Source organism: Paramacrobiotus metropolitanus, unplaced genomic scaffold (genome assembly GCF_019649055.1).
Source record: "Paramacrobiotus metropolitanus isolate TYO unplaced genomic scaffold, Prichtersi_v1.0 Parri_scaffold0000099, whole genome shotgun sequence".
NCBI lineage: Eukaryota > Metazoa > Tardigrada > Eutardigrada > Parachela > Macrobiotidae > Paramacrobiotus > Paramacrobiotus metropolitanus.
Window position 1 is genome coordinate 30,623 of NW_026570319.1, and position 144,179 is coordinate 174,801.

General features: G+C 43.0%; 8 protein-coding genes and 2 long non-coding RNA genes across 12 annotated transcripts in view; 3 read left to right on the top strand and 7 right to left on the bottom strand.

The window, feature by feature from the left end:
• Nucleotides 1-1,341: 1,341 nt before the first annotated feature.
• Nucleotides 1,342-4,783, bottom strand: LOC129597014 (granzyme M-like). The gene is made up of 4 exons (XM_055494432.1): nucleotides 4,290-4,783; nucleotides 3,851-4,066; nucleotides 3,485-3,783; nucleotides 1,342-1,510 (listed from the first exon to the last, which is right to left on the bottom strand). Exons 1-4 carry the CDS (start codon nucleotides 4,485-4,487, stop codon nucleotides 1,342-1,344), a joined length of 882 nt encoding a protein of 293 aa, XP_055350407.1. The 5' UTR covers nucleotides 4,488-4,783.
• A 14,436-nt stretch (nucleotides 4,784-19,219) lies between these two features.
• On the bottom strand, nucleotides 19,220-21,067 carry LOC129597016 (uncharacterized). The gene has a single exon (XM_055494433.1). The coding sequence runs from the start codon at nucleotides 21,065-21,067 to the stop codon at nucleotides 19,220-19,222; it is 1,848 nt and encodes a 615-aa protein (XP_055350408.1).
• Nucleotides 21,068-39,776: 18,709 nt separating this feature from the next.
• Nucleotides 39,777-42,346, bottom strand: LOC129597009 (uncharacterized). The gene is made up of 5 exons (XR_008691507.1): nucleotides 42,044-42,346; nucleotides 41,878-41,965; nucleotides 40,990-41,167; nucleotides 40,631-40,891; nucleotides 39,777-39,909 (listed from the first exon to the last, which is right to left on the bottom strand). It is a non-coding gene; the product is annotated as an uncharacterized LOC129597009 (long non-coding RNA).
• A 2,460-nt stretch (nucleotides 42,347-44,806) lies between these two features.
• Nucleotides 44,807-45,904, bottom strand: LOC129597027 (uncharacterized). The gene is made up of 3 exons (XR_008691508.1): nucleotides 45,509-45,904; nucleotides 45,195-45,317; nucleotides 44,807-45,057 (listed from the first exon to the last, which is right to left on the bottom strand). It is a non-coding gene; the product is annotated as an uncharacterized LOC129597027 (long non-coding RNA).
• Nucleotides 45,905-75,011: 29,107 nt separating this feature from the next.
• Nucleotides 75,012-77,641, top strand: LOC129597004 (uncharacterized). Its single transcript, XM_055494421.1, has 2 exons — nucleotides 75,012-75,219; nucleotides 76,887-77,641. The coding sequence occupies exons 1-2, from the start codon at nucleotides 75,110-75,112 to the stop codon at nucleotides 77,221-77,223; spliced, it is 447 nt and encodes a 148-aa protein (XP_055350396.1). The 5' UTR covers nucleotides 75,012-75,109; the 3' UTR covers nucleotides 77,224-77,641.
• Nucleotides 77,642-83,237: 5,596 nt separating this feature from the next.
• Nucleotides 83,238-86,677, bottom strand: LOC129596989 (uncharacterized). 3 transcript variants are annotated; one of them, XM_055494398.1, is made up of 6 exons: nucleotides 86,235-86,677; nucleotides 85,947-86,102; nucleotides 85,547-85,805; nucleotides 84,506-84,538; nucleotides 83,900-84,387; nucleotides 83,238-83,747 (listed from the first exon to the last, which is right to left on the bottom strand). In XM_055494398.1, exons 1-6 carry the CDS (start codon nucleotides 86,531-86,533, stop codon nucleotides 83,729-83,731), a joined length of 1,254 nt encoding a protein of 417 aa, XP_055350373.1. In that variant the 5' UTR covers nucleotides 86,534-86,677; the 3' UTR covers nucleotides 83,238-83,728. The 3 variants fall into 3 exon arrangements, with proteins under 3 accessions (XP_055350373.1, XP_055350372.1, XP_055350374.1); XM_055494397.1 differs by having other exon boundaries at nucleotides 83,238-83,762; XM_055494399.1 differs by lacking the exon at nucleotides 84,506-84,538 and having other exon boundaries at nucleotides 83,238-83,762.
• A 4,499-nt stretch (nucleotides 86,678-91,176) lies between these two features.
• On the bottom strand, nucleotides 91,177-93,497 carry LOC129596990 (uncharacterized). The gene is made up of 4 exons (XM_055494400.1): nucleotides 93,022-93,497; nucleotides 92,062-92,205; nucleotides 91,706-91,964; nucleotides 91,177-91,482 (listed from the first exon to the last, which is right to left on the bottom strand). Exons 1-4 carry the CDS (start codon nucleotides 93,318-93,320, stop codon nucleotides 91,336-91,338), a joined length of 849 nt encoding a protein of 282 aa, XP_055350375.1. The 5' UTR covers nucleotides 93,321-93,497; the 3' UTR covers nucleotides 91,177-91,335.
• A 1,105-nt stretch (nucleotides 93,498-94,602) lies between these two features.
• LOC129597017 (uncharacterized) lies at nucleotides 94,603-97,649 on the top strand. Its single transcript, XM_055494434.1, has 6 exons — nucleotides 94,603-94,607; nucleotides 94,849-95,192; nucleotides 95,292-95,414; nucleotides 96,468-96,899; nucleotides 96,983-97,252; nucleotides 97,324-97,649. Exons 1-6 carry the CDS (start codon nucleotides 94,603-94,605, stop codon nucleotides 97,647-97,649), a joined length of 1,500 nt encoding a protein of 499 aa, XP_055350409.1.
• Nucleotides 97,650-137,586: 39,937 nt separating this feature from the next.
• Nucleotides 137,587-141,724, bottom strand: LOC129597010 (uncharacterized). The gene is made up of 7 exons (XM_055494428.1): nucleotides 141,488-141,724; nucleotides 141,217-141,337; nucleotides 140,954-141,108; nucleotides 139,550-139,998; nucleotides 138,448-139,345; nucleotides 137,934-138,356; nucleotides 137,587-137,802 (listed from the first exon to the last, which is right to left on the bottom strand). The coding sequence occupies exons 5-6, from the start codon at nucleotides 139,316-139,318 to the stop codon at nucleotides 137,938-137,940; spliced, it is 1,290 nt and encodes a 429-aa protein (XP_055350403.1). The 5' UTR covers nucleotides 139,319-139,345; nucleotides 139,550-139,998; nucleotides 140,954-141,108; nucleotides 141,217-141,337; nucleotides 141,488-141,724; the 3' UTR covers nucleotides 137,587-137,802; nucleotides 137,934-137,937.
• An 863-nt stretch (nucleotides 141,725-142,587) lies between these two features.
• The window catches only part of LOC129597011 (uncharacterized), a 3,853-nt gene continuing 2,261 nt past the window's right edge, over nucleotides 142,588-144,179 (top strand). The window contains exons 1-2 of the mRNA XM_055494429.1: nucleotides 142,588-143,095; nucleotides 143,494-143,877. Coding sequence (XP_055350404.1) covers nucleotides 142,834-143,095; nucleotides 143,494-143,877 — 646 coding nt within the window. The 5' untranslated portion in view covers nucleotides 142,588-142,833. The remainder of the gene's footprint in view (nucleotides 143,096-143,493; nucleotides 143,878-144,179) is intronic.

The window sequence follows — 144,179 nt, forward strand, 5'->3', positions numbered from 1 at the left end:
CAAAAAAATCGCACCTTTTGGAAAAATATACGCTTTCGTGGTATGATAAAAAAACTATCCCATCTGCCAAGGTCCAATGCCGTGATCAAAACAGAATTTAGCAATAAATTTTGCACTATGATGTAGCCTATGGGCAGTGCACCGCATCGTACGTTGTTACGTTATCGAACAATTTGTACAAAGCCATTTTAATTCAAAAACTCTTTTAAAACTTTTATCTGTTGACTTCAAAATTTTTATTCAAAAGTTTGTTCAACACTTTTATCCGTGGACCTCAAAAAGCTGCTCCACAATATACACACACAGTTATAGCGCTATGCACTGCATATCCGGGTTGAATTGAGGTGTACGTACGTACGTGCTCTTTAGCAGATATGCGCGATGCGATGGATGCAGACTTAACTACCATCGCAAGTAGTTTTGCGCAACTGTAATTTAAAAAAAAGCGATCAGCCAAAAAAAAACTTATTCTGTCTAGTAAATTTATAATAATCTTATTAATATCACACCACACAAGCAAGAACCCTGCTTGTGTGGCACATCAGTTTGTAGATCAGTAGATATATTTAAATGTGTATCATTATGTGTTCTTTGTAGTATTACCGTATAAAGATGCGAACTTTACATAGATACTTACCGAATCTACGTACACCACACAAGTGATACACGATAGGCAAATGATTAACAGGTTGTGGCTATTGCCACCAGAACATGTTAAAAGCGCAAACGGGTCTTGCAAATTCATAGTAGTTGGCATAGAAGTTCTGCGGGATGATGCCTGTCTTCATTCAATCCGATATCGGGCTATAGCAACCAGAAGATCCTGGAGAAATATCACACGACCCTGATCGCACGGCGGATACATCCGGCTGAAAGGGAATCCGCTTGTCAACCGGACCGACAGCATCATAACTAGGTAACGGCTATTTTAACCACCCTGCCACCACGTTGCAAACCGCTTTGGCTATCCGAACCACGTCTTTAATTATTTTTACACCACTTTTGGCAATTCTCACCCTCATACGGCTTTATTGAGTCGGCCGTTCCCGTCTCTTTTCGGATGTATGACCGTGACTACGATCTGTACATACTGTTCCCAGAAAAAATGTAGAACAGTACGGTACATAGGACCAATTGGTGCCATCGTAAAAAATGTGATCACTAGCCTGCGGACATAAAAAGCTAAAAAAAACCAGTTTTATCAGGGTTTACGAAAAGTCATTTTAGAACTATGCAGTGAAGGAATAAACAGAACGAAGTAGAGGGAGTAGTCGAAGGTGGTGTAAGAATTCATTTTGAAAAGGTAGTGGAAATAGTCACAAGGTGGTGCGAGGAGGTGCTTCAATCCACTGTCCGCGGCGATAGGACTGGTAAGTGCCGTAAACCGTCACTGCCGTTCGAGGTAATTTCTGCGGAAATATCCTGATTGCCCATTAAGATGCCTACCAGTATGTCACGATTCACAAAGAGGTCAAATTGCAATTTCCCTTCTTTCTCCGTGTTTTTTGAGCTGTCAATACAAGCAGACAACAACGATATATATATATATATATATATATATATATATATATATATATATATATATATATATATATATATATATATATATATATATATATATATATATATATATATATATATATATATATATGATTTTGTGGCCGTCGTTACTTTTGGTGAAAATTGCGCTGTTTCCGGTCTTTTTGAGCCAACCGAATATACATTGATAGTCGGCTAGTGGATTATCGAAAATAATTATTCGATTCTGTGCAGTCTGCAGCTGTGGTAGATACGAGAACAATCATATAATCATACAGTGGTGAATCATCAATGAAACGCCGATCTGACAGGAGAACAGCTGCATCACCAGGCACCAAATGTTATAGCTAACACTCCTGGATTAATTCGTTTAATGACTCTAAGATGCTGCTAGGCTGGCGCAGGCCGTAGCCTTTAAGGCAGGCCATTGCGTTCTGCATGCAGCTCGTCGCCATATTATTGGTACCGTTCTAATAGTTATTGCCTTTAGGTCGTTACTCCCTTGCTTCAGGTGACAGCTTAATTGACAACGTGGCACTAGATGACCTTTCACTCGACGGTTTAATTTTTAGCGCCACCTCACATTCTTTGAATAACTCCTCTCGGTATTACCTTTCTTTTTATTCGTTACTTTACTACCAACCGCAACCGAATTTGTTTCACTTAATTAAATTCCGTCGCACAGTTTTGTTTGAGTGCAAATGTTGGTAACTATCGTCTATCGGTGCTTCCAGCGATATGGGCTCGCACGTTACAATCACTAGCTGCATTCACGATTGCTGACTGATTTCCAGATATACGAGTAGATTCCGTAATTCATGTTATGTGGACAGCAATAATGTATCTGTGCAATCGTTTTATACGTTCGTACACTGCAAAGTTATTCTGCGAAAAACCCAGAAATTTTTTCCAGTTTTTGGTTGTCAATTCGTACCAAGTAAGTGGTTGTGCCAAGTTCGTATTAATTAAGTAGTAGTGTGCGAACTGCGAACTAGAGAACGAAGCGAAATTCGTGTTATGATAGGGCTGCGCAAAGCATCTGTAGGGTAAATGAAGAGCAGTGAAGTTGTAAACCGATTGTTAACAACACAAAAACAGGAACAGAGAAACGTTAATGTTAAATCACAGTTCAAGAGTTTACATGCCACTGAACTTATTTTGCAGACTCATGAGGGAAAACGTTTGCGTTCTGACTTGTTATGCTTTTTTTCACAACAGATTCAGAGAACACATACGGATTTTGCAAGGTCGAACGGCAATTTTTTAATCGCACAATTGAATCTACAAAAACATGCGTCCAAAACTCAAAATTACATTACAAAAACTACTACAGTACACAATCTACAGTACAGTACAAAAACAACACAATGAGATTGCTAGTACAGTAGTACATAATTATTTTAATCTGCAGACATTTTCCATCAGCAGCCAAATTATTTAAAGTTTATTATAAAGGCAGTTGAATCCTGTGCACGTGGACACTAAGCAAGAATTTGGGTTTTTCGTTGGGTCGGCGATAAAATCGGCATAATGCCTAATGTCAACATGTGCGGCAACGATCAATGTGTCGACGTCTCGTCCGACACTGAAAATTACTGTTGATACAGTTTCAAGTTTATGTTATTAACAAATCAGCAAAATAATACGATGCATTACACATATAAATATCGGCACGATATACAGGGGTTATAAAGGAGATTACTTATATAATCTCTATACTTGCTGTAGTCACTTTACTCGTAAGCGTTTCAAAGTATCAAAACTTTGGAAGTATTAATCGTTTTTAAAGTATTTTTTTGAAGTATTAATGTTCTAGTTTGCTTGTTATAATTCTGTCATCACCTTTGCGTATCTGCCACTAAAGTATAGGACCTTGGTTGTAAAAAAATATTTAGGGTTTATCATTCCGTCACAAACAGTTAATTTCCCACCAACTGGTACTCACTTGTAGGAATGCACGCCCGTGACACGCAACTCTCCGTTAAAATGGCACATCACTGGGCCACCACTGTCGCCATGGGTTGGGCTGGCAGTGTCTTTGCTGCACATGTACGTTGTACAGAAGGAGGGCTCCAGGTTCCGGCAAAGTGAAATGTCTCGCGGTGTTACGTCCATCTCCTGTAATCTCGGTGTTACTCTCACGTAGCCATTGGTTCCCCATCCGGGGAGGATACACAAGCCTGCGAATTCCGATCCTGGTACCGCCAGCAGAGCTGGAGCTATGTGGTCCGTAAAGGACACATCCTGGAGCGATATAATTTTTTCTTCTTTTAATGTCTAATTAACAGAAATAAATATTTCTATTACTTACATCCACAAGGTCCATTATACAGATGTCATGATTGTGTTGCTCGTAATGGACATTTGGAAAACAATGGACTGCTTTAATTAAAATGGCCACCTCTCCTTCCTCCACCTCCGTAACATCATGTTTGCCGAGTAGACTTTGCATTCTCCTGCCCTCCTTCTTAAGGAATACAAATTCGCGGCAAACGTGAGCCGCGGTAAGCACTTGCCGTGCGTTAATCTAGAGCAATGCTGAAGGTCAGGCTTTCTAGAGTTAGCAAAGAAAATACAGAAACAGCAAGTATACACGCTGTGACGGCAAATTACCAATTAAGTGCGTAGTTTTACGAATTCTAGGATAATGCAAACAGAAACTGTGCTAGGCTTACAGACTGCAGTATTACAGTAGATTATTATTGCACAAACTCGAGACAAATTGTTTTATATAATTACTACTTGCTTACTAAGGTTCCGCCTCCTACGTGCTCAAAATGGTTAGGAATATACTCCTTCTGAACCGACACCATCCAGGGATAACTATGAGGAATCGCTTCACGACCGCCTCGAATCTGCAAAGAATTTTGATTGTCCGGAATCAAACTAAGCGGGTAAACCATCGCAACTAACGTTGCCATAAGAAAACTGCTGATGACAACTGCCATGTTTAGGACACGCAAGAAGGAATAAATCACAATATAAAACTGGAAAGGTAGTAAGTATTGTAAGTAGTGCAAATTAAAATTTAGTAAATAATATGGTAATAGCTACTGCAGGTTATTTAGGTTTGGTGAAAGGCTTCCCCAACTTGAGCACAGGAAATCTGGTGGAACTGCATGATCGTAACACTTATTGTGTAACGCTCCTGGATTGTGGCACGAGATTCTTATGCAATTCCTTTCATAAGACCATTTTTTGTACTGCTATCAAGAGAATCACCTAACTGGTAATCGCCTTTTTTAAAAAGAATTTAGGCAAAAAATAAGTATAAACCGGCAGTAGCAAATACTCTGGTAAATCTAAGCGCCCTGCACATTATTACGAAGTCCCGTAAAAATTTTACATACCATATTACTCATGAGTCATGAATCATGATCAATTGTGATGGCAATTGGCAAACTGTATAATTAAGGGTAATAAAACGTTTCTTCCATGTATGATGATATAATGCGCTAAAAAGCAATTCTCGGTTGAGCGTGCTGCTATAAAAAGTAAAGCCAGATATGAACAAATTGCACAACGTGAACTCAAAGATGTGTTACTCGTATAATAAACGCTAAAATTTGTAAGAACAATACTTATTTCACTCTGCGCTGTGAGGCCGCTGTCGTCATTTAAAGTATGAGATGTGTACGAGTACTATCACGGTATCACCATGAGTATATTATCAATAAGTACCATCACCACAAAACATACAAATACTATATTTTCACATGCGTAAAACAAACACGGCGGTAGCGTGGACAGCGCATGAGATTTTGATTTCAAAGGGCCGACAACCCGTTCTCTACTTCGGTTGCGCAACCGGCTGTGGCCGCTAAATACCCGGACCGGTTTCACCGTTAGGAGATTACTCATGCTACAATGTATGTAGCTTACTAGATTAAAGTCTAAATTACTTGTACAAGTTCTTCCAATTGCTTATGTCGCAATCCGGTCTTGTTTTCAATTTTAACATCTTCCATTTAAATTTCGCGTTGTTTCGTCTACCCTAGTGGTTTGACGGTCGCAAACCAATACGGTCCAAAGTCGCAAGAGCGCAAAAGGAATTCTCATAAACAGTAGTTGCTACATTGCTTGTTTTGAACAATCTTGCACTTTTTCCAGGTTCTTCTCCACACTCTTTCGGATAAGTACGAAAAAAGGAAGATTAAGAAATAAGCTGTTTACTGCTTTTTTTTCCGAAAGAATTTCGTATAATATCAAATGACGCTTCACACGGATACGCGTCGACCGCAAATAAATAGAAGGAAACAATGAGTTTTATTAGTTTCTTAATGCATACATTACATATGTTGCTCGTAATTGGCATTAGTTTATTAAGAAAAATTCTTAATATTAATGGCCAATATTACGATTCATGACATCTGTTAGTTTCTCACAATATATTGTACAGATAGATACAAATCCGTGAGAAAACGTACTTCAAGTTCAACGGCGTCCAGATAAAATCGCGGCACAACGCGATCGCCAATACAATCTTACGCGCCTGCGCTGTCTAGCAGGGTTGTGATTGGGAAGATAACCGTCCAGCAACAAAGCATTGCCAGTGAGCGGCATTTTGGCGGCTGTGGAATGGATAACCGTGACCCAGTGCATAATGATTACGAGGAAAGTCATCCAAGAGTTACACCACAGCCGGGCGGCGAACGAGACGGATTTCAGTATGTACTAATGATGGTGAAGGAACCACAATATCATGGTGGCATCATAAGCGTATGCGCCACGACCACTCCGTTCTACAGGATTGCGATCGGCTTCCATAGAGAGTATCTGTATAGTAATGTCTTCTACAGCAACTTGTCGGCAATGCAGATTATCAGTGCCAGGTAAGCCGAGAATACCGGCTTAGGCACTGGGTGAATTCAAAGGAATGCAATGAGGAAGGACCAAAAAAGTCCCCAGGAGATAACCAACGCCACCGAAATGCCGCGGGTGATGTCAAGACGCACTAAATTTTCCATGTTTTACACCGGCAAACGTAGCGTTGCTGTTTGATGCATAGGTCAAGCGTTGAACCGGTCTTAGCTCGCGATGGTCCCAAGTACTGACAAAAAACAATTTAAAATAATCTGCATAGGCTTTTGCCTTTTGGAATGCCGAAATAACTGGTCTCATGCATTTACGCATTCGCCGGTGCAAGAACAAAAATTTTGCAGTATAGGGAAGACAAAGCGGGTATTAAGACACAGGTACGAATAAATCCGTACCCAATGGGGCCACACGATGTGCCTACAGAGTACAGACTGTACTAGCGCCGCAGCACAATGTTCCGCGTATGGATTCTGTTATTTAGCCAAGCGAATTAAAACAGAACAATTCGAAAACGGTATTAAGCACGAATCATAATAATTATTTAAACTGAACACATCCAGTTCAACTAAGGTATGTACAGGGCGCTGATTACTAACATCGATGAGTTTAATGATGATTAATTAGGCACTAATATGAATAACTGCTCCAAATTTGGCGGCAATTAAGTGGTAACCGCTTCAGAGCGAGTGTCTGGCAGTCCGCCATTATGCCATAATTACAAATACAAGACACAGCACGCAGCTTTGCGATTACTTTACTCAATGAAGACATAGAGTGATCGCTGTTGACTAGTAAAAACGCTGTGACCTTTGTCCTTGTTTGCTACACCAGCGCCAGCGCTTGCCTGACCGGCCGGCGTATGATCATCACTGTGCAGACAGCGTTGATTCGAGTACATGGGCACCATTGGTATGATAGTGTTTGAGTGGAAAAACAGTCTGGTTTGACGTTATCGTACATCTTGCAGTTTTACTTTATTCAACAGCGGGAAAGTGCGATTTCTACCTGGTCCAGCTCGGATTCCAAGGTATTGCCGGCTTAAGGCCTATTTTTACTCGGCTGTCGTCACATTTTTCTTTACGTCCGTCAAAATGGCAGAATACGCACATGAACCTTAATGTCCATAAAATGACGATCGTGATAAAAGCCGGCGCTAAGATACGGCTTACATCACGGACATGAGCAAAACGGCCTCCAGGTTATACTCAAAATCAGTTTCGCCAAACCTCGAAATTCTAAAAATGATTTCAACATAAAATTACGACTGCTCTACTTCGTGTTGGGTGGGATACATTCAGGATATTTCCAGCAGGCGATGTTTATGTAACTTTGAACCTTTGGTTAATCATCCACGGCGCGTTCGGCTGACTGATAGTTTTACAACGATTTATTGTTTTCTTCGCTTGAATTCTAGCTAATTTCGAAGATGTATCCTGAAGATCGACGTTTCACTCGTGTATTGCGTCCCAAAATTAAAATTTAAAATGTTGTCAAAATCAAATGTGCAGCTGCGTTGGAAATGGGAATTTATTGTTTATAAAGTGGTCTTTTAAGTGTTTGCGGGTAATAAAGTACAATTGTGCCTGTAGAAAGTGCGCTAATAACATACACAGTGTTCTGTATGCTGGTATACGGTAAACATGCAGAACTTCACGATCGTGAAGTTTAAAAAATAGAACTAGTTCTATTTCCAAAATTTGACGAAAGAAGCCAGATTTTGACGAACGTAACCTTGACGAAACTAACTTACGGTAAGGTAACGTGTGTGTGGTTATACTCCATACCTCAGTCACGGACACTGTGACGGAGATGTGAATGTATCTATACTCGCCGAAATAGCTCAGTTTCGCGAGATGTGACGATTTTAAGCCCGAGCAAAAATAGGCCTTTAGTTTGTTTCTTGTACTTCAATATGCCTAAACTGTGTACATCCACATTTTTTTATTCTCACGATAATTTATTTCGATTTAGAATTCATATGGTTACAACCTGACACTGACAAGCTAAATATTTCCATTGACAATTGTTAGATCAAATGTTCTCTGTAATCCGCCCGCATGTTTCTGCTGTTTGTTAATATTCGGATGTGATGTTTCTTTGTGAATTGTAAAGTTGTCTTTGTATTCGATCAGTAGCAATGATAACTGAACAAAACGGCCGAGTACTTAAAAAACAGATACATAATACATCATATGTACATTTCTGATAAAATTGTTTTTGCACTTTCCCTGATAATCACATGTTCACGTTTCATACAAAAACGAAAACAAAATCGGCCTAAATCACGTTCTATTTGCGTTGCCAGTTACTAGGCATCGTTGACGCATATCTCTTATTTTCGCATCAGTGTTTTTCAAACAACGCATTCGGCAGTTGAAACATAAAATCGTTTTATTTTATTTATTTTTCATCTTACACCAGAAGAATGGAAGGTTTTGTAACGTAACAACGGTTTCAAAACAACAGAAGAACTGAAGGCCACATTTCGTAACGAAAATCGAAAAAGGAATTTTGAGAGGTTGGAAAGATAAAAACCGCATTGCGCTGCCACACCAAGCGGCTCCAAGAGTTTTGAGCGGCGGAAGTCTTTGAAATTTTCTTAGTTTAAATTTTCAGCTTAAGAACTTCGTGATCTAAATTACGTTCGATAGAAAAATGATTTCCAAAGGAGCACAAGACAACATCGGGGGCATCAACCGTGTATGTTACGAGCTATGCGTCTGCAACGGCCTTGTATACGAGGCGTGAAAACCGATTGTGCGCGCAACATTCGATTAGGATTTGGGGAGATATTATTAATGAAATGAAGTTGCAATAGTTTAAACGCACGGAAATGTACCAAAAGTCTTGTTGTTATGAACCGATTATCTTTAAATTTTGAATGATAACGCATCACTATGAAAATCCCCTTTACGCGGAATCAGCTTTCCATAATTTCGTTCAAATTTTAAATTATTTCTAGTCCGTTTCAACCAACAAAATAGAAACACCACGCAAAAATAATTTAAGTATACCGATGTAAAAATTCTGTGCATGTGAACAACGAATTCATGCACCTGCCCAGAAAAGGCGATCTTTCGGAACAAAATTATCGTTTCATGTTCTCGGGGTTATTCTGCCTCGTGCATGCCTGAATTGTAACTAAGATAAACGACGTATCAGTTATCGGCCGGCGTTAAGAGTTATCGTATCGTCGGCCATTTCATCTTTTGACCAATGTAATTTTTTTTGTCATAACGAATTTTGGTCGCAGGCACCTGTAGTTGTTGACTTATTGGTAAAGCGCCGAAAGTTAATAATTAAGAATTAATGCTGTCGAGCAGCGAATTGTAATACAGAAATGATTGAAGAGTGAAAATAATCCCAGCGCTTTAAGTGCTTTTTTCTCACACTCCATCCCCCAACTATGCACTCAACGCGTGCAAACTCGCGGGTTGGGAATGCCGAAATAAGCAGAGGAATGTGGCACAGGCAGGACTGAGGACATTCTCCTCCAAAAGCAGGATATACAGAGTACAGTATTCAGGAACTACGAGTGTCTATGCAAATACAACGGGGAAACGCGATTTCTGTAATGGGTACGATATCCCCGATCAGGATAAAACAGAGGAAGTTTTTCTGTTATAAATGCCGTTTTCTGTGGTACATACTGTTGTTTGTATTCGCATAGCGATACTTATTAAAGGTAGAATCACTTTCAGGAACGACTATGCAATATTTTCATTATAATATGTACTATTGCGGTGGACAGTAATTAGACAGTCAAAGAATGGACATAAATACGTACAATACAAGGAATAGGAATAATAATACAGAGAATTAAACGAATCGACATAGCATGGCGCAGGCGCAACATCTGCAGCCGTACCACTGATAAACACCAGCGGGGGTCGTGGCAATATTTATATGTATATAAGCAATCTGAAGTGGAAGGCGTAATTGCAACTAACTGGTTTAACGCTGAGAGGCACTGCTGCACGATTGGACATCGCGATCGGGTTGCTAAACATTTGGTATAGATACTTATCGCACTACTATCTGAGAGAGTACATCATTTAATTCCGTTTAGCATTATGGTAATAAAACAGCGCGGCTTTTGCTGGATTCGTCGTTCACGGCGCTGTGCAGCTCACCACAAAACAGTAATACAACAATGAAAAACGTAAAAATACGGCTCGTCAACATAATATTAGCTATAAAATGCTCTGTATACTCTCAGGTGTTTTCGAATGACAGTTGACCCAGTCGTATATACAGCTACATTACACGGCTGAAACACCGACAAAACGCACGTACTGGCGATTAAGTTTTGTTAAAATTTAAAACTCGGTCACTTAAAAGTAATTGTAAACCCTGTCATTTATAAGATTATTATTTTGCAGCTTAGTTTACAGTACTTAGTATGCGTTCTACGATGCATTGAACAAGACATAAAAGCAAGGCTTATACTCGTGACAGCCCAAGTGGTCGCGGGACATTTCGTCGTGGGACATTTCGCCACACGTTTTTCGTCGCAGCGGCTAATTTGTTTTGGGACAACTCGTTTTGCAGCATTTTGCTTTGTGAAATTTGGTCGATCGACTTTTGGGGAGTCGAAAAATTACCGACTGGTTTATGGTAACGAACAGTCGTATGACTATTTGCCACAAAAACGAGTTGTCCTTAGACGAAATGTCCGTAAAACCAGGGTGGGATAAAAAAAGGCCTCGTTGCGCTGGGGAATCTTTCACTCGCCGATTATGTTTGAATTGCAATCCGCTGCTCGACGACATTAATTTTCTTAATTGTCGGAAGGTTGTGTCGTTGATGACAAAGGAAAGCTACTCGTACGCATTGGTTAGATGATAAACAGACCGACGATAACAGAACTATTACGTTCGCCTGATAACTTTATTTCCGGCCCATCAGAATTCTCTGCAGATTCGAGGCGGTCGTGAAGCAATCTCTCATCGCCATCTGTGGATGATGCCCGTTCAGAAAAAACTATCCGGGGTATACTCTTTTTGCACTGACACCATCCATATACGTAATCATAACCGTTTTCAGCACTTGTCAAGCGGAATCTTGGTGAGCAAGTAATTTAAAGAACATCTTTTCTAGATTTTTTACGCACTACTAATACGCTACTCTAATTTGTGAACGTCGCTCATTTTCTGTTTGCATAATCGTACAATTTGTAAAACTACGTACAGCCAAACATTATATATGTTACCGTCGCACTCGCGAAATGCATAATTATTGTTTCTGTGTTTTCTTTGCACTTTTGAAAGCCGATCGCGGTGTCTGATTATACATGCACAGATATGTCGCATGAGATATATGTAGAACGAGACCGGTTTGCATGTTGTCCATATAATTATTTCGTTTGAAAGGTTTATATTTATATTAATCCGTTACAAGTACGTGCTTTTCATCGCTGTTTCCACTGTATAAATAGAACGTATACGAGGGGATGTCAGTAGTGCACCTAGATAATCCCCTGTATTGCTGCCGTCACCCGCCTGGAGTGTGACGTTACGGCCATACATATGGCTAAATCTGGCGCGGTACAGAAGCACCATGTATAGCCACAACGTCATGCTCCAACTGACGGCAGCAAGTACAGGGATTATCTAAGTAAGCCACTGACATCCCCTCTTATATGAACCTGATAAATAATCATTCAATGCCAGAGTTAACTGTCGTGTAATAGATAAAAAGTAGACGTTGCACAATGCTTGTCTTTATCCTCACTGCCGACCACGACACAATCGGTAAAGAGCGACTCTTATCTCAAACTGTTGGGAAGAAGTAGTAGGATGGCAATTAGAAGTAGAAGATCAGGAACAAGTCAGGAACTGCTGGAACTCAGGAATCCCTGCTGCAAACACAATACACAAAGATACGAGTATACTTACCTGACCTCACGCTAGATGTTAGCAGAAGCGGTAAGAGAAACTATCCATCAACTCGGCACTACGAGGCATGAAGATCGAAGAGGAGAACAAGACCAAAGGTCACGGGATGCAAGTGGGAGCTAGTGGGTAACCTGTTACGTCACGAGACTATCCGAGAATTAGTTATATTTTATTGCATAATAACAAAATCACAGCGGAGCTGCTAAGAAATACAACATCGGGCTCCAATCATTCCCGATTAGCCAATCTAAACGCTAAAAAAACGTCTTCGTTGTCTCGCATCCGAGAATGATAATGCACGTCGACGAAGTAGAGGGAAAAACCCCTGACATAAGTGAAAGGTCACTAAGAGGTCAGTTAGCAAGATTCCTCACTGCGATACGAGAAAACCAGAGCAAGAAGTCTGAAGTTAATCAGGTCGAGAACAAGTCTCTACCTTTGTTGGAATGATAACTCGTGACATTTGTGTGGGCGACGAGCGCCTTATATAGTCTTGGGCACGCGCAGGTGCGACTCTTCGTACGCGCAGGCACGGTTCTGAGAACAATAGGGATTTAGAAACTAGCCAATACTCTACGATCACTGACACGTGGACTAATCACAGATAGCATCAACACAGCATTAACTAATCAGAGAAAAGGGTCAGCTCGTACTCGAGAACAATAGGTAAAGCTACGTCATGGACACGCGGTCACGTCGAAATGGCAAGTCGCGGTCAAAGTTCTCTGCTGGACATTTCTTAGAAGCATCTACTCGGACTCGGGGTCATGACTCAAGTAGTCGTTGTAGTAAAGCCTAAGCCTGTACTTCGGGGTCAAAGTAGTAGAGTAGTACCGATGTGGACGGGCTAGTACTCCCGTACACGTCACCCCCGCAAACGTAATTTCGCTGCATCGTAGTGGAACAAAAGTGGAACATCGTGGAACGACGTGAAACGAAGAGAAATGCGAACATTGGGACATAGGAAAAAGTAACATCTCCATCCGCAATCAGAGTGCGACGCTTCATCCAGCACATCCAGCAACATCCCAAGTTGCAACATACAAAGTACAACCAGTTACCATTAAGCAACGCTCACATACGAAAATATACTCGTGTTATCACATTACTGTTAAACTGGATATATTGAGCCACTACACTACAATTTTCGATTTTCACGACGCTTCAATCTGAAACACTAAGCAACGTAATAAGAACAACAGCTCAACTTTTGTAACTTAAGACATACCGCATGTTATTCTTCTTCCTCAACCGCGTGCAATTTGACACTCCACACTCTTCCTCGAACTCGTTTACTTCGTTTTCCATATCTGGCCAATAGTACATCTTCACACCATACAAGTATTGGAACGTGGATATATACTCGTCAGTTTTCGTATGCACAAGGCGGTGATGCACTGATTCCATTAATCTTTTACGCCACTGATAGGGAATGACAATGCGTCCTTCTCTTTGGTTAGCGGGTTTATGATAGAAGTAGAACTGATCAGTAGTCATGCAATTAATTTCCGCACGCACAAAATCAGTAGAAGTACTCGCGTTTTTCGGATTCCTACATAATCTATACCACTTTTGCGTGTCCGAGCATTCACACTGCTGATTTTTCCAGAAATAAGGATCGTCAACTTGTTCATCAGTTAAAGCAACCTTACGATCTTCTTTAGCTACACGTGGCCTAGTCCAACCGGGCTTACCAAAATTTTTCTCCGCTTCTATTTGACGAACGATTTCCATATAGCCTCCAAGCTGCTGTTCTTCCCTGACATCTGAGTCACCTTTGCTTACAATATCGCTGCTATTTTCACTAATACGCTCAATACTAAAACGAGACTCTCAAGTCTCTCAACGAGGTTTGCTGGAAAGCGGCCCTCGAGACCAATACGACTGTTCTGTGCTGGTGGTAATGCACGGGATGAGGAAAGGTCATACACAAGCACAATCACACACTGCCACAAGGCTCACAACTTTAATTCATAAAATCACACGTTAGCAAATTAATTGCCGTCACGTAAGACGGAGAAACTCAATTGAATTTCATTAGAATTTCCATCTCAACACCGCATCATTAAACAGCCTGTTAATCAGTGATTACCGGTAATCACTACAAACTTCCACCCGACGGTGGCTTACACACTTCCGGTGCTTTACACGCTTTACCCCCCTCTTTAAGAGGAGGAAATACCTGTCCTCCGTAAAACAACAACACAAACAATCCAAAACCACGGTTAAACAACACAAAGTTACGGTTAGAGATCCAAGTAAACTTTGGCAACAGGATGAAGGAAAATGGAACGGCACGTGTGCGATACAAATGGAACAAATCCATTTGGTGTCGAAGGCAAAATTTCGGACGGTAGCGATCCATTTAAGCAAGGAACGTCCATCCAATTGAGAACACGATCCATCCAACGGGAACGGAGAATGATGCGGGTAGCAGCATCCGGTGGTGATGCGCGACTTTCAAACAGTCTATCAACATATGTGAGCCATTTAATTTCAGGGAATTTATTAATCTGGGTATATTACTGTATGTTGGTAATTTAAGTTTACATGGTAAATCACCATTATGGGAATTTAGGCATTAAAGGGAATTACGGAAATGGTAATCTATATTTTAACGGTCATTTTGGAGACGACGACCACACGACTTTACGCGAAGTATTCGTATAAGTTATTTAGTACAGATTTCGCTTGTTTACGAATACGATCAGATCGTCTAAGGACATTCGTTTCGTCGTTTTCAGAGCTAACTGGCTCAACAGTTGGTACTTTAGGATTGCCCACGTCGGTAGTCACAGTATTGGGTAATTTCTGTACGGTAATATTGTCAGAAATACTAGATTTCTGAGGGAATATACGGCGTAAATAGTCATTTTCACTGTCCTCTACATCCAAATCGATCGGTTTAAACCGTTTTAATTCGGAAATATGGACAATATTAATCAGGTTATTTTTTGGAACTTTCTGAAGGGACTTTAAGGTAACGTTTCCATCGGGACTTAATTCGGTAATTTCGTATGGACCTTTGAACTTCAATTCTAATTTCTGAGTTCGACCAACGGTACGCTGTTCATCTTTGACCCATACTTTATCACCGATAATAAAGGGATTTTCAACTTTATTTTTATCGTAATTTTGTGCATTTTTCTCGTGCACACGCTCACTTAATATTTCAGAGAAATCAAGAGCATTTTTCCACTTCTGCCGTAACTCATTCCAGTATTCGGCATTAGTCTGCTTACTGATTTCTTGCAAACTGGCATTTTTAAAGATGGTATCAACGGTCAATATAGGTTCGGTAGCAAACATAAGGTAATATGGAGAGGCGTTTGTGGTACTATGCTGAGTCGTATTATACGCATAAATGATAAATTTAGCGTATTCAACCCAGTTATCTTGTTTCTGGTTAATATACATGGTCAGTTTTTCACCGATAAATCGCATCATTCTCTCAGCACGGGTATTAGACTGAGGGTGATAAGCTGTGGTAAAACGGTGTTGTATACCGATCAGCTTATTGATCGCTGCGATAATATGACTGGTAAATCCAGTTCCACGGTCTGAAGTAAGGTATTTAGGGGGACCGAATTTAAGGATAATTTCTGTAAGAACAACCTGTGCTATCTCAATCGCACTGGTAGTCCTAACGGGAACTGCAATCGCATAACGGGAAAAATTCTCAACAGCTACAAGCAGGTATTGGTATCCATCTTTTACATGGAAGGGCCCAAGGTGATCTAGAGACTACGACTCAAGTAGCTTATGAGTACGTAATTTCTGCATGTACCCGGTAGGAGCAATATTCATGGCATTGCGCTTTTTACACAAGTGACAGCTCTCACAGTAGGTTTCGATATATTTGGTCATCCTAGGGAAGAAGTAGCGGTTATGCATTTTCTCGAATGTACGATGATAACCAACATGTCCTGCCATCGGACAGTCATGACATGCATAAAGGATGTCTGCACGTAACGTCTTCGGTAACACAATTAACAAGGTATTTTTACCATGACGCGAACGTACTTTATAGAGAACTTTATCGACAATTCGGAATGTGTCGATACGTTTCTGGTACGCTTTCCGTAATTTAACGTATTTTTCTGGATCACTCAATATGGTAACAATTTTCTGACAGAATGCGTCGGTCATTTGCTCACGTATGAGCAATTCGGTATTTTTAATCTCAAAGTGAATATAGGTATTAATGGCATATAAGGGAATTTCGCAGTCATCTTCGTTTTTTTCGGACTTTTCGAAGGGATTACGGCTTAATAAGTCTGCATCGGCATGCAAACGGCCCTTACGGTACTCAATCTCAAAGTCATACTGCTGTAAGGATAAGGCCCATCGGTTCAGACGACCTTCAGGTTCTTTGAGACGCATTAGGTACCTTAAGGCATTATGATCGGTAATTATTTTAAATTTCTTTCCGGTAAGGTAGTGTTTATACTTTTTAACGAACCAAACGATAGCGTAACATTCTTTCTCAGTGGTACTATAGTTCTTCTGATGCTTGTCAAGCATTTTCGAACCATATGCGACCACATGCCATCCATCGGGATGCATTTGTTCAGCAATTACGCCCACACCAACACCAGAGGTCTTAATCTGCGTCTCTAGCGTGGGATTGAATGGTTTTAATATCGGAGCGGTAATAAGGCATTCTTTCAGCTTCTGAAAAGCGGTATTACAGGCTTTCGTCCACTGAAAAGCAACATTTTGCTTGGTCAACTGAATTAGGGGAAATGCAATCGTGGAGAAATTATTAATGAATGCAAGGTAATAAGTTAAAGCGCCGATAAAGGATTTTATTTCTTTCGGTGTTGTAGGAATCGCAAAATTCTGAATTGCTTCAACCTTAGACGGATCTGGTTTGATTCCGTCGTTACTCAGGATAAATCCGAGGAATTTTATCTGGTTGAAAGCAATTTCACACTTCTTGGGACTAATCGTGAATCCAGCTTTTGACACGGCGGTCAAAACTTGATCGAGTAAATTTAAATGCTCTTCAAAGGTATGCCCACCGATAAGAACATCATCAATATAACACACTACACCTTTCCACTTAAGGTGGTGTAGGATGGAATCGATTGCACGCTGGAAGGTAGCTGTAGCTCCATTCAGACCAAATGGCATACGAACGAATTCGTACTGGCCATCCATGGTCACGAATGAGCACTTGGGAATATCAGTATCTTTAACACGGATTTGCCAAAATCCACTGTTAAAGTCGAGGGAAGTATAAAATTGGGACTTTCCAAAACTACTAATCGCATCTTCCACTCGTAGTAAAGGCCACATGGGACGATTAGTCAGTTTATTTAACGCACGGAAATCTACACAAAATCGAGGTTTGTCAGTAGGATCTTTCTTATTGACCAGGACAACGGGGAACGACCAAGGTGACTTCGACTCACGAATTATGCCATCACGCAACATTTCATCCACTTGTTCGTTAATGGTCATTCTCTGAGCGTAGGAAGTCCGCCAAGGTGTTTTCTTAACAGGTTTGTTGTCTGCGGTATCAATTTCATGGACAACCTCGGAAAATTCACCAAGTTTACGAGATTTAGAAGGAAACACCTTCTTATGTTTCAGAAACATGTTAATTAGCTTCTGATGATCAGAATTTGGTAATTTAGGATTAAACTTCATCTTGGTAATGTGTTCTTTGAATTCTTCGTCGGTTAGGTTGGAATCACTGGTCTTCGGGTCATTTTCAGTGGTAGTTACAGTAGAATTTAATTCTACTTCAACCACGTTGATGTCGGCAAGATCATCAACTTTCTCACAGGTACAAACGTTAACGTTCTTTTTAATACGGACTTTACGCTGCGAGAAGTTGGTAATTAATATCTCTGCTTTGCCATTAACTGAGGTAGCAAGACAATTGCCGACTGATACCAGGTGATTCAACATTAGGTTCTTATTGGGAGTTAACAACACAGGACTACTGTAATTGTCTGGTAAATCAATCATGAGTTTAATTCCGGATTTCTTGGGAATTATGATGGTATTCTGAATAAGAATATTCGTTTTCTCCCATCTCAGACCAATGTGATTGATTATAGCCTCAGGTTCATTGACAATTCCTTCAGTAGGTACTGTAGTATCAACTGGAGTGGAAGGAGACTGCACAGCATCTGTTTTAGAAACTTCAACTGACACAGTCTTGTCTTCACTTGGTACATTAACAACTGCGGTATTTACGGTAGTAGGAACTTGGTTTTCAGGAATGGGATTTAAGACAGCTTTATTACCGGTACTGTACACTTGCCTCAAGAGGTAATTAGGTACAAAACTCTTCTGAGAGTAATGCAAATCTTGCAGGTCAGAAATGATAGTACTATTAATCTGAATCTTCTTAGAAGTTTCAGGTTTCAGGTCTCCTTCAAAGCATAAGCGATCGGTTTTGGGATGTATCCAAACGCCAGATGCTTTGCAGAAATCATTTCCAAGGATCACAAATTCTCTCGGAGAGTTACAGATAATATAAGCTTTATGGGGAATTATTCTGCCATTCAGTTCAACGGTAATATCAGATTGGTACATTTCATCCTTTTGAAAGGTTTGGGAAATAGTAGTGAAGTTCAATTTGGGAGCTTTGGAATCACACCTTCGAAATTGCAAACGCAATTTCGAAGCTGTGTGCTCGCTGATAATGGAACAGCTAGCACCGGTGTCAACTAACACGATGACCTTTTGGTTATTGATGATTGCTGGTGCATACACTGGTTTCACAATATCAGGCATCCCAAAAGAACGAAACGGGGTTTTATTAGGGTCACTTTTAACGGTATTCACGTAATTATCTGAAAATCTGACTGAGAAATCATTCACATCGACATTCTGATTGGTACTTCTGTTAGGAAATTGACCACCATACTTAAAATGTCGGCACTTGTCATAACGGTAGGGAGGCTTTCGGTAATATCTGCCACATTGACCTCCTTTCTGATGTGGCATTAGGCTTTTCCCTCACGGGACTCCCAAAAATCAGGGGTATAATTGTCACGGATGAAGTCATCGTATTCTTTCTGAACACGGTACAGCACACCACGAGGACACTTCGGCTCAACGTGCTCAAGGTCCTGTGGTTTCGCTTTGGTACATTGCTTAAAGGTATGACGGTAATCGAGACACACGGGACAGAACAGCTTACCAGACCGTAGTCGGTAGCTTTCGAAATCAAGTTCGTTTCGAGGGAATCTCCATTCAGTCACAGGTGCATCACGACGTTCACGGGAATTAGACTTTCGGCGGGTAGGATAACGATCCGAACTTCGCGATCGGTCCCGGTCACGGGACCTCTCACGAGAACGATCACGGTTACGGTCATAGTCACGGGTATCTCTGCGATCACGGAACAGGTTATCACGGAACTGCCGGGCATAAGTTCGGTTACTCCGGTAATTACGATCGTAACTGCGACTGCGGTCACGTCGGTAATCACGGTACTTCGAACTATCAGAACGTTCACAGTTCCGATCACGGTTATCACGAGAACGGCTTCTGCCACGGTAATTCGACTGGGAATTATTCTTCATGAAATTCACTTCAGCATTATCACAGGTAACATTCTGAACCACGGGAGTATCGGTCTTATCAATGTTCGCAATTTTGGTCAGCACTGATCGCATCTTGTCAACTGACTTGGCATCAGTGACTGCCAGTAACTTGCGGTACTCGGGTATATTCATGAATGCTCGGGTAATTTCTGCGATCTTGTCGTCTTCGGACATTAAGGGGTTTACTTCGTCGAACAGGACCTGTAATTCGTCAAAGAATGTATCAACATCTTGACCAGGTCTAAATGTCTTCTGGGACAACTCGATTTGCTTATTGAGCTTGTAATCAGCAGGTAAGTATCGTTTGACCAAGATGGACTTCCATCCATCGTAGTCGGTATTCTGATTCGCTTCCCACATAGACTCAAAGAATTTACGAGGGGAATCTTCAAGGTATGCAGGTAACAATAGAATCTTCTTTGATGTTGACCAACCTAGACTGTTGGTAGCACGGTCATATTGCCGGAAGAAATCGGTAATAATCAGTTCGGACTTGTTCGCGAATTTCTGAATACCGAAATCTTTCACGGAGACTTTGTGAGAATCAACGGTAGTTGATGATGACTGGGAATTAGTACTCATCTTCGATAAAGCTTCAACAAGCTGGGACATTGAGACGGAATTTCGGTCACGTTCGAGATGATCGATGCGATCAAGCATCTGCTTGCGTTCGCTTTCGATATCCCGACGGACAGTTTCTTCATGCAATAAAAGAATATTATCCAGGACTCGCTTTTCATTATCGTTTAGCGTGCCCAAAAAGGTACGGTACTCAGATTCTGTTCGGGACTTTTGGGTCTGTGAATCACTGATCGCTTCAATATCTTCATTTGCGGGATCGCGTTCGGTACTCGCATTCGTATCGGTACTTGTATTGGTAACTGTACGAGAATCAGCAGCCTTACTGCCACCGGCCCGATTGTCCGGATCCGCAGTGGACCGAACATCGGTGTTAACCGGTTGTTTCTGGGAAGCTTCGGCAGCTTTTGCTGCATCGGTCGACTTTGAGGTAGTATCCGCAATTCTACGGGAATTATCGGACAAAGGTTCGGGATCCTTCGGCAGGCGTTCAACGACGCTTGCGAGGGTAATTTTCTGAGCAATGAGGTGATCAGCGATATCGCTTTTCATAACGTCCTTGGTAGTACCGGGACGCATACGCAAGACCTCACACAGCTTCTTGAGCTGCTTCACTGAATCTTGCGTAGCATTCAGCTGTTCAATCACTTCAGCTTTAGTAGCCATTATGCGGTAATTAGCGGTAATTAGTGGTAATTAATAGCATACGCTGGTATGCGAGTGCGGTAATATCACTGTTGGTAATTGAAACGCAAACGGGAATTTTGCTGTATTGTTGTACAGCTCAATTGTGGCTTGCGCCAATCAATTTAACGCGAGACGGTAATTTCCTGTACGTGACAGGTTATTGTTCTGAGACTGCGACCCAGACAGAATCCAGGTACGCAGTCGGGAAATATCCGACAAACACGGAAATGACCTTTCAAATTTACGAAAGTGCTTATCTCAGCAAGGAACAAGCAGATTTTATAGAATCGTAATTTCAAGGTCACCAGAAAATTAACGATGAGAGTAATAAATAGGTAATTTTACACTGGTTAAAATTATGCTGGAAACTGTCCGGTAGCAATACGTCCACAATTATGCGAGTTTTTCCACGATAAACGGTAAATTAACAGTGATTTAATCACTGTACCTGTAGACTTGCGTGCTGTTGATGACGAGGAACTGGTTCCGGACTCGTCAGTTTTCTTCTTCTTTTCCGTCTTCTCTACGGGCACGACTGAGGCAGAGCGCTTTTCGGACTCCTTGGCGGGAAGCTTATGAATCCTGTACGGCTTCTCCACAGGTTTCGGGACGATGACAGACTCGAGTGAAGGGGAAGGCTTGGACGAGCTAGGCTTGACAGCAGGTTTATCGACAGACGATTTCTGCAGCTCAGGTTTCCGTGTAGACTGAACTTTCACGGGACGACTGTCTTCTGCTGCTTTCTTCACAGGCGGACGGGATGGAGGACGTGAGTCCGATACTCCAGAGGAATCAGATTCAGATGAAGACAACGGCGAACGCTTGCGGGACTTCCGCGAACCCATGAAGACCCAGGAGCGCCATAAAACGAGACTCTCAAGTCTCTCAACGAGGTTTGCTGGAAAGCGGCCCTCGAGACCAATACGACTGTTCTGTGCTGGTGGTAATGCACGGGATGAGGAAAGGTCATACACAAACACAATCACACACTGCCACAAGGCTCACAACTTTAATTCATAAAATCACACGTTAGCAAATTAATTGCCGTCACGTAAGACGGGGAAACTCAATTGAATTTCATTAGAATTTCCATCTCAACACCGCATCATTAAACAGCCTGTTAATCAGTGATTACCGGTAATCACTACAAACTTCCACCCGACGGTGGCTTACACACTTCCGGTGCTTTACACGCTTTAATACACTGTTCCCGAGCACTTACTGTACTTTCCACATTATCTTAGTGGACTGGCTCACTCCCGGAAACCGTAACTACCTGTTCTTCATCATTACCTTTCAACCTCTCAAGGCGTTCACGCATATCGACAGACTTAGGATCCACTGCACTACGATCTATCGGCATATCATTCGTAACTTCTCTCTGCTGGGCGGCTGACTGAGATACACCCCCGCAAACTTGCTGTGCTACTGCATCCGAAACATCGTCTTCCACCGAACACCCATTTCGCTGCCGTAAACTTGCAACATACTGAATATCATTTAAAAACTGTTCCTCAATACTTTCCAGTTTTTTCAACTTTTCACGAATTTCAACCAATAGCTGCTCACACAGCGGTTGTATCGCTGTTACAGCGTTAGATACATCTCCGTAAACTTGCTTACTTACATTTTCACTTACGCCATCGGTTTGTACTGACATGTGCATCACCGTCGCTGGTTGGGAATACCCCCGCAAACTTGACTGAGAACCGGGTTCGACTCCTGCCTGACTTACCGTAGAAGAATGTGGAACATTCTGCGTCTGCACTGGATACTGCTTGGCTGGCCACTGTTTTACCGCGGAACGAAACTGCATAGCGAAAACTTGAGGCGCGTCCTGTGCTAAAGCACTATGTACCATTTTGTACGGCACCAATTCCGCTTCTTTACAAATTCCAATACGTTCTGTGCGCATAAGCGCTGGCAAAGAAGGACCAATTCTCGCACGTGGATGAAGGAGAGGATCAAACTTGTGAGCGCGAATAACATCTGACATTTTATGTGTGGTACGATAAAACATATTGGTTCTTACCGTAGGATCTCTGCGCGAAGGACGCAAGGACATCGCATTAAAATCAAAAATCAATGGTTTGGTCGACAAAAAGTCCATACCGAGAACAATATGATCTCGATCAAGGGCGGGACTGACTAAGCAAGCATGTTCATAGCTATTACCGAATGACGAAACACTAAGTAATGCACAAAGTGGCTCGACCACTCGTGAACCGTACGCTCCTTCCACTAACAACCCTTTCATGCGATCCGGGCATTGGAAAATGTATAAATCCATTTCCTTAGCCAACTTGTTAGGAATGATAGAGATACTGGAACCAGTATCTATCATTACTTTTACCTTTTTACCCAAGAACGTCAACGTCGTGTATAATGCTTGTGCATCGAGAGTGGGCAACAGACAGACCTCATTCGTTACCGGATATTGACTAACGTCAACTACAGTACTCGTACTCAGAGCATAATGTTCAATGTACGCCTTAAACTCAAGCAAATTAACCTGTGCACCAAACTGCCTTAACATATCTGCCGTAGGTTCGTGCAATCTGGGACAGGCTAATGGCCGATCACAAGTCAGTGCCGGGTGCAAGTTATCGCACTTGTAACAAATTTCCCTGCCATTATCCAAACGCCATCTTCCTCTCTGAATCTGATCTTCATTAAACTGCTGAGCATTTTGCTGAACATTACCGTTAAATTGCTGCTGATTATTAAAGCCGCCATTATTTCCAAAATTGCCATTACGATTAAAATTGTTATTACCGCGATTAAAATTTTGACCATTATTATTAAAATTTCCATTATTACTGAAATTACCGTTAGGCTGACCATTACCATTTTGTGGCATGCCAACATTCACGTTCACTGGGACCGGCACTGGCTGTCCACCAGCTAACATCTGAGGTTGTTGATCGTAGAACATGGGCACACCGTGCTGCACGGGTTGCACATTATTCCATTTCCCTGAGTTATTATACTGCTTCTGATAGCTACCACGGTTATTATTATTGAAATTACCGCGATTATTCGAATTCCGAAATTCAAAACTTTTCTGAGGGATAAAATTACCACTGTTACGTTTTTCACTTTCAAGGGACGCCTGCATCTTCTCCAATTTCTGTAACCGCTCTACCATATCATCGACTGTCTTAATGTTCTGCGGATACAACTGCATGAACCAGCTCTCCCTGTTCGCTTTAAGACCGTCCAAGAGAGCAGTCACACGCTCATCCTCAGGTAATTTCAGTTCTTCAAACCAACGACAAAAACTATCTGTATAAGTATCTACCGTATCGTCGTGTCGGAAAATACGAGCATTCATTTCACGACGCATATCTGCTGAAGTTACGGCTAAATTAAAATGTTTCAGTAATTTCGGACGGAAAAAGTCTTCCCAACTCTCATCTGGATTTTCATCAAAAAGCTTTTTAAACCACGCTGCAGCATTACTGCGCAAAGACGCTGCCACTGCTCTACAAGTTTTCTCGTCATCCCAGTTATTAGACAAAATGCACATGTCGACACTGGTGAGCCACTGATCTATCGGACCTGACTTCTTAGTGCCTTCATACGGCTGCAATCGCAAAAAAGTATCTGACCTACTTGGCCCACTACTTCTGTCACTTCTTACTGCAAAAGCTTTCGCCATTTCAACTAACGCCTTGTTCTGCGATTCCATAATAAAACGAATGTTAGGGTCAATTGCTGGTGCTGCCGGTGCATCACCATGCAACGATCGCGCGGGACTGTGACGATCGACACTGCCATCATGCATGACAATATCGTCTGGTGGGGGAGGTAAAAATTCTTCGTTCAAATTACCAAACGGCTGTTGCTGCTGCGCGTACATACCGGGTTGGTGGCACTGTACTACGTTTTGCGGCGGCACTGCCTGGTGTACATTTTGATTATACACTGACTGCCTAACTTCCTGAGGAACTGCTTGAACAACAGGTGCGTCGGGATGCAATACACCCCCGCAAACTTGCTGTGACCCAGTACTTACAATAAACGGAACCTGACCTGAATGTTTGCCAGCTGTAATGCCACTGTTAACTGATATGCTATTACCTTGCTGAATATCGTAGTGCGATGGCTCTGCATGCACTGCACTATGCATAGGCGGCTGCGCTGAGCGTGGCTCACGCACCACTGCTTCCCTAATACGGCCAACTGGTGCTGCTACACCCCCGCAAACTTGAGTGCTACCACTACTTCCATTAACTGCCGACGGAATACCTGAATTTACTGGCATAAAGCCTAGCGACTGACTCAACGACAAATACGAAAAATTATCTTGGGCCGGCGGCCGACTAAAAAATGCGTTACCCGTACCTACTGGTATTTCCTTCTGGAACGCCCATTCCTTTTCGAACGTTGCTTCTTTGTTACCCGCTTTGGCTTCTTTAAGCTCCTGTCTCAGCCGTTCATTACGCTCCATTAAATCGCAAATTTCCGAGTCCTTTCCGTCAATTCTCAATCCAGTTGACTTGAACAGTTTGTCTTTCTCTTGACACGACTCGTCACCACTTCGCACTTTTTGGAATATTTTGAATATTTTGGAAACATGACTGATTGCGACTTTTCTTTTGACTTTTCTGGCTCAAAAGTTAATTGGGAAAAATTTATACCCGAACTTAAGAAATTTGTTAACCATGTAAAGTGCCTGGAATCGAAAATCGAAGAATTGACTGTCGAAAATGTGGCCATCAAGAACCAGCTGAAATTCACTCCCTTCACAACCTTGCCAAGTCTTGCCGTGGAGCCTCCTAAGGAGAACCTTTTGTCGTCTAATGATATCGCTGAATTAAAGAACGGAGTGCAAGAGCTATGTGAACGAGTTTTCGTGATAGAATGTGGACTCGCCACTGGCGGTGAGACCCTGCGCGGGGATACGACAGCGATGATGTGATCTCGGACCCTCTTGTTGCGCGTGTTGTTGATGAAAACTGGATACGCTCCGGGAAATTGGGAACTTCTGGATGAGAAGAGGAAGACGATGGAGAAAAAGGGGCACTGTGGAAACCTCGAAAAGTTGAAGTGCCGCGGCTTGGTGCGATGAAATGTCCTGAGTTTATGCCAGCTGGCATTGAAACCCGATCGAACCCTTCGCCTATGTCATCTCCGCCAACCCATGCTTCGTATGCACATGTCGTTGCTACTAAGCGGTTGCCAAAATCTATTCGTGGATGTCAGATCTACAACGGTGCTGACGTGGAACCTCGCAATGAATTGAGCAAGACCCTGCAGTGTAAGCGAAAACCACATGCTGATTTTTGCGTGAAAGGTATTCCTCGCCTTGAAAATTCAAATTTCACCAGTGTGAAAGCATACAACAATTTCATCGCCAATCAGCTGAACAGCGAAGGAATTTCTACCAGATTCGTAAGTGTTTTTGTTCCCCCACGTGGAGACAAGCGCACTGCGACGTTTGCGCGGATTGGAATATTCAAAGACGATGCTGATAAAATCCTACGACCTGAACTTTGGCCCTCCAACGTTTTCGTGCGAGAATGGGTGTACTGATTGATCTTGTTGACTATTGTGATATCCTTCGTTTTATGTTACATACTGAAATAACTTTGTTTACTGTGCATTGTGATTACGATAGCTGGAAGAATTTTTGAAAGGGGCTGTCATTTTTTGTGGCAGCTGATCTTGAACGTTTGTCTGCAACCTCGTGCAGGCGTTTACCTGATTGTTGTAGACGTTAAGCTGATTAAACAAACAAACAAACAAACAAACGACGCATTTAGCTTACGCTCTCTGTCCAAGGCTGCTTTTAAATCCCTTTCTGCGACTATTTTAGCATTTTTCTCTGCCTGACAATTTACTTTTGACTGCTCAATTTCCAAGGAGAGCTTTTTCTCCGTATCTTTATGCGCTGCATACGAAGTTACCTGCTTGGACTGTACCAAATTTCCGTGAACCTGCTTCAAATTATCGAACTGTGAGCACACTTGATTTAGAGCGACTTCCAGTTCCTGATTTTTCTGAATCGTTTTCGCAAAATCAACGTTATCGTCTTCAAGTTCCTTAACCTGTTTCCTCAACTTACTACACTCATTCTGACACTGCCTCAACAAGGCCTGGTCATTGTCCCTATACTGCCTGACATTATTCAAGTCATTCTTTACATAATCGACTTCATTCTGCATGTTTTCCTTACTCACTTTCTCTCTTTCGATGATCTGATTTAATCTGTCAATTTCGTCCCTAGAATTAACCTGCTGTAAGCACAAGGCGATATAGCCTTTTGTGCACCGAATTAATGTACCTATCGACTCTCTCGTAACAGTTCTGACTTCCTGCTCTGACTGCGAGGCACGAAGCCTTTCCTCGACTGCCTTCACTTCTTCTACAAACTCACGCCGCATTGGCTCGAAATATTTTTCCTGAACAAACTGCCTCAACTCTGGCTGCATCGGGTGCCACAGACCCAAAATGTCACCGCCACCTTCAGGTAAATCATCATCCAATAAAGACCGATTGCCGTGATTAAAGGCAGTATCATTTAAACTAGATTCTGACGACGGCGATTCATTACGACGAGTAATATTATTGAAATTAAAAAGAATTTCAGAATTAGTGGACGCATTGCCACTGACAGTTATACTCGTATCATGTGCCACTGCACTACGATCGAGCGAATTTTGCGCTAACGCTGCATTATCATTGTCCAAAGCGATTTGGCCTGGACCCGCATTTACTGTTACTGCGACTGACTCAAACACTGCCTGAATACTAGGAGGGGGCAAGGTCGTATTTTCAACACCTTCAGTAGCACTGCTCACCAGGTCTACCAATGGCGCGTTATTTTTCCCGGAATTTTCAACAATTACCGAAGCATTTAAATGCTTATCTGACGCAACTGCTGTAATTCGAGTACGCAAATTCTTATTCTGACTCATCTCCTTTTTGACCCTGACTTCCTCTTTGTACGCGTCAATGTTCTGAACAGCCCAGTCTTTTGTTAACTGAAATTCTTCCTCAGACATATCAACATATTGGGAGGGAACAGACCGTTCGTTATCCATCCAAGCCCCATAATAACTGGGTGCCCGTAATAACGAAGTATTCTTGTCTTCCCAGTCAACCCATTGTTGACTGCAATATGCACTTTTAACATCCGGAGGTTCGATACCAACCGCTCTGTACATAAGACCCAAGGGAATGCGACGCGAGAATTTATATTTCGTGTCGTATTCACCCTCACTAGCTGAGTACTGCAACCTATCTGCACTGATTTTCCTGACTGGCCAAAAGCCATCCCGTTTAACCACGTAATCACCTGACTCCGACAGTTTGTTGAATTCGAAAACTGCTTAAAATACACCGTACGACAGGCTGAATAAGCGAGCCTACACGAAGAATGCTTTAGCCGACCTTTGAGGTTTCGACTAAAAATGCACAGCTAGTACTACGTATTGAGCACTGCTACACGGATATGCAAGACGTAATGCTTGCCGCTTCTGTCTAATTTTGAACCCAAAATCCCAGGAAATATACACTGGCTAATCCGGTATGCGGACGTCATCAATTGTATACTCGCACTAACCTGAACTGATGAATTCAAAATGAATTCCTTTTGCTGAATGTTAATTTTCCGAACGTTCTCAGTATTAGAGAACACCGCGACTTCTGAGTGGATTTATGCCGAATGCATATCCGGGTATTTTCACACGCACAATTTTTATGAATTTTTGACTCTCAGCATTAGAGAGCGGAACTTCTGATTAACTGAATGCCACTACACTACGATTATCCAAGCATTATGGATACACCTTCTGACTCATACAACATACAGCTGACCTTTAAGGTTTCAACCGTTTTATGACACACTGTACAGCTATCCCGTTTATATGAGGATACTGTAATTTACACCGCACACTCATTAGCTGACCTTTAAGGTTTCAACTACCTTACCGATTACCGCTAAACTGACACGAGGGCTAATTTCTAGCTACCTGTGACGCTGCGTAATTACACAATAGACGGCTATATCCGCTCTATTGTTTATAGAGTTCAAGATTTTCACAGACAACGAAACGTAGAACAATGGCTGCTCCGTTGACTCGGGCACGCCTTTGTCTCGAAAGTTCAAAATTTTCTTACACAAAAGAATTTGGACAAAGAACGGCTATAAATTCTGCGAATTTTTTCGCGTTATTCACTCACCAATTCCACTCAGCTTTTCCCTGCTGCCGCTGCCGTTCACTTTTCGTCGTCTATCTGGCTTGCCCGTAAAAATAAAAAAAAATTTGACTGATTACAGTCTTAAGGTGCTTTTTCAATTTCAGTCATTCAAGATGACGCATACACGAACAGTTTTCAAGTGCCTATACTGTTCTCAGTCCGTATTGTCACCCAAAATATATATCGTTAAGTGCGAATCAATCTAACATCAAATAAGCCTGGGGACTCGGCACCCTAGGTCAGAACTGGAACGCAGACCTCCTGCACCACACTAGTGGCTCCTAACGGACTTTCTTAAATGTGGGCTCTCTCGAGTTGACCACCAACCATCCTGCACCATTAATTTAATAAATTTACCATCCACTAATTTTCCGCAACATCGGGGAAAATCGAACCTGAGTTGGGCGCCATGTCGTGTAATAGATAAAAAGCAGACGTTGCACAGTGCTTGTCTTTATCCTCACTGCCGACCACGACACAATCGGTAAAGAGCGACTCTTATCTCAAACTGTTGGGAAGAAGTAGTAGGATGGCAATTAGAAGTAGAAGATCAGGAACAAGTCAGGAACTGCTGGAACTCAGGAATCCCTGCTGCAAACACAATACACAAAGATACGAGTATACTTACCTGACCTCACGCTAGATGTTAGCAGAAGCGGTAAGAGAAACTATCCATCAACTCGGCACTACGAGGCATGAAGATCGAAGAGGAGAACAAGACCAAAGGTCACGGGATGCAAGTGGGAGCTAGTGGGTAACCTGTTACGTCACGAGACTATCCGAGAATGATAATGCACGTCGACGAGGTGAAGGGAAAACCACTGACATAAGTGAAAGGTCACTAAGAGGTCAGTTAGCAAGATTCCTCACTGCGATACGAGAAAACCAGAGCAAGAAGTTAATCAGGTCGAGAACAAGTCTCTACCCTTGTTGGAATGATAACTCGTGACATTTGTGTGGGCGACGAGCGCCTTATATAGTCTTGGGCACGCGCAGGTGCGACTCTTCGTACGCGCAGGCACGGTTCTGAGAACAATAGGGATTTAGAAACTAGCCAATACTCTACGATCACTGACACGTGGACTAATCACAGATAGCATCAACACAGCATTAACTAATCAGAGAAAAGGGTCAGCTCGTACTCGAGAACAATAGGTAAAGCTACGTCATGGACACGCGGTCACGTCGAAATGGCAAGTCGCGGTCAAAGTTCTCTGCTGGACATTTCTTAGAAGCATCTACTCAGACTCGGGGTCATGACTCAAGTAGTCGTTGTAGTAAAGCCTAAGCCTGTACTTCGGGGTCAAAGTAGTAGAGTAGTACCGATGTGGACGGGCTAGTACTCCCGTACACGTCATAACAATCATTATTAAGTGACGGGGTTTTCAATTTTAACGAAAATTAATTGCTGATACGGGCTCTTCTTTGGTGTTTCAGTTCTGTATATGACAAGGTGCACGATCAGTCGAAAACACATGGCCAGCCTGTTTAGCAATTTGTGCGAAATTTGTGGGTTTCCAAACACGCGGTTGTGTTACGTCTTTTCTGGTCGAATTACTATACTGTGGTAAAGTGCACAGCGCCGTTGACAACGTACTAGGCTGTACCCAGCGGAAGTTGTAATGTTTTAGTTATTTATACCAAATTAACCGCAATTAAATTAATAATGTACTGTACTACCAGGTAGGTAGATGGTATCATGGTACAGAGATACATATCTGTAGCACAGGAATTCAGATATCTATATCACAAGTTTTGCAAACGCTAGCGGCGTCCGATCGTGTAGCGAAGTCATTCTTTCTTTAATCGCTTCGTTAAAATTTAGGATTATATTAAAGCTTGTACCTTCGCTGATGTTTTCCAATGGTAAGTCTAAAGACATTGCGCTTACACCACGCTAACATGTCCATTCTTTTAAGTCTTTTACCACCTTATTCTTCGTTTCTTTTAGTCCTGTCTATTCTTCTTTCATTCTATCATAATGTCCATATCTTATAATGTCCATATATATGTCTGATCTTATATTTATTTCGACAACAGCCAGTATACATAACAAAATGCCTGCGCTGATTTACGCTAATAAAAACGATCGAATTTAACTGATTTATGGGAGATGAATTCATTGTTTAATCCGATGCATATTTCAGCATTCCCAAACCCGCCAGCCTACATTCGCTGAGTGTATATTAGCGGGCTGGGGTATGAAAAAATAGCATTGATTGCGCGGAAGTGTTTTGTACACATCGATCATTTCTGTACTGCAATCCGCTGCTCGACAGCATTTAATTTTGTTAATTGTCTGCGCTTGTACCAACGCTTGCAGCTGCAACTTGCAAGTAAGATGCGTCGTGACAGAACAAAACTACGCTCTGGTGAGAAGATGTACTGTCGGGCGATACGATAACTAGGGCGTTTTTCATTTTTTCAATGAATTCACTCCAGGCATGTGTACTAGATGCTATTCTTCATATACAAAAATTAATTTGAATTGAAAATGTTTTCTTATTGCTTTACTTTTTTTATTCAATATATTTTTCTACAAAACGATTTTGAAAATGAAGGCAACAGTATTTAAGAATACTGACGCAGATCCTGCCAGCGAATGCCATTTGGTTGATACTTTTGTAAGATTTCTATGACTTCAGTGAGCGGTTACCAGGCAATTTCCCGACCGCTTTGCGATCTGATGAAACCGTGCTTGGAATCATTAGAATGCTCAAAAATTCTACAATTTTCTTTGAATATCAAATCGTCCTGAAGTAATAAAGTGGAATTAGACATCTCAGAGAAACCACTTTCCTACATCGAGGTAATTTGATTTTTAATGAAAATTATTGAATTTCTGAGTGTTCTACCGATACCAATCACAAACTGGCCAGAGTGAAGGGTACGGAACCATAATAAACCATACCCCATAAACCACGAAACGTAAACACGTTTCTTCTTTCCGATAACATTTAGAAGGGTGTGTGTTTGTATGTTGTTTTTTATTATACAGAGACCTGTTCGCAAGCAAATCAGAAAAATATAAATCTACCGGAAGTAGCATCTACTGTGCAAAGTAGGCATGCATGGTGTTGCACGATGAAGAATAACCCGGACGACATGAAAACGATATAGTTTTGTCGAAAATTTTCTTAACAGGCGCACGAGTATGTTGTATACATGCACAGTAAATTTACGTTGAAATAAATTATTTTTGTGTTGGTGTTTCTAGATTTTCTGTTTTTAGACAGGTTAGTGATTATTAATTTTTATCATTCACATAACTGGACGCCACGATTACGTGCAACCCGGTTGCTTTTTTTGCTTCATTACAAAGCTAATCCGCAGAGATTCTATGCGCAAGCCACTGCACTGAATATTTTCAGTAAATTTCTACAGTTACTATGTTTTACTCGTAATAAAAAACTCTTTTGTCGTGTACATTAGTATATCGCGATGCTGTCTTGCTAGCTACTGCAACTTCCTTCGCAAACCGAGTAGTCTTACGATGTTGCGAGTACTGCCGTACACATATATATTTACGGGTCGGCACATTAGAGAAATGGTATTTTTATTTATTCTTTACTTAACTTCTTACTTCGTACATCCACGGTAGGTCAACAACACAACTTAAAGCTTGCAGTTTAAAGCATTAGCTTGCACATTACGTACCCATGTTTTAAAACACCATAAAGTTACAGGAAGATCGAATTCAAATTCGATCGAGCTGTTCTTGTTCCTCTATCTGACTAACTTCAATTTGAATGGAAACAGGAGAAAATAAGGCAAGGTAGATGGAAAAATTATCCGTTTTCGGTTTTTGCAGCTGAATTGCATCAGTGCTTTTGTAGAATAGATTAACTGGATTTTTTATGAAATTTGAACTGGTAACTATCTTTTAGCGTACACATGTCTTAAATGTAATATCAAGTATCTTGGAGAGTATTCGCTAATTTTTAAAGCATCAGTTTTTGATTGTAGCCGTGTGCATTCTGAATGAAAATAAATCATCGTAATAACGATAACAAGAAACGTAGACGTACACAGGTTAGGAAAACTTCTATTAAAGCACGAGAAAAACAAATGAATCCGTCAATACCATGAAAACCAGGTGGAAATCGGCACTTTTTTCCTGTTGGTTACAATACAATTGTACGATGTCCGATAACCGCCAAACCTGACTGTTTTCCAGTCAAACGCAGTCAGAGCAATGATGCCAAGGCACTCGAGTCAACGCTGTCTGCACAGTGATGGTCATACACCGGTCGCCCAGGCATGCATTTGTGTATGTAGCAAACAAGCACAAAAGGTCATAGCGATTTCACTTATCAATAGCGATCACACTTCTGTACCTCAAGACACGGTCACGCGTGGCTGAGTTATCTTTTTCTCGTCGAAAGAACTAGCAGAATACAGCAATCGCAAAAGTGCGACTGTGTAAAGCGTTATTGCTCGTACAGGTGCTGTTTTCTTGTACTCATACCACTTGTTATGAAGCGGTTCGCATTTGTATGCCTCCGAATTCTGTTCAGTTAATCGTTTCAGTGCTTAACCAAATAAATCATCAGTGAATTCGTCGCTGTTAGTAACCAGTGTCCTGCATGCCATCTGAACCAGAACATGTCCAGTTCAGATATTTTTTTTTCTTCGGTGCAACAAGAAATGCTAAACTGGACACTTCAGTTCGGATCTTGATTCGTGGTTAAAACCGTTTTTGAATTGGACTGTTTTATTGCCTATGGCTGTTGGTAATAGAATCCATGCGTGAAATATTGTACTGCGGCGCAAGTAAATTAGTGATCACGTCCTGTGGCTGCATTGAGCACGGATTTATTCATAATACTTACTGTATACTATACTTATCGCACCGGCGAATACATCCATATTGTACATACATGAGACCGCTATTTCGGCATTGCGAAAACTGGCCACGTGTAGCCACATTTCGTGCTTCTTCAGACATTTTCTTTTAATAACTAATTATTACCTTTCTATTCCGTAATGTAATTAATAAATTGCATTAAACTATTTTTTCGGTATTCACGGCTAACTGGCATTGGTAATTTGCGTCGCCGGCATTGCCGGCAAGTTGCACTCTGAGTCGTTGTACGTGATGCTGTGCCGCTCTCTAAGGAAGCCGATCGCGATTCTCCTGAACGGATTGATCGTCGCCACCCGCTTGTGTTGTTACTTGTGGATGGCAATCCCCGTAATCCTTTTGCACTGGGTCACGGTTAACCATTCAACAGCCGCCAAAGTGCCGCTGAATCGATGTCTTACTGCTGGACGGTTATCTTTCCCATCGCAGCCATACTACGCGGCTGTACTGTAACAGTGCAGGCGCGTACTGATTGAAGCGGCGATCGCGTCGTGCAGCAATTTAATCTGGACGCATTTGAACTTGAAGTAAGATTTCTCACGGATTTTGTATCACCATTATGAAACTAATGTAAGAAACTAACAGATATTAGGATTGCGTAATGTCAGTCAATATTATTAAGAATGCTTATTATGCATATTATGAAACTGATATAGGCATGTAAGAAAACTGAAAACTAACGCCCATATTTTCCTTCTAATTATCTACGGTCGACGGCGCGACACGTACCGGTGTACAACGCCATTCGATATTACACGGAATTCTTTCGAAAACAAAGCCCTGCTGCTTAAAGCCGTCGATAGTCATCGCGCTTGTGATCAACGATGTTGAGTCCAAACTATTAGGAAATAGCAAGCCCTTCGCGTTGCCACTTGCATGTACACAAATTCCGCATGCATTTTTACAAGTATCGTTTCCGGTCGCCGGAAGTTGGTTTGTGTGTGGTTCGTAACGTGGTTATACGAGCTGTTGGGTGGCACGCGTGCGTATACCTTTCACCCTAACAACCCACATACAGCCCAGCGAGATAGACGAGCCGGTTGCCATTAACTTTAACCTCCAAAACTTGCTGTAGTGCTTGTGCATTTATTCCTCAATCAAACTTCCCAATCCGGATATCAGTAGATGACAAAAAATCCATAAATTTTAATATATAAAAATTATTGATTTATGGAGAACGAAGAAAATTATGAGCGTTTGTGTTTTCTCGTAATGGGACCGTGTTATTTTACGCCTGTGAAAATACAGTATTGGTATCAATGGTATGTATTGTGGCGACAGTACTGATATGATGAGTCATATCCCGAACATAATAATGCCGACAGCGCAGAGCGAACTATTGTTCTAACAATCTTTAGCAATCAGTAGAACATCTTTGAGTGCACATTGTGCAGTTTGTTAATATCTGGTGTTATAACTTGCTCAACCCAGAAACTGCTGTTCTATCATCAAATGGGAAGAAACGTTTTATTGATATGAATAATACAGTTTGCCATCATAACCGCTAATGAGTAATTTTTTCGAATTCTACAGGACTTCACAACAATTTGCAAAGCAATAAGAGTTACCGGAGCTTTGCAACTTCCGGTTCATGCATATGCATTGCCTAATTTTTGTTTTCAGAATGCTGATTACCAGCAAAGTAATTCTCTGATTAACAGGAGAGAAAGTAACGATCTTACGAAAGGAATCGCATACGAAATTCGTATCACAATACGCATCGGGAAGCGTTACACAATAATCACTACAATCACGCAGTTTCAGCAGATTTTTTGTGCTCAAGTTGTGTAAGCCTTTCATCAAATCAGTATATCATGCAACCAGAGCTAACAACATATGTATTTAGTAAATGTTTCTGCTGGTTACCTGGTGTTTCGATTTGAGTCGGTTGTGTTACTATTCCTAAATCGTACTTGTTTCGATAAAATTCATAACGTTTTGCTGGACTAAATACAATATTTTTCCCTTCACCTTTTTCTTTCCGTTAATCTGTTCTGCTTCCTAAATGGGTTCATCAAATGTTAATTTGCAGGACTTACAATACAGTGTTGATTCATTCCTCCTCGCACTATTGTCAACATGACGGTAATTAGGATCAATTTCCTACTGGCAGCTTTAGCGGCAATCGTTTACCCGATAACTTTATATTTCCGGACCATCAGAAATCTCTGTTGATTCGAGGCGGTCATGAAGCGATCTCGCGGATGGTGCCCGTTCAGAAGGAGAGTATCCGAGATATACTCTTTCTGGACCGATACCACCCACACATATAATCGCAGCCGTTTTGAGCACGTAGCAGACGGAATTTTGGTAAGCAAGTAAATCAATCTCTCTAGATTTTTTTTATGCCTTATTAATCAACTTCTGTAATTTGTAAGCCTCACTCAGGTTCTGTTTGCATAATCATAGAGTCTGCAAACCAAGTACACTCACTCAGTATTTTCTCGTCGCAGCGTATATATCCACGGTTTCTATCTTTTCTTTGCGAACTTTAGAAGGGCCGACCTTCAGCAGAGCCTTAGGTTAACGCACGGCAAGTGCTTACTGCGGCTCACGTTTGCCGCGAATTTGTATATCCCTCCAAGAATCAGGAGAATGAAGTGATGTTACAAAGCTGGAAGAAGGAGGCGTGACCGTTATATTTGAAGTGTCCACTGTTTTCCCCAGGTTCATTACGACGCGTAATGGACTTGTGGAAAACAGTGGACATGGAGGATACCCCAAAATGATGAGGTTTCACTGGCGAGGTCCTGGATGCGACTTTTTGAGGGAAAACAATTTTCAAAAACCGCCCTCAGTCATCTTGTTCAGAATTTTCACGAATCCAGTGGCGCACCCACAGGTGCTGTTTAATCACCATATTATTCGGAACTGACTAATGTACTTTACTGGATAGTAGAAAGTAATGTAGATAAATAACTACAGTACAAATGTTGCTAACGGTCGCGAAGTTTCATTTTGCCCTTTATTCTTCAATTAGTTCGTTAAAATTACGGCGTGTATTCCAGCTTGCTTAAATTGCCAGTACATTCGCTGGTGTTTTTTAATGGTTAGACTGAGGACGTTAAAATGCCAGTTTGTTTTTTCTCTATCTTTTTTCCATTTTCCGCCTCTTTTATTTATGCCCAATCTTTTGCTGTCTACCTTGTTGTCCAAAGCAACATTATTATTATATAAAATGTTGAATAATTGTTGTTAAACATGTCCCGCCTTCTGAGAGGATAACGTAACGTCTTGGTGTGAAGTTCCTTTCATTTTTCGGCAATCCCCATCCCGTAAGTATGCACTCGCTGAGTGTATAATCGCGCGATGGGGTGTGAAGAAATAGCACTGATTGCGCTGGGAGTTTTTCGTCCTTTTATTTATATATTACTGCAGTCCGCTGCTCGACAGCATTAATTTTCTTAATTGTTAGAAATTTGGAGGTTTGTATGAGTGATGGTAGATGACAAAGCAAGCGCGTGGAATCACTTTTCTATATAACTAGACTTATTACTTGCTCAAGACTTCATGCAAAAAATTCAAAACGACAAAAACAGTGACGTCCGCCGCTTGAAACAATTAGAGCCGCCCGGTGTATCAGCGCTTTTGCGGTGTATTGTATATTGCAAATTCTCGTGCTGTTACTTTTCAATTTTTGCTATGAAAAACGGTTTTATATTCAATTTTTCTATTCAAAGAGGAATTAAGGATAAATCATAAGAAACGATTTTACTTTTAAAAAATGCGTTGTTGGGAAGCATAGTGATGCGAAAATAACCGATTAGCCATAACGGCGCAAAGTAATGGGAAATTTGCAAGACCTACAGTACATAGTATATACGTAGTACTCGTACTTTTCCAGTGTTACTATAATATTATTGCAATTCGTTCCTGCTTGCACTGTCGTCAAGGTGGCGGCTGTTATGACCAGTTTTCTAATGGCAACGTTAGTGGCTATCACTTACCTAATAACTTTATTTCCGGACCATCAGAATGTGGATGATGCCCGCTCAGAAAACACTATCCGGGATATACTCTTTTTGCACTGACACCATCCATGTAATTATGTAGTCATAACCGTTTTGTGCATTTCGCCAGCGGAATCTTGGTAAGCAAGTAAATCAAAGAACAACTTGTCTAGATTTTTTACGCATTACTTATCCGCTACCTTCTAAGCGTCGCTCGGTTTCTCTTTGAATAATCATAGAATGTGTTTCGGTTTGCATAATCGGTTTCTGTTTGCATAATCACAGCCAATCATTACGTTATCATCGCACTCGCAGCGTGCATATTCGTTATTTCTGTGTTGTCTTGCACTTTAGAAAGCCTGACTTTCAGCAATGCTCCAGATTACCGCAAGGCAAATTGCTCACTGCGGCTCATTTTTATTGGGAATTTGTATCGCTAAAAAAAACCAGAAGAATGCAGTGTGTACAATCATACTGCACTGGCTTCGCCACGTCGTGTTTTCCGAGCATACAGATGCAGATATTCGGAAATCATGACGTTACGAAGCCGGCGGACGAGGATGTGGCCGTTATAATTGAAGATGTCCACTGTTTTCCACAAGTTCATTTACGACTTACGAGGAACACCATCACGGCATCTGACAGTGGGCCTTTTTGCCGTAAGTAACAGAAGTATTTTTTTATTTTAGTACGATATTGTAAGAACAGCTACTGATATCCCTGCAGGATGATCCTGAATTTATGAACCACATAGCTCCGGCTATCCTGGCGGACCCGGGATCGCCTACTGCAGACTACGTACTGTTGTTTTTACCGGATGGATAACCGATGGTTTCGTCGTGAGTCGTGACACCGAATATACATGAGTTGGACGTAACGCCGCATGAGATTTCGGTGGTTTGCCGAAAACTGGAGCCCTCGTTCTGTACGGCGTATCTTTACTACAAATGTATGTTGTACAGAACCAGGGAGACGGTTGGGCCCAGCGATGTGCCATTTTATTTCAGTGGCAGTTACGGTAAAGGTGATGACAGAATTATAACACACCAGCTAGTATTTTAATATTTAAAAGCATACTTTAAAAACGCTTAAAACTTCAGAACTTTTGTTACTGTGAAACATTTAAGATGACTACAGTAAGTATAAAAATTATACAAATAGGCAACCAACCTTCTTTACTTACATCCAGGATCAAAAAATAAGCAGTTAACTACTCAAATTTTTTTTATTAAAAAAAGATCAAGTTGTAGTTGTAATCAGCACACAACAAGTGTTATTCGCCTGCAACCATAACGTAAAAATTATTAAATAAATATTATATTGGCCGAAGCCGGTAGTCGCTTTTATGGGGCCGGTTTCGAATGCGTCAGTGTCGACCTGGAATGTCAGGAAAGACGCGTACATGTGCACCACCAGAATTACTACGGCTGTGATGATTATTACTATAAATCGCGTTGGAATCTATTTGACTGCTACAGTTGTTAAGCTGTAGTCTTTATTTAGTTGTTGCTTTTTTTTATTTACTCTGTAGTTCTGATTTCCTCGTAGATTTTTTTTTTATTTTTATATTAGACGGAACGTGTATAAACCAGTTTCCGGTGTACTAGCGACAAGATTTTCAGAAACGACATGCATAAATTTCGCATAAGCTACACAAAAATTTCAAGCCATTGGTTTCCGTTCGGACATAAAAATCAGTCGACGGCGGGGACCAACGTCAACTGATCACCCAACGGGATCGTTTCCGGGTCGCATGACATCTGCCGACTGGAAGCATGGCCGGGGACGGCTGCAGCTGACTAAGGTGATAGATGACTTAAGGGAAGTGGCCCGGTACATGGTAAAAAATCGTGTACATGCGCGAAAACCTACACTTTCGCACACTTTCCAACACAATTTGGTTTGTCTTATCACATTCTCTAGCCAGACGATTTGTATACACTGGCGTGAAAACCGTTTGTGCGGGCGGTTGGGGAGTTATGGCTGTTAGAAAATACCAAAAAGTTTAAATGCATTCAGGTGTACCAAAAGTCTTATTATGGACCGATCTCCTTCACATTTTGCACGTAAATCCACATGGCCACGAAGATTGTTTTTACACCAGTCCAGACTTTCGTGATATTAGTCAAATTTTAAAACGAATTTGAAAATTTTTGAAATACATTTTGAAATTTGAAAAGCATGCAAGAACATTGGATCGATGTAAAAGCGTTCTTGGTGGTTATGTGCATTTACGTGCAAATTTGAGGGAGATCAGTCCATAATGAGACTTTAGGTACACCTGAATGCATTCAAACGTTCTGGAAATTTCTAACGGCCATAACTCGCGAACCGGATGTTACGCGCACAAGCTGTTTTCACGCCAGTGTATACAAATCATCTGGCTCCAGAATGTCATAAAACAAGAGAAAAAGGATTTGGGAGTGCGCGAAAGTGAAAGATTTCGTGAATGTACGCGACTTTGGTACCATGTACCGGGCCACTTCCCTTAATTAATTTCAGGCGCTGTTTGGTTCGAACCTGTTCTTCAGTTAAGTAATCCTGATGGAATTTTGCATAAAATAATCTGTAGTTATAAGCATTGTGCTGAAGTGTTGTTTGATTCTTTCGAATTGCACTTTCGGTACAGGTATATGTTGGGAGCAAGGAGCGTGCAAGTACGACGTAATGGAAAGTAATCCTGACTGATCATCAGTTGGGATCACTTCCGGACCTCCGGTACATCGTATCCGCAGAATGGGATGGTCGACGACGACTGCAATTGTCAACCTCCAAGACCGGCTGCTTTTTGGATAGCCACGGCAGCAAAAGTAAAAAGAAAGTCGTTTTACTTAGTGATTCCTACGAATCACTCGTCATTGTTGCTATTATTGTATTACCGTATCACAAAATTGGTTCCTTAGAGGAATCCGCTGCCCACCCGGCAACGACAAGTGTTGGCCAAAGTGTGCTACATGCTCTTCAGGACCTGTCATTGCGTGGAGAAAGGCACAAAACTAAGCATCTGGAGGAAGCAGGCGCCCTGTATTCTGCTGGCGGAATGCGGCGCGAATCGCACTAAAAATAAAAAAAATAAAAATATGAAGAAATTTTCACAAAGAGGACGGCTTTCTGCCAATAAGGGGGCAATTAACTGGTCCACGAGATTTTCCTCATCGCGGGGGTGTAGCCGTTTTCGAATAATTTTGATAAAGTTATTTAAAGTATATTCCCTGTTTCGTATTGTTGGTATACATTGCGTAACACGTGGTAATCGGTGCTTTTGTTGATGTCCCTATAACCAGAAGTTGCACCGTTTACTGCATATATTTGTCTGGCATTTGTTTGATGTCCGATAAGGGCCAAGAAAATTTTCTCCAGGCCGATCACGGTGTCTGATTCTATGTTGCATAAGATGGAACGAGTACCGGTACTTGCATGTTGTTCATATAATTATTTCGTCTGAAAGGTTTATATTTATGTTAATCAGTTACCGGGACGTGTTTTTCATCGCTGTTTCCACTGTAAAAATACGAGAAAACGTATATATGAAGCTGATAAATAGTTAATCAATGCCAGGGTTAACAATCATTATTAAGTGACAGGGTTTTTGATTTTAAGAAAAATTAATTGCTGATACGGGCTTTTCTTTGGTGTTTCAGTATGTAATGTACACGTATATGAAAGGGTGCACAATCAGTCGAAAACACATAGCGAGCCTGTATAGCAGTTTGTAGGAAATTTGTCGGTTTCCAAACAAGTGTTGTGTTACGTAACGTTACACTTACTATGGGTGGTCAAAATCTTCTGTGTAATCGATGCGTGTCGGGTAAAGGCCAGAACAAGTAAAACCAACCCGATGAATCAGCCAAAAAACTGTCAACAAATGATAAGACGAGTATGTTTGCGTGCCAGGAAGGAAACTGACCACCGAAGTGGAAACAACACAGTTACGTTTAATTCCAAATGCGGCGCCACACGAGCTAGCCTGCATCATGCGACGGCATAAGCAAGACGAACTGCGAATGTCCAGAGGTTCTTTTTTTTTCGTCCAGAGGTGTGGGTATGGTGTCAAGGAAATTTGGAATTAGCGCCGGGACAGCTTTACGGTACACCCGACGTGTTATATGTGCTCTATTATAATATACTGGTAATTCCGTAATTAATTAAACAAGCGACATATCAGTCCATAATATATAATATTATACAAATCTGGTGTACACAGTTGTTGGCAAGACGTTTAAAGCAAAGAGTTCTGCTGGCTGACATATGTGTAAGTCTGGGTAAGTAATGGTTGCGCTTCGATATCGAAGCGCAACGCTTACATGGAAGAGTAAGCTGATAACCCATCCCAAAATTCTTGTTTACGAATGAGCACGTTTGCTTGTTTACGCGCCGTTGACTCACGCTTTTTACCCAACTGCCGCGCAAACTGCCGCGTAAAGAATACACAGAGATTTTGACCACCCATACTGTACTGTATAGAGCTTCGATGCGCCGTGGACAACATGGTACAATGCGAGCAAGAAAGGAAGCTACGGGTTTAGGGTATGCGTTTAGCGAAGACAGCGAAAACCGGTTTGTACAGCTCGTACGCGCACAGACAGCCACACTCATACGTGTGATAAGTGAATGCGAGCGGATTTACCCACTCACACACACATGTGCCGATCGACCGATACAGCAAGGCAGCATTCAGCTTGCGCTTTTTGGCAGCACTGGAATCCGCTGTCTTTAGCCTATTTATAGTCACAACAGAGAGGCTGCATTGATCAACCAGCCTCAGCGGGCAAAAAAGACTGTTCGCTGGCTTTTTAACATAGACCGTAGCCTCCTCATTTAGTCAGATTGTAAGTCCATCCATTGCGGAAGTTGCAATGTTGTATTTACTTATACCAAATTAACCGGAATTAAATGATGTTATGTACTAGATGGTACATAGATACGTATCTATAGCAAAAGTTTTGCAAACGATCGCGGCGTCCGATTTTATAGCAAATTCCATCTTTATATAATCGCTTCGTTAAAATTAAGACTTGTACCTCCGCTGATGTTTTTCAATAGTAAGTTTAAAAACGCTGCGCCTGCGCCACGCTAAAATGTCTATTCCTTTACGTCTTTACTACCTTATTCTTCGTTTTTTCTAGTCATGTCTATTCTCCTTTCATTCTATCATAATGTCCAAGCAAGATTATTACGTATAATATATCGAAGATGGAATGTTGTTGATTATGCCCTGATTCATGGAATATGTATTACGCTTTTTTTCTCACACTCCAAGTACCTAATGGAGTTCTTTCTTACAGGAACTTTAAATTGAGAAGTTAACATTATTTTCTTCTGCGATTACAGACTTTAGCCACTGTACAAATTATTGCTTACTCTTTGTGCTTAGCCGAAAGGCTATGGAAAAGAAATTCGAAAAAAATTTTGCTTAAATTCTTTTTGCATAATGCCGATTACCAGTTAATAACTGGTAATCGGCATTATACAAAAAAAATTTAGGCAGAACTTTTTAAGCAAAACCTAACTGGCAGTTTGGTATTTTCTAACTACCTCGGCAAAAAAGTAATGATGTTACGAAAGGAATTGAATCTCGTGCATACGAACCCAGAAGCGTTACACAATCAGTTTCACAAGAATTAACATGGTCAAGTTGCGTAAGCCGTTCTTCTACCTGCATATCATGCAACTAATAGCTAACAACATAATATGTACTAAATGTTAAAGGATTTACAGTACATGGTACGTTTCCAGCATTACTACATAGATTTTGTAATTCATTGCTCCTTTGCACTGTCGTCCACGGTCCACATGACGGTTATCAGTTTATTAACAGCAACGTTAGTGGATATCGTTCACCCAGTAACTTTATTTCCGAACTATCAGAACTCTGCAGATTCGAGGCGATCGTGAAGCGGTCCATCATGCCTCATCGCTAAACGTGAATGATTTCCCTTTAGAAAGTTTATATCCGGAAAATACTCTTTTCGGATCGACACCATCCACATAATTATATAATCGTGGCCTGTTTTGATGACAGAACGTGATTCAACTGTCTTTAAAACACACTTTTAATGCTTGGGCGAAATTTTTTATTTGGGTACTCGTACATTTTAGCAAGGTGATGAAAACTACAAACTGTTAGGATCTGCTTTTCGCGTGAATGTTTCTTTGCCCGGTGTAATTTACAGTTGGATTTACTTGTAAAAATAATTTGAGATTTTAATGCACAATAGCTGCGCCGGTAACAATGTCGGTTAATTTTGTAGTGAATAAAATTAACGTAGTACATAGTACTGTACGTAGCATATAGTGTGTAATTTTAGAACATAAATAGCACTTACAAATTACAATTACATTTTTTGTACGCAGCATAGTTTCTGTACCCCGGTTCGACAGCAAGCACTTTTTTAACGTGTGCCGGCCATTGTCGAAACGTGACTGAGCGTTGCTCAAAATCTCTCCATCGTGCATTGTTAACGTCCTGTGCGTGTATAGTTTTAGTAGAGTTATCGTCGCTTTCCCGACGTTACAGACGACGTGTCGAAAGTGTGCCACTGAATGTGGTCTTAGGGTGACGAGGTGGCCCAAAATGTGTGTTCATCCCATTGGGATCGTTTGTGCAAGCTATGGTCAAGGTACCGTAAAAACGTGAGGACGGCGTAGAAAACGCATGTTACGCCCGTGTAACCGTGTTTACCGTACCGACGCGTGCCAGTTCCGGTTTTTATTACGACATTTAAATATTGAGCAACACGGATATTACTACCACAGACAGACAAATTTAATTCTTAACTTGATTAAAACAACAACGACTAAAAGTAAGATACAAAATTTGTATAATACACTGAGTTTTACGTAATATAAAAAACAAAACAATCTGTTCAAGTACGAGCATATCCAAATACGAGTCCAAGTACACGGGAAGCCCAGACAATATTGTCAATTCCGCTTTGGCTAAAGATCTGAAAAGATTGTAAACGAAAAATTCAATTTACAGATAAAATTTACAGCTTCGAAAGGCATTAACAGTTTGGTCCGAACTAGCTCTATGACAAAAAAACTTTATTGTTTCACATTTTAGTAGCATGTTAGAACTTACACGAGTCACGACGGCGACTAGCTTGTTTCTTCATCCACGGCGACGAGTTCGTCATCATCGAATTCTTTGCGAGGGGTGTTATTTCTGCTCTGCTCCGCTTTTCTGGCTTCAGCCAACGTTTGTCTGAAAAAGGGTTGCCAAAAAATAGTTTTTCACAAAAAGTTGAATAAAGATTCAAAACAGAAATAGCTCATTGCATCTAGAAATAAGCCATTACAAATAAATGGCGTTATCGTCCAATAGTCTGTTCGTTACATACATAGTTAACAACTAGCTTACAGAGCCTTTGGCGATATCGCCGCATTTAGCCTTACCTTTTGATGGCAGCTCGACATGCAGCAGTTTCTTCTCGTCTCCCTGCGTCCTTTGCCATCCTTAGATTTTGACGATATCGTCATACGTGCCCTTGATAATAAATTATTCTGCGAGGGAAGGATGCTGATGAGCGTCGGGGATAGCGATAAACGCTGGCAAGGGGCTAGGCTGGAGCTGGATCTTTGTATTCTGCCAGTCAGTAGTGTAGATAGCGTCACACTGTACGGTAAAGCCCGAACAAGTTTCGTACGAAAGATCCTGCTTCTTCCTTTTCCTACCGCCATTTCACTACGATATCGCAAAAACCCCAGAAAAGCTAACTTAGTTCTCTTAGAATGCAGTTTGCTGGGGATAATAAAAAAACAGACAAAAATTAGAAAGCTAAGTTTCTAAACGTGAATATCAACTGCGCTGCGCAGATGCAAAGAACGATGCACGTTTATCGTGGCGCAGCTGATTCAGTAATTCTGCAATCTGACGCACCGCCCCCCGCGTACGCAACCGGAAATGCGCTGAGTGGAAATATTCGCATTAACAAAATTGATGAAATTGCGAGTATTACTCCTAAAAAGTAACATTTGAATCATAAAAAAATTCTTAAATATTATCTATTGCTCCGCACAAATATTTTAAATTCCCAAAATATCAACAGACGAAATCGTCAATAGCTTGCAACAATTTTCCTCAGAAAGTTCTTGCTGAGAACCGGAATTAACTCATTCAAAAAAAATATATTTAATTTTAGTTTTGTCTGTGCAGAATTTGTGTTCAGCGCGTGTTCGTAACGTACTGCGCAAAGCACTAAAACAGCCCGTGCTGTAAACGGCGGCATGACACACCGAGCACCTCGGATTCCGTGGCCGTGACGGGCTGTTTTTTGCAGAAACAAACCGGGTACTGCTATCTCGCACATGTCCAGACTTTTGCATGATGAGAGCGGTAGACACTGAAAGTCAGTGTGTGCGAATCATAAATGGATGGGTTCATACAATATACGCCGCTGCACTGTAAAATAAATAGACAGTTTCAGGTTAGCGGTACAGTATATTTTTGTCTACTACAGTTTCAGTTTCAGCTACAGTTTCTACTACAGTTTCAGTTTTTGTTTACTACAGTTTCAGGTTGGCGGTACAGTATATTTTTGTTACTTCCTTTTTGTTTATCAGCCGGAGTAGTAAGAGCGGAAGGCGTGCAAATAATATGTATTATGTCAAAGCGCCTCAATCATGCCGGTACGCACGCCAGTGCGGCGTGCCGGCTTTGGCCAGGCTGCTCTTCCTCTTCGCCGTCCTGATGGAATGGTACGACTACGAGACCTGGAAGAGCACCCGGCCCAGGCTTCAACGCTTGATCAAAGTCATCCTCGTCTAGGAAGACTGCTGGATCAACGGCATCCCGTTGCTGCTTTTCTTAAGGACAGTAATGTATTGCTGGCTTCCCGCTAACTCGGGCGTGTTGATAGCGTATTGACCTGCTGGGACTGACAGGAAGTGCTCACCCCAAACCACTGAAAGCAATACAATAATTCTTTAACCAGGGTTCATTGTCATTGGCCCAGCTGGCAGAAACGCCAGCTAGTCCAGTGATTCTGATACCATACCGTAGAAAAGGTCTTTTCTACAGATAAGTACCATGATTAACAATTCCCACTCACTGCAATCCAGTGCAAATTTGGCTTTAGTCCAGCTGCCAGTCGATACTCAATCAATCTAATGGTTGTTACTACCTACCAAAAGAAACGTCCTTGCTACAGTTAATTACCACGATTAACAGTTCCCATTCACTGTGAACGTGAGCACAAAGGTCATAGCGATTTCACTAATCAATAGCGATCACACTTCTGTGCCTTAAGACACGGTCACGCGTGGCTGAGTTATCTTTCTCTCGTCGAAAGAACTAGCAGAATACAGCAATCGCAAAAGTGCGACTGTGTAAAGCGTTATTGCTCGTACAGGTGCTGTTTTCTTGTACTCATACCACTTGTTATGAAGCGGTTAGCATTTGTATGCCTCCGAATTCTGTTCAGTTAATCGCTTCAGTGCCTAACCAAATAAATCATCAGTGAATTCGTTCGCTGTTAGTAACCAGTGTCCTGCATGCCATCTGAACCAGAACGTGTCCAGTTCAGATATTTTTTTTCGGTGCAACAAGAAATGCTAAACTGGACACATTCAGTTCGAATCTTGATTCGTGGTTAAAACCGTTTTTGAATTGGACTATTTTATTGCCTATGGCTGTTGATAATAGAATCCATGCGTGAAATATTGTACTGCGGCGCAGGTAAATTAGTAATCACGTCGTATGGCTGTATTGAGTAAGGATTTATTCATATTACTTAATGTTTACAGTTTACTATACTTATCGCACCGGCGAATACATCGATATTGTAACAGTGGCATATCTGGCTACTGTTCTAGTGGGATGGCGATCAGCCTTACCACGATTAAACGGCTGTTGGTGTGAAAGGTGGCACGGCCGGCAACGATGCTGGCCGAGGACGCTCTTACAGATGTAACGCAATTACACAGGTGGCTCCGATTGGCATATTGTAAAATGCGCGGTGAAGTTCAACAAGTTTATGCGAATCAGACATTTGAGGATCTATTTCGTTAAACAGAATTTCCAACTCCATCAGAAATGTCTCAATATTTGACCCTTTCTTGAACACCTTTTTTGATAATTCAATGCGTTTCTTTATTAAGTAATCTTCAGGGAAAAAGCGGTCAATTAATTTGCATTTCCACTCTTCATAATTTAATTTCGAACATGTGGGCCAACTGCGCTCAAAATACAGACGTGCTTTATCACCAAATTATGTAGGTAAGATACAAATTCTATCTTCTGAACTCCATCCAATTGCGTCAGCAGCTCTTTCGAATTGTTGAAAGAACGCAGTGATATAATAATCAGGAGTATCATTAAAAACTTTAATATTGAAATCTTTTGCAGTATATCCGTAACGCGACTGTAACGCGAGCACTTGTACCAAGCGGTTAATATCAAGCGGCAGTTGTACAGTAGTAATGTTTGTATCGGTATGAGCGGATGCGGCGTGCTGCGCGGCTGTGTGCGCGGCATGCTCTCTCTGTGCGGTTGCTAACGGAGCGCTGTGCAAAGCAGTTTGAATGAGTGACTCATCGGAAGGCTCATCATCTGAAAAGGTAATTAATGTTTCTTCCTGTTTATAACGTTGCTCCAGTCTGTCGTGTCGAAGCACTGGTTCTGTGTGGCTGATGTGAGTGCATGCTGTATTCCCACGCACTGCGCTCTGTCCACTGTTTTCCCTTGACGGTGCATGTGTAAGGCTGCGGGCCGGTTGGACAGAGGACCAAGACTGGACAGCAGACGTTGACGCTGCGTGTAATGTCGACAGGGAAAGCGCGTTAATCTTTCCAGTGTTATCATTGTTGATACAAGTGTTCGGCAAAGTAATGTTGTGCTTTAACATGTAGGAAGATAATTTATCAACATAACCTGACCTAGAGACTTTCCGATTAATGTACACGTTTAGACTGTTGCTGATGTCCTGCAACTGCGCTTTGGTGAGTTCACCAAGCTGAGACTGCAAATTTATTTCCTCAGATTCCATTGAACTGGTGGACCATGACAGTTAATGTTGTGCTCTCAGAGCATCTAGACCAGTGTTTACGATACACAAGGAAGTTTTGGCGCGAACCAGACCACGGCGGCACAGCGGCGCCGGGTGAACAACGGTAATATAACGGTTAGCCAAAGCGCGAACAAATAATGCAGCAAAAATTATTTTTCTATATTCGCAGTTTTAAGATTTTCTGATAAAATGGCATCGTAACAGGAACAGTGATATTAATTAATTTAGCGTTCGGAAAATTAATATAAAACTTTGATGTTATTAATGTATCAAGACCGAAAAGCAAATCTCACTGCGTCAACGGACACAGTAAACACTCACGAAACGGCGATCCGTTCCGGGACTTCCGCTGGTTGGTGTGGGAAGTGGTGATATTATGGAAATTGCTGGTATATGCAGGCGTCCAGGTGGAATGGTTCTTTACAGGAGCGCCATGTAACAGTGGCCTATCTGGCTACTGTTCTAGTGGGTGGCGATCAGCCTTTACCACGATTAAACGGCTGTTGGTGTGAAGGTGGCACGGCCGGCAACGATGCTGGCCGAGGACGCTCTTACAGATGTAACGCAATTACACAGGTGGCTCCGATTGGGATGACGCTAGTTCATCCCAAGCGGTCAAACGCAACAACGTAACTCAAGGCATGTTTAATGACAAGGGAATCAAGAACACAGCAAGGTTGTAAGCAAGGGTTTCAGCAAGAGGAACAATCAAGTAGATGCAAGCTGTAGCAAGCTGAGCACAAGACTGAATTCTAGAAGTTCATGAGAAAGGAAACTAGCCGGTAAAGTGGACAAATTCATAACGCGATGGAATGATTCATCATAACTAGGCGGTCTTATCGTTCGTACAAATACTATCGCTACAATATTGTACAATCATGAGACCGCTATTTCGCGAAAACTGGCCACGAGTAGCCACACTTCGTGCTTCTTCAGACATTTTCTTTTAATAATTAATTATTACCTTTCTATTCCGTAATGTAATTAATAAATTGCATTAAACTATTTTTTCGGTATTCACGGCTAACTGGCATTGGTAATTTGCGTCGCCGGCATTGCCGGCAAGTTGCATTCTGTGACGTTGTACGTAATGCTGTGCCGCTCTCTGAGGAAGCCGATCGCGATTCTCATGAACGGATTGATCGTCGCCGCCCGCTTGTGGTGTTACTTGTGGATGGCATTCCCCGTAATCCTTTTGCATTGGTTCACGGTTAACCATTCAACAGCCGCCAAAGTGCCGCTGAGTCGATGTCTTACTGCTGGACGGTTATCTTTCCCATCACAGCCATACTACGCGACTGTACTGTAACAGTGCAGGCGCGTACTGATTGAAGCGGCGATCGCGTCGCGCAGCAATTTTATCTGGACGCATTTGAACTTGAAGTAAGATTTCTCACGGATTTTGTATCACCATTATGAAACTAATGTAAGAAACTAACAGATGTTAGGATTGCGTAATGTCAGTCAATATTATTAAGAATGCTTCTTTTTAAGCTAATGCATATTAGGAAACTGATATAGACATTTAAGAAAGCTGAAAACTAACACCCATATTTTCCTTCTAATTATTATCAACGGTCGACGGCGCGACGCGTACTGGTGTACAACGCCATTCGATATTACACGGAATTCTTTCGAAAACAAAGCACTGCTGCTTAAAGCCATCGAAAGTCATCCTGCTTGTGACCAACGATGTGGAGTCCAAACTATTAGGAAATAGCAAGCCTTTCGTGTTGCCACTTGCATGTACACAATTTCCGCATGCATTTTTACAAGTAATGATTTCCGGTCGCCGGAAGTTGGTTTGTGTGTGGCTCGTAACGTGGTTAAACGAGCTGTTGGGTGGCACGCGTGCGTATACCTTTCACCCTAACAACCCACATACAGCCCAGCGAGATAGACGAGCCGGTTGCCATTAACTTTAACCTCCAAAACTTGCTGTAGTGCTTGTGCATTTATTCCTCAATCAAACTTCCCAATCCGGATATCAGTAGATGACAAAAAATCCATAAATTTTAATATATAAAAATTATTGATTTATGGAGAACGAAGAAAATTATGAGCGTTTGTGTTTTCTCGTAATGGGACCGTGTTATTTTACGCCTGTGAAAATACAGTATTGGAATCAATGGTATGTATTGTGGCGACAGTACTCATATGATGAGTCATATCCCGTAACATAATAATGCCGACAGCGCAGAGCGAACTATTGTTCTAACAATCTTTAGCAATCAGTAGAACATCTTTGAGTGCACATTGTGCAGTTTGTTAATATCTGGTGTTATAGCTCGCTAAACGCAGAAACTGCTGTTCTATCATCAAATGTGGAAGAAACGTTTTATTGCTATGAATAATACAGTTTGCCATCATAACCGCTAATAAGTAATTTTTTCGAATTCTACAGGACTTCATAGCGATTTGCAAAGCAATAAGAGTTACCGGAGCTTTTGCAACTTCCGGTTCATGCATAAGCATTGCCTAATTTCTGTTTTCAGAATGCTGACTACCGGCAAAGTAATTCTCTGATTAACAGGAGAGAAAGTAAGGATCTTACGAAAGGAATCGCATACGAAATTCGTACCACAATACGCATCGAGAAGCGTTACACAATAATCATTACGATCACGCAGTTTCAGCGGATTTTTTGTGCTCAAGTTGTGTAAGCCTTTCAGCAAATCTGTGTATCATGCAACCAGTAGCTAACAACACAAGTACTTAGTAAATGTTAATTTGCAGGACTTACGACACATTACTTATTCATTCCTCCTCGCACTATGGTCAGAATGACGGTAATTAGGATCAGTTTTCGACTGGCAGCTTTAGCGGCAATCGCCCACCCGATAACTTTATTTCCGGACCATCAAATATCTCTGTTGATTCGAGGCGGTCATGAAGCGATCTCTCATTGCATTCCGCGGATGGTGCCCGTTCAGAAGGAGAGCATCCGAGATATACTCTTTCTGGACTGATACAACCCACACATATAATTGCAGCCGTTTTGAGCACGTAGCAGGCGGAATTTTGGTAAGCAAGTAAATGAATCTCTCTAGATTTGTTTATGCATTATTAAACCACTTCTGTAATATTTTGTAAGCCTGACTTAGGTTCTGTTTGCATAATCATAGAGATTGCAACAGTCAGTATTTTCTCGTCGCAGCGTAGATATCCGCTGTTTCTATCTTTTCTTTGCGAACTTTAGAAGGCCTGACCTTCAGCAGAGCTTTAGGTTAACGCACGGCAAGTGCTTACTGCGGCTCACGTTTGCCGCCAATTGGTATATCCCCCCAAGAATCAGGAGAATGAAGTGTGTATTCACGAAACATGATGTTACAAAGCTGGAAGAAGGAGGCGTGACTATTATGTTTGAAGATGTCCACTGTTTCCCCCAAGTTCATTTCGACTCGTAATGGACTTGTGGAAAACAGTGGACATGGAGGAACACCCCAAAAGGATGGGGTTTCACTGGCGACCGCCCGTGGATGCGACTTTTTGAGGGAAAACAAATTTCGATAACCGCCTTCAGTCATCTTGTTCAGAATTTACGACGAATTCAGTGTTGCATACATTGGTGCTGTTTTTATCACCATAATAACCGGAACTGACTGATGTAATTTACTGGAAAGTACAGAGTACATACAGTAGCACTGCAGACAAATATCTATAATACAAATTTTGCAAGCCGGTCGCGGAGTTTGACTGTGCCGTTTATTCTTCAATCCGTTCGTTAAAATTAAGGCTGTACTCCAGCTTGTTAGAATTGCCAATACATTCGCTGGTGTTTTTCAATGGTTTGGCTGAAGACTTTAAAATGCCAATTCGTTTAATTCCCTATTTTTTTTATTTTGGTTCTCCATTTTTTTCATTTTTAATTTTAAATCTCTATCTTTTATTTATGCACACTCTCTTGCTTTCTACCTTACTTTATGTATAAATCTGCAATCTTCCTATTTTCACTATCGCAAAGGTAACACCATTCCAGACGCATTGCTCGTAACACGCACGGGTGATTTCTTTCAAGTTGGTCTGGACTCCTGGGGAACCTGTTTAACCAGACTAACCAGAATAACTTTCCTGTTTAACCAGATTAACTTTCCTGTTTAACCAGACTTATTATTTTGGTAAAGACCTTATGCAAAAAATTCAAAACGACAAAAAACAGGGACTTCCGCCGCTTGAAACAATTACAGCCGCCCGGTGTAACAGCGTATTTGCGGTGTAATTTGCGTTTCAAAATTCCCATGCTGTTACTTTTCAATTTTCGTTATGAAAAACGGCTTTACATATATTCAATTTTTCTGTTCAAAAAAGAACTAAGGATAAATCATAAGAAACGATTTTATGTTTGAAATATGCGTTGTTTGGAAGCATACTGATGCGAAAATGATTGTTTCACTGTTTTCCGTTGTATTATTCTACTTGCTTTGAAACGTATACCTTTTTTGTAAATACCAACGTTGGAAAACAAAATGTAGATGCGAAAATAACCGATTAGCCTTAACGGCGCAAAGTAATGGGTAAAGCAAAACGAACGTGACGCTGTGCGCGTGTTAAATGGTTTTCAGTGAAATTTGGACTGGTGATTTTCATGAAGTACAAAAACACATGTAATAAACGTACACGACTGATGCTTGAACTCATTGAAGAGTAACTGCAGAGATAATTGTAAAGCAGTAGTGTCTGGTTGTAGCCGTGTGAATTCTGAATCGAAATAAATTATTATGATAGTAAAAAGTTTAGATGTACACTGTTCATAATTCAGGTATCTCGAAGCACTGGAAAAAAGTCAGGCCAACAATATTTTGTAAAAAAGATTCATAGGTCGAAGGTCGAAATGACACTTTTCCTCCTGGTGATAAAATACAATTGCACGATGTCCGATAACCGCCAAACCCGACTGTATTTTCGAACACAATCTTCCCGTGGTGCCCATGTATTCGAATCAACTTTGTCTGTTAATGTAATATGATGGTCATACGCCTTTGCAGCCTGCGCAGGCATGCACCAGTGTAGCAAACAAGCACGAAGGTCATAACGTTTGTACTAATCAACAGCGGTCACGCCTCTGGACCGTGCGCCACAGTCACGCGTGGCTGAACTATCTTTTTCTTGTCGAAAGAACTAGCTGAAGATAGTAATCGTACAGTACGAGCACACATGAGGTATTTCTTGCACGTGTAATTTTTGCAGACGCTCGTTGTGAAGCGGGTTCACACTTGTATTTCTCACCTGATTCGGAACAGTCAATCAGTTTGTAATCGCTCGTCCTGTACATAACAAAACCTCATTTGAACTGGACACATTCAGTTCGAATTACGCTTCCTGTTTCACACCGTTTTTTCGCACTGGATGGATTTATTGTCCACTTATCCGTAATCGATATCGTGCGCGGAACGTTGGAGTGCGGCGCAAATAATCAAATTGTGTGGCCGTATTGGGTACGGAATTATCCATATTGACATTTTAATTTACTGTCCTGGATACTACAGCAAAAATTTTGCGAACCGATCGCTGTTTACATCCTGTAGTAGAACTGCACCTTTCGATATTTAATCATTTCGACCAAAGCAAGGCTTATACTGCCGCCTGTTTATATGGGCAACTCATAGTAATTTTCAATGGTAAGTTTCTGCCCCAAGCAAATATGTTCATCCGTTAATTTCGCTTTCTTGTTTCTTTTTCGTCTCTTTTACTTATGTCCATTCTTTTTCCTTCTACGATAATGTTCCAGGGGCAAGTGTTACGCAACATTATTCTGTTGAAATGTTGTATGAATTTGGTATGTATCCTAGTATTTATATATCCTGCTTTCTGGAAGGCGAAAGCACTACCTACACGCGCGTTTCTATGCATATTTCGGCATTCACCATCCCGTCAGTAAACACTCGCTTGTGTAATTGCGGGACGGGGTATGAAGAGAAAGCATTTGTGCTGGGCAATTTTTTTACTCTTCTATCATCTCCAAATTGCTGTTCGCTGGTCGACAGAATTAATTTTCTTAATTGTCGGAAGTTTGTGTCAGCGATGACAAAACAAAACTGCGCATTGGTGAGAAGATGAACTGGCCGACGCTAAAAGCGCTATTACGCTTTCTATCGTTTTCCCACTCCAAACACGTAATGGATGCAATTTCTCGTTATCCGAAATTGGAAATGTGAAGCTCAATATTTTGAATTAAGACGTTCGTTATTTTCCTCTCCGATTAAGAACTTTGACCACTGAACAGATTATCGCTTGATCTTTGTACTCGTACTTACCCAAAAGGCTTTGGAGGAGAATTCGAAACAGAATTTTTTTTTTGCATAATGCCGATTACCAGTTAGGTAATTCTCTATTTAACCGGGCAGAAAAGTATTGGTGTTATGAAAGGAATTGCATAAGAATCTCTTGCATACGAATCGCATACAAATCCAGAAGCGTTACACAATTACTTATCATTACGACCATGCAAGTTTCACAAGATTTCTTATGGTCAAGTTACGCAAGCCGTTTATCGAACCTGTATATTTACCATGCAGCTAGTAGCTGACAACATATATACTAAAGGTTTATTAGCAGGACTTGCAGTACATAGTCACTACATAGTACGAGTAACATTACATAGCGAGTAGTACATGGTACTTCGTACATTTCCAGTGTTATTATATTACTGCAATTCGTTCTTCCTTGCACTGTCGTCAACATGGCGGTTATTAGGACCAGTTTTTTAATGGCAACTATCGTTTACCTAATAACTTTATTCCCGGACCATCAGAATGTGGATGTGTGGATGATGCCCGCTCAGAAAACACTATCCGGGATATACTCTTTTGCTCTGACACCATCCATGTAATTATGTAGTCATAACCGTTTTGTGCATTTCGCCAGCGGAATCCTGGTAAGCAAGTACTTTACAGAACAATTTGTCTAGATTTTTTACGCATTAATAATCCGCTACTGTAATTTGTATGCGTCGCTCAGGTTCTATTTGAAAAAATCATAGAATTTGTAAAACTACGTACAGCCAATCATTATGTTATCGTCGCACTCGCAGCGTGCACAGTCGTTGTTTCTGTGTTTTCTTTGCACTTTAAAAAAGCCTGACCTTCACCATTGCTCCAGATTACCGCAAGGTAAATTGCTCACTACGGCTCATGTTTATTGGGAATTTGTATCGCTCAAAAAAAAGTGTAGGGGAATACAGTGTGTACAATCATACTGCTCCGGCTTCGCCACGTCGTGTTTTCCGAGCATACAGATGCAGATATTCGGAAATAATGACGTTACGAAGCCGGCGGACGAGGATGTGGCCGTTATAATTGAAGATGTCCACTGTTTTTCACAAGTTCATTTACGACTTACGAGGAGCTCCATCACGGCATCTGTACAGTGGGCCTTTTTTCCGTAAGCAAGAGAAGTATTTTATTTATTTTAGTACGATATGGTAAGAACAGCGATTGATATCTCTGCAGGATGTCCTTAAATTTACGAACCACATAGCTCCGGCTAGGTTATTCTGGCGGTACCGGGATCGCCAACTGCAGGCTCCTGTTTTTTGACCGGATGGGGAACCGAAGGTTTCGTGGTGACACCGAATATACATGAGTTGGACGTAATGCCGCATGAGATTTCGGTTTGCCTGAAACTGCAGCCCTCGTTCTGCACGGCGTACCTTTGCTACAAATGTATGTTGTACAGAACGAGGGAGACGGTTGGGGTCCAGTGATGTGGCATTTTATTTTCCACGAAGGATTGCAGGTTGTGTTTTGCGTCCTGCAGGTGAGCAGCCAGCTGGTGATAACTCACAGTTTGTCCAATGACAAAATCCAGATATTTTTCACAATCCGTATTCTATGCTTCAGTGGCAGTTAGGGTAAAGGTGATGAGAATTATGACACGCCCCCTAGTATTTTAATATTAAAAACATACTTTAAAAACGCTTGAAACTTCCAAACTTGTTTTACTGCGAAACACTTAAGGGACTACAGCAAGTATAAAAATTGTATAACTAACCAGCCTCCTTTATATCCACCGCATATCGTGCCAGTGTTTATATGCGTAAATTCTTATATTTGCTTATTTGTGAATAATATAAACCTATGTACTCGTAAAACTATATCAACAGTAACTTTCTGTGTTGAACCGGACGACAAAATGATGGTCGCCGCATATGTTGATGTACTTAAAGCACTAAACTGATGTTATTGCCCACCCATCGAAAAATCAAAATTCTTTCTCTGTGTCCAAGTGTATGGGATTCGACTTTTACAAATATTACACTTTTAATAATTGATTGCAATTTTTTATGCGGGTAATCGTGTACGTTAGCAAGTTGATGAAAACTAGGAACTGTTAAGACCTGCTTTTCGCGTCAATGTTTCCTTTCCCGGTGTAATTTACAGTTGTATTTTAAAACAACAGATCTGAATGCAGAACTATTGAGCCGGTAATAATGTCAGTAAATTTTGTGGTGATCAAATACAGTGCATAGCAGCATATCGTGCGTAATATCAGAAATAGTACATACTATCACAAAACACCTGGGCCTGGTTTCTGCGCATGATCAGTGCTATCCTTGTCATTGAATACTGCTGAACCAGCGGCATCCCCGTCGTTTGTCTTCTACACAACCTTGATGTAATGCTGGCTTCCCGCTAACTTGGACGTGCTTATGAAATGTCACTGAGTCTGCGCTTAATTCGATTTTAATACTGCTTGTTATTGTCGTCCTTGTCGCGATAAAATTTGTTTTTGTATATTAGTACTGCACAAGTTGGATAGTCAATCCGCCGCTGATTAAAGTGCACAAAATTTTGATTCGCTCTCACGGTGCAAACAGGGGCAGTTTTTTACTTCCGTTGCATTTCAAGTGCTCGTTTTACTGAAAAATTATAAATACCGGCTAGAATACAGAATTCCAAATCGCCTTTCATCTACATAATTCCGACCTGTTAAAAAATGAAACGAAAGCAGTATTGGGAACTGGGCTTAGTGAGTTCAGTCACAACTGGGAACAGGCTTTAGTGAGTTAATTTTGCAAACTTCTTACGTGGAATTAAGCCTGAATGTACTGGTAGTTATTCTGGGAAACAAGACAACATTTCCCCTAAACTGCAGTCATACATCTGAATAGTCTGCACATTACACAACCAGCGGCAGGTGGCGGGGTAGCGTTTACAATACTCAGCACGCTCCAGCTTAGAGACCTGCTGGGACATCCAGGAAGTAGGGACTGACATGAAGTCCTTACCCCAAATCAACGAAAGCAGTACAGTAATTCTTTCACGAGGGTTAAATTTCATTGGCCAGCTGACAGGAAACTGCAATCAGTTAAGTGGTTCTGATATCCCGTAAAAGTCTTTTCTAGAGGTAATTACCATGATTAACGATTCCCACGCGGTGTAACCGGATGCGATTTCGCCCTCAACCCAGTTGTCAGGATATGAAAATCAGTCTAGCGGTTCTCCCAACCTACCATCAGAAGAGTCATTTCCACAGATAATTACCACGATTAACAATTCTCATGCATCGTAAACGGACATTACAGCTGCAGCGCGGGTCGGCCAAGATTACCTTTGCCTTTGCCTTTGCCTTTTCACTTTGCCTTTTTCAACTTCACCTTTACCTTTGCCTTTGCCGCCCTCAAAACCATACCGTCCCATTTAACCTTTCCAAAACGCCGTTTTAAATACCTTTGCCGTCAGCTATGACCGTTGCATGACGCAACACCGTCAAACACTTTACCATTTTCGAACTTAGGTTGGGCATCCACGTTTGGGAAATTATTGCTCCAGTTATTAGAGAACAGAGTAGGAATTCTCATTTTGTTAGTTATTATCAATTTGTTAGTTTTTATTTTGTTAGTTTTTATCAATTATTAGAGTAGGAATTCTCATTTTGTCAGTTTTATCAATTTGTCATAGGAAAGGATAAAAATGGCGATAGTGATGAATGGTGATAGACCGAATGGCGATCACTATGCCCGTGGTCATCGCGCTTTAAGGGAAGTGTTCCGATATCTGTACTTATATGTATATAGTATTAAAACGATTCGTGTTCGATTTGTTTTTTCAGTAAACATTTTGCATTCCTCATTCTCAAACGCTCCCAACCATTTGTCGCGCATGTGGTAACTGGTAAGTACCATGTACAATTGTACAGGTACCTGTCACTTCCCTTAGATGAAGCCTTGAGAAAATCTTTCCCGCTATCCAAAATGCCTGGCTGCCTTTCTTCCGGTTTAAATAGAATTAGCGGAGCTAATTCCGGTTAAGACAGCGGAGAAGGATGAAAGGCGGATCGGGGAGATGCGGTTGGGCGCCGGTGGGGCGCTTGGGCAGTGGTCAGCTGTAACACTGTATGTTATGGATAAAATCATGGAAAGTTTGTGTATGTAGTGGTGCGATTGATGTAGCTGAGTGCAGTGTCTGAAAGTTAGTTCTGTGGCTGCTTGAATTGTGTTTGGGAATTTCTTGAGAATGCTGTGGTATAAGCTGTGCCGTGGTTGTAAGCTTAGGGCATTATATTACCGGCTTCGTGATGACCTTTATCGTGCTGCTTGTGTTTCCTATGATCAGTTTCTCGAGGTTCCAATCTATGTTATCGTAATTGACGATTTATGAATTTTCGCTGATTCATTTTTGGTTAATTTCGTTGCAATGTCGCGTCGTTTGAGATCGCAAATCGCTTCTGTTTCTTCTCTGCTGGAAGTGTCCGCGAAAGGTACGTCTTCAGCGCTGTCTGATGAGTCGGATGAATCTACAGGGACACTTTATCGTATTGCCCGTAAGAGTGAAAAGTCAGTTTCACCTCCCAGGAAGAAGTCACGCTCCCGTATATCGCCTTCCGTTGAGTCTCTGCTTCAAAGACAAAACGAATTGCAAGCTCAGATCGACATGTTGACATCTGCCCGGCATCACCGTCCGCCTCAGTCTGATGTGTCGCCAGATGTTGGTCAGCGTGACAGCATTTTAATCAGTGATAGCTCGTCGCCTGTTGTTTTACCGAAGCTTCCAGTAAGTGCGCGCCTTGGTCCATTCTTGAATTTGCCGGCTGTGGATCCGTCCATTGAAGCTGATCTGCGCAGTAACGAACGATATGTTGATTTTGCTGAATTGCTCGCCGCCACAGACTTCCAGTATTATTCCGTTCGGGATAAAAAGTCCTTCAAGCCGCCACCGATTGAATCATTTGCGCAGTGGGTTAGCGCATACTCCGTATTTATGGCTCATCGTACGCATTATTATCTTGATATGCGGCTTCCGCTGATTAAGAACTTGAGTGTAATGGCAAGTTTTGCGGCCAGTGGTTACTCTGTTAACCAGTGGTTGGGGTACGACCATCGCTTCCGCATGTTTGCTCGTACGCAGCCGTTTAACGTGGCTATATGGGAGAAATCCGATCAAGAAATCTTTCGGCAGTCTTTCCAGATGCAGCGTTTACCGGAAATACAGCAGACGCAACGCCTACCGGAACCGCAGCGCGGTGCTTGTAATAACTGCGGCCGTGTTGGACATTTTGCTCGTGAGTGTTGGATGCGGCCGGCTGTGGGTGTTGCCAGTACTAGCCGCAGCAGCACACAGCTTTTTCGTGACCGGCCGGCAGCGGCCGGCGGGGATCGAAAAAACGGTGCCGGTAGTGTGGGAAAAGTCATTTGTCAGGAATTCAAAGATGGAATCTGTTCAACTCCATGCCGAAAGAAACTTCGTCATTTCTGCTCACATTGCGGACGTGGAGGACACGGTTTTTATTCCTGCTATGAAGTCAATGATGCAAATAAAACCGGCAACAACCGCTTCGTCGTGAGAAATTTGTCCAGTTATTGGCAGACCACCCAGATCGGTTGTTTGTTGCGCAGATATCTGATATCTTATTAAATGGTGCGGATATTGGTTATACCGGCCCCCGCGTATCTTGGTCAGTGTCTAATATGAAATCAGCAGTTATTCATCATGATATTTTGTTAGCGTCTGTGCAGAAGGAAGTGTCATTAGGCCACTCTGTTGGCCCGTTTGATAAGCCGCCACTACCTAATTTTGTCTGTGATTCTCTGGGCGTTATTCCCAAGGCGTCAGGTGGACATAGAATCATTAATAATCTGTCAGCTCCGTCTGGCACATCTGTTAATGACTGCATTGACCGCCACACATATACTGTATCTTATTGCACGGTTGATGATGCTATCCGCTATCTAAAGACCGCTGGAAAAGGCGCCATTATGGTTAAATTAGATATAAAACATGCGTTTAGACTGGGGCCGGTTCGGCGTGAAGACTGGCATCTCCTCGGTTATCGTGTGGGGAATGGATACTATTTTGATATTGTATTACCGTTCGGCTCGCGTTCTTCCCCTTATTTGTTCTGTTTATTTTCCGATGCAATTCACTGGATCCTTTCGAATATCACCCATCATGAGTGGATTTTGCATTATGTGGATGATTTCCTTTTGATCGGCATGGCTGCATCGGCACAGTGTCGGCTTATACTTGACAGTTTTAATGATTTATGTGGCGCCATTGGTGTTCCTTTGGCAGTAGAGAAGACGGAAGGTCCAGCAACTGCCTTGACCTTTCTGGGTATTGTGCTCGATTCAGTTGCCGGTACGATCTCTTTGCCTTCTAAAAAGCTGGCTGAGCTTATTTTATTACTTGACAAGTGGGCGGATCGTATTACGTGTTCACAAACCGAGCTACAAAGCATCATTGGCAAGTTGCAGTTTGCTGCCAAATGTGTGCCGGTTGGCCGGTTGTTTTTGCGCCGTATGATTAATTTGTTACATAATGAGAACTGTTGTCGTTACGTGGAGTGTGTGAGTTTAACGGCAAGCAACAAGGCGCATGGGGTATGGACTTTACTTCCGGGCATCAAGCGGATACCAAGCAAAGAGCAATACGGACACGTATATATATAACATCATAAAAGAGGCACGTAGTGCCCCAACAGCCAAAATCATCCAAAATGCAAGCGGCGACTAGATCAGAAAACGACTTGCGAAGATCGTCGACGCGAGAGGTATATATCCGGAAGCAGTCACTCCGCCAGTTGCCCTGAGCTTGAATAGCCGCATCAGGTACGCCACACTTATGAGCAAAAGTGGCACCGCCTCGCCGGAAAGAATGGGTAGAAAAGGCAGCGGGTGCAAACCCGCTTACTTTTGCGACTTGTTTTAACAGCAGGTTAAACAGATGCGCGGACATGTAGCGTAAGGTGCCATCAGAATCAAAATAAGAAAATAAGGGGCATTTTGAGGGTTGATTACGTAACCTCTTCATTAAGGCCGTGACCGCGGTAATGGGACATACGGGATTACCGCCGATAGCGTGCAAGCGTAACGTTTGTTGTTGTGCGATAAAGCGGTTAGTTTTTAATTCGGTAAAGCGTATGACAAGCGTGTTATCTTTGATGCAAACATCTTTCTTTCGGAGGTAGCGAGTGTTAGTTTTACTTTTGAACAAATTACTGCGACGGAGTAAGGAGTGAAAGGCCACCACACATGCAGACCAAAAGGCTGTTCGAACTGGTTTTCGTATAGTGTGCAAGTTAGCGTAGATTTGGGATAAATCGTGTGCAGAAATGCCCGGTTTCCTGTTAGGGTATTCGCAACGGGAGCGTTTTACACCAGCAAGAGCTTGTTTAATAGCAAAATGCTGCAAATTAGGACTAGCGTAGTCCATGAGATTGTGCCAGGTACAAACCGCGGACAAATAGTTTGAAATGGATGAGTACTGAAATTTAGCTGATAAGTAAGCGATGTAGCGGCAGAGCGTGCGAGTGGAAGCTGGCATAGGGGTCAAATCAAAGATGGCGCAGAATTTACGAAAGTTTTCCCATTGAGATCTACGAGTGCGAAGGGAAGCACTGCTCAAGGAAGCGTGTCTCAATGTCTGCAACTGAGCATCCAGTTTCCTGATTGGGGTATCTATAAATGTAATCCACGTCATTATCTCTGCCATCAAGAGAGCAGTACTTTCTAATTGTAAGTAAAGACGACGGTTGTGTATTGAGACGGCTAAGTCGGTCAGCTGCGGTATTAAGCTTTCCCGGAATATGCTGAGCGTAAAAGCGAAAGTCATAAAAACAGGATGCGTAAAATATTAGCTTCAGCCATGACAAGGCTATCGCGGATTTTGTGGTTCCACGGTTTAGGAAGGCCACAGTTTGCGTATTGTCCGACAGAATGCAGACACTGCTACGGGACAGATTTGGCGCCCAAATCAACAGGGGAATACAAGCCGCTATCAATTCAAGATAATTAATATTGTCCAGAACTGATGCATCAAGTATGGGAGGCGCCACCCAGTTACGTAAGCAAGCGTGCGGAGGTGCGGTGCCTGTATGCCAGCTACCTGCAATATAATGTTGGCCCCAGGTAGCTCCAAACCCGGAAAAGGAAGCGTCTGTAGTGACATAGTGCACACAGCGTTGTAGCCCGAAGGCGGATGGTGCTAAGCCATTCAGTTGAATGGCAAAGCGCGCCCAGCAATGAAGTTCGGTTTTTAGTAGTTTTGATAAACGTAATCGATGGGAAGGGGCAGAAAGTTTCATCATAGCGTCGATGAAAATTCTAGTAAAAGTTCGTGCGCCGTAGACTGCTCGTGCTGCGAAATTCATGTGACCCACCAATTGTTGTAATTCCAATTTCGTAATTTTACTTTGCGTTTGGAAATGGTCGCACATAGCCATTAAGGCTGACATTTTGTCTTGTGGGAGTTCAACACGTTGTAAACAAGAGTCAATAATGAGGCCCAAAATTTTACGCGGCTGGTTGGGAATATTAGCTTTTCCCAGTTTACACTAAACCCAAGCGTTATAAGCAGCGCAATTAGTGATTCCTGTGCGGCTGTACACTCTACATAAGTGTCAGCTACAAGTAAGAAGTCGTCAAGGTATGCAACAATTTTAAAGCCGCGCCGGCGCATCATCCGTGCTATAGCCGTAGAAATTCGATTAAAGATTGATGGGGCACACGCTAAACCGAAGCAAAGAAAGTTATCGACAAAAAACTGTACTGGCGCGCCCGGCAACTGCCATCTAAAACCCTGATACTGCCTGTGTGGTGGGAATATAGGTACCGAGCGGTAAGCGGCTTTCAGATCAACAATAGCGTAGAAAGTGTTATGGGTGCTGACGGCAATCGCGTAGTCAATAGATTCGAACGTAAAGGGCGCAGGTGCAGTGTAAGCATTTAAGGGATCATTTGCTGGACGACTGCAGTCAGTAATCGGGCGCAGCTTATTGGTACCTTTCTTAGGCACCGTACCGATAGCCTGTATGCGCGTGGGTTGTTGTGTTTGAACAGAGATTAAACCTGCTGCTAAATCTTCGCTGAAAAGTTTATCAAGAAATGCTTTAGCCTGTGGAGACAATGCGGATGTGTAATTAGCGGTATCAGAGCTACCGAGCGTTTGATTAGTGTCAACTATGTGAAAGCCTTTTGTTATGCCTTGCAGTAAGAATTCTGCATCAGGGTCATTAATTAATTCAGCCTGCCATACTGTATGCTTTTGTGTCAGTTTACAGCGTTGCAAGAGATCAACATCGCAAGACAAGGCCAGACTTTTATTACTGTCGACAGAGAGAGCATTTTCTTGGGCCAGCGTGCCGCACTCATTAACAGACTGACATAACAAGTTATCAAGATTGTGAGAAGGAGAATAACTGTAATTAGAAGAAGAGCAAAAACAACCAGATTCCGAAAACAAAGCAGTAACTGCGCTTTCATCTCTTTCTCGCGATGAAGGGCTAAGTATTGGCGATAATGGGGCACTGCAGACGGCCATGGTCGGTGCGATTGCAACGGTCGCAGCGGTGGACGAAGCGGCAGTTAGAATTCGGCGGGCAGCGGTTTTCGTTGAAACGGATGCAGAGTGGTGGTGGGTTGGGGCGGTTGTTGGCGGCATTAGGATTGCTGTAGGTGCGAAAACGACCTGCATGGTTGTTGTTGCCGGTGCGGTTGAAGTCTGAGTGAGTGGCGGCAAACAAATGTTTAGCGTGAAAGTATTTTCCACCAATTGCATCGCGGGCTGTGGCGTTATCTAAGCGGCAACCTTCAAACGCGGCTTTTCGGCGGAAGTCGTTATCAAACTGCAGTACTGCTTTAGCGTAGTAGTCCTGCCGTTTAACTGCCAAGTATTCTAAGTAATCCAGATACTCAGCGAGAGTACTGGCATGCTTCGGGGATCCGGCAAGGAGTTTGGCCAGCGACAGACTGCCGCTCATGAACTCGTCAAGATGCAGGTCCAGTGGGTCAACTTTCGATTTAGTGCGGCCGGTGGCGGAAATGCGCGCGCGGGCGAAGACAAACTTATGCGGGCGGGGCAGTTTGCGGGCCAGTGTTGGTAACTTGGCTGCATCGTCAAGACAACAGTCAGACTTACTTGAAGAGGACGAAGACGAGGATGATGAGCTGGAGGAAGAAGAAGTGGAACGAGAGCGTGACCTTTTGTGCTGGGATCGAGCTGTGACGCGGGCACGATCATCCACGGTCACGGTGCGCATGTGGTTGGCAACGTTGGATACGGTCAGTGTGCTGGTGCTGGCGGCGGGTTGAGGATACAGGTACTGACGGAGAACAAGTTCGTCGCGGAGGCTGCAAACCACAGTCGGTAGCAGATGCGCTGGGATAAGCTTAAGATCCTGCAGATCTTGAAAGCCGTTATCACGCAGGCGCTTGCTGGTGGCTGCTGACAAGCCGTACTTCGCAAAGGGGCACGGTGGCGGCGGTGACGGGGCAGGCGGTAAGCCATCCAGACCGTCCTCATCGTCGTCAGATTCGTCGTGATCGGCATGGATGGACATGACATCTGTGTCGCGTTGCACTTCCACGACCGGTGGTGGAGGGTTGTAGAAAGCCAGGAGACGATTAACCAGGGCTGTCTTGTTGCCGGACACTGGTAACTCGTTCTGTGCTACGAGGTCACGCAGCGCTGGCTTAGAAATAGCCTCTAGTTGCTCGCGAGAAAACATTGTAAACGTCGAAACTCGCTAACGTTAAAAACGTTAAAATCAAAAGCGTTGAATCGAAAGAAAAATCTTCTCCAGGCAAAACGGGCGAACTAATGGCTGCCGGCTGGTGGTCAGCTGCTTTATATAGGCGAGTCCAGGTGGTCAGGAATGGGAGAGCGTTTGCTTTACCTGACCAGGGGAGGAACGACTGACCAATGCGCGCGCGGTGGTCAGCGGATAACTCCGCCTTCATTATAAAAAGATTTCCCCAAAGAAATCTTAATCTTAATCAGCTGGATACAGTCGTACTGGATGCCGCTGTCCATGCTGATATACAGTGGTGGCGCGATTTCTTGCCGACATGGAACGGCACTAATTCGTTCATAGATGTGGATTGGTCAACAGCGGATGTGTTGCAGTTATGCACTGACGCGTCGTTATCGTTTGGTATCGGTGGTTATTTTGCCGGTCGTTGGTTTTCTGTTAAATGGCCAGCTGGCGTGGTTATGGCGGAGTATGGTATCGCACTTTGTGAAGTAATTCCTGTGTACATTGCCTGTCTGCTATGGGGAAAGTTACTGGCCGGCAAGAAAGTTCAGTTACATTCTGATAATCTCGCTGTTGTGCAGGCATGGTCTAAGTTTTGCTCTGCTGATTTGCAAGTAAACAGTGCTATGCGGAAAATATTTTTCTGTGCGGCTCAGCATAACTTCGATTTACGACTTGTTCACATATCTGGTTTGTCGAATCATGTTGCCGATGCTTTATCACGTGATCAGCTAGTTAAATTTCGTCAGCTTTGTCCTAATGCCAATGCTAACCCTAAGTTCGTACCGGATGTGTTGAATGAGTTACTTACTGAATAGCATGGATTCTACCATTAAATTGTTATTAAAAAATCATATTGCATCTTCTTCTCGGTCCGTTTACAGTATTGGTTTTACCACTTATCGCAATTTTTGCCAGCAACACAAATATCAGCTTAGCTGCACATCTTTGTTGCGTTTCATTGCATATTTGTTCGAGTCTAGTAAATCATATGCGACGCTTCGTGTATATACATCTGGTGTTTCTAACTGGCTGTGTGAGCATAGAAAGTTTGATTTCACAAAGTCGCTTGTTATTACTCGCGCGGTTAAAGGCTTTGCTCAAGGTTCCGTCGTTTCTTTGTCTGCTACAAACAGATCTGTGTGCCCTTTTCGATTTATCTATAAGTACTACATATTGCGTAATGATCTGGATTAACCTAATAATTATCCTTTATTTACTTTTCGGGATGGTACATTTCTCGCTCGCTCTCGCTTCGCCGGCATGTTGAAGGCACTTTTGCACGGTATTTCTACACTTCGCTGTATTACACCGCACAGCTTCCGTATCGGAGCTGCGACTACTGCCGCGAACTGTCATCAGTCGGATATCTGTATTAAGCGTTCCGGTCGGTGGAAGAGCGATGCGTATCAAGGTTATATCCGCTCCACTAATCCTGTTGACGGCTTGCGACCCTATGTTTGACGCATTTGGGGGTTTTGGGGGGTTGTTTTGGAAGTGTGTAGTAATGGATCCGCTGTGTCGGTTACCTTTTGTGGAGATGACCTATTGGATCCGCTGCGTCGGTTACATAGGACATCGATACTATGTATTAACCCCCCCCCCCATCGATACTAGGTATTAACATCGATACTATGTATTAAACTACCATTAAAGTCATTGCTGAGGAGTTTGCGGAGCCTGTCTTAAATAGAATTAGCGGAGCTAATTCCGGTTAAGACAGCGGAGAAGGATGAAAGGCGGATCGGGGAGATGCGGTTGGGCGCCGGTGGGGCGCTTGGGCAGTGGTCAGCTGTAACACTGTATGTTATGGATAAAATCATGGAAAGTTTGTGTATGTAGTGGTGCGATTGATGTAGCTGAGTGCAGTGTCTGAAAGTTAGTTCTGTGGCTGCTTGAATTGTGTTTGGGAATTTCTGCCCACCCTCCCTCCCCCTTTTCCTTATGTTTTGGAAGTGTGTAGTAATGGATCCGCTGTGTCGGTTACCTTTTGTGGAGATGACCTATTGGATCCGCTGCGTCGGTTACATAGGACATCGATACTATGTATTAACCCCCAAACTACCATTAACCCGTTCCCGTCCATCCCTGTCAAATGGCAGGGTGGCGGACTTTATTCCCCTTCCAGCTCATAATGAAGGAAGATTAAGTTCAATGATTTTATTTCACAGCAGGGATGTTGCTGGTTGTTTAAAAAAATTCGACCATCAAATGAAACACGTATGGGGCACACAACCATTGACCAAAGATGACCGAAATGGCACTTTTTGGGTTCGTAGAGGTCTTGGCTGCTCCTGCAGCTTTCCCATTACCCGATAATTTACCGATAAATCACTCAAAGAGACCCGGTGGCTGACATTACAAAAGCACCAAATGGTTTGAAAAATAACTGGACAGTGGGCAAACAGAGTCATTCAAAAATTTCCTGCCAAGTTTGACAGGAATGGGCATGGCGCTACTTTAACAATAAAACTATAAATTCTTTATAAAATCTCAGATACTTGGTAAAAAGTCCCACAAGGAATCAAAAAAATCAGGCAAAAAGAGTGCTAAAATGCCTTGTGCTTCGGTGGTCATCAAACTGACCAATGGTCAACAACATAGAAAAATTGCCAACATTCATGTTTTTTGTCGGAAAATTTAGGCTGTTACTTACAAATAAATTGTGAAATGTAAGAATAAATGTGACATTGGCAAACTGAAGCTGTTTGGTATCTTTTTTCATTACTGTTCTGTAGGTTGCTCTGTATAGCCCTAAACATAACAAAGAACTGCAAGACTTATGGTCTTTACCCAGTTCAGCATAGGATGTAATGGCATGATTTGCATCGCTGGGAAGGTAAAATTATATGAAATGTATCTACATATTACCTTTTTAATTCTGTGCAACATTCCCACGTTCTATGAGTTACATCTTGCAGTCAGTTATTGTGGTGTAAATGCGTGATAGCGGAAATGACCTTGCCGGTAGTGCCGGTGCCTTTACAGCGTTTAATGCAAGTTATGCCCTGAGGGAACCTGTCACTGAATTTTTAGGGGCAGGCAACTTTAGACTGCATAGTTTACTTATAGTTCAGTAGTTGTACCATCTAGAAATTAAAAACTTCACTAAAAGTTAAATTAAAGCAGGAAGCGGCAAGAAAGTACATATGTACTGCTATTACTACTGCAGCACAACATGCAGTATAACGAAGGTATAACTGACAAAAACCGCATATCTAACTGTTCTGATATATTCTGTTGTTTTTATCTGACCTATGGTCATTTTGTATTGTCTTAATATAAACAAAGTGGATTCTGCACCTTTGTTAGCCTATGGCCACTCGGAAACGTATTTTTGTGTAATTTTATCATTTGTTGACCAATGGTCATCTCGATGACCATAACAGTATCTGACAAATGTAGGTCTTGTCAAAACGGTTCTTTTAAGGGGTCGTGCTTCTCAGTGCGATCTCCCCATCGTTTCCTATGAACTCCGGCGTTTTACCTGCCAAATGGCAGGATGCCCATCCCTGTCAGTTTGGCAGGCTATCGCCCTGCTTGACCTATGGTCAAGAAAATTCCCAAAAAATTAATTTTTCTTGATTGAATTATTTGAGGAAGACCCACCAATTTTCAGTTTGGTATTCACGTTCCTTCTGGTAGCTGACTTTGGTGGGTTAAAGTCATTGCTGAGGAGTTCGCGGAGCCTGTCTTAAACACGGATTAGTTTTTCGAACGTTGGCCGAGACTGTACATTAGACAACTACACCAAAACTTTACGGCCAGAAATTTAGAATTTGGGACTGTTTATCGGAAATGGTCACCAACCACTCCTTTTCGGCGTACATACGGTAATTAGTGCACACAGAAGGTTTAGGATTTTCGGCTTCTGTAAAAGTACTGCCGCTCAGTAGGTACGTAGCTTGTTCAAACTTCTGGAGGATCGCAGCGTTCAATTGGACAAGTGGTACTCACTTGTCAGCAGAACGCACCATGTGATATCCTGAATGTATCCTAGCGTAGCCTACATTCAATGGGCTGGGATCATAGCACCAGAAATGTTAGTAATACTTTGTCCTTTGATCCTTTTGTTACAGTACCAGTGATTAAACGAACTATGTGTCCCGTTGCACGAAAAGGCCAAATAAAGCATTAACCAGATTCAAGATACCGACTTTTTCAAAAAATTCTAAAATATTTTTTTGCAGGTTCAGAATTGCAACCCACTGTCCTTTCCGAATCGATGCAACCTTTAAGGTTAAAGTTGTCCAGTTTCGGCGTAATGACGGTCTCAATTATCGAATTTAAGTTTAGGGCGATATTATTGTTTAATGTTTGTATTAATAAGAACAAAAATTTCGCAACCTGTATGCCGAATGCCGACTATACGTTCCGAAAATGGTAAATCGTTTGACGGTGTTGTGTCATGCAACGGTTGTAGCCGACGGCAAAGGTTATTTAAAACGGCGTTTTGGGAAGATTAAATGGGACGGTAAGGTTTTGAGGGCGGCAAAGGCAAAGGTAAAGGTGAAGTTGAAAAAGGCAAAGTTAAAAGGCAAAGGCAAAGGGGAGGCAAAGGTAATCTTGGCCGACCCCTGCAGCGCTGCCCAGAGGTTTGTTTTAAATGGTTCCGTGTGCGTCTTACGATTTACTCATTTTCAGTAAGCTGCTAGCGGAAAGTTTAAACACCCACATTGACCTTTATAGGAAGTATATTCGCTTGCGTAATATTTGCCGTCCAAACGAGGTCTGCTTTGGAAATTCAAAGAGTTATTTCTCGGTGAGAAATTACACTTTGAATCTCCAAAGTGGACTATGAAATGCATCAGACATTATACGTTGTTTTTTAAACAATGGCCGATGAAGCGCACAGGAATGCTTTTCTGGTTAGCCGAAAAATATGTGCCCTGGCATGCTGATCATAAATGCAGAAGTCACGCAAAAATTCATATCGATTTCCAACAGCATGCCACATGCCAATGCAGATGGAAACCGCTGTGGAATTTGGCTGAGTTTTAAAGTTTGTTCGCAAAATTGCCGGTAGCTTTTGCGAAACTTCAATTTTTAGATGTCGACGAACATGGAATTACGGCAACACACTGCCCCAATGATGCGATCATTCTACACATGCAACTATTTCCCAGCATTCGAAGCCAATCGGCCCTTTCTGCTAATCATCTGGGACAACGGTGCTGACTTTCCGCCGTTCACTGGAAGAATCGCCAATCCCAGTCCGGCACTGGAGGATTACTGCTCACGTGATAATAAAAACGCACCTTATTAGACGACATTATACCTGTACATTTGAAAACAAGCTGGTTAGCTTAAGCAGCTAATAATGGTTTGCATCCGTGCGAATTCGACTGCTTCTCCGAAATGATATGCGTCCTCGATTTATTTTTTGTCTTTTGCGCTAAGACCGGAATTACAAACCTATCTGTCTTCAGCGCTCTTGTCTTCTGTCATATTCTTGGCGGAAAAACGAATTACGATTAGACGTGCCGCTCTGCAATGCTTCGCTGTCAAGCCCGCTGGAAGTTTTCCGGAACGAAGAACTTAACAAAACCCGTCTCCTTGCACAGTCCAAACCTGAAGCCACGGTGCTCATGCGGATGAATAAATCAAAATAATAACAAAGTAAAAAATGAGGTGATAATCATTGATAGCCCAGATAAACCAGTAACTCATAAATTAATTAATCATATATTTAATAAGTTACGCAAAAATAAATTTCTTTGCAAAAATAATATTACCGAAAAAACTCGAAACACGTAAATCAGTAAAAATTGGCAAATAAAATAAAATTGGTACTTGGAGATACTTTGTATAAGACGTATGATCTCGAATATACTCTGAACAAATATTACGTATATCAGAAATACGTGGATAAATAAATAATTTGAGCCTCTAGTTTTTTTGAGCCTCAGAGTTTCGAGATTTTAAAAATATCTGGAAATCTGGTTACTCCAATATGTTACTGTCAAAAGTGTCTTTATGTCTAAATATCTAAAAGCCTCCTCCGCGATCCGTTTACCGTATTCACTCACGCAGCGGCTTTGTGATACTGGTGGTAGTATGGAAATTCATTAATCTACGTCGCTCTGTGATTCAGGTGGCTGCTGGGGTATTCACTCAAATTCGTCCCTCTGTGATACTGGTGGCAGTTTCCAAACTTGCTAACCTACTTCACTCTGTAATACTATTGGCACTTTGAAAACTCACTAACCTGTGTTGATCTGTGCCAAATTGAAACACATTCAAATAACTTATTTTTAAAATCTTTTTTGTTACTGGAACTACCGCGCAACATCCGGTTGCGGAGCTGTGAGGATGACAAGACTCCAAAAAAAGTCCAAATGCATTAAATGCAAACCGATCTCTTCAAATTTTGCACGTAAATGCCCATAACCATGCCGAACGTTTTTACACCGATCCTAAAATTTATTGTACAATTTGAAAATATGTAATAATGAAAGTCTAAATCGGTGTAAAACCGATCTTCGTGGCCATATGCATTTACTGATTTACTTGTAAAATTTGAAGGAGAACGGTCCATAATGAGACTTTTGGTACACCGGAACGCATTATAAACTTTTTGGAATTCTGTTACCCTCATAACTCCGCAACCGGACGCTGCACGCAAAAACGTATTTTACACATACAGTATGTATACAAATCATTTGACTACAGAATGTCATAGAGCAAGAGAAAAAAATTTTGGGAGTGCGCGAAAGTAAAAGATACCGTGCATCTACACGAATTTTTAAAATACGGGACGATCTCACTGTTACATAAACTGTTTCTGTGGTTCACCGTTTTGACGATTCGGATGATTTAATCTGCGTAAGTAAAAGTACATAACCGAGGTCCGAGGAAAAACTGGTCGATGTACTAAATTACGTAAAAGTTAGAACAAGCAGCCACAAAATTGTCAGGAATTTGTTGATTTCTGCATCCATATTATGATTTTCCCTTTTTCAGCTGGTTAGCATACAATCGTCCTATATCATCATAGTGCGGCAAGTGAAGACAAAAAAGCAACTGCGCAGCACACCCATCCCCAGCACGGATTAAGGTTATCCAGATACAGTAATGAAGCAGCACACTCCTCGAAGGATATCCATTCCCAGTAGCGCAATACCAGTTAGTGCTCCCTATTTTTTCTTGCACGCGGGACGATTGATGACGCTAGGCGAGGGAGCAGGTGCCGCTGGACGAAGGACGGGGGCCGGAGGTGGTGCTGGGCACTGAGAGGGCATCAGGCAGGCCAGTCCACTTCCCTGGTTGCGCACCGTTCCGGTCTTGCACACACAATTGCGTGGCACGGGGCAGCTCGACGTCGACTGTGCACACGTGGGGAAGCGATTGTTGCAGGTTGCTTCGCAAGGGGGACAACCTATCACTTGGCCACTGGGACAGGTGTTAGACGAAAGGAAAAACAATAAGTTTAGTGAAGACCTGCAAGTATAGTGCCGTAAACGCTTTTCTTCAAGATCCCCGAACTTACACAGTTAGCAGACACAAGTAAAAACGTCACTCAATCGTAAATGCCTCGTGTCCATATGTACTTGCCATATTCTAGTAGAATGCCAAAAAGGCACTTCGGTTTTTCTGAAATTTTTCTCGCTTTAGCCGTATGTTTTCATACATTGCTCAACAGGTGTTATGTTAATTGCACAGAACAGCAAAAGCAAGTCGTGCGATCAGCCGTTATTCATGCAGTGCGCCACATGCGCGTGCGCTGCCGGTTGGCCGTAACAATATACTGCATGAAAGCGTACGAGTATGCTTATTGTTAACGTAAAGTGAGCAAAATACGAGAAACATTGAGGAATTTTACTCGTAAGGATTTCGTAGCCATGTATTCAAAATAGCCAGTTTGCTTACTTGTCATCCTTTGGGTTTCCCGTAGTTTGTGCTGCGCCGACACCGAACAAATGCGTTGCAACTGCGCAAACAGCGACTACCACTAGTGTTATCTTCATCTCTCCAGGACTAATAGCATGCGCAACATTTAAACATTTATTGCATCTCGTTTATGAAGAGTTTTTGTGCTCTCTGCAGCTCGTTTTATATCGTTGCATTTCTAGCACCCGCTTGTTTCTGTTTCCGTTTTCTGGCATTTAACTTAATTTCTTTTATTCTTTTGGTGGCCAAAGCGCCGGAACGCTGTCACGCAGCCATCATCGGTAATTACTAATTACTCATGACAGCAATCACGAATAAAGTCATAAGCATTTGTCCCTGGGATATTCCCTTGTTTGCCTCCACTTTCCGTCGAACAAGCAAAAACTGCTCGCTCATAAAGACAGAATAAAAAACACACAATCGTGTGCCCGATCATCACTGACGACCACGAGAAAGTGCAGTATTGTCTCAACTGTCGTCCTGTTTAATTAACTACGGTGCCAAAATTCGTGAAAGGCTTCTTCAATTGTACTATTTAATAGTAATTTGAAAGTCATGCACGAAAAAGCACCCCTCAGCAGCTCACGCCAGATGCACTTGCTAGTTGCTCGGTTCGAGTAAAGCAACTGTCACTACGCAAGGGATAATCACAACTGGATCTTATGTGCATCTGTCACCTCGGGTGACAACTGTAATCTACTCTATTTTTCGCGTAAAGTGGCATCGAAGCTTGAACAAGGATTGATTGACGCTTTTGTGCTGAGTAGACAAAAATTAGAGATCACGATTAACTTCCATGAATTTTGTTCAGTGTAATGGATATTGAATAAACACGCTTTGCCATTGCAGGACTTGTCATATGCATGATTAAATTACCGGTTATTGTCTGAAGAACAGGAGAACTGTCTAAAAGCGGACATGTTTCCAGGCACAATTAGAGACGTACCAAAATAAGTCAATTACTTACTTTGACGGACGGGTTGCACTTAAAGGACGACAGCGTTTTAAACAAGAAGGGTCTGTACTCGTATAAATACTGCTGCAGTTTGATTTCTTATTTGACCCAGCAAACACGCACGCGTGCGAAACACTCAAACGTTTTCCATTAGAAGCTAACTGTAAGACCGTTGCAATGCGATTCACAGCGGCGACTGCTGTCATCGGCAGCGCGGTGGTTCTGCTCATCACCACCATTAGCGCGCAAAACCTTACGACATCCGGGGGGAGCCCAGCGGACGACCGGTAAGAATGCCTTGTAATTTACACATCTGTTTTGTCTGAACTGCATAATTTTGGAAAGGGTAATCAAATAACAAGAGACTGTCAGGTACTGTTCAATTAAAAGCATTGGGCGTAGCCGGATTAGCGATTCGTGCTGGGAAATGTAGTAGAGTATCAGTTATTGTTAACAAAAAAATTATAACATCATTTCCGTTCAGTCAAATGAAAGGCAAAGTACACATCTTGATACATTAATCGTTCCACTACTACGTATCGCTGCAGACTTTACGCAGCAGCTAAGCGGCAATGCTAAAGTTGGTATTTTCACTTTAATTCAAAAGTACCGAACAACTCCGAAACGGACCAAGAGAAAACTAAAACCAATCCAATTCCAAGGCACACTCGCACTGCGTTTAAAGGTTCTAGGTCAAGTGCACGAATACATAATTGCCAAGTTTTGCAGTCGCACATACACACAGAGTGGACAACGGACAGTACGTACATCTCCCTTAATAGCCCATATGCTTATGATTGATAAGACAACACGATAATTACCAGCACATTATCCATAAGGCACAAGACCACTGTTTACTCGATACTCGTTACTAAATATAAACGTTAATTGCTGTTGATGATGGACACTGGCCATATGTGCGGCCGTAAGCCGGCTGTTTATCTTGCCGGCAATGACTGCGTCCGGTTATGTGCCGTATGTCCGTAACAATCTTAGTAGCCTGATTTTTTTTGTTGAAGGATTGATTTAATTCATTGTTAACAAAATCACAGCAATGCTGCCAAGAGAAACAACATCGAGCCCTAATTATTCCCGACCAGCCAATCTAAATGCTTAAAAAACATCCTCGTTGTCTCTCATGTCATTAAAAGTTCCGAGGACAGACACTGATTGCATTACGGGTTGATTAATGGATTTAATTACAGTTAAGTCGTTAATCCTAAATAACAGGATGTTGACCACTGTTACGAGTGCGACTGGTTGAAGTACGGTTTGTATGGATAGTCATACCGTGATGCGGTTGAGGAGGAAGAATCTGCATGAATCATGATCATATTATCATTCTACAGTGCGTATAAGCATAACTACACGATGGAAAGGCAGTAGACAGAAAGAGCTTTCGTACATCATAAATTTGCTGCAGTTCTCCCATGAGAAGTTAGCGCAGGAAGATCAAAAATGTGAATGTTTTTCATTTCTCAATATGCACAACTAGCTTTGTCTTGATAATACTGTAGATGCCAGATGAAGTAGCTAGTAAGTAGTAAGTAGTCCGTTATACGGGAATGCTCTGCGTAGTCCGTTATACGGGAATGCACACGCTGCTCGGAATAAACGATAAAAAATAAGCTTTAAGTGAGCGCTGCACGGTGGCGGAAACAAGCGTGCTCAGTGCCCGACGAGGAAAAGTGTAAGACAAAATAAACCCATTAGGTGCGGTTCAAGGGTTAGTCGCACGGCTTTAGAACGCACCGGCACGGGTGCGGCGAAATTTTTTATTTCAGCAGTATTTTCAGTAATGTATATTAAAATTTAAATGGTAAAGCAGCAGTCTTCTCCTGTCGAAGGCATCCGCCTGTCGTAGCCATATTTCTCCAGCCACCAGCTAAACGTAAATGCTCCATAAATACGTTATTTCAGTAACTGTAATCCCCATAATATCTTGTGCATGCAGTGCAAACCACCCTGTTCTACAAATGATTATTGACGCCGTCAATTACGGCTGCACGGACGAATACTTTCGTGGTTGCCGTTGCAACGAGCAGCAGGGCCCCTGTGGATTATGCGACCCGACCTGCAACAACCGCAGTCCCAAATGCCCGGTCAACTGCAAACCCGGATGCATGTGTAAACCGGGATACATTCGCACCGCCACCAACGGCTGCCAACCGGTGCAGACATGCCCACAACCCCAACCACCGCCTCCGGCTCCAGCCGTTGTTGCACCTCGGCCGCCCGTGGCACCACCCGCGGCCCCCGTCGTCAATCGTCCCCCACCGGGATGCGGGTAAAAACTGATCGGGAGCAAAGTGGATCTGCCATGTATGAGATCTAGGCAGCTAATACCTTAGTCAATTTTCAGTGATTAATCTTGATAAGCTGGTACGATTAATTCGTGTTTGGTGATGGCTTTTAGACACTTTTCGTATATTGCTGCGCTAGTAAAAATTTGGGATCGGAAAGCTAACATCCATTCTTAAGCAGCGCTCAGCGTTTCCTTGTAGCGGCGGTCAGATGTAAACACTCATCATACAACATATAGTGCTGAATATAACTATACAGTAACACTAAAGATTCTGGATGTTTCCTTTTTTCGAGATACTTCGCCCTTGCTCGCATTCCAGACATTTTTGTAAGAAGCATTTATGTAGGGAACTAAAGGTCACGGTGTTCTCCGCGTTGTTCCACATGACAGAAGCGCTTCAAACGCTGATTACAAACCGGATGTTGTGTTTTGTTCAATTTTGTACGCGAAAGTATTCAAATTTCTTAATATGGAGCAACGCAGGGAAAAGCGTGTCTTTGGCGTCCGGTATGTGGATCCATAATGTAAAAGTGTCCGAAATGGGAAAAACGTCCATGCATATTTTGAAATTTGAGCTAATATCTTTAGCGCCGGCTTATTTACGTACTCGCATAGCATCAGGCTAACGGCCACATTTGTACTAATAATTATCTTTTAGCGGCCTCCGAATTGTGAAACGAGCAGTCAATACAAAATGTGCCGCCATTTGCGCAGATAAAGAAATTTATTAGTCATTTCCGTGTAGAACAACAAGACTCACCATGGTCAGTGCGGTGAACAATGATTTTAAGCATGCCAGCAAGTGTATTCTGTAACGAATAGGACTTTTAATAAGTGTCACGATGCAAGTACAAACTAGTAACGGGAGACATAACAAACAAAAAGGAGATTTACGTCTTATTGTAATACCTGCGTGCGCCGGCAATGATTTATTCCGATAAGCATAGTTTATAACGACAACAATCCGGAGATGGTCGGAGCGTTCGTATTGTCACACCTGACAACAGATGTGCTTGCCTGGTTCGAACAGAGAAACTGGCACTTACACAAGGTCAACTATAACAGTATCATGATATTATGTAGCCTATGGTGGCAAGTGGAATCGGTTAGATGGTTTTTACATAAAGAGGCATCGGAGCTTGAACACAGGGAATGGGAGTCGATCGGCATTTCTGCGCTGAATAAACACAAATTAAATTCATGACAAATTTCCGATAACAGTAACTTTGTCCGGCGTAATGGACAAATACACATAACACTTGGCCACTGCAGGACTTGACACGATTACTTAAATTACTGGAGAACAAGAGAACTGTACATTATAGCTAGTTATTATAAAACAGTGGCAAATTGGCAATGTGGTTCACGACGGCGATTGTTGTCATCGGCAGCGCGGTGATCCTGCTCAGCACAATCAGTAACGCGCAGAACCGTACGGAATCCGGAGAGAAGCCATAGGCAGGCCGGTAGGAATGACTTCTGACTAGTTCCAAAAACCAGTCTGTATGTCTTAACACCATAAGTCTGGAATACATCAGTATACAGCTCAGCTGAATGAAATAAGGGCGATTCCGAAGTACTTAAAGTGAATAAAATGAGGAAGATCGAAGTAGTGATAGTCTGTTCGTGTAGTGTATCAAAATCTTAAGACGGTTCAGCATAATGCATTCAGAAATTATTAATGCATCCGGTCCCGCCATCGGTGAGATTTTCATTTCATCACCTTCTTTTGTGATTCAGAAATTCTTATTAAAATTTAAATGGTGAATCAGCCAGGTTCTCCTGTCGCAGGCGCCTGCCGCCTGCCCCGCACCCGGACATTTGGGAGTGTGACATTTCGCCGCAAATAAATTCGACGCAAGACTTTTCGCCGCGGGACATTTTGACACTGGGACACTTCGGTTTGGGACATTTTCCATTGGGACATTTTAACTTCGAAACATTTTGACGCAAGACGTCTGGTAGCGGACACTTCGCAGCAAAAGAATTGACCCGCTAATTTTCTGGATTTCTTGGAAGGCTTCTTAGGTTTTTTTAGGTTCGAATGGTTTCTTAGGTTTTCTTAGGTTTTCTTAGGTTTTCTTAGGTTTTCTTAGGTTTTCTTAGGTTTTCTTAGGTTTTCTTAGGTTTTCTTAGGTTTTCTTAGGTTTTCTTAGGTTTTCTTAGGTTTTCTTAGGTCGTTGAACAAAATGTCCTTCAGCGATTTGTTGTTTCACCAAACGTCAAGTCAACATCTTGTCGGTCAGCAAATAGTCGTCAGCAAGTTGTCGATCAGCGAGTTGTCGGTGTGCCGCTGCAAAGAAGCACGAAATTTTTGTGATTGCTCGTAGTTCTTTTACCATGTATTTGAAATGCGCCGGATATACGGCTGTATGTTTAACAAAGGACGCACGGCTAGTTCACCCTTGGGCGAACAGCAACGAAACTGGACGCCGAAACCGAAACTGAATGCCAACACATTGAACACCATCATATCCTTCTCACCTACAACACATCAAAGGCAACGGCAGCACCTTGCTGCGGGGCAAAAGGAAAAACAAGCAACTCAGACGACGAAATCAAGCAACTGAAGACTCTACCAGACTTAGAATCTGGTAGATGGAGAAAACACTAGCAAAAACAGCAAAGCAACCTAACACCTACCCGACTGCCGCAGATAGAAGTGGATCTGTAATCGGAAAATGGCGGAGTAGTTGCATAGCAGTTTAAAACACAGCATCCATTTTGTGCAGCTCGTTCCCATGTGACGACGTGGAGAAACTGGACGAAAAAAAACACTCGTGACACATATGTAGGTATAATTCATATGCATTGCGCAAGCCGAATTCAAGACGATGATTTAATCTCTGGCTGTGTAATACATAATCAGGAGGTAGCATGTATTCTATTCCACCACGCTGACGCTGGTTGTGGAACGCCTTTACGCGTAAAAGCAATCTGCAGCCAGCGGCAGCGTGGCGGAATAATATTCGGGATGCGACAATACAACAACAGCCAACTCACATAAGCAAGAACTATCCTTTATTTATACCATAGAAACACATCTTTCACATAAAACAGGAACAATATTCTTGTGGGACTGGTACATCGTCTGCATGCTCAGCACCCGATATGGATTACCGGGATAAAAACCACAACAAACCTTACAACTGTTCGTGGGAAGTTAAGAACAGATAGGTACACCCTTATAAAAGGTTGCCGTAACGTGAGTGTAAGAGTGCTGAATGAGTCAAACTTAGGTGGCTTTCAGGAGAAACAAGAAACCGGAAAATATCATGTTTCTGTGGGCTCTTCTCTCTTTCACAACCAGAAAGAGGATCCACAGAAACTTGAAAAAGACCGTCAGACCGGTTAGGGTTGGAGATGCCGCCGGGATGGCTGTGTGTGCAATTGACCGAAACGTTTGTTCTCATGATTAGTAACTGTAATATTCCGCAGATTTAGATAAATAACCCACACGTAAAATAACCCTAACGTTCGATAAAATTAATCCTAAGCCTAACGTGTGATAACCGGCAGTAAGTCCTTTAAACTGTGCCTGGTCGATGCAGCCGCGACAAATGCGATCAAAAGTGGCACTGTGATGCTCGAACGGGAAAAATCGTTAAAAGTGACATAGTCGGTAGCATTTTTGCCTCTATACAACGACAGTGTACAAATAACTGTACAATGTGTACAAAGCTTGAATTAGTCAGTTGAGCCGACGGCAAACAAGGAACGGTGACAGGCAGCTTGAATTCTTAATCCAGTATGGAGAGAAAGCAGGCAGGTGGTATGTTTAGCGGAAAAATCTACCCAATCTTCAATTGTAAACATTTCCTCTTTACATCCGCGGCAGGAGAAGATCACACTCCATTAACTTTTTTTGGGTAGGATATCGAACTGCTGGTTTTCTTCCCAACCACAGGATCAGCAGCGGTGTTGTTCAAATATGAACCGTTGGATACTTCTGAACTGTGCCTATCATGTCGCCGCATTTGTCACACACACCGGATGTGCGGAATCTGCGGATACATACAGTATTCGATTTATTTCAGCTAGCAAATCATTCTTTGCTAATGATCTCTTTGTTGTTCTGTTACAGTATTTATTTGCTTGCTGTAAAGTAATGTTGCATATGTATTTATGGCATGCAACCTTTTGGTGCTTGAGCTTTTCCGTTCATGTTACCCAGGAGACCTAAATGATGCGGACACTGAACAAACACTCTGACTTACACTGGTGCACCTCCGAAGGAACTGATAGCTGTTAAATATAAACTTAAAAGACACCCTGCAGTTGTCAACTGTACAATCAGGCGTGCCGAGGGAATACGGGGCGTAGCGTAACGACGATTGTTTTTGGTCTACGGAATGGCTGTATTAGCCAGTTTGATTATGACTGAGATATTTAAAAAGCGCGCTAAATAAAAGTTTATTTTGGATCTCATAGAGAGGGCATGCGTTGTCCGGGATATATTCAGGATGTATAAATAATTCAGTACTTAATGTTGCAGAGTGATGTTAGTACTTGCTGCTACTGCTCGACACTCTAACGATCTGCTTCAAATTCTCCAAACTAGTTCAGTTTTGAAAAAATTTAAAAAATGGGTAATAAATCGTAAAAAAGTGCTAATATATTATATAAGTCGTAAATAAAATTTATTTCTAACAACTGTAAGGCTTTGTCCCGAATTCAAAGCGGATCTCGCTGTGTTACGGTTGCTCAACCGCAGTGGCCACACCTACAGATGCGGTACGCGAAGCCACCTCGCGAGGTGGAGTTGCTGTATCGCAACGAGATTCGCTTTAAATTCGGGACGGGGCCTAAGTGAACATACGATGTAAGTCATTGCTAAAAACTGGTCATAAATCATTTTTCACAAACGTTGTAGCGACAAGTAAACGACGCTCACACATCACAAGTTCTGTGCAAGAGTAGATTGAAAGCCATTCAAATACAGCGAAGTCGCCGCCCTGGCCACGTGTACAGGGCAAGAGCTATAACTTGGGACAGGGTTTGCTTTTGCACAAAACAGAGTGTGACATTTCACTGGTATTGCTAAAACTGTTAAGATCAATTTAGTTTTATAGTAAATTTTGTGCTGAATATGAGTGATGATCATGGGAAGGTCTAACTCCGGGTATATGGCACACCGATACATTTTCAGCACTGAAAACGCTCTCATCCATTGATTAAAGGCTCGAATCTGCGCACTTTTACCAGTTGAATTCTTGGATGTCGACTGCGCTTTAGTTGTGCAGTTGTTCAACAGTAGATCGGGAAGATTAACAAATTCCTTCTTGCTGAAGAGCTTGGGCAGCAGAGTGTTCTCGACTGGTAGCAGCAGGCTTTTATCATTGTCCGGTAAAGCTTCAAGTATCGCGGCAGCTTTTCGAATTACGGCAGTAGCATCACTAGTACCATTTAATTCGACATCAGTAGCGCCATCTGTATGAAAAGCTTTACCTGGATCGGAAACAGGAGACAGGTCCCGTAGGTGGAGCTGTGGCGCGTCTGCTTTGCCGGTATTCTGGATTCGAACTTTACGGGTCGCCGGTGAAAAGGATCGAACACTATTATCAAATGGGGGAACTACAGTTGCAACCTATGCAGATAAATCGGATAATACCTGCTTTTTGAGTTGGGCGAGTTCATTTTCCACCGTCGTTTCCTTTTTCGGGATACCTGAACTGACACCAGAACGTCTACCTTCAGGGCGCCTGCTTCGTGTAATTCCGCATCCAGTCCCACGTGGTCGGCCGCGTCCACGGTTCGAAACATCCGGTTGCGTGCCATCGAGAATGGTACTCGTATAATTTCGCAAAAGACTTGAGATTAATTTAGCAGTAAAGAATAAATTGTTCACAAGTGACATATAATATAAACCATAGGAATATATGATTGGAACGAGTTCACTGATCGTTAATTACAATGACAGGAACCGGATCTCCCGTAAATTTATCGTAGGACAAGCAGGCGGTAATATACAAATTATCGAAGTATTTACACATCAACTTTTTGAAATTTATTGAACTGCACAATTTTTCGCCACAACATTTCGCTAAAAAACGGCAATACAATTTCGCCAAAAAACAATGCAAACTTGAACAGCCGATTCAGGAAGCAGCCACAACTGTTCTGAAGATTCGAATGACTTATCAAATTGTAGCATGCATTTGAAGCAACATCGGTACTAACCCACAAGACGACTGTTGCTAAGGTAATGAGCGCCAGTACAAAACGAAACAACAACTTCCGCTCAAGTAAATTAACAATAATTAACTGCCGCATTTAATTGTACATTATCGAAGATGCACCCAGCCATGTGAAAAACATCCCGACAAACGGAGAAAGGTCAAACCCCTGACCGGGACGATGCCGAATTGTCGGACGCGAGCAGGTGTTCGATAGCTCGTGCTGGTTTTTCTCACCGTACCGGCATTGAGTGTAGTGTTTGATGTTAAAGGGCCCAAAATCCCAAAAGATAATCCCAAAAGATTTCGATCATCTTATATGGTTGTTCGGTTTCTAAAACCAAAAATTCTGCGCACCGTTACAATGCGTGTAATTTTTTTACTTAACTTCATTATGGTATTCCTTCATTATGGTATTCTTAACTTGTAATCAGATCTACGGTTAGTTTACTGGCCGAAGAAGAAAACTTTATTATTGCCTGTTACCGAGTCACTTCGCTGCTTGTAACAGCGCTAAGAATAATCCTTCCTGTTGATGAATCATCAGTGCTGCGTTCGTGAGTGTGTTTGCAGCAAAACACGCGACTGGATTTGCAGAAACGCCTATACAGATCTGCACACTGTTGACGAAACTTGAGGCTGGACGCATAGTAGACCCAAAAGGTGACCGAATAATCCACCCAGCTGATAATCTGCACGATATCATTAGCACTGGAATCCTCGCCATTGGTTAAGACAAGCCTGCAGTATGGTGGACGGCTGGCGATGAGGGCGAATTGGTAACCGAGAGTAGGCAGCTGGGTGATTAGATATAACACTAGGCTGCCCAAGACGATGTGATTGGCATTCTGTGTTGACGAACTTGTCCGGCGAGACAGCGTTCTTTTGACACTTCTCTTATGTCGCCACAGAACAAATATCAGCACCCCATCTATCAAGAGAAGTAAGAGGCGTTTGGCAATCAGCATGATCGTCTAAAAAAAAGAACAGCAACCCGGCTGAATTGTGTTTTTGGATTCGCTGCTGGTCATCCGCGACCCGGTTCTGTTTAAAAAAAATTCTTATTAATACTAGTTTCCTAGTATTTCGTACTTCCCGAGGGACGCTGTAAACCGGTATATGCACCTGCAAATACAGTCTTACAGATATACACAGATATGAGAATGCACCTAAACAGCAAAGTCGATTCCGGGGCATACTCATAAAAATTAAGGCTTGTGTAGGTTTTTGTGTACGCTTAGGTAGTTAAAAATTGTGTAGCTCTTTAAAGTTTTTTAATCCCCGATTAGTATTACCAGTTATTCATGTTTCTGACTATTTCTGAATTTTGAGACTACTAAAACTAATTTTGGCTATGAATTTGAGATTTTGCTGTCCGTCGTAAAATATTTATTGCAAAACGAGGAGGTCATAAATTTTCACGGTTGTGAAATGTCGTGGTCATAAAGTGTTGTGGTTGCGAAAAATTGTGGTCATGAACTGCACTCGGTGACACGTTACTTTGTGAAATGCCGTGTAACGGTTGTAACCATATCCGTGACGAGAGTCTTAGAAGATCTCTGATGCGTCGATGGGCGGCATTTTTGATGTGCGCGTTCACGTCACCGAACGCCCTTCCATACCTACTTTGGTTGAGTATTACAAATAACTGGTAATATCTATACAAGCTTGTTCGGCAATTTCTCTCGTAAAGGTACAGCTAGCGCGAAATTCGCGCCTAAAATGATGGCCGCGTCACTACGCTTATCGGATTGCCTAAATGCGCTGCGCAGATAGAATGCCCATTACCACACCGACCGTTTTCTAACCACCTTCAGCCAGGCAGTTACTGTTATTCTCATTAAAGTATCTGGCGTGCACCAAGCCACCTGCCAGCCAGATGCATGTTAAGTATTTAAGCAGTGTGACGTGGCGCGCCGTAGCATAGAGTTTGGCGTAACACGCAAATCTGTATACTTCGCTGTATTGAACCGGAAGAAATTACCGGACAAGCTTGTACGTATCGGAAAATGAAAAAATTTGTCAAAATTCTACACATGTTATCCGGCCCATTGATATAGGCCCCAGTTTCTGGTCAATATGCGCTGAAATTAACTCTGCAGCAAGGTCAAAACCGCAACGTTAAACGCTTACGTCAGCATTGGATTGCAGAATGTACCAGTGCTTCAGCGAAGGAATCTGCAACAGCATCTCGTCCTGACTACTGTACTTGGGCGAGGTCCAATAATAATAATATATCCATAAATATGATAAGGAAAATGCTCCAGCCAAAATGAGAATAATGACTTCTTTTATTACGGCGCGTTTCCAGGCTGAAGATTTTCTTCGGGAGAAGAATAATAATGGTCGTATCGCACTGAATAATCGTTCGGTCGCAAAGATTATTAAAGTCCTACGACAGCAACAATGCGAATCGGAAGATGGTCTGTGTAAACGGTTCACTAGCGTCAATGGAAATAATATATACGTAAATACACCACAGGGCGTTAATATCGGATTTTATGGCAACTCTGTCGGCACAAATAGACCTTACCAATCTACAAAATCAGCAGCGGTATAACTCAGGAAATCGAGCAAGCCAAGGGCCCGATAAAAAGCCCGAGTGTAAGGTGCTTTGTCTATATCATACGGAACTCCATAGGAAATGGCTCCGCTTAAAAAGAAGCAGTAATCAGGAAAAAGAGGCCACCTGAAACATCAGGCCCTGAATTCGTCACAGAATAAACCTTAATTAATAAATGTTATTTGAATTGTATTTTATGAGAAGTGATATGATGAGCGATATTTTACGTCGTTGATCATAAGTTTACGTACGGCTTACATTATACATAAGTTTCCGAGAGCTGCTCCGACCATGTACACCGCCGTGGAGGTTTTCCGCTGCGATCGATCGTTTAAAAGCACAGCGACGGTGAGGACACTTCCGACAGTGCATAAAAAGAGCAAAACCGGAAAAGTTGTAAGATAAACTAGGGAAGCGGAGGCGGATTCTCGTGTGTCATCAGTGACGTTCATACGCAGGGCACGCTTCCAGTTACATTCGTCGGTTGTTAGGTTGTCGTTTAAAATGACTCCGGAAGTATGGACATGCCTTGTCTTGTTTTTGAGTAACGACGACATTTTATCAAGAATTTGCTGTCGTAAAAGTAATAATTTCCATTTTGCAAAACGCCTAGCAAAGCATCTGCAGATCTAGACAAAATAGCCAGCCGTAAAAGCTGTTTAGGCTCTTAAGGGGCTCATTGTACAGATATATGACCAGTGTAAGCGTTTTATGGAGTCATAAAGACAGTGATCATTGTTGCAGTAATTGCTAATTAGACAGCCCGAGGTGCTCATATGCTTCTATGCACTCAGATTTCCATGTAAGATCGGTATTTCCCTCTACAACGGCGTTACGATGAACGTGCATTATCAGCAAAGTAAAATCAGAAACCGGTTATAAATAAATTAATACGGCTCACGCAGCCGTTGGGTAGTAATCTTAAGACGAGTTTCCGCCCAAGTGCAACCTTTTAGAAGAAAAAACACCGAGCCAGTAGAAAATATTGTAACTGAATTTACCGATTCCAGTGCTCAAAAGATTAAACTACGAATGCATTGTTTCAAACTCAAAACGAGCGCGCGCCGCGCAATAACCAGATATTATGTTACCGCATGCGTCCAAAAGTGAACATAATTATTAATGGTCCGTTAGCATTCCAGTGTGCGTTTATGTTAGAGTACGTATTTTAATACAATTGGAAATGTTTTGGGCTCATATTAAAAATGTTAATAAACTGTGCTAGACTGCTAGTTATATCGATAGATATCAATACTGATTACAATATTATTCTTTATTGATATTACTTGTTTTTTAACGATTATCACTTTATTTGGAGAACCCTTGAACTGAATATTTTTCCAGAATTTCTTGAAAAATAATAATTTCAAGGATTCTCATAATAATTGTGATGATAACACAAGTAGTTTGAACAATAATTAAGAAACTTGTGCGGTATTTATTTGGCACACAAATGTGCTTGTATTACACTTATCGTAGTATTTCATTTGCGTAATTTCGATTATATCTGTTTTAAGAGCTGCCATTCGTTTAACTGAGCGAGTTAATCCACTACAGTAATTACAACTGGTACTCGTCATAAGTCGAGCTGATTACTTTCAGCGAAGCCGTTTTTATTAAAGGTCTCGATGAAAGGAGTGGATCTGTAATCGGAAAACGTCAGTGCATTTGCTTAGAAATTTATACCACAGGAGCCATTTCTATGCCGATCGTTCCGATGTGACGACTGTGCAGCATCTTGACGGGGAAAAACACGCCGGCACAGGCAGCAGCAAAGTTTACAGGAAACGGCGTAAATGGTCTCAGATTCCGTTTGCGTAGCACATATGATTCGTATGCATTACGCAAACAGAACTGGAGACGGGCTGCCGATGATATGAACACTGGCTCTATAGCAGTCGGAATGTAGGAAAAGGCATTAGGAAGGAAGCGCCAGTAAGTCGAATTAAGAGTCGGGATGCTACAATAAAACGAGCAGACCCTGGAAAACACACAGCATACCGCCTCCAGACGTTCTGGAGGCCGTTTGCTGGGCCTTTCCCAAGGACCAAAACTGACTCGATCACATAAAACAGGAATTCCCCTTTTTCCCTCTTGGCCGCGGTGCCATCCGCTCTTCACTTGAGTGGCGGCTTATGCATACTAATGCATACTAATTATGCAGACTCTGGTTCTAATATCCTTGCTTTTGCCTTTGTACTTTTTGCGTGGCCCAAAAAGTACGAAGGCAAAGGCAAGGATATTAGAACCAGTTGGTCAAAAATGGGCCAAATAAATAATCGTTTTATAATATACATCCTTTGAAGCGTATCCTGTGCAGGCCTTGGAAACACTGGCAGACTGAGTAAAGTTCGTATGATCTGCGGGATCAGCGTTTGGTCATCTGCTTAAAAAATAACCCCCGCAATAAGGATGATAAGAACCAAAACAATTCCTAAGGGGCTAAGTACAGAGTAGGTGCACCCTTTATGAGGTTGCTGGCGTGTAAGTGTAGGTCAATCACAGGACTGCGATATTCAGGAGTAACAGCACCAACAGAAAGAGGATCCATAGAAACATGAGCAAGATCGCCAGACCGGTGAGGGTTGGAGATACCGCCGGTATGGCTGTGTCATTAGCCGAAACGTTTGTATTCCTGATTAGTAACTGTAATATTCCGCAGATTTAGATAACTGCGCTAGCGTAGAATAAACCAAGCGTATGACTAAATCCTAAAGTAAATCCTAACGTGTAATAAACCACCAATAAGTTCTTTCTACCGATGCCTGGTCGATGCAGCCGCGGCAGTTGCGGGTAAACGTGGCACAGTGCTGCTCGATCGGGAAAAAATCATTAAAAGGATGAAACACAGTAGACAGCATTTTCGGCTCTGATACACCGACAGTGTACAACTGCATATAAGTTGAATTAGGCATTCGAGCCGACGGCAAACAAGGTACGATGACAGGCAGCTTGAATTCTTAATCAAGTATGGAGGGAGAACAGGCAGGTGGCATGTTTAGCGGAAATATCTACCCAATCTTCTATTGTAAACATTCCCACTTTACTTCCGTGACTCGAGGCGATAGCCTTAAATTAGAAATTTATTGAGTTGGATATCGAAATGCTGGCTTTTTTCCAATCCATTCGATCAGCAGCGGTGTTGCTCAAATATCAACATCAGGGTAATTACGAACGGTGCTTATAATTTGCCAGCATTTAATGCAGATATCGGCTGTGCAGATACATCGATTCCACTGCGTGAAAAGTTTTTCTTTGCTAATGATTGTTTTATTATTCTGTTATTCATTTGTAGGCTGAAAAGTAGTATTTTATATTAATTATGGATTTCAGCCTTACATGGCGCTTGTGGCGAGCGCTTTTCCTTTAATGTAACGCAGGCCCCGTCTAGATGAAGCGGACATTGAGCAACCGCACTGATTTAAGCTTGTGCTTCTCCGAGAAACTGTTACTTGCTATTTATAACTTATAAGATACCATAGAGATGCGTCAGTCTTATAATGACAAAAATAGCGCTGACATAAATAAGGGTCTTACTAATTTTTAAAGAAAACGTTTGTTCCGTGAAGTCAAACGTTTATCTGTTCAACCGGTATTTACAAAAAACGCGGTAAAATTTTAAAAATGGTATGTAGTTATCGAGCGATTGCTATTTGCGCAACACGGTTGACAAATTCTGTGAGTTGTGAAAAAACCAGTCAAATCCCAAAATGTTTAAACATCGTGCAAATTATTATGCATTGATACGAGCGCCTGATGACTGAGTATAAATGCATGTGAAACGTTTACGGATGTTTATATACGCTCAGTTGTTTACAAGTGCTGGAATCGTGTGAAATGTAACGGTTATTGAGACTCTTGAATCGACTTACAGATCTTTCGGTGGGATTTGCATCATCTGCTGACCGTTCGCAAACCGGTGCGAATACGCAAACCTTCCTTTACAACGGCTGCATACAAGACTAACTTGGCGCTTCATGATCGTATTTGTTGCTGGTGAGATATGCCGGTGGATAGCAGTGATATCGCCAGTATAGCGGCGGAACCTTTCCATCAACCAATTACAGACAAAACGGTTCTCCGGTTTCGTTGAAGATCAGGCCGTTGGCCGTTCCGTGGCTCACAGAGCGATCCCGCGCCGACGAATGATTCGTTATGGGAGGTCACTCGGTCCAATAACAGGTCAACACGGTGTTTGACCGGCTTTCAGTTCATTCAAATTTTGAGTATTATAATTACAGAATTTATTTCCTATGAATGTTGTCATCGTTTCACCGGTACCACCGCTCAAAGCAGCGCGTCGCTATTTCTCAACACACGTCAGTAAACTGGAGATGTATTTAATAGGTACTAGTACTGCGAACAGTAATACAGCCATTCTCAAGTCAGCGCTGCATTTTTCGATAATATACCGTACCTGGTGGTTATTTTAGCGGATGCGTAGGGAAATGCGACAGCAACGAGCAGCTCAGCATCTCGATCAGTGAGAATGCCAAATACCTGGACGGGAGAAATAACGAATTGTCTGGAAGAGAATGTTGAACTAAGCTGTCGTTAAAACGTTTTGCTTAATCAAATGTTAACGTTTGAAACAGACTTACTAGTACTCTATCACCATGTCACACCCTCTCGGCATTTACTGTTGATTTTTTTATATATTTCATCTCTAGAAATAACCTTAAGGGATGTCAGTGCCCGGATCCATGATGCACTGCCCCCGCACCCATGACGTTCAGCACGTCTCATTATTCTCAGTTTTTTTATTATCAGCATGTACGTATGTCATTATGATTGTCAGGCGATGGCACAGTCAGAAAAGAGTAGGAGCTCTCAAGTACTCTGCCGCCGGTAAATGCATGTTATTATAAAACGCAATAGTACAGCAGTATTATAAACGGCGTATTATAAGCGGCAGTATTAAATGGTAAGATACAGATATTTAAATACATGCAGTTGACAGCAGATCTGAGATTGACGGTTGCTGGCTAATAGCATGAAACAACTTTATTGCCTGTTATTGAGTTACTTCGTTACTTGTAACAGTGCTAAGAATAATTCTTCCAGTTGACGAATCATCAGAATTGCATTCTGCAGCGTGGCAGCAGCCGAACAGGCGACAGGACTTACAAACACAACTAAACAGGTTTGTACACTGTTGACGAAACTTGATGCTGGACGCATAGTAGACCCAAAAGGTGACCGAATAATCCACCCAGCTGATAATCTGCACGATATCATCAGCACTGGCATCCTCACCACTGGTTAAGTCCAACATGCAGTATGGTGGACGGCTGGCGATGAGGGCGAACTGGAAACCGAGAGTAGGTAGCTGGGTGATTAGATATAACACTAGACTGCCTTAAACGATGCGATTGGCATTCTGTGTTGACGAACTTGTCCGGCGAGACAGCGTTCTTTTAACACGCCTCTTATGTCGCCACAAAACAAATATCAGCACCCCGTCTATCAAGAGCAGTAAGAGGCGTTTGGCAATCAGCATGATCGTCTGCAAAATATATTGCCAGAGAATATGTTTTTTTTCGCATAGTAACGTTGTTAGGTTTGTGTTCCTGATTTCGCTAACTGTCATGAACGACCCCAACCGGTGTCGTTGAAATTTTCTTATTTACTCATGTTTCATACTTCGCTCGTAAAACTGACAGAAACATACAGGCAGATCTAAAGTGCTAATCTGTCTAATTTACAAAGTGGCAGATTTAGACGCTTACGTCAGCATTCGTCTGCACAATGTACCAGTGCTTCAGCGATGGAATGTCCAGCAGCATCTCGTCCTGGCTGCTGTACTGGGGCGAGGTCCACCAATAATAATATATCCATAAATGTGATAAGGAAAATGTTGCCGCCAGAATGAGGATGATGATTTCTGTTATAACGGCGCGTTTCCAAGCTGAAGATTTTCGTCGGGAGAAAAATGCTAATGGTTGGATCACACTGATTAAGCGTTCGGCCGCAAAGATTATCAAAGTCCTACAACAGACAGTAATGCGAAGCAAATGGTCGGTGTAAATGGCTGCACAGTAATTACACAAACATATATAACTAAGTCAGCCAAGATATTCCTTACCAATCGACAAACTGAAGGGCGGTACCACCCAGGAAGTCAAGAAAACCGTCCGCCTCATACGAAGGAAAAGAATTTTGTGCCTTATCATACCCTTGCGAAATCGCTGCCCTCAAAAAGAAGAAATAGTCAGGAAAATTAGGCCACCTGAAAATACAGGATAATCGAACCTGAAACTCGTCATAGGAATTAACATAAATAAAAAATTCGTAGTCGGTTGAAATACTTGTTAAGAGATTTGGCCTGGTACATAGCACCAAATTCCTGGACATACACGGGAATATTCGCTTTCGCGCACTTCCAAACACTTTTTTGGGTTGCTTTTTGACATTGCGTAGCCAAATGATTTGTACTTAGGCGTCAAATCTGTTTTTGAGCGCAACATCCGGTTCAGGAGTTACGGCTGTTAGAAAATTCCAAAAAGCTTAAATGCATTCAGGTGTACCAAAAGCCTCATTATGGATCCATCCCTTTCAAATTTTGCGCGTAAATGCACATAACCATGAAGATCGCTCTTACACGGATCCAGACTTTCACGATTTTTTTCGAATTTTAAAATGAATTTTAAAATTTCGAATTCATTTTAAAATTTGAAAACGTGTTGGAACAGTGGATTGGTGTTAAAACGATCTGCATTGTTATGCGCATTTACCTGCAAAATTTGAAAGGGATCGGTCCATAATGAGACTTTTGGTACACCTGAGTGCATTTAAACTTTTTGGAATTTTCTAACATCCATAACTCCCGAATTGCGCGCAAAAACTGATTTCACGCCTATGCATACAAGTCTTTCGGCTACAAAATACCATAAAGCAATGCAAAAAAGTGTTTGTGAGTACGCGACAGCGGAAGTTCCCATGTATGTACACGAATTTGGTGCTATGTACCGGGCCAAATCCCTTAACTGAAATATTAAATATGATGAGCGATGTGCTTTTATGCATGCATTTCCGTACAACTCACATGATACATAAATTTCCGAGGGCTGCTCCGACCATGTAGATCGCCGTGGAGATTTTCCGCTGCAATCGATCGTTCAAAAGAACAGCGACGGTAAGGACACTTCCGACGGTGCACAAACAGAGCAACACGGGGAATGCAACAAGATATAACAGCGAAGCATAGGCGGATTCTCGTGTGTCATCCGTGACGTTCATACGCAGGGCACGCTTCCAGTCACATTCGTCGGTTGTCAGGTTGTCGTTTAACATGACTCCGGAATTATGGGCATGCCTTGTCTGATTCTTAAATACCTGCGACATGTTTATTCCGATTTCTCTATCATGGAAATAGCTTTCATTTTGCAAAAGCTTTAGCAAAACCGTTTAAAGATCTCGATAAAATGTAAGGCTGCTAGTGCTGTTTAGGCTTTAGGAAGCTAAGTGAGTATGTAAACAGTGGGGGCGTTTTAGCCATACTGACATAAAGTGATCACTATTATCTTCAGTAATTGTTAATTAAACTGCCCGAGGTACATGTGCACTCAGACTTTCCAGCAACATCGGTGGATATCCCTTACCACGCTACGATGAACGTATATTAACTAACAAAAAGCAAAAACCAGTTAGGAACAAATTAATACGGTCCATGCCGCCTTTGGGTAGAAGTGTTAACACAAAATAATGGCTCATAATGTTCATGCCTGTCTGGCGAGTTAGTACTGCTGTTGATCGGCAATATTTATTTTGTCATTTTCTCGGTAATAACGCTTCTTGTCCAGAAAAATACAATTACTTTTAAATATAGCTTCTCAAAGCTAATTTCGGGAGCTACATCGATGTTGCCTCCGGCAATTACAGTGCTATGCTATGATTTTATCGTATTGCTCCTATGATGATAAGTGATCATTCTGGCGCCATTGGGCGCCACCCCTGATCCACTGCCCCCCAGAAGCAGTCACCCCCAACTGCCCCTGGAATTAAATAATAAGTTAAAATAAAATAATAAATTATTATTTACAAAATTAAAATAAAACGTCTAAACAAATTAATATTTGAAATATTAATAAGGCCGGCAACCAACCACCCATGGGCCAAAGTGACGTAGGTCGCTACCTGCGAAGCAGGCGTCAGCCAGCCCGCGGGTGGTCAGGCTGTGCGGTACATATAGCGGTCATAAGTACTGTACTGTACTTAGTTGTCTGATCTCTGCAGCCTCAAAGAAGTGGGACGCAGTACGTACTGGCTACTCTCGCTGCTGTGCGCTGCATACGTCTACTTATTCTCTGCTGCTTGTACACGCAGGCTTATGGAAGAAAGAAAGAAAGATTGCAAGCCGTGTGCAAAGTCACAGCTGTATTGCTGGCCGCTGCTTATTTATTCAGTGTGCTCATTTTCATGTCTTCAGTGGTAGACTGATAAAAAAATACTGCATGTGGAGGAAAAAATGGCCATCTAGCTCAAGTTCTCATGGCTCTTATCAGCGTAATGAAGCGTAAACAGTGTCTTACAGCAGAGAGAATTTTAGCTGTAATGTCATCATAGTCTTATCTCCTGGTAATTTTTTCTCTTTCGAAAACCGTCGGCCCAGAGAATGAGAGGAAAAATGAGGTAAGTCGCGATGTTGAAAACTAACTCAACCATCAGTTGATTATTTGCGCATTCAATTGAGTCGTTTGCATTTGGAATGATGTTTTGCCAGGCTAGAATACTTGTTAACAGCTCTTATGTGCCATAACTATAATAACTGTATTCATTCTAATTGACCTGTGTGTTTACCGTGCATAACAATGGCAGTGGTTTTTAACCTTGTTATTGCCGGGGCTGTAATGGGTGTAATTACTGTTTGCAGCGTTGCTTACGGACAGTACTATCCCATCGTCGCTACCAACACCGCCGCCGCCGCCGCTTGTCCATACTTCTGCACTTGTAAGCCTACAATCTGGCAGTGCTCAAGCAGCAGCTCGATGACCTGGCCGTTGGATAATCAGCCTCATGTAATTGTGAGAGGTGTGAAGATGTTGGACATGACAGGATCGGATGTGAATGTTCTTCCAAATTGGCGGCCTACCCATAATTTCCCGGATTTGCAACTAATCTTCCTGGTCAACACAATTTTTGACGGTTATCAATGTCGTGAATTGGAGTGCCTGGAGAAACTGGGTCTGAAGATCATCGCTCCCCGATGCGGAAAAGGTTAATTACCAATAAAAATTTTTTGTAAATAGTTTTCTTGACTCAGAATCGTTTCCCATCGAAATAAGTTTCACGCAGAAAATGTATATCCATCCGTAGACAAACGTAACGGCTGCGCGTATGCCCCGTGCTGTCCGTGGTCCAGCCGCCCTACACCAACCGGGTTTCCAACACCCTGGCCTTTGCCATATCCGCCCAAAGTCTTCACTACCACCCATGCTGGTAAGTAAAGATTCAATCAAACATTATTTTCGATAAAAGGTTCGGATAGTTCTTGTTGTATGTATGTAGCTGCCGCTATAACTACAACAACGGCCGGGGCGGTGGCGCCTGCGGCAAGCACAAAAATTGTGCAAGCGACGATTACATCACCTGCCCCTTTATTAATTACGGTTAGGCAAGAGAGCAAAAGCAGTAGCAGCAGCAGTAGCAGCACCAGCAGCAGCAGCACCACCACCACGACAGAATCGGCAATTACGTCGAGTGATGATAGCGCATACGTTGTTTCTCCTGTCTTGACCGATGCTGCTACGGCCCTGATAGATCCCACCACCATAAAAATTTCGAATTTATCGTCAACTTTATCTATGCTGTTGTCTCCACGTGCAGACATTCGTTTTGAAATAATTAATATCCACCCTTCCTCCGTCCCATTGTCCACGGAAATAGAAAATGAAATGGACACCAGCAGCATCAGCACTAGCGCGCCTGTTGCTACCACATATCAGGTGATAAACAGTTTCCCCGACGACAGCACCACGGTTCATACCCAAGTTACTGAAACCTTTATGGATGAAGGGGATAGTAGCGGGGGAGTTGGTGGCGCTGATCGGAAGGATTATGGCAGCGATCGTTCATCTGCCCCCCCGTTTTCCTCGGAAAACAATATATCTTCAACGAGAAGCTACATACCCGATATTTTCACCACCGCTACCGCTGCTGTATTTGACCACGAGTTATCAGCGGCCATCACCACCACCACCACCACCATCAGCACCAATTCCGTCTCTGTTATCAAATACGTTGCTGAGTCGTCGTCGTCGTCATCGACGACGACACCCGCGGCACCCGCGTCGACATTGGCGACGGTGAACCAAACGGGAGACAATTCAAGCGTAGCAGATGTATTAATTTTGATCAGTATTGACAGCAGCGATGTAAACATATCCGGAACAGATAACAACATGTCTAACCACTCTTACCTTCTTGAGGAGGAGGTCGTTCACCCGACTCTGCAGCTACAGCCATGTCAACCATGTCCACCGTGCTTTTTAGGTAGTAGCAGTGGCAACGACAACGATGACGACGACAACAACTACAACAACAACAAAGCCAGCCACAGCAGCAGCAGCAGCAGTGCGCCACTTTTGGATACTAGCGGAATAATCGGGATCGCTGTGGCAATTGTCCTGCTCGTCCTGGCTATCCTGGGATGTGCGGCATCACGCTACAATTTATTTCAGCGCTGCATGGCACGGCTGCACGCACACAGGACTGTCGATCTTTTTGCGGTTCGAATTCCCAGAACTCCATCCGCTCCGCCACATCCCTTTGGTGGCCCTGGCAACGGCCGCCAACCGCCGCGCTCATCGCGCCCATCAACATTCTTGGGATTCCATAACTCTAACGCTAATCTAAGAGGTCCCTGGCCGCCAGGATCCGCTGCAACAACAGCTCCGCCTCATCATCCACCTCGTCCAAATGACGGTAAGTATGCGTGCATGTGGCACGCCAGCCGTGCTTTTGTGTTGCGTGTCTTTTTAGTTGATAATCATAAACAGCGCTTACAGACGTTACCGGGTTTGACGGCATTAACACCGCTGACCCTAACCAGGAGTGGGAAAATGTGAATTTGCGACTCGACAACAGTATTAATCGTCTAGGCGAAAGAGTTAGTGTCATGCGGGCAGCTTTGTCTCGCGGAGAACAACAGCAGCCGCCGCCACAACTACCGCACCAGCAGCCGGGGAATTTTTCCCTGGAAAGCGTTTCTGGAAGCAACCCACCATCAGATTCCTCTTATCACAGCGCCATCGACCCGGAGCGATACAACAACACAGGTATCACCACAGTGTTGCTTGATTAATTGTGTTAAACAGTTGTGTGATTTGTGTGGTAATGATATCTGTAGACCGGGAAGCTGTTAACGATAGTATGGCCCATTTCGTGGAGAATATGGATGAACGGACCAGAAGACTGTCTGCTGTGTGGAGCCGAAGCGTGACGGACCCAGCCTTTCCCGCCCATATGGCCGCCTTCTCGACCAGTATTCTGTATGATACTGTTGCAAGTGGACCGGAAGGAGAGCGTCAGATGGCTGATGGAATTCGAGCGTGGCGCGAAATGGACTTGGAAGTTCGGGCACAGGGTGGTCCAAGCGATGAATTTGAAGCGCAGCGTGAAGAATTCAAACGTCGCCGCGAGCGTTTCAAGCGACTTCGGCGTCAGACACAGTAATTCGATCATCGGTTGCGTTTCCTTGATTGATACATTGTATGTATATATCTATACCCACACAATTCTGTATTTTAATACCCAGAACTAAGGTTTTGAAATTCGTTACGCAATTGCTTCTTAGTTGATCTTTTGTTATATGGCTGCATAATGTTGGAGCTTTTTTGTTTCGACAATTCCTGTTATTTCCTATGCTGGATCACTTACGTTTACATTATGTTCCCGGGATGGCAAATTTGTACAGTCACTTTTTTTATTTCTTGGATGTTTCATTGGTTGAACAACAAAACATTTCCTTCGTTGTTAACAAAAGGCGGCTTATCAACTAAACTTCCACGCATATGCCCAGTTTGAATTCGTTAACAGATTCGAATCATCGTTGTCGCAACACGGCCGTTCCGTAAGTCAACCTCGTTTCACACACGCTTGCAAACAAACGTATTAGCCTGACATGCTAAGCAAATCATGCATAATTTCCCATTTTTTCGTACAATGACAGTCGAGCAGCTTCTGCAATGCTGGCACTGAACAAATTGATTGAAGTAGTTCTTTATAACCTGGAAGATATGCCGAAGATTGAAGTGGCGGTAAAGTTCCAGGTAGTTGTATTTCTGGTAAACATCATGAGAAAATCCTCGTGGCAGATCCACCTCTGTTCCGGTGCGTTTAATGGCTGTTGTTCGCAAAGCGTTTTGAAAATAGGTGTCCAGAGGAATGAGGCTTTATTCCATGAGGTTTTGGAATTGGTAAAAGTTTACTACGCGTGTGATGTTAATCATCGTGTAGCGGTAGCGTAGAATGGGCTTGGGAAGAGGCTATATAAAAACAGAACGCCATAAGTAACTGAAAAATTTGATATTGAGGATGTCGATAAGGCTTACCAGGATTATGGAGCACGTCTTGGTGCACAGCTGCAGCTCGTTCCGTATCTGGCCGGTGTCGAGATATCCAGTGTACTTTTCGCTGCTCCCTGCATCGGGGTGCTTTGGCGGAGTGAAATAGCTGCCGTCATTGTTGTTGTTGTCGGAAGATGGTTCATTAGTATCCGAAGGTGAAGGGGGTGAATTATATGGCGAACGATATCGGTCAATCATACTGGGTCGGAAGCTAAATCTTTGCCGCCCGTTTGTCCTACTGTTATAACCACTGCTCATGGTGATGCCGGCGCCGTCGTCGTCGTCGGTGTCGTTGTCGATGTCGTCGCTGCCTTGGAAACAGAGGCGATGCGGGGTGGAGAATCCAAGATTTCTAATAAAAGTCGAATATAATGTACCAGTAGTTTCCGAGCAAGTAGCCTAGCAGCATCCGCTTTTGCCAGGTGTGTTGTTGGTCCGCTCCCTATTATAAAGATATCTTCGTTGGCAATTGCTGCCTGATAATTCCAGTTGTTCGCGTCGATGGACGGAAGTCGGCGGTATTCCAAATCAAAACCGAGTATGTTTGCTAGGCTTTCCGCGAGTGCCTGATAAGGCGGTTGTTTTCTCGGGGCGAGAGAGAGGGATGGATCTGGCGTAGGCGCTGATTTACTGGTAGTAGTTGTGATGGTAGTGGTGTTAGTGGATGTGGATCCTGATTGTTGCTGCCTTCTTTCGCTTTCCAACACTTCCAAGAGTTTGGTATGGTAATTCCGCAATAAAATAGCAAGTAATTTTTTAGCCGCGTCCTGTTTGGCTGTCGCTGTTGACTTTCCAACACCTATTGCAAAAATGTGTTCAGCCAAAATGCCGGCTTGGTGTTTGCAGCAAAACGGTTCGTTAACTTTCTTAGGAACACTCTTGTAGTCAATTTTAAAAGATAAAAGTTTCCCGATAGAACTGACAATAGTTGTAAAGAAGCGGCGCACCATTCCGAAAAATCCGCAAAACTGCACTGACTGCAGCATCGAATTACGCCGGGTGATAGCTATTATATATTATACGGCTTGCATATCGGATCTGCTTAGTTGCAATGCTCACATGCCGTGCTGATTCTAGCCGCATCAGCCCCCTGGATCGATGGGGCCGGGTCTGTGCGATAGTTGCCCATGCGCCTCACCCCCTGTTGTGAGACGTCCAGCGGAGTATAAGTCACAGGATGTCACCACAACTGTTTTGTGTGTTCAGCGTGTTTATCACCCTGTATAAAAGCTGTGCACAAAGACAAAGAATGACGTGTGAATAACAACTTGGCTTTTCGAGATTTCTGACAACCTTCTGCTCGTAAGCGGATGCGAAATCGAATTATATCCCTGATCATAAATTGTTGTGTAATCAGGAAAGGCCCCCCTCCCCGCATGACTATAGATTATTTGCTGGCTGTGGAGCTGATTATTGTTTTTGATACGTGGAATTATTCAGAGAGGCTCTGCTGCTACCGCTTCCGCTTCCGCTGTTGCTAAGAAACACAAAACCCGGCAAAAAGGTAAGAAAGCTGCAATGGCGCGAAAAAAGTTATTACCAGCAACCGCCACTGAAAGTCGGCGAAAAGCTTCCTTTCTTAAATCGCTCTATACTGATATTACGTCACCGGGGTATTTGGGTGGAACGATGACTCTATACCGGCTTGCTAAAGAGGCAGAGAAAGCTAAGCACTTGACGGTAACCCTACAGGACGTCAAGGATTTTCTTTCTGAGCAAAAGACTCATACGTTGCACAGGCCTACCCGAATTAAATTTAAGAAATTGAAAAATTTTTGCGTTGGCGTGGATAACGTTTGGCATGGTGACCTGGTGGAGCTGCAGAAAGTTAAAAAATTTAATGAAAAGTTCCGTTACATTCTAACGACAGTAGACTGCGTCAGTCGTTTTGCTACATCGTACCCGCTGGTCAACAAATCGGGTGAGACTGTTTCGAAAGCGCTGGATATAATTTTTCAAAAGCGGCGGCCCGTTGTTTTTGGTGAGAATGAATAACGAGACTGAACAGCACACGCTATCCTAAATATAAAGAAAGCTTTTGTAAATTTAACTGTTTTAGTTACTGATGCGGGAAAAGAGTTCATCAATGAAAAAGCAAAATCCGTATACGACAAACACGGCATACGCCACCAAATATCGTCTTCAAGATTTAAAGCCGCGCTAGCGGAGCGTTTCAATCGAACTCTTAAAACGACATTATTCCGTCATTTTACGTTCACGAAGAGTTCAAATTGGTTTTCAGCGTTGCAAAATATTATTCAAAAATATAATGGAAGCGTACATAGTGCTGTGAAAATGAAGCCGGGAGAAATCACGGTCAGCAATCAATCGCAGTTATTTATACTGGGCCAGGAAAAGCGGTTTATTAAGTTGCAGAAGGCAGCGTTTAAAGTTGGTGACAGAGTCCGGATTGCACTTAAGAAATCAACATTCAGCAAGGGATACACTCAAACGTTCTCCGATGAAATTTTTCAAATTTCCGAAATTTTGTTTGGGCCGGTGATAACGTATCGTCTGCAGACGCTCGATCGCGTACCGAAAACTCTCTTGGAAGGCAATCGGCCACTGCAGTTTTATAAGGAAGATATTTCCAGAGTTGGGTCAGGAAGAATTAAATGAAATTCTGAAAATGTATGATCAGTCAGTTGTGAACCTTTCATATTTATAAGATAAACCTGTCATTTTGTAGGAAACCATGATGGAGGGAGGATTTTATACCGTACTGCATAGCGGAGCTTCCGTGGCTTATGGCTCACTGACATGCGCAACACCGCCACAATTTTCCAATAAACAACAACTACCGATTTTATCCTACTACGAACAGCAAGTGCCTTGGGAGGTTGCCCTGGTTAGAGCGTTCACTTCAGCAGAGCTCAGCACCATCCCACCTGAGCATCGGCAGCTGACAGTCTGCGTAAACAGTGCTGACAGCCAACTTTATTTAGATGCCTACCTTGCGGAGGCCGAATTCGACAAATCGCCGCGTGACTTCGTTGCTGCCGTCTCAAAGGCAGTCCAGATGATGGTCACCAATATGGCTGGAGTAATTGCGCCTTTAATTTTGCTGCAAGAAGGAAAGTTGCACTGGCTGAGTCAGAACGGGCAGGTGCAAATTGTCAATAGAGGTAACCTGCTGTCGGTGGTACTGGGTCTGCTCTACGATGACGATGCCGGCGTAATGCGTCAAGAAGTGGCGGCAAGCGCATATTTTCACGATCAAAACTTCCAAAAATATGGAGACACTCGGCTCATTCGAAATCGTCTGCCGGTGGACACGCAGCGGGGGCGCAAGCAGGCCATTATCTGCATGAATCAAATAGTATCTTTTGCCTTCGGAAATCGGACGGAAAATATTCTCGCGGTAGCCAGTGTCGATGATTTGAAGAAAGGTTATGAACCAAAAAGTCGCATGTATGTCCCCGTCAAAAACTGGTTCTACAAGTCCAATCCCACTGTTACCATCCAATCAGACTGGAAAATGCCTTGGAATGAAAATGCTCTAGGAGAAACCACTCTGACGCTCCATTATCGAAAATGCCAATCCAATAATGGGAGAGCGGAAAAATCGGAGACTTCTTTTCGTGAGTGAGTAGTTCTGCGGTTTTGCTAATTTGTAACCAGCAGCGTTTTTTGTGAAACGAATGTGTGTTGCGTATTTCTTGGAACGTGAAAAGCGAAAACGTTAGTGTTTGTCTGATTGTTTGTGGATCTGCTTGATGTTTAACGGAAAAGAGCGTTGTTGCACCGCCGACTATAAAAAGAAGAAGACCTAACCATTCAGCATTCAGTCTGTGCTAGTAGTTTGTGTTATTCCCTTAAAAACGGCTCGCTATCGGAGAAAAACAAGTGGGAAAAGAAGAAGAAGGAGAGGGCGCATAATTAAACGAACAATTGTCCAATCAACGGCTGTAATTGGGCGAGGGCCGATATTTGGCACGAGAAAAGACGACGAGGGCGAGGCCGACGTAGGCGAAGACGTACTTTCCGAACCGGATTATTTCAAAAGGTCACAAAGGAAAAAGTCTAGTCTAGTTCACACGCACGCACACGCACGCAAACAGTTGGAATGGCTACCCTAAAAAAACCAGTATACAATCGAGAAGTTTCCAGACGAGCTTCAGCTGTTTGATCCACCCGTATCACAATCTTCAGTAGAATCGTATCATTATACGGATGTCATGCCACTGAATCAAATTGTAAACAACACTGACGTTATTGAATTCTCATTCCTGCAACTGAATATTACTTAGACCTGTCAGATGTGCTGCTGAAAATGAAATGCCAGATTTTGGATCGTGATCCTACCAAAGTTCTTGGAGTGATCAAGGCTCAGCAGCCTATACGAGCTGTAGTTGTACCTGCACAGCCTGCTCCAGTCGTCCAGCCAGATTCTTCTGCTGACGCTGGCGCAGAAGCTTCTAGTGCATCTAATGCCATAGTCTCACAGCACCCACCACCACCGCCACCGCAGCCGCCGCCACCGCCGCCGCCGCCACCGCCGCCGCCGGCGCCCCGGCCAAATCAACAACAACAACAGCAAGGCTTGATGACAAGCAATAGCAACGCGGCGGGGCAAAGTTACATTGACAATCCTTTAGCCGACCCATCTATTGCCCGTTTGGTAGGGGAATTAGATTTCGCCGACAGAGGTCATTATACCAACGTGTTAAACACTCAGGGTGTGCGTGATGCGGCTCCAGTTAATTTACTATTTTACATGATGTTTGAGCGTGTGGAAATCGAAATAAATGGGACGCCTTTGTTGTCAACTACAATAATTATGGCTACAAAGGCTATATGCATACGCTGCTAAACTATTCTCGAGGAGTGAAAAAGCATCTGCTCCGACCTATAATGTGGTTCAGAGATAAGTTAAGCCGAATTCAGCCACAAAACACCATGGATAGTGTTGACTTAACGAACCCTGAATTAAATCAAGGCCTCTTGGCGCGCTACGATTTGACAAAAGAAGGAAAGGTATTCGAAATGGTGGGGAAAATAATGCACGAATTGTTCTTTCCCGAACAGTACTTACTACCGGAAGTTTCTATTCGAATTCGACTTTTCAAGCGCAATCCTTCTTTTTATCTTATGTCTGACGATATTGCTCCTAATTATTACCTTAATTTTTTGGATATGCGGCTGATCACTCGTTTTGTTAAATTGTCACAAAAAACGCAGGACCAAATGCAAAAGCGGCTATTGTCACAGCCGGCGATTTATAAAATGTACGCAGCTAGCGATGTCCGCAGTCGGGCATTAATCCCTGGTCAGCGGCAGTATACGATCGACAACTTTTTTGGTTCCGAGAAAATACCAAATAGAATTGTTTTGCTATGGTCACTCACGACGCCTATCTAGGAAACTACCGCAAAAATCCAATAAATTTCCAGCACTTCAACCTTGAGGAAATAACGCTAATAGTCGATAATCAGATTCTATCGTATAAGCTCGATTTTAAAACGGGCACTATGCCATGCTTTACATTGCGTTGGCATGTCAACTCGGCAATAGAGATTATGCCTGCTCCACCGACACATCGTATGCCGACATTCGCTACGGAACGGTACAAATGATTGTTTTAATTAACGCTCTATCGTTAGAATTTTCTTATCGTTATGTAATTGATTTGTGTTTTGTGTTTTTCTCGCAGAGCATCTTCCTTTTGATTTGACGCCCAATCATGATATCGATGATATTCCGGTCGAAAGGAGACAGCTCGCCCGATTAGAGCCTTAAATTCGCTGCGCCGCTAGAAGAACCTGTCGAACTGCTTGTATTTTCTGAGCAGCCGCGCATTTTTCAAATTGATAAGAGCAAGAAATTTATTAATGTCATGTGAAGGTCACTAGCAAGTTGTTGTGTTAGTTTTGTCGTTCGGTCGTTTTCTACTACGTAAATCACCATGTGTCTGTTCTCTTAGATTATTAAAGCATCCGAAAAGCATCGAGTCGATTTTCTGTGATTTATTAAATATCATACACACGACAGCAGATCATAAAAGACGGTATCATAAAGAAAAAACATACCTGACGTGCACAAACCATTATTACGATTTTTTTACGTGTGATAGTTATCGAAAAATTCATGCAAAAGTTTACGGGACAGAGAGCAGTTTGACAGCATCAAAGGTTTTATATACGAAACGCTTTTTACAAAAGTAGGATCGTTCAACAGTTGTTTATAAGCTTGATAAACACGACCGAGATCGTCAACAATAACCTGTTCGGGGTGCGGTGTCCCATCCGCTCGCTTAATCATGCGCCGAATAGCTTCCATAGGCTTCACATCCATAAAAAAAGGTTAAATCCGGAATAATAAAGGACGCTGAAGTGGCTTCCCTTCGCTGGTTTCAATGCTCTTCATCCAGTCCATATCATGTCCACGGGCACTGCCGTAGCCAAATCGGATAGGATATAGCGGTCCACAACAATATTTCCGTCGGCTAAATTACTGCGAATGTCATTAATGAGTATCTGGCGTCTCGCGGAAAGGATAAGATAGGTAGCGCGGGTGTGAACAAGGTCACGGTTAGATAAGGCAAGAACAGAGGCTCGGAATAAGTCAGGCAATGCTGGCTGGGTGAGGCAGTTCGACATGGAAAGGTCATTGTGTAAGGAAACATTATACCCCGTATTGGCAAGCGCATCAGCAAGTATGACAGATCCATTGGTTTTCTGCGGTGTTAATTCCTTCGAATACAATTAAAAACGGCTTCGGTTTTGTCTGTTTCTGGTTGCACTGCTGCTGCTGCTGCTGATGCAACATATCCATGATCGTAATGTGCTGCAAAATGAAATGAAACACTATGTAAGCTGCTGTTACACGGATATATAGGCACAGTACTGAAAATGCTTCAGGAAGCGAAGCGAGAACGAGCTGTCTGTAGTGAGAATGAAAGAAACCTTACTTTGCTCAGTCATTCATCTTCATGCGTTTGGATGGTGATGGTTTCCCGCTGGTATAGTCACTCCTCCAGTTTCCTCACCGCTAGCTCCTCCTCTAAGCTGAATGGCCGGCGCATTAGCTTCGGCAAGCCGATCCGCTAGTTCAACAACAATACTTTTGATGTTGTTAGCGTAATCAGAATTCCTCCTCAAGAAGTCGGTTAAGCCCACTTCACAGAACCACTTGAACGCTGCGTCTCGGTAAATCCAGGTTTCTCGACTCATGCCCGTCACGTGGGCTGGACCTAACACGCTGTCCCTGAGAGCGGTTGTAACACGTCGCGCCGTATTGATTCGGTCCGCGCAACAATCTTCAGGGTCAAGATATCTGGAAAGTGGTTTCTCAGCGAGGCAACTGGATGACAGGTTTTTGGCCGGTGTAACTACCTCCTTCTTAGTGGAAACATTATTAAAGCCGGTGGTGGCATCCATTGGTGACGACGGTGGTGTAATCGTCGTGGTGGTGACAATAGGGTCCATAAAATTACGGCACGCAAAACCGTTATGATTGGGTGGAATGTAAAGCACTGAAGACATTGCCGACTGTGCTCCTGATGAAGGAGGATTTTGTTCTGCAGGCAGATGGAAAAACGACGCCATTGGATATTCATGCTGTTGCTGCTGCTGCTGCTGCTGCTGCTGCGGCGGCGGGTCAGCGTGAAAGGTCATCATCCCTCCTGCAGAAGCGAACGGTGGCGGCGCAAAGGCGAGATTCTGCATTCTGTGGTCGACAGCCGCCGACTGTTGCCACAGTGAAGCCAAAGACGGTGCCGGTGGCGGGGGCAGCGGCGGCTGAGGCTGCGGTGAAACTTTGCAGAGAACGTAGTTGGGTTGCTGTTGTTGCTGATGCTGTTGTAGGAGCTGGTCAGGCTGGTGGTATTGCGGAAATGCAGAAAGGAATTGACTAAGAGTTGTTGCGGTTGCCGATGGCGACAGGTCCGACGGCTGCGCTGGCTGAAAGTGATTACGCAACTGTTCGGTGGCTGGCGACATGCTGTGTGAGAACTGATGCGGATGTAGCAGTGGCAATGCTTGATGCGGGGACTTTGGAGTCCTGCTGTTGTGGCTGTTGTTGTTGCTGTTGTTGTTGCGCTACGATCATCCCGTCGGCCGTGGTTCCATAGCTGAACGGATTCTGAATATAACAACTGGCCATTACGTGATGCTGTGGTGCCGATGATGATGATGATGTGATAACTGGAGTATACGTTGCCGCAGAAGGTATTCCGAGACTGTTGCTGCTGCTGCTGTTGCTACTACAAGTAGATTTTGCCGGCAAGAATAATCCTTCGTCAATAAGAGGAACTTTTACACAAGTATCAACTTCAGGCATAACAAAATTGTAAACTGATCGGTTTAATAAGCGACCAGCAATACTACTAATCCTCCTCCCAAAAATCCTCACGCGCTTAAATAGAGTAAAAAAGGGAGAGGATGAAGAGGCGCTCATCCAGAGTGATGGGAGGAGCTGCACAGAGAGGAAGCAGATGGGCTAGAAAGTATAGCAGGGAACCCCCGGTGCGGCTGCCAGAACAGATGGGGTATATAATCAACTTACGCGGTTAACTCCCGCTAAATATTGGTATTATTACTATAGACTGACTGCAAGGACAAAATGGATAGCGGGTCAAACACCTTCGCCGTTCCTAGCGGCGCTGTCGCCAAAACTGATTTTGAAACTGGCGGTAATGATGGTAGTAGTAGCGACAACAACAGTGACCACAACAACAACACTTGCTATAATGCTGAAATCGATAATAATAATAATAATAATAATAAAAATAATAATAATAGCGAATTTATTGGAGAAAACAGGGAACCTGTTGTTATATCGTCTTGGAAGAGGCTAGTTATTTTCCCTATCGAGTGCGACGAGGCGTGGGAAATGTATAAAAAGGCAGTTGCTTGCTTTTGGACACCTGAGGAAATTAACCTCTCGCATGACACACGACAGTGGCCAATGCTCAGCCAGTTTGAAAGAGATATCTTGGGAAACGTTCTGGCTTTTTTTTTGCTGCCAGTGACGGCATAGTCATGGAAAACCTTGCAGAGAATTTCCTATGTGAAGTTCAATTGCCGGAAGTCAGGGCGTTTTATGCTTATCAGATTTTCATTGAAAACGTTCACAGCGAAACGTATTCTCTGCTTATTAATACGTATTTCCAGGATTCCGAAGAAAACAGAGGTTACTGCAAGCAATCATTAATAATAGCAATGTTATGGAAAAGCAGAGGGCAGCGCAGTACATACGCGATAAAGAGCGTTCTTTGGCGAAAGGCTAATTGCCTTCGCCTGTGTCGAGATGATATTTTCTGTGGGGCTTTTGCAGTTATTTTTTGGTTCAAGGGCGAGGCATTTTACCTGGTTTGACATATATAGTAATGAGCTGATAGCCCGCGACGAATCTCAGCACGTTGAATTTGCTTGTTGGTTATATCTGGGATTAGTAAAATTTAAAATCCCACCTGAAGTCATTTATGAACTAGTGTTAGAAGCTGTAGAAATTGAGTGTAGGTTTTGGGAGAATGCGTTCACACATCCTCTGCGGGGCCTTAACGAAGCCTCCATGAAAACCTATGTTATGTTTGTCGCTGACGTCCTGCTGAAAATGCTGGAAATGGAGCCGTACTTTAAAGTGGAAAATCCTTTGCCCTACATGGAAACTATTTCGCTAGAGGGAAAAACCAATTTTTTGAAAGACGCGTCTCCGAATACCGCAAGGCCTATGTTGGCCAGGGTGCCGAAGTTATGAAAGAATTTACAACTGAAGCAACGTTCTAACGAATGCTTTAGGTTAAATGAATTCTTGATTTCTTTGAATTTAAAACAGAAGCAACGTCTTGACTGCTCTCGTCGTTCTAATGTTTTTATTAGTTTCTATAATGTTGTTTTTGCAAGGAAAAACGATAGTAAAAGCGAATTTGCATTGAAAAGCATCTTTATTCGTAGTCGTCATGTAAAAGCATATTATTGCAAAACAATCTTGGCGGTCTGCTATCATAGGGTGGTACATTTGATAGCGGTGTACGCGGCCATGGCTGTAGTTTTTAAGTATTCCACGCACTGTATTTCCTCCCATTTCCGTCCAATCACATTTTGGGTGAGCGCATTGTATAATATTGGTTGCATGGAATCCGTGAGCAAGGAGAAATTCGATATCGTTTAGATCAGGCAATTCTTTGTTGTCGAATGTCCTACGACGACTTTTGTAGGTCCGGCGGCGTAGAGCGCCGAACTCTACAGGATCCGGGTCGGTTAGGGAATAGTTTTTTAGATCTTGGCACTCTCGCTCAAAATGATGAATTATAGCAGCTGTATCGCGCCAGTACAATTCCTTTTTACAATGATTGCAGCGTACAGTGCCTTTGAAATTGTATCCCCATGATGCCAGTACAAACCGCGTCCACTCTGATGTGCGGAACATAAGCAGAAAAGAATCTTTGTGCTGTTGATACATAGGGCATACGGCAGCGGTGGCCGGGGGGTAAACATCCAGGTCAGTGGTAGACGAGTCAGCATCAGCAGTAACAGGATCATCATCATAAGCTGATGATGACAACCGGCTTTCATTGTAATTGCCGGCATCATTGTCACTGCCTTGTTTAACAACTGCTGTTGTAATCTTTGCGCTGCAGCAGTGGACTCCATAATTGAATTAATAGAAATGAGCAGCAGCTGCAGCACAGCACTAACCAGGCTTCATCAAACGCATCGAGTCAAGCTGTTTATATACAAACTGCTAAAACGTTTAGTACACAATAGTGATATTCCCGCTGAGCGAGATCCCCACTGAGCGGAAAGCCACCTCCTTCTAACTGATGGTGCACCGCAGGGCGCCGCAAGCACTGGGTAAACATGACATTAGCGCGTTGTGCTTTGCCGGGATGCATATATAAATAAGCTGACTAATGTATGTCACCCCGCAGAGTAAAGCTGCTCACCATCCGGTCGCTAACGAGCGATCATCATGACGCTGTTGTTTAGGTTATTTGTTTCTAGCTTTAGATTCAGTGTTCACACCTGTTGTCCCAGTGTTAGTGGTGGAAGAAGAACGACATCATCAGCATCAGCAGCTGCCATCTGCGTTAACGATGAAAATGAACCCGAAAAGCAGCAGCAGCAGCAGTCAGCGCGGCAAAAGCTTAACCAAATTACCGAAGAATTTATTGCACGAGAGAAAAGGTCACCAGCAACACCCCACCACAGACGAAGTCGCAACGACAAACGACAGCGGCAACAAAAGATTCGATGGGAGAAGCGAAACTAAAAGGCTCTACAACAAACGCAAAAGACGTGCAAGCAGCATCACTTTTGTTTCGGCAAACGCGTCACATTGCATTCTCGTACAAGTTGTTTTACCAACAATTAAAAAACCTGACTGGTGGTGGTGGTGATAATAAAAGTAGTGGGCCTATGAACACGAAAAATCAAAACAGCTGCTGGTGACGGAGCCAGCGCCGCCAATAACGACCGTATTGACACCGATGCTGAAGAAGAAAAACAAGAAAATCGTGTCGCTCTCGACGTCATAAAAAATCCCGCGCAGTTTTACGCTCTGAAATCAATAACGTCGCGGCATAGCAAAAAAGTTTAATGTCTGGGCAGGGAATTTTCAGCTAAAAATTGAGTCTCTACCGCTAGAGGGAATCGATACGGTCTTGCCTATTTTGTTGGCGATATTGGAAGATTTATTCAGCAATCTTCGCAGCTACATTCCAAGTAAAGAAGATCTTGTTAGCGTGTCGCTGGAATCTAGTCAGCTATCCCATCCTATACAGATGCGTCTAGCCGCACAAGACCAGGTTAATGCAGAAATGTTTCTCTATCTTATTGCCAACGCACTAACTTCAAAACTGAATTTTCGCTTGATTGGCCGGTATATATCAACCTTACACGCGTGCCAAAGCGTCCAGCTGGAGGTTGCGATCATGACAAAAAATAATAATAATGATGATGATGATGGTAAAACTAGAAAAAAAATAAAAAGTAATGCTGCTGCGCGCCAACACCACCTACATAACCTAATCTGAACCCCTATGGCGGCGGGATAATTAACGTGCGCAACAACGATATGCTATGCTTCGGGCGTGCCCTAGCTATATCAATGGCATTTGTTAATAACCTTCCTGCGCAGGATGGGGAAATGGAAACAGCTCTGCGATGCGGAAGAAAAAGCGGTTCAAAAATTGAAGCGATAAAGCTGTATCAGCAGGCCATGGTACCCTTGCTCAGTGACATCTGCGCAATATACAGCCTTCCGAAAACCTTCTCGCCCCTAACTATTGCCTTAAAATCTATTGTCAGATAGCGTAAAGCTACTGATGGTTTATGGTGGCGAATGACCTTACTGAATAGCTAACTCAGATGCGACGCTAACCCAATCGACCTGACCACTTTGACCTTTATTAGTTAATCAAAACACAGTCATCACTGGACTACTATTAGACTATAGAAAAGCTTCCATAGAAAATATTCCACTATCCAACAGTTGAAAGGTGATAACTAACTCTCTTCAGACTTGCTCTTCTTCCATCACACTCAACAGTGATCTTTCATGCATTTTACAAAAAACACACAAATGACACGCCTCTAAAATAATATGTACTCATAGACAAAACATTGGACAAGCTTTTATCGACCACTTTTTAGAGATTAAAGTCCACTTAACACGATGTTAATTGGTTGACACTTTCTGGCCACTTCCTTGGTCTTTTTCCTGTGGTTCTCATAGGACAATCTCAGCACCCATACATATGTACTCCGATTATTGCTGTCTGTTGTCTGTCCACAATGTACTTATACAAATCGATAAGGCAATGATTCATACACACTGATCCCTTCCGGTAATATCACGATATGACTGTCCATACAAACTGTACTTCAACCAGTCATACTCGTGACACGCTCCTTCTCTGGACTGTGACGTCCTCGGCACAACAATCCACATACGATGCATCCAAGGAAATACAATGAGCAATAAGAATGAGCACATTACTCGTACCAGAAGTCAATCGTGACGGTGCATCGTGCGCCGGTAACCAACACGATGTGCCACAACCAACTTTTGAAACATCAGGCGCCGGCAGCCAACCTGATATTTCTCCAAATTAACTTCTAACTTTATCCTCGATCCAAGCGGGCGCTTGAACCAACCCGCTACTGTCCAACGGGCGCTAAATTACCAACCCGTTAATCGAATTCCAGTCCCATCTTGGCGTCCTGTATCTCTTCCACTCGCGTCCGCGTCGGTCCAATCAAGTCTCCAGTGTCGCACTCTCCTTCCCAGTTTCTTCTCCCTCTCCCTTAACGGCGCTGAAGAGTGCAGTAAGACGCTGCTCGTCCATGGGAGGTAATGGCATTCCCTGGGATATTCCAGTCCTCACGCGACAACCTTTCAGTAAACCAGCGATACGGAAAAAAAAGTACCGTGGATACTCCGGCACTGGACGAAACTGATCCTTTCCCATATCGCGATAAACAAATCCACGCCAACATTCGCGACGCATGACTCCATCAGAACCCGTATGAAATGTAATGCTGATCTTGGAATTTATCGAAATCTTCAAAGAAGATGTATTTGATTTCCACATTTGGCCATCCATCCTGACGAAATACCGCCCTCAGGCATAAACATTTTGGCATCTTCTCGCGTTGAACGTATCACTCCCAACATACTGAGAATTGACTTCCGACGAGGCCTCATCTCTTCCGTCCGAATGCCACGCTTGAGGATAGCTTCTGCCTTCGCCAGCAGGTGTATAACTGCATCACTGTCAGTGATTGTACCCACAGACGCTGCACCAGACTGCGCTAAATCACTAACAGTTACTAGCATCGATCCGTCCTTTTCCTTGACCCTCGACGCCCGTCCAACCCAAATTGTAGGAGGCTCCAATCGGGAATAGTCACAACGCTCCGCACCTGAACAACCTGCTGCTCTGGATGCTGCTGCATGAACTCTTGAGACGTGACCCAATGGTCGTCGCCTCGCCGTCCTAGCTGCCCGCTTCTGCTCACGTGGAGTCATCTGATGAGACTACAAAGAAATCCACCCAACCTTGGCGCTTCGTCCCGCACAAGGCGCTTACCAGTACAAGTGAGATCACAGAAAGCCGTTCGCGCAGAGAAAAATGAGTAATAATAAAATTTAAGCAAAACAAAAGTAAATTGTAATAACTGTTACTTCTGAAAATTCCAACACAATACAAAATAAAATTTGTAAACAAAAACAAAAATGATCCCTGAAAGTTCCATAACTAGTATGCACGAGCTAGCATGCAAACTTAAAACGTAAATAAAAGATAAGGGCAAGACGGTCTGACTAGAGCAACTCAAATTTCATATGGCAGCTAAATATTATAAGTAGTAGTTTTTTTAAGATTTAGTGGTTTAATAAGTTTGATATAATTTTGTTCATACAAAGTACAACCTTGGACGTACCTATAAAATATATAGCTTTGTACATATTTACATATTCATTTCCATTGAGCTATCCCTCAGAGCGAAGTCGCACGCCGCACTTCATTTAGTGCACCGTGACTCATACCCTGGGTGCTATCACCCTTCTGATCCTCCATGACCACCTCAACGTGGTCACACTCTGTGACTTCCGCTTTTGCACATGATACGTGCACAACAACGACAACAAAGTCTCACCAGTAAACAAATTGCTCTGGCGGTGCACTGAAAAACGGAGTGTACTTAAACAAGAAGAATGCCAACCCAGCTATCAGACTACAGCTGACAAACGCGCTCAACGTTGCCTGCACTCTAGATAATATCGAGTGACGTTCCTTGACCTCCGTCGTGTTAAAAGCGTTCCCCAAAATAGTTAGCAACCGACTCACTTCCGGATTCGATAACAAGCCCATTAAGTTCACCCATAAGCTGAACTAACTCCATGGGATCGGCTCTAAGACCGTGAGAAAAAATGCTATTGCTGTTATCCTGAACTGCCATAAATTTTGACCGAACATGGAGAAACTGAGACTGGCGAGTTGGCTCCACTCGCTGCCACCTGCCATTACGGTATGTATGAATGATTCCACCAAAATTTACAAAAGAGTCGCGGAACACGCAAACCCCACGTTTTGTTAAAGTTACACCATCCTGGCTTAAAGTGAAATTTTTCCACACTGGCTGATGACCACAATGCGGGTTACGAGTAGCCGAAAAGTTAGCTCTCACTTCTTTACACTTTGCCAGGATACCAGGGCCGTAAGAGCGCAAAGAGTAGCACGGCGGATAATTTAAAATTTTGCGGCTAACACTGAGCTGAATTTCGAAAGTAACATTACAAACTGCATTCTCATCATATCTACCACACAGTCAATCTCCTTGATCTCATCTTGTACATGATTTAAATGTTTCACAGTTTGGTCTTCATAAAATTAAAGTGTGCTGCTAGATATGCGGCAATTGATGGCAATGAATCATTACTTTTGCTAGTAAAGGTTTAGACGCAACTTGAATGTACACATGCGGCTCAGACTCAACTGGGAAAACTGTTTCTTGACATTTAATTAATTCGGGAAGCAGCTTGAAATCCATTTGTCCTCTTGCGTCATGCAAGTAACTTGCATTATGACTGTCAGTATGCAGCTTCCCAACCCTTGATACACGGTTTGCAAATTGCAGTAGCTACTGCCATGATCTGACGTTTTCGGCCAAACAAATGTTGTGCCGTGCTGCACTGCGAAACCTTGCAATCTATGACTTGCCAATTTACCGGTGGGACTCATTATGGACAAGTCATTGTAATGCTGCTCGAAAGTCATTTTTTCATAGAAGCAACACGTTACTTCCGTTTGAATAGTTCGAAGATAACTTGACTGCGCCACCGGCGTTATGCAAAATTTATGCACTTCATTTTCTATCGTCATCGACTGGCCTTTACAGCGATTTGTAAAAACCATATTCCAGCAGTCGCCTGCACTAACCTTGAGTTGGACCTCTTTACCTACTGTGTCAGTGCCGCCCGTCCAGAAAGACGAAACAGTTACCACCTTCAGGGTCATCCGACATGCATACCCATGAATTAGTTCCGCCTCTGGTTTGTACTCTATAAGTCTATAATGGACTAAGGACGCGTTTAACCTGGGTTTTGGAATCCCACAACTGTGAAAATTATTTAGCTGAACTGTGCCTTTGTATTCTGGATTGCGGCAGTCACATGCCGTCATCAAAACTGCTTGACAATCCGGAGGCAACATAGCCATTAGAAGGCCTAAAGTAAACATAGCCGCCAACCTCTTTCCTTTACCAGCAGGAGCTGGTTTAGCGGCAACTCATCTTCCGAAGAGGACTCTGAAGATGACTCTAAAAGGCGGCGCTGTAGGTACGACCCTCCTGACTTTTCCTCAGACCATTTACAACCGGTCTGACATGCAAACGGAAGTATGCGAAACCAAAACCGCCAACCGTGCAATAGCGCGTTGTTCCTGCACCGGTAATTCAACAAACTTCCCTTCCCGATCATTCAGACAACTGCAGGCCTGTTTAGCTGCAATATGATGCTTTTCATCTGTACAGTACAGAGATATTTTCCGACACTCTGGGCAGCGAAAATAATGCGAGGTGTAAAAGTTCTGTCGCCGCAACTCTTCGATGTTCGCCAAATCAGCACGGACAACTGTACATTTTAGAATAAATGCTTCTTTCCCACGATTATTACATGGGTAATGCGGACAGCTATTAAAGCAACGCTTATGATACGCGTGATACAACTTATCACAATAGGTGACATCGTCCTCTGTCACCCATGCGTTCATCTGCATTATCCCGCAAGGACATGTTGTATGATAATGAAGCGCACACACATGCTCTGGGCAGAAGTACTGCTTATACTTCAATTCTCCCACATAATTCGGAATTCTGGTATACATAGCTACCTGCGAAGCCTCAGATGTACATTCCTGGTTTTCACTACGTGCATTGCACTTTAAAGGAGGACCGAACCGCAAAGTTATTACATTCCCATGAGGAGTGATATCATACGCCTCCTGGAAAACGCCGCACGGGCAAGCAGGGGCAGCTAATGCCTGTACACGAAGTCGTTCCGCTACATCAGAGACACCCGGCTCTCGTACAGTTTTCTGAAGTGCATAAATAGCTAGCAAACCTTCCAACGTCTTCTGACTGTCTTCTGTAAAAACTGCTTGAGATATCGCCGAAATTATTAGCATTGCCAACTCATCTGATTCTAGAACAGCTTCCATCTGATTTTTAAAAAGATTATTTTTAAAATCAGAATAATTCAAAATATTCCGAATTACTTGAATTAACTGATCGTGATTATTGATCTCGTGCACGACGGTTATTTCTATCGTGTCCTCACTTGTCCTGTTCACTTCTCTCACTTGGTTGAAATGAATACGAACGGTTTGATGAGCTCCGGCCGGTGCGAGCGCCTCCGAAGAAGCTTGACTGTCAGCATCCATGTTCTACAATATTTGTTATCAATGTTACTGATCCTGCATCATGCTGCATATATATAGATAGCCCGTCACCGGAAGAAAAAACTACTACAAACGATTATAAGTCCGTCACCAAAATAAATGACAGCAGCATGCAATTTTTTTTTATTTACGCTTTGTACTGTGTTACTGAATAATTTTGTTTCTACAAATACACGAAGTTGTTTTATCACTGCCAAAAACTACCGGTCTGACATGTCCTCACCGAAATATTATATTTCTACTGGCTGTATGGAACCAGTCACTACCGGCTATGAAGTTTGGCAAATTCAAACGTGCAATCGCATACGATGCCCGCCATGGGGTATTGTCGAAGAGCGCAGCAGCTGCGCGGCAACGGTCGGCTGCTTCCACCGCGCTGCGCATGCTGGTTGGCTGGAAAGTATAGCACTGTCGTTCCGGCTGACTTCACAGCATGCCCCACGGTATAACAATCACAGCCCTACAGGCACGGTGCCATACACTACAGTATTTCTGTATTAGCCGCCGATAAACTTCGCCTTTTAGTCAACCACTCCATGTACCGCAGCACGACTTCGCCAGCAGTTTCATTTTTATTTTTGCTTTCTGCAAGGAATTCGTGTCTGTAGACTCAAAACCGAACCCTGGTTTTTGACGATGTCGGCATGAAGATACGTCATTGACTATCAGGGTTTCGGGCATCCCCCACTTGCAGCCCGTCTGTCATGGACTCTTGCGAAGGGGTAGCGAGTTTACTGGGCACCGCGCGACGGTGTTCCTGCCATCCCGAGTATAGAAATTGCCAGTCAAGCTGCGCCCCGGCGCCATTAGCTTGGCTTTTCATACTGGCAGTCGTTTTCCTGGGCAGTTACTAGTGTTGACAACGAGTTTTGCGGACTCTTATACCTGGTACAGAAGTTAGTACAGCTTTGCTCTACACTTCTAGCACTTTTGTGCACAGGGATAAGATAACCTGAACTCGGACAAAACACGACGCCGACACGTTTGTCACGTCAACACTAGGCACATAACTGTCAGTGATAAATACTTCAAAATCTAGTATATATTCTCTGTTAACGGTCCAAGCATATTACGACACCAAGGACGGCTCCTTTATTGTGTCGAAACACTCCACGAAGAAAAGCTCTCATTCGGTTTGTACTCGATTGACTGTTCGGAATGTTATTTACCGTTTGCATAATGGTGTTTATACCGTAACATTTCGAAATTCATCTTATGTATATTGGTAAGTACTTGCCTTCGTATCAACGATGTAATGTACCTTCTGGTTCATACTTTTAATCAGCCGGCTTTATAATACGTTTGATACGGGTATCTTACTCACGCTTGGCATTGTGAATTCAAGTACAGTAACATATAACATAAACTCAGTAAACTTGAATTGAGTAAACAGATAACTATGTACTGTACATGTTATGCAGTCGCAGATAGGTATTACATGGCGTACTTATACACCAACACCTGCTTACAGTCTTTCATTTAATTTGCTAGTACTTAGTTTATTGGACAATGTCATGCGTCGATAGATTAACTAGTTCCTATACTGAGGCGATCAAGAATTCTCAATCGAACAACAACGTTTTATTCTAGGTATTGTATATGGGACTAGTTTCAGCGCTGTATTTATATACTGGACTGAATAAGCTTTGTATAATGGTAAGTACGGACAGTGTACCTTGCAGATTGGACACCATACGGTTTTAGCACACTGCTCATGGAAAGCCGTATTTCTCCACTCTTTTTACATTCCTTCGCGGTCTAGATAACTCAGCCTCAGGTTGATTTTTTAGTAGTGTAGCATTCTTTTGAGCTGGTATTTCTGCCTCATCAAATAAACCACGCACTGCTGAATCGTTCTCTTCAGTATTGACAACTGGCTCTAATAACTCCGGATCACTTTTCTCATTTTCATCCCGGAGTGAAATAGTTTTAGCTTTTCAATGTGAGCTATAAATGTTTTTTTCTTTTGTTACCAAGTTGTTGTAATTCATAATTCACATCGGAAATTTTATTTACAATTTTAAACGGACCTTTCCATTTAGCAATAAGTTTGTGTGCCACGCCTTTACCGGTACACGCTTATTTATTAATACTAAATCACCTATGTCCAAAGACTGATCTGATCGTTTACTGTTAAAGCGCATAACTTCATGTTCATATAAGTCATTCGACCTGATTTGAGCAATCTCCCGGGCTTTACTATCCAGTCCTGTTTCAGATCTATGTAGTCTTTCAAGTTTTCTAGATCTTCTACTGAATTATAGTTTAACGCTATGTCCAACGGTGACTGAGGTGATCGCCCATAAACGAGCTCAAACGGCGTATATTTTGAAGTTTCATTTCTAGACGTGTTCATGATAAATTCTATAGGTGCCACCAAACGGTCCCAGTTTTTTTGATTGTCACTAACATAATGAGACAGAATTTGTTTGAAAGTTTTGACAGCTCTCTCTGCTAAGCCATTGCTCTGATGGTGAGCGGTCGTGCATAGCATATGGTTTATACCAAATAACTTAAAAATTTCTTGAGTGAGGGATCCTGTAAAACAGGTACCTCTGTCAGTTACCACTTCCCGCACAGCACCGTGTACTAACAATATTTTCTCGACGACAAAATGAGCAACATGAGCCGCTGTCGCAGCTGGTATAGCCCTCAGCATGACAAACTTTGTGACCTGTTCTACGGCTAACACTAAATACACGTTTCTACGTTTCGTTATGGGAAACGGCCCTGCGAGGTCAATGTGGACCCGCTGGAAAGGCCCTGCAATATCCATGGGCTGAAGATACCCTTTCAACTTGCCTGTTGGGTCTTTTATTGCCTGGCAGCCCGGACAAGAAGCTACATACCTAGCTACTTGTTCTAGGCAACCCGGCCAATAAAACTTATTTTTATTTTGTCGTATGTTCTACTAATACCCAAGTGGCCTCCCCCAATACTACTGTCATGAGCTTGACGAAGAATATCACGTTGAATGCTTAGAGGAGCAACTAACAACAACACTTGAGTGCTTTCTCTTATAACACGCCGGTGTAAGACTCCGTTTTTAAGTACGTAATGCAAAATCTTTTCCCGATACACTAATGACGTGGGATCACCCTGTAGAATATCGATCAGTTTTTACAGTACATGTCTTTTTGTTGCAGTGCTTTTATGTCATATTCCTCTCGAAGAAAAAAGCATCTACAGGATGTCTTGACAGACAATCTGCTACTACATTTTCTTTTCCCTTACGGTATTTAACTTCGAACTGATATGGTGCTAGTCTGAGTAGCCATCTGGCTAACCTTCCGTTTAAATCTTTTGCTTTAATTAAGTAACCGATTGCTGAGCAGTCCGTTATCACTGTAAACGGGAGACCGCCTGCTAAGTAAGTATGAAACTTTTCAATAGCATATACGATCGCTAGCAGCTCTAAATGCGTGGCGGCATAATTCCTTTCACACTTGCTGAGAGTTCTGCTACCATAAGCAATTACTTTAAGGGTACCTTCTTGTAGCTGCATTAGTACCGCACCCAATCCCACGCAACTTGCGTCCGTATGCAGCTCTAGAGGCAACGTAGGGTTGAAAAAGGCTAATATTGGTGCTTGCACTAATCGATTTTTAAGAGCCTCAAAAGCTGCTAACGCGCTTTCACCAATAACAAATTTTTCGTCTTTACATAAGAGCCGCGTTAACGGGTCGGCAATAGTGGCATAATCCTGTATAAATCTACGGTAATAACCGGTTAGACCTAGAAAGCTTTTGAGTTTTCGAACAGTATTAGGAACCTGCAACTCCTTAATAGCTTTTACCCTGTCCGTGTTTGGCTTTATACCGTCGCCGGAGATTTCATGACCTAGAAAATTTAACCTAAAATATCCAAATGAGCATTTTTCTATCTTCAGTTTCATTCCTGCCACCGCAACGCGCTTTATTACTTCCTCCAAATGCTCAAAATGATTTTCCAGTTGTTCATCATATATCGTAAAGTCATCAAAATAGGGTAAGACAAAACTTCCCGCTATATCCGCAAACATGGCGTCAACGACGCGTGCAAAGGTGCCGGAGCCCCTTGTAGACCAAAAGGCATTCGTTTGAACTGGAATACCCCGCCTTCCGGTCCAGGAACCCGAAAGCGGTTTTGGTCTGTCTTCTTGTTTTACCAGAATGTTCCAATAACCACTGCATAAGTCAAGTCCAGAAAAAACTTTAGCCCCTAACAATTTGTCAAATAAAGACTGGGCATTTGGAACTGGATACTTGCATGGTTTCGTTATTGAATTTAACGGTTTATAATTAATTGCCATCCGCCAACTCAGTGGCTGGCCCGGTACTGGTTTTTTCTTAACCAGTACTATGTTGGAGCTCCACTCTGAATTAGATGGCTCCACTACATCCAACTTCAACATTTCTTTTACCTGTTTGGTAATTTCGGCTAGTTCCCAATTAGAATACCCCCTTACAGGAGATGTTACTGGTAGACTATTTCCTGTGTCAATTTCATGAAATATATTAAGCTTGCAGCAGCCCAAAGTGTCTTCCCCAATTGGAAGAACAGAGCGATATTTATTAAGAATCGACTTAATTCGCTGTTGTTGCTTCTCGGTCAATTCATTATTAATATTAACCACCTGCCATACCCTGGCATCTGATTTGGGCTCGTCACCGTTATCGACCGGCCAATACATCTCGGGTTTATCTTCCTCTTCGTTCAGGTTTTCATCAAATTTTATTAATTCCTTTGATTCCGTTCTTTATTCCCTTCAGTAACTTTATTGTCAGTTACTTCAACCATTTGGATTTCTTTGACTTTGCTGGCTTTTCCGGTACCTCCTGACAAAGATCAATCACAGGCGTCCCCATGATAAATCTGTCTTGAGAACTAGTGGCACTAGATATTATCTGGTTGACAGGCGTCCCCATCCACCAGTTTCTTACCACATCGTCCTTTGAAGGTCCAATCGTGGTTACTAAACCATTAAGGTCACTTAAAAAATTTTTATTTAAATCTTGTGAAATAATATTAGTTGGGTCTTCTGCGTTGACGATAATTGCCCGATCGAAGCACACCCAAAAAGGCGTTGTTGACAAAAAGTCAACACCCAGTAAAAGGTCATGCGGAAAGCTATCCAATACCACACATCGACCAACAAATTCACATCCTAACATATTGATTACCAACTCACACTTTTTTTGTAGCCGATAACACGGCTCCGTTTACCATTTTCAGCGCAGGGCCTCGCTGTCAACAGTATCTATCTCATTTTTGCTAACAAATTCGCCGCTAACTACTGAAATGCTGCTACCGGTATCAATAACAGCCTCTGCTACTATATTAGCATTTACTTTAACATTACAACATACGACACCTCGCAGTAAGTAAATGGGCAAAAAATCGTCCTCGCGCCAACTGCCTGCCCCCCAATTGGGCGCTTCTAGTTTAACGGAACTTGTGCCGAACTAGCCGGCACATTAGTCTGAGTAGGTTGCGGCTGTATATCCTGCACATATTGGATAGGTAAAGCCGGTCTATTCATTGTTGGTCGTGCCGATTGCTCATACGACATTGGCATATACCTTGGCTGTTGGTACGAATAAAAGGGTGGCTGATTTCCATATCTACCCTGCTGTCCCCACTGAGGCCTCGGTCTATAATTATGTTGAAAACTGTTACCCGCCATAAATTGCCTGTTTACAGTATTATTCATTCTGCAATTTCTCATTAAATGCCCCTGCCTTCCGCAAAGATAACAAGACCTTTGGTCAAATACAGCTCTGCTATTGCCGAAGTCATTACGGTTTGGTCCATTACCTCTGCGACCAAAATTATTGTTTCTAGGTTCGAACCGTTCCTGTACCGGTCGCCTATCCTCTAGTCGCTTATTCATGTCACTGAGTTCTTGGCCCATGCGATTCACTTTGCCGCCAGTTGACTGTTATCTTCTTGAGACTGAAAGTAAATCTCGTTTTTACCACTGCTTTGCAAAGATTTTTCCAGCTTATTAGTAAAATTCTTATCAGCAACTGACAAATATTGCTGTTTTCTTTTGACGTCCTTTAATTTTTCAATAAATTCATCTACAGTGTCCGGCTTATTCTCAATTACTGCAGCTTTAAGCTCTGGTGGAAGATGTTCGAAAATCACTCGAACTTTCTCCTGCTCAGTAGCTGTAGGATTGGTAATGTTTATATAATCCAGAATTTCAAAAATATAACCCAAAGGGTTTTTGGTTGGGTTTTTAGAAATATCCAACTTTTGTAAATCTAGATCGTATGCGCTTTTTCCAAATGCTTTGATGAATTCTGATTTCATATCATTCCAACTTCGCAGTTTATTTTTATTAGTGGTAAACCACTTTATAGCATCTTTGTTCAAGCACATCGGAAATATTTCCTTAAACTTGTCATCATCCCATTCTAAGTATTCTCCAAATAGATTATACTTAATTAGGAATTCTTCTGCAGATTCGTGGGATTGACCCGAGAATGTAGGTAAATCTTTTAGATGAAACTTTTTCTCCACATCTTTGGGCTCTAATTTTACTAAAGCATCCGCCAATTTTTTTACCGCCTCTGCATCCATTTTAATTTTGTACGTCTCTATTTCACCGTTTAATGCTTCTTCATTAGCCTTATTATCCGCCACATTAACTACATCTATCTTTCGCAGCTGAAAATCTTGAGTTTGCAAATTAAAAAATCTGATTGAGCATCCAGAAAAGTGCTATTTAAATCTTTTGTGTCCGATTTAGAAGAACTTGCTGGTTCAGATGTGCTTCCTGGTTTAATCTTATTCTTTCTCTTAATAGCTGCTTCAGATTTATCAATAAGTTCTCTGTGACTTACGTGTGTTAAAGGCGCTATCTTTCTTGTATCTGGCATAGCCTTTGATAATACACATTGTATCTTCGATATCAGCAAATAGAAGAGAAATTATTTATAAGACTATTTACTGACTTGTAATCAGCATTGTAATTAATTAGTCTTGCCGCAACTTAATTTCCGCCGCTGTTTTCATGATCTCCATAATTACTCTTTTTTTTTTAAAATCGGAATCACAAAAGCTGTTGACAAATACGAAATATGCCGGTCAAGATCATGGTTACGAAAGCAATTAAAAATGCCACAGTTTCAAGAATAATATTCATGATTGAGACAGAACTTCTAAACGTTATGCCTGCATGACTTCCTGATTCAGTGGATACATTGTTCTTACTGTTCCATCTGAACTGACAACTTCTACTCTACTCACACACGAAAAATATGCACACACACTGCTCACATAACGCACTAACTGTTGCGGTCCGTTGCAGCTCACTTCAGTTTCTATCTTATCACGCCACTCGCCGTTATTAAGAAAAAACCTCAATTTGTACAGCACTCGCTGGCGTGCCATTGAATGTCACGTAAAACCAAAGATAAAAGTGAGAATCTTCATGCAGAAAATAAAGCAACATGCAAAACAACACGACCCGGCTCCCCTCACAGACAGAATGACTCATTTGACTCCGAAACGTGAGAGCATGCTGGCTAGACGACAAGTATTGATTTCTGACTTACACCATCCATCATGGCTGACGCTTTTCTTCAAACAAAGAACCCAACTTGTTTGCTTTGCTGCGATCCAAACCGAGACCGTCACACTGAGAAAACCCAGTGGTCAACCGAATCTCGCTCGCTGACGTGTGGAAACAACCCGGTCCGACGTACGGTGGTATCCAACCGAACACCAATGTGCAACAATATGGCAAAGGTCACCCACAAAACATTGAATCACGTCGAATTAAAACAAATAAAATTTGCGACTCTAGCAAGGAACCATGCCACAACTTCACCACCAAATGCCCTCCATGTCAGATAGCGTAAAGCTACTGATGGTTTATGGTGGCGAATGACCTTTACTGAATAGCTAACTCAGATGCGACGCTAACCCAATCGACCTGACCACGTTGACCTTTATTAGTTAATCAAAACACAGTCATCACTGGACTACTATTAGACTATAGAAAAGCTTCCATAGAAAATATTCCACTATCCAACAGTTGAAAGGTGATAACTAACTCTCTTCAGACTTGCTCTTCTTCCATCACACTCAACAGTGATCTTTCATGCATTTTACAAAACACACAAATGACACGCCTCTAAAATAATATGTACTCATAGACAAAACATTGGACAAGCTTTTATCGACCACTTTTTAGAGATTAAAGTCCACTTAACACGATGTTAATTGGTTGACACTTTCTGGCCACTTCCTTGGTCTTTTTCCTGTGGTTCTCATAGGACAATCTCAGCACCCATACATATGTACTCCGATTATTGCTGTCTGTTGTCTGTCCACAATGTACTTATACAAATCGATAAGGCAATGATTCATACACACTGATCCTTCCGGTAATATCACGATATGACTGTCCATACAAACTGTACTTCAACCAGTCATACTCGTGACTGGTCTATCAGGTAGTGAGGACCAGCAGGTGCAGCAGCCGCTTGTCTCTACAAGCAAAGATGTGTACCTGTTCTTGTCGGATAACCACTATACAGCAATAACAAAACCCGCTCGATTTTTTGGTAAAGCTAAGCAATGTCAACACTGCAAAAAGTTCTGCTATAGGCTTGGTGCGGCGCACCACTGTCCGAAAATGTGTCCGAACTGTCAGCGCCCGGAATGCTTCTTTGAAGTGGAGAAAATCTGCGGCTTGTGTAATCGCGCTTTTCAAAATAAAGTCTGTTTTCTCTTCATCGCTCCAAGGTGGTGGACATAGGAACGGGAATGACTGACTGTCAAATGAGACAGAAATGCCTGGATTGCGGCCTGATTACCAATGCAAACAAAAGACACGGCGACAATCCGGTGCATTGTTGTGGTGAATATTTCTGCAGAAATTGTAAGATGGTGGTGGGAAAACTTCACCGCTGTTTTGTACAAGTGCACAAGGCGACACCGAAACCTGCACGGCCGTTTTTGTATTGTGATTTTGAAGCGGACATTAGCGGCGATCAGCATGTTCCAATTGCAGCAGCAGCAGTAGATGATCAAGGCATCGCAACGTCATTTTGGCCCGAAGGCCGGAATCCAGTTTTGTAGCTGGCTATTTGCTCGCTCCCATCTTAACCATATCGTCATCTTCATAATTTAATGGGATACGACGGCAATTTCATTATGCAGTTTCTGCATACAAAGCAAATCTGGCCACAAGTCATTATGCGGGGATTAAAATTTCTCCAGATTTATGTACGAAGGTTGCTCTGTTATTGCTCTGTTGTTGTTGTTATTGTTGCTTGTTACTTTTACCTAATCCCCCCCCCCCGACTTTAACTTAAATCGTGTGTTAACATTTTAGGTGCCCAAGTTTAAAATAACATTGCGTGACTCTCTGGCCTTCCTACCGATGAGCCTTAGCGAAATGCCGGCTGCATTTGGATTCCCAGCTGCAAAGGGTGTTTTCCGTTTCTTTTGCGCGGTCGGAAAACTTCAATTACCGCGGAAAATTCCCGATGAGCAGTACTATCTTAGCTCTCAAATGAAGTCAAAAGAATACGCTGCCTTTAAAAGTGGTACGATGAGGAAGCTCTTCAGACAAATAAACGTTGGGTTTTGAGAAAGAAATTATCAAATACTGCATTAACGATTGCCGTATTCTACGCGATGCTTGTCAGCGTTTTGTACTAGCATGGCGGCATTGTCAGGCGGGTACAACCCACTAGTCGAGTCCGTATCCCTACCCAGCTTCGTGAATACCGTATATCGAGCACGCTTCATGCCCGCTGACAGCATCCAGTTTTTTACATATCGTGATCTTCACACGCATCGATCTTATTCTTTGAGAGCCTGGAATGGCTGCATTATGTGGCAAAGTCAGAACAAAATCAATACGTCACGCTCGCAACCATCCCGAAGGTGAAAAGCAGATTGGGCGCTTCTTTGTGGATGGGTTTGATGAGGAGAATAATGTGGTGTGAGTATCACGGGTGCTATTTTCACGGTTGCCCAGCGTGCTATACTAAGGACGCCAAAACATATGGAGGGCAGTCGATGTCACAGCTGTTTCATTCAACCATGCACAAGCAGAAATGTTTAGAATCACGGGGATTTGTATACCGTTCAATTTGGAGCTGTCAATGGCGCGAGCTCAAGCGGCAGCAGCAGGAGGCGGTCCAGCAGGCACTAAACGATTTCTGCCATGTGGCACCAATGAATATCAGAGATGCGCTTTTCGGTGGGCGGACTGAAGCTTTTCGATTGTTGGCTCTGCCAGACTCTTCAAAGGGTGAATATGTATCATACTTGGATAAAAATTCTCTGTACCCTGCTGTGTGTAAACAGAAAAGCTACCCGCTGGGTATTCCGGAAAAGATACTCAGTAACTTCAAACCATTAGAAGAGTATTTTGGGATTGCCCACGTGCGCATTTTGCCCCCTGTCAGCTTACATCTGCCTGTTTTACCCCAGCGGATCAATAACAAATGCTTATTTACGCTTTGTTGGCGCTGCGCCGAGCTGAACAATCAGGATGCCACATGTGGGCACACTGACGAACAGCGATGTTTCAATGGGGTGTATACAACACCCGAGTTAACACTGGCCATGTCGTTGATATACTTTAATTAAAATCCATGAGATCTGGCATTATCCGCGACAAGGGATCTTTTTCCCATTATATCAGTACATTTATGGCCGAGAAAGCGGCTGCCAGCGGTTACCCTGCCGGGTGCATCAGTGACAGTGACAAAAGAGCCTATTTGCAGCTGCTGTACGATCGCGATGGTGTAGTGGTTGATCCGTCCCGCATGGAAAATAATCCCACTAAGCGCTTGCTTTCCAAGCTCATGCTTAATACGCTCTGGGGACGTCTGGCAATTAAGGAAAATAAAACACAATTCGAATATGTGAAAGATATGAAACGATTTAATGATCTCTTCTATTCCGGTACTTACAACGTTTCTTACGTAGACGTTCTGAGCGATGACGTTCTGCAGGTGCAAAGTAGTTTTACTTGCGATGTTGACGGATCAGATCTGCATGCGAATGTAGTCATTGCGAGCTTTGTGACTAGTTATGCGCGCCTCGAATTGTACGCAGGAATGGCGTATGTGGGAATAGAACGGCTGCTGTATGTCGACACTGATTGCGTAATTGCTTTAGAGGGACAAAACTTGAAGAGCCTACCTGTTGGCGAGTGTTTGGGAGAATTTAAGTCGGAGATTGGTGAAGACCAAATTATTGTGTTTGTCTGTGGAGGTCCTAAAATGTATGCCTATCGAACGCGCAAAGGTTCTGAAGTATTTAACCTGAAAGGAATCAGCATAAATCAGGGTAATAAAGATTTGTTTACCGTGGACACGCTTGAGAAAATGGTGCGAGATCCCAGACTGGTTAAGCATTCCGTGAACCCATACAAGATATTCCGGATTAAAGGAAAATGGCAGTTAAAATCCAGTGAACAACGCAAAGTTATTCGTTTCACTTTTGACAAGCGCAGAATCTTAGAAGACTTTCGAACGGTGCCTTTCGGCTACCATCCGTTAGCAGAAGTATAAAAGCCAGAAAGTTAAACACTTGCCAATTGTTCTGCTCCGTTACTGTTACCGGAAAAAATGTTTGAGCAGTTTAGTTTTGAGCCGCTTCTTGTGCACCCGTTCAACTTGGTCTGCAGCTGCCAAAGCCAAGGTGGCAAAACATACTGGATTTCGCGGCTGCTCGAAATGCGCAAGATTACTCCTTTTCCTAAAAAAATCTATTTTATTTTCTCTTACGAGTCGGCTTTTTTTAAAACCATGAAACGTCATACGAAAAATATTGTTTTATTAAAGATATTCCAAGCGATATTGCAGAGGAGAGTTTTACTAATAAATGCGAGCCATCACTGATTATTTTAGACGATCAAATGCAAAATATAGATAAAAACGTAGTGTCACTTTTCACTCGCGGCACCCATCATCTCAATCGTTCAGTAATTCTGACAGTACAGAACGTATTCTACCAAAATCCCTTTATGAGAACCATTTCGTTAAATGCGCATTATTTAGTGTTGTGGAAGCAGCCGCGCGATATGCTGCAAATCGAGATTCTCGCTCGACAAATGTACCCTCGTAGTTCTAGTTTTTTTATGGAAGCATATAAATCTGCGACCGCTCGCGATTACGGTTATTTGTTCTTGGATTTCAAGTCCTGTACGCCAGATGTTCTGCGCGTACGTGCTTGCATTCTAAACGAAACCAGTGACCTTTACCAGCGCATATACGCCATAAATACAACATCTATGGAGGAATTTGCTCTGGTCCCTGTAAAACACTTGACGGCCATTGGATCAAAAATGGTGATGACACGAAAGAAAAGTAACGGAAGCGGGAGCGGCGCCGGTAGTTCAAAGAGTCACACCAAGAGCAGTAACAAAAGCAGCAGAAAAAAGAAGCTGAATGCTGGCAAAAAGAAACGTCAAAAAGTGGTAAAGAATGCGCTGGACTGGGGATCGCTAGCTAGCTAAAATGGATCTGTCTGTTTTTATTGTAAATAGCAGAGACAGTAAAATAATGTCTTTATGTATTACTGCATGGTGGCTGTATATGTCAATAAAGTTTAAATTATGAAAAACAGATGGGTCACTACCGTCAGAGCGCTGAGATTTTATTGATCTTTGTTCAAATGTTCATCGCCTTTTTGCTATTGACATGACAAACACACAAACACATACACACGCACACACACTCATTCAAACACAGGTACGAACATCATTTCTTCACAATCTCACAAACTTCACTATCATCACCGTCAATAGCATCTCCATCATCATCGTCATCATCATCATCATCATTCACATCACCCTCATCGTCGTCATCCCCACCTTCAATATCACTACCGCAGTTTGCTTTAGTGGAAACAAGGTCGACGCTATCCGTAGTCTCATCATTATCATCATCATCATCATCATCACCATTGTCATCGACAAAACCGTTGTTATTGTGGCCGCCAGGTTTATTACTATTTCGGATTTTATAATTCGTCCTTTTCTTCGGGTTTCCGGTTTTGTTGCCGCTGAATTTTTGCTTATATTGCTGCTTTTTCGAGGAATAAGGTGGTTGCTGAGATGATTTTCCTTTCCGTAAAACTGGTTGGGGCTGACAAAACTTATTATCCTTCTGCCACTCTTTTACTTTTTCTCTGAATTTCTGGAGCGCGTTACTGATTTCCGAAAGGTACTGCAGGGGAAAATGTAGTCCACATCTAGTAGCTACGTATTCGTCCTTTTGTTGAGATCTGACGATAAGCCGAATGTCTGCTCGCGGCTGGTTCTCTACATAGGTGCTCAGGCTTAGCATTACCTTGGTGGGCTTGTGCTGCAAGCAAGCAGGGATATTTAGTAGTGCCTGTACTACCGCTTCTACTGCGTAGTGACGGAAATTCGTCTTTATGTAAAGTAGAGCTCATAACAATAGGCGGAGATTGCTGAATGATTTCGCTGATGTTTTTTTCCGTGGGAAAAAGAATTATGTCCAGGCGCGGCTCGCCTTTCAACCAGCTATTTGTAAGAGCAGTTATATTCATTTGATAATTTAAGGTTTTTTCCGAGAGTGCTCGTATTAGCCTGTTAACGGACCCATTCAGCGGTCTGAACATCGAAAGAATATTTTCGACACCGCGACCGTTTTTTAAAATTGCCAAGGTGTCATTAATAAAACTGCTAATTAAAAAAGATTTTCCGTTTAGAACGGCAGCAGTCTCATTAGTAAATTGATTAAGCATTCTCCCGCTTCTCGTAAAAAGGCACAGCGTTGTTAGTTGGGTTGCAAAAATTAAAACTAAAAAGGTCGGTTGGCTATAGCGATGCCAAGCGGAAATAAGATACTCATGAAAGGTCATTTTAGCAAATGCTTAAGTGCCCAGGGGCGGCAGAAGAGCGCAACTGTTCTCGACAGCTCCGCTCTCCTTCCGCTTTTATATCCAGCACAATCATCATTCCGCCTATGCCAAAATATTATTGTTGAAAACCCTGCATTTGTTTACAAAATGTTTACAGAGAAGGGTTATTGCATGCACTTACAACAAGAATGAACGGGGCGGTATTCAACAGCGTTTCGTATTCCGATCCTCCAGCATCGTCTTGGCTTAAAATTTTCAGATTACCACTACCAGCATTGCTCTTAGTATTTCCATGTGCCATTTTTCCGTAATGCCAAGCAAAGTGAATTTCGCGCATTCAGCATATTGCTCAAATAGCCTTTTTATTGAGTAGGGTAATATAAGTAGGTCATGATGTTAAATTGTCAACGCCTCCTGCTGCCTGTTGGGGCAGACTGGAAAAGCCTTTGTTATTGCCTGGCAGCAGCTGCATGGCAGAAGGCGCACAGCTTGTCGTCTGGCAGGGGCGGAGCATGTCCAGCTGGCTGTTGTTTACGGCCAGATGAACGCAGCTTACCGCCCGCTGCTTCCATGTCGGTGAATTGACTCATGCAAGAGCATAGGGCGGCTATGGAACCCACCCCCCACCGCGCAGAAAACTACCATTATAGCGGAAGCGTATAAAAGCAAAACCGTAACTATTTCAGCTAGCTACTCGATCAAGTTGTTCAGCGGCAAATTTCCAAAAATGTCCGATTTTAGTCCGTTTATTCAGCAGGATACAGAGCTTGGTCTGAAAATTGTTTGGCCCGGGAATTACGATGAAGTAGCTATTAATCAGCTAAGGGCAAATGGCTTTACCCCTGTTAATCTTCTCGATTCCTACTTATGCGCTTATTGTGGACGGATAGACGTTGGATTAACTACGCAAGCCAATCCAATCATTTCTCATATTCAGAAATATTCTGATTGCGAAAAACTCCGTGAAATGTGTATGGATGATGCGGATGATGATGAGCGCCCTATTAAGCTCAAGTTACCGGAGTTTCCAGCTTTTCAGAACCTGGACGATCGCCTGAAAAGCTATGCCCATTGGCCCGCGAAAATTGCGAAGTCTCCCTATGAACTTGCACAAGCAGGGTTCCACCACGATGGTTAAGTGCTTCTATTGTGGACTTATGGTCAGTGGGTGGATTAGCTCGGATGTTCCGCTGCTGGAGCATCTGCGCTGGGCCCCCAGTTGTCTCTACGTTCTCCTTAAGCTTACGGATCGTCGCATGCCACCCATATATGCCACGTGCTGCTCACCAACAGACAGCGAACCATCATCATCGACAGCTATAAGCCCCAGATCGCCACCCACAGCCTTCTCTGACCCGAAAAACTGACCACCACTAAACAAGCTTAATTAAACGTATCGGACTTGCTTCCTATCACTGAAGGTCATTGAAGATTACTATCAGCAAAATAAAAACCACCGCTGCAATGAGTTCCTGGCTGTTTACTATTCAAGTTTGAAAAAGGTTTCTGATTCTAATCGGATTGCATGAAACAATAAAATAAAGACGGTACCAGTAAGTTGTCGCCGGCGCAAAAATGTTTGTAAACCCTAAAAAGTTCATACGATACCGTTCTTTCAAGATTAAAAACCAAAACAAGTAGCCTGTAAATTGAAAGATTTGACCCTCATTGTCAGCTATAACAACTAACTGAGCAGTAAGCCATCGCCAGTAAAGGAGGAAATGTACTGCCGCAAAAACAAAAAATTCAACAATATCTTCCCATACAGTAGCGGGAGAAAAACGATTTCTAAAACAGCTGAAGAAATTGTCCCGGACGATATTCCTTGCAGTTGGTTTTCTTAGGAATTACGGCGTAAAAGTGGCGCTGGATCTTGACGTTCATGATGCGCAAAATCGGAAGTGATTTATCCACGACACCATCTTTGTTCGGGAAACAGGGGCGAAAATCGAATGCTACCGATCCGTTTTTCGTGGGAAATAGGAGAGCTTTCCTTTTCGTCTGCAAGGAATATTTTTGCTATTTTTACATTTGACAAAAATAGAAAACCAATACGAAAATTGCTTACTGGGCAGTCCAGTGGCAGAGATCCAGGATCAATGAAAGCACTGTAGCCATCATAGCTGTAAATCGCTTGTCCGATGAAAAGAGCTATTCCGCCGCCATGTCGCTCCATACCATATCGATCTGCGTTCACTGAGGCCGCGGAAGACTCTTTCTTAGAGAGGCAGGCGATTTTAAGGAGTTCGGGGAAGGTACGCGGCTTGGATTTCGGATGCGAATTCTCATACAGCTGCTCGAATGCCTGACCATAATGGAGCATTCCAAAGACGGCAGCCAGCCGCATCGCAAGGTAGTGCTCGTCACTTCCCGTCTTTGCCAGTGAGATGGCTCAAAAAAACAGTTGCCATCGCCAGGCACGTTGTATGCTGTGTACTCTTCACAAAACTCCACTGATTGCAGCATTTCGTAGTGCCATTTGCAGCCCACATGCCGCGAATCGACATTTTCTACCAAAATTTGGCGTGAGGCAGCCTGGGACGTCAAGAAGTCCTTTAGTTGTTCCGCGATATTTCCATATTGCTCTTTAATGAGCTACAAAAACGTAGGGAAAAAATGAAAAATCACGCTCATTGCTAACCCACATATACGCACACATGCGACACAGACACAAACACACACACAAACACAGGGTTTAGTTGTTATCCTTACAGTAAGGACAGCAAGGTGGAACTGTTCAGCCGCAAGCAGTGTGGCGTCGACACAACATCTGTCGACCAATTCCAACACATCCACAATAACGTTCCGAGTGAGCGATAATGGGGAAAGAAGGGCAGAAGTCAGCTGCAATTTGCAAGATGCCGCATATTTCTAAAGAACAAAACAGAGAAATTCTGATGATTCTGTGCAAATATCTCAGACGGATTTGCCGGCAAAGCAGTGCTTTTTACCTCCTGGTCAACAAGCGCGCTCATCAAATGGTTGAAAGCGCCGCGACGGTGATCGGCAGAGGCGGTGCCTGCCAAGAGCGGCAAATGAACCTCGTCCGGATACAATGTGCATAGCTTGCTGAGAAGATGCTGATTAATATCGACTTCGATTGTGAAACTCGGCTTCTTGACTTCGCTCAGAATCTCGTTCCCGGATTTGGAGGGCGACGACAGTGAATCACAATCATCAATGGGGATGATATTCTGCAAGCATTTTGTGTGTACAGGCTACAAACGTAGCAGTGAATCCTAGAATCATACCTCTTCAAGGACCATTTCAGGACCTTCCTTCGGCTCTACGTCGATGACTACCGCAGGAACAACGGGCAAAAGATCGCGAACGTCTACTAGCGCTTCCATGCTTCCACTGCTTTGTACGACTGGCCCCAAGGGTGTTTCGGCGATTAAGCCTGCAGCGCCGTCATCAACCACCAAGTAGCCGCTAGCGCCACACTCGTAAATGCTGGAATAAGACTTCAAATCGGCTTTCACGGGCTCGAGGGCATCAAAACTCGACGAAACATCAAGGAGCTTCTGGCGGTGCTTGTACAAATCAAGCTTCTTTAGCTCGTTCCCAATTTGTTGTAAAGTCTGGGGTTTCTCCGCCAGTAGCTGCCGGTGTGCTGCATTTCGGTCCGTGCTTTGGGGGTGTGGATCGACAGTTTCTACCGCCTGTTTTTTCGGACCACTTGGCTGCTGCAAACGATTGAGCCATTAAAACTGAAACGTGAAAAACTTAAACGAGCATGTTTTTCACATACTTCGGTTGCGTCTTCAGCATCATTTTTGGCGTTCACTGCCAGCGAAAAACCAAAGTGAGGGGGATTGGGTTCAGAGCCAGAGCCGCGACCGCTATCCTGCAGAGACTGCGCTTCCGCATCGGGCTTCACGGAATTCGGAAGCCATTGTGACGTGCTGGCAACTTCCATTTCGTCATTGGGAGGAATACTGTGAGTAGGGGATTGTTCTTCTTCCACAGCATCCAATGAGGTTGATGACGGCGACGGTGTCGCAGTGCCCGGTTCCTGTCCGGCAGACGCGGTAGGACACTGTTCTGCTGACACAACCACCGAATCGCTGCTGCCTCCATCCTCGGACAACGACTATAAAGGCACGCACATTATTAACAACGGGAAGAAAATTTACGAGCTTGGTACTATGGATACAGTTCCGGCAACGCACCTTGATTGTCTTTCTACGTTTGGCTGATGGCTCCTCATCGCCGGTGGAAGGATGATGCGCTTCTTCCTGCTTGTGGTCACCATTGTGCTCATGCTCCCCGTCGTCTTCAGTGCTCTTAATAGCACTCACATCCGCCCCGAAGTGCTCGTCCAGTGTGCGGCAGCGTTTTCCTGAGCTTGCCGGCAGCGGTGTGGAGTGGCGCATATCACCGGACGATGACGTAGTGGAGGTAGTGACGGGTAGAATAACAGGTGGCTGTTTAGAAGCTGCTGCCCTGCTATACGCTGTCCGCGTTGACCGAGTCGCACCTCTCGAAAGCTTCACAGTGGACGGACGTTTCTCTTCCGGCTCTGGCAGCGCCCGTTTTGTCGTTGGCCAGGGGACCTTGCGCAATTTTTCCCACCGCTTTTTCTGCATGCAAGGAATAGATCAGTCAAAAATGTTGCAAAAGAGAATCAATCGCGTTTTCAAATATCTTACCACTACATCCGGCTTGCAGGCCTGAATGATGCTCAGGCTCCCATCCAGAATCCGATTCAATGCGAAATCGACCATGGGCCAAGGATCATCTTTGCGTAATTGGCGCAGGTCGTGCAGCTTTCGAGGGGTTAGAAGAACACAGAAGAGGCTGCCCAGTTTGTTTTCACGCCGGGCCAGGTTATCGACAGCCGGCTTTGCCCTTCGCTCCACTAGATCCCAGAGTTGATCGAATTTCGACTGCAGCGCGCGCGGATAGCAGGCAATTTTGAGAAGCCAGCCTATCGCTTCGGACTGATCTTTCGTCAGAGCCTGATGGTCATCGCAAATTCCAGGCATTGCGGGCTCAAGATTTACAAAAGCGTTGGATAATGCTTAATAAACAACAGCTTAGCTGACGCGAGCGGCTTGCTTTGTTGAGTAGTTTGAACTGGAGAGAAATGAAAGCGGTGGTCAGGATTCGTAATGGGAACGGTGTCCGGTAGATCTACGGTATCATCCACGGCCTGGTCATCACTGAACGGAACAGGAACGTTATCTGGAATCCCAAGCTCTTGTGCATGCTGTCGTGCAACTACTTCGACACATCTCCTGGCTGTACTGAAAAGCTGCTTGCCCGTGTACTGCAGGGCGACCTGCGCGTTGACTTCCTGGGCTCGACAACACAAAAACTTCTGCTCTTCTGCCGTGGGATTCAGGTACAGACAAACCTGCACAACAAAAACAAAGAATACAAATGTGAATTTTTGAATAAGGCATTGCGAGGACTGATGAACACGCACGTCCAGTTCTTCCCATCCCATCATTTCCGCCGCGGCGCACCGCTGTGCACCTGTAAGAGTAATCCTGTTAAATACTTTTTCTACATGATGCGCCTAGCATAGTTCGAGAATGCATACCGTCGTAGATGGAAATCTTGATTTTGCCATTATTGACCAGCTTTTCCACGTCTTCCCATGTACCATCCGGTTTATTGTAAAACACTCCCGTAACTGTCCAGCCAACTGTGTCGGGAGTTTCGTCTGTTCGATGGTTACGTAAATGGTGGCGTAGATCATTGGCATAGTTTAAAGAGACTGGCCGGACATCCGGGTGCGGGACCTTGCTGCCCCAGACCAGGCAACTAAGAATAAATTTTCGCCTAACCAGGAACCGCGTTGTCAGAGCCGGTGGTTCAAAAGAAGTGGGCTTTTCTGGCAACAAGATATCGTCCGGCTTTAGGCGCTCCTGAGCTGCATATGCCCGACCGGAATAGTGGTACCATTCCACTGACTCCGGGAGCGGAAGATTAGAAGTCAGGTCAAGCTGGGGATTATTTGTTGCCTTGGCAAGCTGGTCTCGGGCGTTTAACCAAGTTTCCATCTGAAAAACTTCCATTCTGCACATTCCGCGGGAGGTAGCCTTTGGATCTGTATTGTTGGCAATATCGTCAGGGCATTGACGATAGAGATCCGTACCGATAACTACATCTCTGTAGTTATGGATATCCGCAAAGTTTCCTGCAATGGCTTCATTACGTCCAATTTGACCGCCTTGATGGATCACCCCGCAGCCGACAAGAACGAGATCTCCCGGTCCCTGCTCGATGTACCATGCATGACCTCCTTGCCGCAAGAAGTCTCTCCAGTCGGCCAGGATGAGGAGTTTGTGAAGATGGTTCACGCCGATATCGTCACACGTTGCGGTGTCTGGCGCGATAACTTGAGCGTACTTGTCTATTAAAAATATTAAAAACAAACAAACAGATGACACCTAAGGACGTTCTCATATGGGAGCCACACCCGTTGCAATTATTCTATCGCTTTCTTACCTGCAAATATTTTCTTGGCCAGTGGAAAGTGCTCAACCGGAATTCCCATCCATGACTTAATGACGCTTTCTAGTGTGAACAGGAAGTTGAAAGACGCGAGCATCCCATCTTCACAGTGAGAACCGAACCCGGTAAGTCCGGCTGATACGAGCAGCTGATTTTTGGTAATGCCGGGCCGAGGACCGCGCTTGAACATCCGGTCAAGCTCTTTAAGCACACAGGGCACTTCGAAATCGCACAACTACAAAAAAAAAGCAACAATGATTCCCCTACGTTTACTTAATTCCCCTACGAAGATGACACTTAGCAAAAAGGACGCATGCTTTAATTATGCTTACTTCTGGAACAATCTTCACTTCGTCTACAAAGGCATAATAGCCGACGTCTCGGGATGCTGCTTGTGAATGGCGAAGTGCGGCAAAGAATCTCACGCCGGCCTCAGCATCGTGCTGCCCGGGATTTCCCTTCAGGACATCACTGGCATCTAGCTGGCGTAAAATGTTGTTCTCTGATTTCCAGAGCGCACGTTTGGCACATTCATCCCAAGATAACCGTTCATCAAGGGGACAGTACTGCTTGCCAGCATTTTGAATAACGACTAAGCCGTTAGGATTGGCCGTGAAGAACTGTTTGGAATACGTTAGCTGTCCGTTCCTTTCAAACTCTTTGAACGCGGGATGTTCCTGCATATCATTTCGCGATATGCACAGATGTTTGTTACCGGTCACCTGAAGATGTTCAGATGGATGTTTTAAGAAATAATTATCGTGGAAGTTTTACTAGCACAAAGGTTATGGGATAGGCGTTCAGCAGGCAGTTTATAGACAGACACACACCTTCATAAACAAACTGCGTGGGAATTGGTATTGACCGGGGTTTTCTTTCATTTGAAGATATTCACGCTTAAACAGATCGTAAATCTGCGGTCCCACATTGTTCCGATCGAATTTACATTCCACCTCGCGCGCTTTGTGCAGCTGACCAGGAAATTCAACGTCAAGGTTGGCAATATCGCTGTTGGATAAGCAGCCCATGGGCACTGTTGTTGCAGCGGGGAACGACATTGTTGAGGAATTACTGGGGAATACATGAGCGTGAGCGTTAATTCTAAATGTTACAAGAGTATAATTATGCTGGTTTTTTAATTGGCTACACGATGGATACAGGGCAGTGTGTCTTTAAACATGCTGTTCCTAATATTATTAACTGCAGAAATTTACCTAATCCGTACATATATGTTTGACAACTGCCACAGGTTGGTATAGGTTAGAGTTATTGACACTCGTGTTTTGCTGATAGACTTCCAATTCCATTCCACTTCCTTACCATCATCACACATTCTTGTTTTGAACAAAGAATTACATACAGCCCAGTATTAAAAACAAAACAATCAAAAAACTAATAACTGTTATTAGAAATCTATACCAATCAGCCATGAACAAGATACACATCATCAACGTTAGCATGGAAAAGAATCAGGAAACAAAGGTTTTAACACAAATCCAAATCTTCATTCCACTCTCCGCTGGTCCATCCTTCACCATCAGATCTACAAAAATGCCGTGATAGTTAGAAAATAACTCAACAGACTGCTGCTATGTGGCAAACGATGCAGCGGAAAAAGATTACTGCACCTAAATAATAATATTCTACTGTTAATATTATCATTTCTTGTCTCACCTTACTACTGCTGCTGCTTCTTCTCGTTGACCTTCTTTTTCTTGCGCCGATCATTGCGGAGACCTGTGCCAATGTTACTCCCGTTCTTGGCCACGGTCTGCCGCTCTTTCCGCTGCTTCTCGGCACGGTGGGCACGGACGGCAGCTTTGTGCTTCTCCTCGGATTCCTTCCGCTCTTTGGCGGCGCGCTCATCAGCATCCTTCCGCGCCTCAGCCGCTCGCTCATCGGCCGCTTTCTTCTCCCGCCGTGCTCGCTCATCCGCATCCCTCTGCTCCTGCGCTTCCCGCTCTTCCTTTTCCTTTTTTGCCCGGGCAGCTCGCTCATCTGCCGCCTTCTGCTCCCCCTCGACCCGCTCCGCCACTTGGTGCTTCTCCGCTGCCTCACGCTGCGCCCGTTTTCTCGCCTGCAGTTCGGCTGTACGCTCTGCCACAGACAAACAATTAGCATTAAAAACTAAGAGAACATAAATTTGACACAGAACCGAATCTTTAATTCACTGCACTTAGCATCATACTTTGGGCGACGCGCTCAATGGCTCTATACATGGCAATGTACAGCCGATCGCCCATGGCGGGAGCAATATGCACTTTATCTGTGTGCAGGAACTTGTCCTTATGGATGGCGACATTCCCAAGCTCGAAGGCAGGCATGTTGATGAAATGCCAGTTGTTCCGGGCATTTTCGCCCTCCACGCAAAACTTCCGCAGGCTCTCGTTGATATAGCGGATGGCGATATTGCAGTGGGGTCGGTTGATCTCGGTCTCCGGCACTTGCATCACAAAAATTGGGCTATAATAATGCTGCAGGGCGTTTTTAACAGCATTTAATTGGGTGATTATGTCGGATGCCGGCTTGTGGTGATGGGTAGTACTTAAGCGCTTCCCGTACCAGAAATTCTTCACATCGTTAGTGCCGGCAAGGAGAATGAGCTTCTTCCGACGGTCGGCAGGAGGCAGCGCAGTCCCGTAGTGCTCGCGGGCCAGCTGGATCATGTTCCACAGGACTTGGTTGAAGGTGGCCCCGGCCTCCACGTGGAATAGGGCATCGCGCTTCGCAATGGTTGGGTAGCGGCGGTATACTACGGTGGTCGAATGGCGCCAGCTCTTCCCGGACTTGATCCAGCTGTCCGTGACAAGGAGCGTACGGCGGCCCTGGGAATCTGTTCCGACAACGACCTTCACCTGTCCATATTCGCCCACAACGTCAGTACTGTTGAGGCGCTTCAGCTTCGTGAATGCTTCTTCGCTCAAGAAGCGGTATTGGGATTCGTGTTCCTCAAGAGGTGGACGCGGATGGACCAGGTAATCGCAGTTCGCGGCTTCAGCATCTGGAATTGGGATGTGTTCGTCCCCCAACGTGTCGATGGGCAACAGTTCTGACTCCATAACGCAGCAGCTACTACCTGCAAAAAGCTTTCAAGACACGCAATATAATTAGTACGTACTACATACGTACGTATTGTATGCAGTCTATGAAAGTACTTGATTATCATTATTATTACGAGTGAATAATATTTGTGTTAAATTAGAAATTGCTTAATTTAAATACTAGTAGTACGTACGGATCCATCGTGTGCCATGCAGAATACCTATAGTGTACAGACAGATACTACTTACGCGTACACTTCCGGGGAGGATATGGAAGGCTACCCGTTTGTCCGTCCGTCCGTCACAGCGGCGAGTCCAGGTCGCGACGCCTGCACTACTACCACCCAACTTTATCAGTCAGGTAGCAGTCTCTGTCCGGTAAACCGATTGTGAGTCAGTTACGCGGACTGCAGGCGGTGGCACACCGACCGATGCGCTGCTAAACCAACGGTTAGTCAGTTGCCACAACGCATCAATCGGCAACTGGTCCCTGATGGAGAGGTGCAGGACAGCAGGTGGCTGGAATACGGCACGGACACGTCGCGGCGAAGAGGGCAGGAGGCGATGCTGGGATTGCTGAACCAACTGTAAAAGTCAGTTACCGCAATACCCCCGCACTACCGGAAGGAGCTGGCTTGGACAGAGACTGCGGAGCGAGGAACGGCCGGCACTGATCAGTCAGACGATTCCGGTGGAAACTGCAATAGAAAAAACACTGGTAAGATACAAGTATTGGTACACGTACACCTACACCACTACTGCTCTACGAAATATGCACAGAAAATATTCACATTAGCTTTCCTTGTTGCCAGTATACTAAAGTATTAGATAAATCAGTACTGTGACTACTTGCATAATGTGCAGATAGAACCCACCGCAACCGCCCGCGCGTTGCAGTGGTCTGAACACTGACTTCGCTGGTTGCGAAGTTGGTCACTACAGCCCGTGGGTGGCTGGTAGCTTGCCCGCCAAATACACTTACACATAAATTCCACTGTAATAAAATTAGTTCTTAAAAAGCTCAACAATCAGATATTTCTGCTAAAAAGCCAAAAATAAATGAGATATTTGGATTCAAGTGTGGGCAGTAACAAAATATTCCCCCTTGCTCCCATTGAACAACAAAATCTTTTTCTTATTTTTTGTCTGATAGTTCTTATTCTAGCGCAACTTTTGTAGTCATATTTCTGTGGTAGGAGTTAACACGGAGAGAGCGGAAGCGGAATTTTTTACTTCCACTTTTTCCCCCAAAAATCGCTGCTTAATAAGGAATATTCATGTCCAGTCAATAATTTTTTAAAAACATTTAGACGCGCGAGAACCATCAAAGAATATTGCGGTTTTCTTGTGGCCCTTTTCTTGTGGCCCTGGCCCCTCAAAGAACCATTCAAAAACTAACTTTACCCTCTCCTATTAACCCCAGCCTTACTCGTTCCGGGCGCATCAACGGGTTTCAATTTTGACATGACTGGATCCGCAATAAAAAACTGCACTAACGAAATTGAAAATAAACACCAAAATTGTTTGTAGAATTATTTTTCGAATTATTTTACTCAACTCCCCACACTTGATGCGATCAACCTGTATTCTTGATTTAACTGATTTTTTTTAAAAATTCAAATAAAATGGAAATTTAAAAAATCAGTGACGAACCCGATAGGTGAGCGAGAAACAATCCGAGCGCTGACGGATGATCAAGAGGCAGGAAGTTACTCCGCGGTGTTATCGTGTAGCGGATTGCCCAGTGTGCAACTTATGGTTTTATCCGTTCAGCTTGTTTTATTCTTTCCCGGATGGCTAATTTTTTCCTGTAATACCAAATAAAACCCATATCCACTTTATGCATACATCAAACACTGGATCACGACGCAACCCCGACAGCAATACGCAGACACAGGGCAAAGTGAAAGCTGTACCGTTTACATGCACACTCTCGGGGCTGGAATCCAAGGTTGGCAGATGCTGAACGGTTAAGGAGATGCTCCCGTAGACGCGGCAAAATCAGCCTGCCACACAATTTCGACTGGATAGCGAATTCTAGAATACGTAGTAGAAATGTACGTGAAAATATTGTGACAGATCTTAAAGTCGCTTCCGCCTTACGATGCTACAATTCTATAAAAACAAACCTAAAAACCTGGAGAGCCATCATTTCTGTCACTTACGAAGCAAAATAAAAATCCTTACCGGATAAAGATGGCTAATCCAAGAGTATGGGGAAGATTGAGCAGCCACAATAACCACCACAGGTAAATCGAGACCAAAAAAGAATCAGGGATATAGCGCTGTTTGCTTGTCGTAAACACTATGGGACACCATCAATTCCCTATTGGCACAGCATAATTTACACGGTTAAATAACGGAAAACCTTAAAAACACGTGGGATAAACTTGAACTGGGCTGATTTAAAAGCCTTTAAAGACATCAGCGGGTTCTTCTTTTGCTGGGGACTCCAACGCAGTTGCAAACGCAAAGTACCGTGTGGCAAAAAGTGGGCCGTGTGCCTTGGCAACTGGGCGCAGGGTAAAATGCAGGTAAAGCTGTCTGCGCTGTATCTCTTACACAGATACAGCGCAGTTATATGTGCGGCGCAGCCTGACCACCCGCAGGCTGGCTGACACCTGCTTCGTTGGTAGCGAAGTACGTCACTTTGGCCCGTGAGTGGTTGACGGCTTTATTAATATGTTAATTTAATATTGATTTATACAGATGTTTATTTTAACTTTGAAAATAGTATTATTTAATATTTTATTTTATTATTTAATTCCAGGGGCAGTTGGGGGTGCCTGCTTCTGGGGGGCAGTGGATCAGGGGTGGCGCCCAATGGCGCCAGAATGATCACTTATCATCACTCCTACATAGTTCTCATTGTTAAAAGAAAACTGCGCCCTCTTGATTGTCTCCGTTACATGCAATATCATTGTGGAACTAGCAGAATTTGTAAACGAAAATTTCACTCTTTGAAAACGTCAGTACCGGCGATGTCAGCGACGACAATACCAGCTGCGAAAATGATTTCCAGCGGACCGTACAGACTACAGACCGCTGAAAACTGTTCAGGAAAGCGTCCTGAATGCACAAATGCACAGGTAGGCACTCAAGTGACTCAACAGAGCATCTACCGGTAGTTATTGCTGGATCCAAGCCGCCTCTCCCGTACAGCTTATTATGCACCTGTACGAGCGTCTAACAGAATGGGCTAATGGTGTGTCGTATGCAGGTGCAGGCCGGTTAATCCAGGCACGACGCATTTCCTTGCCAAATGAGACTACGAGTACGAATAGCGTTCACTCACTCTCCAGTCACATTCCATTCTCTGCACACGGCACGCAGATTATTTATCACCTGAGTTCGATTTGGCGCAGTGGCATGGCCGAAACGGTTGCATCATAATTTTTGTTTTGTCTACGGACAGAAAATTTACAGCTGCCAATTTCGTGAATTTATCCAAAGTATGATCGATATTTAATTAGGTGCGACTTTTTGGCATAAGGTCCTAACCTAGGGTTGAATAATAAGTACTCTCGAGATCCATGGCGCTGGATTGGAAGCTGCTATTGGTGATTACGAGCATGGCCCTCGTCATGCGATGTCCCTCCGGGACCCGTGGCTGTCCTCGACCACCGTCGTCCCGACCCTGGTTACTGGAGCCTTATAATAGCCGCGCCGGGCACTGTTCATGGATGTATTATGCGCCGACGCCGCAGTACAGGAATCATTACCAAATCACGTTGTGGAGAAAGAGCCCTCATTACCACGAGCAACTGCTGTGCTTGATTAACGCCCTGACTGACGGTAGGTTTAATAACGTTACGCAGTGTCCGCAAACATCAGGGCTTTAATATCATTGCATTAGTGGCTGTTCATACAGTGTAGCGTTGGTTCATACACTGCATTATATCTTATATGGCACTGTACCGTAAGTAATTTCATATACTCGTACCGTAATTATCGAATGCTCTGCATTTTATTATAGCCCAGAGTGCTCCAGTTACGGGGATGACTTCTATTGTGGGAGGGCCTATAATTCGATAATTACGGTACCTACTAAAAATTCTGTATTTAAAATAATACGTGTTGGTAGAAGATAATTATCATACAATTGATACGTACAGAGTACGTTGAGAACATAATATATATACATATTTGGCTTTATTACGGTATTTTACCGTTTCTGCCTCGTGTACATGTAGACCGCCTGCCACTGTCCAAAAAAGTTGATTTCATAACGGAAGGCAATCCTGTTCGATTATCCTGTCATCCACTGGAAAATGTCCACCGGAACATTCACATCATGCCCGACCATTTTACCGGCTTTTATGACCATGGCACCGGTCTCTACTTCTGGACCAAGGACTCGCGGCATTTCTGCGAAAAATGGGAGCGGACTCATAAAGATTATAAGTGCCACGGGGCCGTTGATCGTAACGCGCCGGATGGCGAACTATGGATCAAGTCTTTCACAGCGGCGGACGAGGGCGACTACGCCTGCGCGTTTATCGAGAAGTGCGAGATTGAGGGCTGGTGGTGTTCGCTTCGTGTGGGGCTGGCTTACCGCCTCCGTGTGGCGCCCAAAAGTGAGTATATCAGCTTATAGCACAAGAAAATTCATTATTTTTCTATCCAGTTAATTAGTTTGCAGCTTTGCACCCCGAATTAAACAGATTAAAATAAAATCTTCATACAAAATATAATTCTCATCGCTATAATTATTTTTTTACTATCAGCAATTTTTTGTAGCATGTTCCTTGGGTCACACTCTTTCATTATTGACTGATTTTATTATTCTGTTCAGAGAAAAACAATTTTTATGGTATCGACTGGACTAACGTCGTCGATGTGCTTTGTAAAGGATTACCGGCGCCGTAACTTAATAAAC

What these genes read in the sequence shown, in the direction of transcription:
- LOC129597014 (XM_055494432.1), bottom strand. Translation starts at nt 4,487, where the DNA reads ATGGCAGTTGTCATCAGCAGTTTTCTTATGGCAACGTTAGTTGCGATG. An exon ending in ACGTAGGAGGCGGAACCTTA is followed by an intron (nt 4,067 to 4,289) that starts GTAAGCAAGTAG and finishes GCATTGCTCTAG; the next exon opens with ATTAACGCACGGCAAGTGCT. An exon ending in GTATAATGGACCTTGTGGAT is followed by an intron (nt 3,784 to 3,850) that starts GTAAGTAATAGA and finishes ATATCGCTCCAG; the next exon opens with GATGTGTCCTTTACGGACCA.
- LOC129597016 (XM_055494433.1), bottom strand. Translation starts at nt 21,067, where the DNA reads ATGGCTACTAAAGCTGAAGTGATTGAACAGCTGAATGCTACGCAAGAT.
- LOC129597004 (XM_055494421.1), top strand. Translation starts at nt 75,110, where the DNA reads ATGCGATTCACAGCGGCGACTGCTGTCATCGGCAGCGCGGTGGTTCTG. An exon ending in GGGAGCCCAGCGGACGACCG is followed by an intron (nt 75,220 to 76,886) that starts GTAAGAATGCCT and finishes TTGTGCATGCAG; the next exon opens with TGCAAACCACCCTGTTCTAC.
- LOC129596989 (XM_055494397.1), bottom strand. Translation starts at nt 86,533, where the DNA reads ATGTCGTCGTTACTCAAAAACAAGACAAGGCATGTCCATACTTCCGGA. An exon ending in GCTGCTGATTTTGTAGATTG is followed by an intron (nt 85,806 to 85,946) that starts GTAAGGTCTATT and finishes TTGCTGTCGTAG; the next exon opens with GACTTTAATAATCTTTGCGA. An exon ending in ACAAGCAGCGAAGTGACTCG is followed by an intron (nt 83,763 to 83,899) that starts GTAACAGGCAAT and finishes AACGGTGCGCAG; the next exon opens with AATTTTTGGTTTTAGAAACC.
- LOC129596990 (XM_055494400.1), bottom strand. Translation starts at nt 93,320, where the DNA reads ATGTCGCAGGTATTTAAGAATCAGACAAGGCATGCCCATAATTCCGGA. An exon ending in CTCGGAAATTTATGTATCAT is followed by an intron (nt 92,206 to 93,021) that starts GTGAGTTGTACG and finishes CTGTATTTTCAG; the next exon opens with GTGGCCTAATTTTCCTGACT. An exon ending in GCCCTTCAGTTTGTCGATTG is followed by an intron (nt 91,965 to 92,061) that starts GTAAGGAATATC and finishes TGTCTGTTGTAG; the next exon opens with GACTTTGATAATCTTTGCGG.
- LOC129597017 (XM_055494434.1), top strand. An exon ending in CGCTCCCCGATGCGGAAAAG is followed by an intron (nt 95,193 to 95,291) that starts GTTAATTACCAA and finishes ATCCATCCGTAG; the next exon opens with ACAAACGTAACGGCTGCGCG. An exon ending in GGAGCGATACAACAACACAG is followed by an intron (nt 97,253 to 97,323) that starts GTATCACCACAG and finishes TGATATCTGTAG; the next exon opens with ACCGGGAAGCTGTTAACGAT.
- LOC129597010 (XM_055494428.1), bottom strand. Translation starts at nt 139,318, where the DNA reads ATGGAGTCAGAACTGTTGCCCATCGACACGTTGGGGGACGAACACATC. An exon ending in CATTGAGCGCGTCGCCCAAA is followed by an intron (nt 138,357 to 138,447) that starts GTATGATGCTAA and finishes TGTCTGTGGCAG; the next exon opens with AGCGTACAGCCGAACTGCAG.